We start from the raw sequence: 144,179 nt of genomic DNA on the forward strand, positions 1-144,179 counted from the left end.
CGAAGATTCGTCGAAGATGCTACTAGAACCAACCGAGAGGAAATCGGGGACTTGTCGGAGTTTTCAGAAGTCCACCGAAGAGATCGTCGGAGGTTCATCGAGATTACTGAGAAGGCTCGGCTACTCGCTGAACTCACCACAAGATCGAGAGCCCACTAGGAGTCCGCTGGAAGAAATCCGAGGGTGTATCGGAAGATCGCCGGAAAGCTCGCTGGAAGGAAACTCGACATTGCTAGTTATAAGATCTACTTAGGACTATGTCTTAACTTCATAGTTTGCATGTAATTAGGGTTAGGATTAAGAGTTAATCCTATAATCTGGTTAGGGGCCAATTGGGCCCGAATTTGGACTGGTTTGGGCCAAATTTGGAGCCCAACTAGTGAGCTGGAACAGTCTAGGCGGTGGCACTACCCAGCACCTGAGAGGTCCGATGGTGGCACCGCCAGACTGGGCGGTGGCACCGCTAGTACACTATCAGTGTCAGACACTGACAAGCGGTGGCACCACCATTGATAGGCGGTGGCACCGCCAGCATCGGGAACCCAAGAGAATTCAAAATTTGGAGCCCAAATTTGAATCCTCTTGGGGTCTATAAATACCCCTCAATTCTCAACAGAGTATACAACCTTTGAGAAGCAATAGATTGAGATAAAAGCCTTGCAAAGTCTTTAGCAAGTCTTGTTTTCAATTGCTTGAGTGTTCACCTCTTTCTTTCTCATTGAAAATTTGTAAGAGTGTGAACCACTTGTAAAAGGTTGTAAGAGGCGTATTTGTCCTTCTCCTTTAAAGTAATTTGCTAGTGGAAGTTGGGAGTCTCTCCGAAGAAGGCTTCACAAGTGAATATATGTCATTTTGGCCAAACCACTTTAAATTGGTGTGTTCCTTGAATGCGTGAGTTCTTACTTTCCTAAAATTGTTATTTATATTACTGCTAGCTTTCAGTTTTCATCTACTCAAATTACTATCCAAACGAAATCTCCTCGTATTTACGAATTCAAAATTAAACTTATAAGTTTTAATCTGCTGTACTAATTCACTCCCCCCCTTTTAGTGCCACTCCGATCCTAATAATGAGATATCCGTCGGAGCCTTTATCTTATTGGATATCTAATAAGCCCCTAAATTATTGGATCCTATGATGAGATCCAATAAGATCCGATGAGAGATTATTGGATAGAGATCCACTAATCAAAAAGGCTTGGGTAGTTAGATGGAGATCCAGTACCCAATACAGTAGGATCAATTATGATTAAGTTGATAGGGGACCTCTATAAATAGGAGGGAACCAAGGCTCATAGGCTAGAGATTTCTTGGTTGCCTCCTTCATCCTCTCCTATAAATATATAGGAATTAAGAGATATATGATCTCCCTAGGTAAAACACAATCTTTTATATACGTATTTTTTGATTTTATGGATTTTGCACACCAATCTTCGCATGATGATGAATATAATTTATGAAAAATTTAGAGATTTTTGTTTTCTATTCTTCCCTGTGTATGTGATGTCGCCTCTAGATTTCCCTACACTTACTTCTATTACTTACTTAATAGCTCACTTTACTTTACATTTACTCTAAGTCAAGATTAAACACTTTTCAATGTATGCTTTATCGAAACAATTTTTCTACATTGAACAAGTTTTCAAATCGACATAATTTTTACGTAAGCACTAATTCAAACCCCCACACCCCCGCTCCCATCTCCCCTCTTAGTGCTGACTTAATCCTAACATTTGGTATTAGAGCCAAGTTTCTCTCTATTTAGTTTAACACCCAAGAGAGATGATTTTTTTTGCTTTCAAGAGAGTCACTTTATCATTCATCCTCCTATGTTCAATGAGACGGACTACACATATTACAAAACACGTATAAGAGATTTTTTGCTTTCTATGGATTTAAATTTATAGAGTATTATTGAAAATGACTTTCAAAAATCCTCTAGACCAATGACCGAATGGATTGATCTAGAGAAGAAAATGTTTTCTTTAAATGTTAGAGTTATGAATGCTCTATTTTACGCCTTAAACAAAAATAAGTTTAATCATATTTCTTTATGTGAAACTGTACATGAGATTTGACACACATTAGAAGTAACTGATGAAGGCACGAATAGAGTAAAAGAATCTAAGATAAGTCTTTTAATGTATGATTTTGAATTATTTTGAATGAAGCCAAGCAAAACCATTATTGACATATACACCCGTTTTACGAATGTCGTCAATGGTTTAAAAGCTCTTAACAAATGTTTTTCTAATCTTGAACTTATAAACAAGATTCTAAGATCCCTTTGAAAGAGTTGGGATCCGAAAATAACTGCAATACAAGAGACAAAGAACTTAAATAATTTTCTACTAGAAAAACTTATTAGTTTATTGATGATATATGAAATGACATGCAAGGCATATAATGAATATGATGAACATGAGAACAACTTTCTAAAGAACATAAAGGATTTGACACTTTGTACAAATGAAGACCAGTCGAGTGAAAGCTCAAGTGATGCTGACTTAGAACTCTTAAAAATAAAGCTTAAAAAGTTCTTAAAATAAGAATCAAATAATAAAAATAAACTTAAAATGAAGAAGCTACCAAAGAAGAAGAAAACACTCAATGTGACTTGGGATGAATCGAGTACATCCGAAGATGAGGAACAAACCGATGAAGACGAAGTTATGAACTTCGCTTTGATGGCTCTCAATAATGAGGTAAACAACTAAACTAAAATGTATTTACCTTACGATGAATTACTAAATGCTTTCCATGATTTATTTGATGAATGTAAGCTAGTTGATAAAAAATATAAGTTGTTAAAAAAGGAGCATGCTTCTCTTGCTAGTGAATTTGATAAATTAAGAAATGAGCATGATGATAGTATGTTAGCTCCTTGCACTAAGTGTAAAAAGATATATTCATTTAAGAAAGACAATATTTTCCTGTAAAAAATATTAAAAAATTTTAAAATAGATAATAAATCTGTAAAAATGATCCTTGTTAATAAGGGTCATATTCATAGAAAGGAAGGAATTGACTTTATGAGTAACACTCAAGAAAAACCAACTATCTTCGTTAAAAGATCTACATTACATATCTCACTTAAAGATAAACATAATTTTTATGAAAAAAGTGGACATTATGCCTATAGATGTTCTTTTAAAAAGTATAATCCACACAAATTAGTTTGGATTCCTAAAGCAACCTTAAATAACTCAACGACAAAAGCTAAGAATGATAGATCAAATCATGAAAGACCCAAAGCTAAATCAGTACCTAGAACAAACCAACCTTTCATGTAGAAATTGTTGAATCTCGGATTTTGATGATCAAGTCAATTGTCATTTGTTATCTAATCTATATGTTGAGATAAGTGTGCAGGATTAACTACGATGAAAGTAAGATATGCAGCAGGAGTTACGCCGGAGTCAAGACAATGATCACGTTGGGAGTTCGAGAGTTCAACAGAAGTTCGAACAGTCATCGGAGGTTCTACGGGAACAAATCCGAGAAGTCCATGAGCTTGCCAAAGAAGCTCGTCGGAACTCGCCAAGTGGATCCTCGCAAGTCCAGGAGTTTGCCGGAAGTCCGCAGGAGCATCACCGAGGGTTCATCGGATGATCGACGGAAGTTCGCCGGAAGCTCTCCTGAAGAAGCGATTGACGCACTGGAGCAAGTTGCAGTAAATGTCTTAGGAAATATCGTAGTTAGCACAATGATTAAGTTGGAAATGGGAGGTGATCCCATTAACTTAATCTTGGGGCAATTGGGCCCCTGAAAAACCCAAATTGGGCCGAATGGATCAACCCATTCGGACCCTGATTTCTGCCAAGCGGTTGAACCGCCCCAGCCAGACGATGGCACCGCCTGGGCTTAGTCTCCGAGCAAGACTGGACGGTGCAATCGCCCCTGATAGGAGGTGGCACCGCTTGGGCTCGATCTCCGAGCTATGGCTGAGCGGTGCAACCGCCTCAGTCAGGCGGTGGCACCGCCTGAGCTCGGTCTTCGAGCTCTGGCAGGAGGTGCAACCGCCCCTGATAGGAGGTGGCACCACCCAGAGGCTCAGTCTTCAAGCTCTGCCAGGCGGTGCAACCGCCTCGGTCAGGCGGTGCAACCGCCAGATCCCGAAATTCTGGGAATTGATAGTTTTGAGCTCCAAATTCAAACTGTGTTGGGGCCTATAAATACCCCACCCTTTTAGCACTAAAAGGGCACCCAAAAACCACCGAAATTCTGATTTTACTTTGTGATTTTTAGAGCTCAAAAGTGTTGTATGAGTTGAAAGTTCTTCTTCCTCTTTTCTTCCAAATCCTAATTTGTTAAGAGAGGAAAGGAAATTCTGTAAGGGTTGTCTCCTAAGCCTATCAAAAGGAGTGAAACTGTAAAAGGGTGGTTGGCCTTCGCCTATTGAAGGAAGGCCTCTAGTTGACGTCGGTGACCTCGTTGGTGGAGGAAGCCAAAAGTGGAGTAGGTCAAGAATGACCGAACCACTCTCAATCTCGGTTTGCATTTACTTTGAGCATCTTATCTTTACTGCAAACCTCCTCAAAAGCTTACTGCTTTCTGCGCATATACGATTGGGTTTCAAGCTTTGCACTTTTCGAATCGGCGTTTAGACGTAAATCAATTTTATCGTACGATCATAATATTTCAGTTTGCGTTTACGTTTTGATTTCTATCATAACTGCAAACTGCCTTTATATCCTTGCTTTAACTACATCTCGCTTAATCAAGTGATTTACGAATCAGCATTTAGACATAAATCAGTTTTTCCGTACGAATATCATATTTCAGTTTGCGCCTACTATCTGATTTGAACCATTACTGCAAATTACATTTATATCTTTACTGCATCTCGCTTAATCAAAAGTTAAAGTGATATACGAATTGGCTTTCTTACTGAAATCACTTTTATCGAACGAACGCAGTTTATTTTAATCGTAGAAGGTTTTCCGCTACACTAATTCACCCCCCCCCCCCTTTAGTGCTCTTGATCCTAACAATTGGTATCAGAGCGGGGTTAACTCTCAAACGGATTAAAACCCAAGAGAGATGGCATATGCCGAAAACCAAGAGGGCCATTCTATTACACGTCCACCCATGTTCAATGGGACGGACTACACCTATTGGTAGACCCGAATGAGGATCTTTCTTATTTCTATGGATTTTGAACTTTGGAATCTTGTCAAAAATGGATTTTCGAAGTCTTCTCTTCCGATGATCGATTGGAATGAATTGGAGAAGAAGGCTTTCGCTCTTAATGCAAAGGCTATGAATGCCTTATTTTGTGCACTTGATAAAAACGAGTTCAACCGTGTTTCGGTTTGTGAAACCACATTTGATATTTGGCACACACTCGAAGTGACTCATGAAGGCACAAGTAGAGTGAAAGAGTCAAAAATCAATCTTTTGATACATTCTTTCGAACTTTTCCAAATGAAACCGAGTGAGACTATTGGCGACATGTTTACCCGTTTCACGGATGTCGTCAACGGTCTAAAAGGACTCGAAAAAAGTTTTTCGGATTTTGAGCTCGTAAATAAGATTCTAAGATCCCTTCCTAAGAGTTGGGATCCTAAAGTTACTGCTATTCAAGAGGTGAAAGATGTAAATAACTTCCCTCTTGAAGAACTAATCGGGTCATTAATGACTTACGAGATGACTTGCAAAGCTCATGAAGAGCAAGAAGACATCCTTCCAAAGAACAGGAAGGATATGGCACTTAGAACTTCAGAAGACCACTTGAGAGAAAACTCAAGTGATGAGGACTCTGACGATGACTTGGCACTTCTAACAAGAAAATTTAAAAAATTCATTAAAAGAAACAAGTTTAAGAATGACACAAAAAATAAACTTGAACCCAAGAAGGACCAAGTTATTTGCTACGAGTGCAAAAAGCTGGGACATTACAAAAGTGATTGTCCCCAAGTCAAAAAGAGAACATCAAAGAAGAAGGCGCTCAAAGCAACGTGGGATGACTCGAGCGCATCCGAAGAAGAGGAGTCCAACACCGAGCAAGTTGCTCATTACGCCTTAATGGCCATCGGAGAGGAGGTAACGAATTTAATCGATGCAGATTTATCATTTGATGAATTATTAAATGCCTTCCATGACTTATTTGATGAATGCAAGATTATTAGTAGAAAATATAAATTGCTAAAAAAGGAGCATGATAGTCTTACTTGTAATTTCGATAAGTTAAAAACTGAATATCATGATAGTTTAGGTTCATGCATAAAATGCCATGATCTAGAAACTCTCCAAAAGGAAAACTTGCTACTTAAAGACACCTTGAAGAAATTCGAGGTTGGTAGCAAGTCTTTGAACATGATCCTTGCAAACAAGGGTCACGTTCCCAAAAGAAGTGGAATCGGATTTGTGAGAAGTCCTCACCAAAATCCAACCACCTTCATAAAAGGCCCCATCTTACATGTTCGACACCAAAGCAAATGCAACTTTTGTTGCAAACTTGGACACAAAACGCATTATTGTCCATTCAAGAAAATTAGTCCGAACAAATTAATTTGGGTTCCTAAAGTAACCATGATAAATTCTATGCAACATGATAAACAATATAGATCTATTTTTGAGACACCCAAAAGCAAATGGGTACCTAAAGTTCATCCTTTCTTGTAGAAACCTATACTATCGCAAGCTAAGAGCAAGAGATGGTACCTTGATAGTGGATGCTCAAGGCATATGACCGGAGATCCATCTCAATTCTCTAAGCTCACTAGCATAGACGAAGGCTATGTCACCTTCGGAGACAACAACAAGGGTAAAATCATTGGCAAAGGAACCATAGGTAACAAATCCAACTTCTTTATTGAATATGTTTTGTTAGTTGATGGTTTAAAACATAACCTCTTGAGCATTAGTCAATTATGTGATAAAGGATATATTGTCATATTCGAATCTAATGCTTGCATCATTGAAAAACCACACAAAAACACGTCTATGATTGCATTAAAACAAAATAACGCATACACTATTGACATCAATGATTTGGGTAATGAAATGTGTTTTTCGATTTTGAATGAGGATGCTTGGTTATGGCATAGAAGATTAGGTCATGCTAGCATGAAACTAATCACTCAAATATCATCTAAAGAACTTGTAAGAGGAATTCCTCATATCAAGTTCATCAAAGATAATGTATATAATGCTTGCCAATTAGGTAAACAAATTAAGGGTAGTTTCAAATCTAAGAATCAAATAAGCACCTCTAGGCCCTTACAATTGATCCATATGGACTTGTTCGGACCAATCTCTACATCAAGCCTAGGAGGTAGCAAATATGCCTTCGTCATTGTGGATGACTATAGCAGATACACATGGACTTACTTCTTAAAATAGAAAAATGAATGCTTTAGATATTTTACCAAGATTTGTAAACTTGTTCAAAATGAGAAGGGTTCTATGATTTCGTCAATTAGAAGTGATCACGGTGGTGAATTTCAAAACTATGATTTCCAAGAATTTTGTGAACTCAATGGATACAACCATAATTTCTCTACTCCTAGAAATCCTCAACAAAATATATTAGAAAGAAAAAATCAAAATTTACAAGAAATGGCAAGAACCATATTGAATGAACATAGCCTACCCAAATATTTTTGGGCCGAAGCCGTAAACAATACATGCTATATTTTGAATAGAGTTCTAGTAAAACCCTTACTCACCAAAACTCCCTATGAGTTATGGAACAACAAAAAACCCAATGTTTCATATTTTAAAGTCTTTGGGTGTAAGTGTTTTATCTTGAATGAAAAAGATAACTTAGGAAAATTTGATGCTAAATCCGATGAAGGAATCTTTCTTGGTTATTCTTCGGCTTCTAAAGCTTTTCGTATCTTCAATAAAAGAACTTTAATTATTGAAGAATCCATTCATGTTGTTTTCAATGAGATTTTCGAAATCAGGAAAAACGATTTTGATGATGATGTTAATTTTGATTCCTTGAATTTAAATGAAACCCCGTCTCCAACTAGCAACTTGGATGCATCCACTTCTGAAATATCCTTACCCAAGGATTGGAAGTATGTAGATGCTCATCCTAAGGAGCTAATCTTAGGAGATACATAAAAGGGGGTTCAAACACGTTCTTCTCTTAAAAATTTTTGTTCCAACGCCGCTTTTCTCTCCCAAATTGAACCCAAATGTGTTGACGAAGCTATGAAAGATGATTCATGGATTATCGCAATGCAAGATGAATTAAATCAATTTGAGAGAAATAAGGTGTGGAAGCTTGTTCCTAGGCCAAATGACCATTTAGTTATTGGTACTAAATGGGTTTTTAGAAACAAGCAAGATGAATATGGTATCGTGGTTAGAAACAAGGCTAGATTAGTGGCCAAAGGTTTCAACCAAGAAGAAGGTATCGATTACGAAGAAACCTTCGCTCCTGTGGCTCGATTAGAAGCCATAAGGATGCTCCTTGCCTACGCTAGTAGTAATAATTTTAAGTTGTTTCAAATGGATGTTAAAAGCGCTTTTCTTAATGGCTTTATTTCCGAAAAAGTCTATGTTGAACAACCTCCTGAATTTGAAAATAATAGCCTCCCTAATCATGTGTTTAGATTAACTAAAGCTCTCTATGGTTTAAAACAAGCTCCGAGGGCTTGGTATGAGAGACTTAGTTCTTTTCTTATTGAAAATAATTTTACAAAAGGCAAGGTTGATACTATATTGTTCATCAAGAATTTTGAAAATAATTTTCTCATTGTTCAGATTTATGTTGATGATATTATCTTTGGTTCTACGAATGAATCTCTTTGTGAATCTTTTGCTAAACCTATGAGTCTTGAATTCGAAATAAGTTTAATGGGAGAATTAACATTCTTTTTAGGCTTACAAATCAAACAACTAAGCAATGACATCTTTATTAGTCAAACTAAATATGCTATGAATTTGCTAAAAAAGTTTAATATGAATAGCTCAAAAGCTATTAACACTCTTATGAGTACCTCCACTAAGTTAGAAATTGATGAAAGTGGAAAAAGCTTCGATCAAAAAACTTATAGGGGCATGATAGGAAGTTTACTTTACCTCACTGCAACTAAACCAGATATCATGTTCAGTGTAGGACTTTGTGCTAGATTTCAATCAAACCTTAATATATCTCATCTCAAAGCAGTTAAAAGAATACTTAGATATCTTAATGGTACCATAAATCTAGGATTATGATACCCATAATCAGAGAATCTTGAGTTAATTGCTTATGTTGATGCGGACTTTGCTGGCTGTAGACTAGATAGAAAAAGTACATCAGGAACATGTCAATTTTTAGGACATGCCCTTGTTTCCTGGTCATCTAAGAAACAAAACTCGGTTGCACTATCAACAATCGAAGCTGAATATATTGCAGCAAGTGCATGCTATGCACAAGTTGTATGGATGAAAAACACCTTAGAAGATTATAAAGTTCATCTTAAAAATATTCCCATTAAATGTGATAACACAAGTGCAATATGTTTAACAAAGAATCCTATACAACACTCAAGAACAAAACATATTGATATTAGACATCACTTTATACGAGATCATGTTACTAATCATGATGTAATCATAGAGTTCATTGACACTAAACATTAACTAGCTGATATTTTTACAAAACCTCTAAGTGAAGAACAATTTGATTTCATAAGAAGAGAATTAGGAATGTTGATGTGTCCGAATACATAAACTTGTTGAAATTATTTTTTGGACTTTATTGATTAATCAATTTCACTTAATTGCTATGATGATTTTACACAATTACATGTTAGAAATTATGTGTATGAATATAAAAAATTTCCATGATGATAAGCATGTTTTGTCTTCATGATCATATTTGAAAATCAATAGCACAGTCTCGTCCGAATGCATGAAAGTCTTAATTTCGTTTTCGGATTCTCTTAAAAATCGGAGTTTCTCGATACATTATCCTCTTCCGGACTTAATAAAGCATATGTCATAATGAGTTTAATTCTCATCATTGTTGACATATGAAATACATCTCTCATACACCTATGTGAAGAATATTCTTTAAAGAAATGGATTTAATAAAATGATTCCTGATTATATGAATGATAGTGTTTTTACTAACAAGGATTTGTTTCTAATACATATCTTGATCCTTGTGAAAATGAAGCAAGATTTAATCTCTCATCAATTTTAACTTCATTTAAAGTAAACTCACAAATAGATGGTGGAGATGCGGGGTAAAAACAGAATTGATATCTCCATGTCATGGCTGCATAATTGACTCACTATTGAAAATGACATGAACCTAGTAAAGGCATCACACTTATGCTCAAAATTCGCTTATATTGTTCTCCTGGTATCACAAATACCATGCTTTTTGTTGATGACAAAGGGGGAGAAATATATGAGTATTAATGCCATGCTTGCATCACCAAGAGATATATGAATTGATGCTATGATTGCTATAATTTGCATTAGGCCTTGTTTGTATCAAATCTTACTTCACAGTTTTACATGTTAATATCTTACAATATGATGAATTGCTACTATTACCATCATTCAAACTTGTTATGAAAAATTTGAAAATGAATGTCAAGCTTTGACATCATCTTCAGAGAGATACATCATGATGGGAATCATGATGGGAGTATTGATAAGTTTAAATGATTTTAACTTATCAATATGTCTCTTGAATTCAAAGGTTTTGAATTCAAGAATGACTTATCTCAAGTATGGCATATAGACAGGGGGAGTTAAGGTTAACTCCATTATCAATTGATTGTCATCATAAAAAAGGAGGAGATTGTTGAATCTCGGATTTTGATGATGAAGTCAATTGTCATTTGTTATCTAATCTATATGTTGAGATAAGTGTGCAGGATTAACTACGTTGAAAGTAAGATATGCAGCAGGAGTTACGCCGGAGTCATGACAATGATCACGTTGGGAGTTCGAGAGTTCGACGGAAGTTCGGACAGTCGTCGGAGGTTCTACGGGAACAAATCCGAGAAGTCCATGAGCTTGCCAAAGAAGCTCGTTGGAACTCACCAAGTGGATCGTCGCAAGTCCAGGAGTTTTCCGGAAGTCCGCAGGAGCATCACCGAGGGTCCATCGGATGATCGACGGAAGTTCGCCAAAAGCTTGTCGGAAGAAGCGATTGATGCACCGGAGCAAATTGCAGTAAATGTCTTAGGAAATATCGTAGTTAGCACAATGATTAAGTTGGAAATGGGAGGTGATCCCATTAACTTAATCTTGGGGCAATTGGGCCCCTGAAAAACCCAAATTGGGCCGAAGGGATCAACCCATTCGGACCCTGATTTCTGCCAGGCGGTTGAACCGCCCCAGCCAGGCGGTGGCACCGCCTGGGCTCAGTCTCCGATCGAGACTGGGCGATGCAACCGCCCCTGATAGGAGGTGGCACCGCCTAGGCTCGGTCTCCGAGCTCTGGCTGAGCGGTGCAACCGCCTCAGTCATGCGGTGGCATCACCTGAGCTCGGTCTTCGAGCTTTGGCAGGAGGTGCAACCGCCCCTGATAGGAGGTGGCATCACCCAGAGGCTCAGTCTTCGAGCTCTATCAGGCGGTGCAACCGCCTCAGTCAGGCGGTACAACCGCCAGATCCCGAAATTCCGGGAATTGACAGTTTTGAGCTCCAAATTCAAACTAGGTTGGGGCCTATAAATACCCCACCCTTTCAGCACTGAAAGGGCACCCAAAAACCACCGAAATTCTGATTTTACTTTGTGATTTTTAGAGCTCAAAAGTGTTGTATGAGTTGAAAGTTCTTCTTCCTCTTTTCTTCCAAGTCCTAATCTGTTAAGAGAGGAAAGGAAATTCTGTAAGGGTTGTCTCAAAAGCTCGTCAAAAGGAGTGAAACTGTAAAAAGGTAGTTGGCCTACGCCTATTGAAGGAAGGCCTCTAGTTGACGTCGGTGACCTCGTCGGTGGAGGAAGCCAAAAGTGGAGTAGGTCAAGATTGACCGAACCACTCTAAATCTCGGTTTGCATTTACTTTGAGCATCTTATCTTTACTGCAAACCTCCTCAAAAGCTTACTGCTTTCTGCACATATACGATTGGGTTTCAAGCTTTGCAGTTTCCGAATCGGCGTTTAGACATAAATCAGTTTTATCGTACGATCATCATATTACAGTTTGCATTTACGTTTTGATTTCTATCATAACTACAAACTGCCTTTATATCCTTGCTTTAACTGCATCTCGCTTAATCAAGTGATTTACGAATCAGCATTTAGACGTAAATCAGTTTTTCCGTACGAATATCATATTTCAGTTTGCGCCTACTATCTGATTTGAACCATTACTGCAAACTGCATTTATATCTTTGCTGCATCTCTCTTAATCAAAAGTTAAAGTGATTTACGAATTGGCTTTCTTACTGAAATCACTTTTATCGAACGAACGTAATTTATTTTAATCGTAGAAGGTTTTCCGCTGCACTAATTCACCTCCCCCCCCCCCCTCTTAGTGCTCTTGATCCTAACAGAAATATCTACAATCGAAGGCTAGTAGCAAAAATCTTGAAAGTGGATGCTCAAGTTTTATGACCGGAGATCCAATATACTTCACAAAGGTCAATAGCCGAAATAAAATGATTTTAATTGAATATGCTTTATGTTTAATGAAATCATGCTTAATGGTTTATATTTTGAAGTTATGCATGATGATTTTTATGATTTATAGATTATTGATCTTGATATTTTTTGTGATGATTTTCTGTTTTGTAGTTTTAATCAATGATGCATGGATTTGGCATAGAAAACAAAGACATGCTTGTATAAAATCAATCGCTGAAATTGAAATAAAAAAAGGGAATACATTTTGAATATTTCTCTATCTCTATCTTATGAATTTTTCAATAAGAAATTGATAAATCTATTTATGTCATTTTGAATCTCTTAAAAGTGATTTTGATGATTTGACGATTTGAATTTGAATGAGTTTTATCTATATCATGATCTTGATTTCTCGAAATTATAACTTGAGTTTTTTTTAATATATGAATAATGATCTTGACAACTTGAGATTTTTTATATATGAATCAAGATCTTTTATTCTCCTATGTTTCTTTTTTGTTATTTACTAAAAAAGGATATTATCTAAATGAATGATGATTTTTCTCTTGATTCCTTGGAATTATAACTTGCAATCTTTTATGAATCAAGATCGTTTACTATGATTAATCTTTTCATATATCCAAAAGAATCATAATTTTTCTCTTGATTTTTTTATGTTTGATTCACAACTTGAAAGTTGTTTTAGTATTCCCTTGTATTCATGAAGTGTATATCTCATCACCAAATTAAAATTTTTTTGATATTTTTCATGTGATAATTTGATAATTGATATAAAGGAAAATTAATTACACCATTGTATTATTCCTCTCTTCTTCTTTCTTATTTGACAATGACAAAGTTGGAGTAAAAATTATTAGCTTACAATCTCAAGCAAAAGTGCTATCATGTCTATCTCAAGAAGCAAAGAATTACTAAACTTGCACATCTCTAAAACTTGCTAGCTTGCATATTCTAAAATGATATAAAACTTGCTATTTACTGTCTTGCATTCTTTTTCAAAAACTTGCTAGCTTGAACATCGTAAAGAAAAGCAAACATGCTATCTCGTACATCTCAATAGAAGCAAAATTTTGCTAACTTTCATATATAAAAAACTTGCTAGCTTCCATGTTCAAAACTTGCTATCTTACTAGCTTGCATATTTAAAAAAATTACTAGTTATACTTTCCCTTTTTGTTGATAACAAAGGGAGAGAAGGTATGATGATGATCATGTATGGTAAAATGAAATTTTATTATGTATAATTGACTTCGGCCCAACTTTAATTCTTCTTTAATTGTTTTACATTTCTCATGATCGTAGTTAGCCCTAGATCACTTATCTCAACACATGGATTAGATCATTAATTCACCAATTGATTTCATCATCAAAATCTGAGATTTAATATTATTATTCAATAATTTAATAATAGGATCTTTGTCTTTATGCGTTAACCACACTCTTCTCATGATTGTACTAGAACTACTACTACTTGGGCTTGTTGCACTTCAATCCTTGATTCTCACTGGTGTTGTACCCAATGAGGTTCAAGAACTTATCGACCTTGGTAAACAGTGAGAGTACCACAATAAAAGTGGATACGCATAGGCGACAAGCTTCCCTAATGATGATGAGATCACTATCGGCCAGGGTGGGGATTGTTAGGATCAAGAGCACTAAGAGGGGGGGGGGTGAATTATTGACGACATCCGTGAAACGGGTGTACATGTCGCCTATAGTCTCGCTTGGTTGCATTTGAAAAAGCTCAAAATCATGCAATAAAATATTAACTTTCGAGTCTTTGACTCTACTAGTTCCCTCGTGCGTGATTTCAAGTGTTCGCCAAATGTCAAAAGCCGTTTCGCACATAGAAATCCGATTGAACTCATTTTTGTCCAAAGCGCAAAATAAGGCATTCATAGCCTTTGCGTTTAAAGAAAAATACTTCTTCTCCAAATCTGACCATTCGTTCATCGGTTTAGAGGGAAGTTGAAAATCGTTTTCAATGATATTCCATAAATCCAAATTCATAAAAATCAAGAAAACTCTCATTCGAGTTTTCCAATAAGTGTAATCCAATCCGTTAAACAATAGTGGATGAACAACTGATAAGCCCTTTTTAAAGCCTTGAAGAGCCATTTCTCTTGGGTGTAAATCCGAAATGAGAAATACCAGGCTTTGATACAAATTGTTAGGATCAAGAGCACTAAGAGGGGGGGTGAATTAGTGCAGTGGAAAACCTTCTACGATTAAAATAAACAACGTTCGTTCGATAAAAGTGATTTCAGTAAGAAAGCCAAATCGTAAATCACTTTAACTTTTGATTAAGCGAGATGCAACAAAGATATAAATGCAGTTTGCAATAATGGTTCAAATCAGATAGTAGGCGCAAACTGAAATATGATATCCGTACAGAAAAACTGATTTACGTCTAAATGATGATTCGTAAATCACTTGTTTAAGCGAGATGTAGTTAAAGCAAGGATATAAAGGCAGTTTGCAGTTATGATAGAAATCAAAACGTAAACGCAAACTGAAATATGATGATCGTACGATAAAACCGATTTACGTCTAAACGCTGATTCAGAAAGTGCAAAGCTTGAAACCCAATAATATATGTGCTAGTCATAGGTGCCCAACAAGCCAATCACGTGAGTGATGGCACGTGTGACTTGATACAAAATCTTTTTGCTTATTATATTTTGGCGTATATCACTTTATATATATATATATATATATATATATATATATATATATATATATATATATATATATATATATATATATATATATTGTGATGTCCTTGGATTTGTGCAATGGGAATTAGATCGTGATGAGATCACGATAATGAGATCGATTCACCTTTAAACACATATCCTAAATAATCCCGGTCATAGGTTACTCGAGAGGGACATCGTGATAACCGGATAGACTGGTGTACTGTATACCCGTCCATTTGATGGATGCAGCTGGTCTCATAGCTGCTCGTGTAGGGACACTAGGGATACAGTACAGGTGCTCATTGGAGAATTAGTTCACTGATTGATCCGCTTACGGAATGTTGGATGTTTGATGATGCCTTATTATTAAACAACGATTCCATAGTCCTATTGGTGTATCTGGTCCTTAGACTTGAGACACCAAGGATGTCCGGTATGAGTGATCCACTCTTTGATACCAGACTTATAGGTTTGGCTATCCCAGATCAGGTACAACTGGTCATTGGGAGTGGTAGTCGACCTTACGAGGGCTATTGAGTGTCGTTAGAGGATCATCCACTCTCGGTGTCATGAGAGGAATATCCCATGTGTTCTTGCTCAGACAAATTCCTGGCCAGGGTCATTCGGGTTGAGAGAGAAAGAGTTCTCCGGGAGAATCCGATTAGAGCGAGACTCAAGTAGAAACCGTATGGGTCTGACAACACCATGCTCAATATACGGTCTCTGGGATATTAGATGGATGAGGGAATATAGGTACACGGTAACTGAGGACAGATAGGTCCAATGGATTGGATTCCCCTGTATCGTCTGGGGACTACGGCGTAGTGGCCTAGTACGTCCGTAGTCGATGAGTCGAGTGAATTATTACAGAGATAATAATTCACTGAGTTAGAAGGAGTTCTGACAGGTATGACTCACGGCCAGCTCGATATTGGGCCTAGAGGGTCACACACATATGGTAGGCATTGCGATGAGTAGAGGATCGGATATGAGATATCCAACGGAGCCCTTGTCTTATTGGATGCATATCCAATACCCACTAGGGGAGGACCCATTAGGGTTTGATAGGGAATCTCTATAAATATGAGGGATTCAGAGCCTCATAGGCTAGAGTCTTGCTTGCCTTTCCTATTCTCCTCTCCCTCTCCACCTCAGAGCAGGCCTAGAGTTTTGAGGAGCGTCGTCGCAACCCTACCGTGTGGATCACCGCTAGAGAGGAGGACGCTTGACCTCCTTCACCCTCTCCTAAAGATCTGTAAGGAAACAGGGATATACGATCTCCCTAGGTAACACAATCTAGTCTATACGTAGTTTTGAGTTTCGCAGATTTTGCGCACCAATCTTCGCATGACGACGAACATTTTTTGGGAATCGGGGATTTTGTTTTCTTGTTCTTTCGCTGCGCATATGATGTCGCCCCCAAGATTTCCCAACAGTGGCATCAGAGCAAGGTTGTTTGTGCAAATGATCAGTTTTGAACTACGTGTGTTGTGTTTAGGAAGAATTTTGATGTCAAAATCGTTGACGCAAAAACAAGGAAGGGCAGCAATAGTTACTGCCCTTGATCTGTGTACGTGCAACGCAGCCAAAGGCGGGCAGCACAGGGGCTGCGTCTGCAGCAGCTGGCCGACGGCCTGCTTGCAGCAAGCTTGCGTCCAGCGGGGCTGGCAGCCCGCGGGCATAGGCGCCTGCGGCCGCTTCTCCTGCGGGGTGAGGCGCCGCAGGGCAGCGGCGCTTGCCACCGCTGCTCCCGCGGGCGAAACCCCCACCCACAGGGGCGGCCGCCCGGCGGGACAACACTGCCCGATGGGATAGCACCGCCTGCGGGCGTTGCCCCACCGATAGAACCGCCCACGGGGGCGCCCACCTGCAGCGGCAGCGCCGCCAGCGGGCATGCCGCCTGCAGGCGAGGACAACGCCCTCGCCCCGCCGAACAGGCCGCCGCCAGTAGGGTGGCGGCAGTGGCAGCAGCAAAGGGGAGTAGGGCATTAGGGTTTTCTGGCAAAAAGATAGTTTTGCCCCTGTGAATTTGAGAAATTCTAGTTTTTGTCTTTTATACAAATTATGAAAATACCCTTTGGAATTGAGAAATTCCCTACATGTCCTTGATTTCAGAAAATATTAATTAATTAAAAGGTTTAGTTGATTATTATTTTTATTATTATCTAGTAGTCCTACATGATGATGATTATTTATACATGTGATGTATGATGTATGGACGGATGATCATGGACCATGTGATGTATGTACTTGTGATTATTATTATTAAGGTCTGCGTGCCTCCATTATATTTCTCGTTTATTGTCGCGCCTGCGTGCCTATGATTAAGTTGTAATCACATGAGGAGGCACAGCGGGAGCATGGATGCGATAGCGGGACCCACGAGACGGACGATCGTGATGCATGAAGATGCATCAAGATGTCGACGGAACCAACGAGGACGAGATGGATGATCACAGGGCATGGAGATGCACCGTTGCACACATAGATATTGATGTGAGTGATTAGGCCTACTGACTCGGGCCTAATCATATTAGGTTGTGGTCCATGATCATCTCGTGTGATTGCTTATACACATACTAGATATGTATATATATTTACATGCGATGTAGATATATATTAAATATGTATATGTGTGACATGTCATATTAGGAGACCAAATCATAGAAACATCTCTCGATAATATTAAGTCGGTAAACGTGAGGCAATTAGATTGACCCACGTGGCCTTCCATCGTTATAAGTAGGAACCAATTCCCGGTGTAGGTTGAGTTGGTCGTGTCCCTCGAGACTCACCTATATCGCGATTCGCTATCTTGTTTACGACATAGAGATGTCACCGGTGACCAGAGGGCATGGTATGCTTGGTCGAGTCCCTCGAGGGTATATCATCAAATCAGACTCATCTTGTAACGAAGGTGTTGACTTAACCGAGCATCATGGTTGGTCAAGTCCCTCGAGGTCATGGTGATTCGGAGGCCGAATAGGACGGGAATCACAAGGAGTTGTGATCGGCAAGAGTTGCCTACCTTTTAGGCTTAGTGTGATTGGTCGAGTCCCTCGAGGTTACACTAAGACGCTGATTGGATCCTAATTCCCATTAGAAGTCTGCCGGAGACTTCCGTTTCACGTGCTGAGGGTGTCGCGTGACTTGTTAGTAAAATAGTGGGAGCATATTAAGATAGAAGTTCATATCTTGATAGTTTATTTCTTGCAAAATCTGCATGTTATTCATTTCTACTGCATCTTTATTTTCAGAAAATGTCGCTTTCAAATCCCTTACGTGGCATACTTGATGTCAACCGCCTCACTGGTCCAAATTATACGGATTGGCTCCGTAACTTGAGAATTGTTCTCATAGCGGAGAAAATCGTGTACGTCCTTGATACAGTGATGCCTACGCCCGAAGAAGGGGCAAACGAGAATGAGATCGCTCGCTACGTGAAGTACATTGATGACTCCACTCTTGCTCAGTGCTATATGTTGGGCTCTATGACTCCTGAGTTACAAAGACAATATGAAAAGATGGATGCCAGATCCATTCTCCAATATGTCCGTAAATTGTTTGAGGAACAGGGAAGGACTCAGCGACATGAGATATCCAAGAGCCTCTTCTGTGCTAGGATGACTGAGGGGACACCGGTTCAGAACCATGTCCTAAAGATGATTGAGTGGATAGAGAAACTCACAGGTCTAGGAATGGTCCTAGAGGATAACTTGTGTGTGGACATTGTGCTTCAGTCCCTACCAGATTCCTTTTCACAGTTCATAATGAATTTTAATATGAACAAGCTTGAGGTGACTCTCCCAGAGCTCCTCAATATGTTAAGGGAGGTAGAGAGTTCTATTAAGAAAGAGAAGCCCGTTCTCTACACTGGGGAGACCAAAAAGAAAAGGAAAGCAGAAAGGTCCCTTAAAGAGGGAAAGGGCAAGGGCAAACCAGGTAAAGCAAAGGTTGCAAAGAAAAAAACAGCAAAGGACAAAGGCCAGTGCTTCCACTGTGGTAAAGATGGGCACTGGAAGAGAAACTATAAAGAGTACCTTGCAGAAAGGGCGAAACAAAAGCTTGATGAAGCTTTAGGTACATTCATGATCAATCTCCAATTATCAGATTTTTGTGATAGTGCATTGGTATTGGATACCAGTATTGCTTATCACATCTATAATTTATTATAAATTCTAGCAAAGCCGAGGGGAGATTGGCGAGAGGAATATTGCATAAAGGTTTATTTATGCAAGACACTACTCCACATATCATGAATGTAAGTGTCTAAGAGGAAACGAGATGATGTGAATAGTGCACATCTATGGCATTGTAGGCTAGGTCATATCCATGAGGGAATGATTTAAAAGTTGCTAAATGATGGATATCTAGATCCATTCTACTATGTGTCATATGCAACTTGTGAGCCTTGCCTTCGTGAAAAACTGACCAACTCTCCATTTAGTGGAATTGGAGAGAGAGCCACTGAGCTGTCGGAACTCATACATAGTGATGTATGTGGACCCATGTTAACTCATGCCATTGGTGGTTACTCCTACTTCATTACCTTTACTGATGATTTTTCAAAGTGTGGATATGTGTACTTAATAAAGTATAAGTCCGAGGCCTTTGAGAAATTCAGAGAGTATAAGAATGAGGTGGAGAACCAGACTAGAAAGAGTATCAAAACTCTTCGATCAGATCGAGGAGGTGAGTACTTAAGTACAGAGTTTACTCAGTTCCTTAAGGACCATGGGATATTATCCCAATGGACACCTCCTTATACACCTCAGCTCAATGGTGTCTCTGAAAGGAGAAATCGTACGTTATTAGATATGGTACGGTCCATGATGAATTTCGCTGACCTACCCATCTTATTCTAGGGATATGCCCTAGAGATCGCAGCTTACCTTCTGAATAGAGTTCCAACTAAGCCTGATCTTAAGGTTGTTAAGATTTGGGGCTATCCTACCCACGTTAAAAGACACAACCCCGATAAGTTAGAATCAAGGACAGAGCGATGCAAATTTGTGGGATACCCCAAGGAAACTTGTGGGTATTATTTCTATCATCTCGAGGACCAAAAGGTCTTTGTAGCTAAGAGAGCAGTGTTCCTTGAGAAGGAACACATTCTTAACGGAGATAGTGGGAGAATGATAGAGTTGAGCGAGGTTGGAGAATCAAGCTCAAGCACCACTCTACAGCCCGAGTCTGTTCAGGTACCTAATACACAAGTTTCAACTTTACGCAGGTCTGATAGAGTATCCCATCCTCCTGAGAGATATGTGGGACATATTAGAGGAGACGATGTTGAGGATATTGATCCTCAGACCTACGAGGAGGCTATTATGAGTATAGACTCCGGGAAGTGGCAAGAAGCCATGAATTCTGAGATGGATTCTATGTACTCTAATAAGGTTTGGAACCTAGTTGATGCGCCTGAAGGTATTGTACCCATCGGTTGCAAGTGGATTTTTAAGAAAAAGATCGGAGTAGATGGAAAGGTAGAGACCTATAAAGCAAAGCTAGTGGCTAAGGGGTATCGTCAAAGGCAAGGTGTTGACTACGACGAAACCTTCTCACCTGTAGCAATGCTAAAATCCATCAGAATTCTATTGGCTATTGCAGTACATTATGATTATGAGATCTGGCAGATGGATGTGAAAACCGCATTCCTCAATGGGAACCTTGAGGAGGAGGTGTATATGATGCAACCTGAGGGATTCGTGTCCAAGAACTGCCCAGATAAGGTGTATAGGTTGCTTAGATCCATTTATGGACTAAAGCAAGCTTCCCAAAGTTGGAACATAAGATTTGATGAGGCAATCAGATCTTATGACTTCGTTAAGAACGAAGATGAGCCTTGTGTGTACAGGAAGGTAAGTGGGAGTGCTATTACCTATTTTTGGTGTTATATGTGGATGACATTCTCATCATTGGGAACGACGTAGGAATGCTATCCACAGTAAAGGCTTGGTTATCTAGACACTTCTCCATGAAGGACTTAGGGGAAGCATCATATATCTTGGGGATTAGAATCTATAGAGATAGATCCAAGAGGATGCTTGGCTTGTCCCAGTCCAGGTACATAGAAATCATTGTCAAAAGGGAAGACCCTTATATCCACGCTAGAAATTCTTGCTCCCCCTTTCTCATTGTCAAAAAGAAGGGAAGACCCTTATATCAATTTTCATATTATGACAAAGATAAGTATCGATCTTATTTGTGCATCATTATATATTCAAATTAAAACATACACAATTTCAAAAACCTTATTTTTCATGCATGATACCGAAAAATAAATCAATCATCATTAATGGGTATATCATATATGATACTCAACCATTAAAATTTTTAAGCATTTATCAACATGTTGATCATGATACCAAACATTCATCATTTAAAGCATTCATGATACATATCATATGCAATACATTATGTACATCATTGTTATAAGTATTGCATGCATCATTTCAAATTCATGAATATTTCATCATTGCATGCATCATGCCAAATCATAAAATATACAATCATCATTAATGCATGATTCCTAATCATCATTTATTTTGCAATATGATGGTACCAAATTTGTCAAATTACATTCTATCATACATGATCGAAACTTCTTATTTGTATATATCAAAACAAATTAATGAATATTTCATGTATTCTTATCATCACATAAGGAATATTAAGAAGAATGATTAGGTGATGAGATAAACATTTCATGAATACAAGGAATTACATAAAAATCATATCATGAAAGATTAGAACATGTGAATACCAAAAGACATAATTTCTTTTTTTAAAACCTACTCCATAATTAACCAAAAGAAAATCTTAGGAGAACGATTAATGAAAAAATCTTGATTCATAATAAATCTTAATTTGTAAATATCACGGAACCAAGATCATGATTTTGGATAAAACTCATTCAAATTCAAATCACCAAAAATCATTTTTATGGTTCACAAAATTTGTAACAAAAGTAGATTAATGATTTCATTGATAATATATTTTCCCCTTTTTTAAGTATTTCATTTTAAGTGATTGATTTCATGTTAGCATGCTTTTTCTTTTATGTTAAACATGCATCAACGTTTAGGATCAAAAAATGAATTTCATCATAAAACCATCAAGATCAATAGATTCTAAAAAATGAACTATTATGATCAAGAAAATCCGAAAATGAAATTTAACACTTTTATGCATTCGGACAAGGTTTTGCTATAGATTTTCAAGTTCAATCATTAAGATAAAACATGCTCATGATCATAAAATTTTTTGTATCCAAAACACATAATTTCCAACATGTTATTAAGGCATGTAATAGTGTAAAATCATCATGACAATTAAGTGATTTGAACATTGAATCAAGAAAGTCCGAAAAATAATCTTAACAAGTTCATGCATTCGAGCACATTTTTGCCAAAGTTTTTCAAATACACTCATGAAAATAACACATGCTTATCATCATGTATAGCTTAAAATCTCATGCATAAAATTGTTAATCAAATAATTTAATATTACATCATTATGCATTTCTTTAAATCAAACATGATTTTTTTTTAATCAAAATGGAAATCAACGTAATACACATTATTACTTCTTAACCATGATTTCATATTTTCAATCAAAATCATTTTATTTGTTTATCATAAAATATGCAATATTATCATTTTCGAAATTACTTGGCATGATCAAAATTTTTTTTTAAAACATGTAATTTTTAAAAAAATTAATTCTAAACTAAAAAAGAAAATACATCATGAGAGCATCAAGTAATTTCAAAATAAATTAGGGAGATTTCGATTACCTCATCATTGAAAGCGGTTAAGGCGTAGTTTGCCACCTCGCCTTTCTTGATTTTCTCCTCGTCTTCGGAGGAGCTCGATTCATCCCACTTTGTGATCTTCTTCTTTGGCCTCTTCCTTCGTTCAAGTTTATTGTTTATTTTAGATTTTTATTTAATAAACTTATTAAGATTTAGTGTTCGAAGTTCAAGTTCATCATTGTCCTCATCACTTGAGTCATCGCTCAAGTGGTATTCATTTGTCCGAAGTTTCAAATCCTTCCTGTTCTTTGGAAGGTGATTTTATTCATCACGTTCATCATGTGCATTGTGCACCATTTCATATGTCATCAACGAACTAATTAGTTCTTCAAGTGGTAAGTTGTTTAGGTTTTTAGCTTCTTGTATTGCAGTTACTTTTGAATCCCACTTCTTAGAAAGAGAACGCAAAATCTTTTTTACGAGTTCAAAATCCGAAAAACATTTTCCAAGAGCTCTTAAACTATTGACGACATCCGTGAAACGGGTGTACATGTCGCCTATAGTCTCGCTTGGTTGCATTCGAAAAAGCTCAAAATCATGTAATAAAATGTTAACTTTCGAGTCTTTGACTCTACTAGTTCCCTCGTGCGTGATTTCAAGTGTTCGCCAAATGTTAAAAGTCGTTTCGCACATAGAAATCCGATTGAACTCATTTTTGTCCAAAGCGCAAAATAAGGCATTCATAGCCTTTGCGTTTAAAGAAAAATACTTCTTCTCCAAATCTGACCATTCGTTCATCGGTTTAGAGGGAAGTTGAAAATCGTTTTCAACGATATTCCATAAATCCAAATTCATAAAAATCAAGAAAACTCTCATTCGAGTTTTCCAATAAGTGTAATCCAATCCGTTAAACAACGGTGGATGAACAACTGATAAGCCCTTTTTAAAGCCTTGAAGAGCCATTTCTCTTGGGTGTTAATCCGAAATGAGAAATACCAGGCTTTGATACCAATTGTTAGGATCAAGTGCACTAAGAGAGGGGGGTGAATTAGTGCAGCGGAAAACCTTCTACGATTAAAATAAACTACGTTCGTTCGATAAAAGTGATTTCTGTAAGAAAGCCAATTCGTAAATCACTTTAACTTTTGATTAAGCGAGATGCAACAAAGATATAAATGCAGTTTGCAGTAATGGTTCAAATCAGATAGTAGGCGCAAACTAAAATATGATATTCGTACGGAAAAACTGATTTACGTCTAAATGCTGATTCGTAAATCACTTGATTAAGTGAGATGCAGTTAAAGCAAGGATATAAAGGCAGTTTGTAGTTATGATAGAAATCAAAACGTAAACGCAAACTGAAATATGATGATCGTACGATAAAATTGATTTACGTCTAAACGTCGATTCGGAAAGTGCAAAGCTTGAAACCCAATAATATATGTGCTAGTCATAGGTGCCCAACAAGCCAATCACGTGAGTGATGGCACGTGTGACTTGATACAAAATCTTTTTGCTTATTATATTTTGGCGTATATCACTTTATATGTGTATATATATATATATGTATATATATGTATATATATGTATATATATATAAATATATATGTATATACATATATATATACATATATATGTATATATTTATGTATATATGTATACATATATACATATATATGTATACATATATACATATATATGTATATATATATGTATGTATACATATATGTATACATATATATGTATATATGTATACATATATACATATATATATACATATATGTATACATACATATATATATACATATATATGTATATATGTATATATATATTTATACATATATACATATATATATACATATATACATATATATATACATATATACATATATATATACATATATACATATACATATATATATATATATATATATATATATATATATATATATATATATATATATATTGTGATGTCCTTCGATTTGTGCAATGGGAATCGGATCGTGATGAGATCACGATAATGAGATCGATTCACCTTTAAACACATATCCTAAATAATCCCGGTCATAGGTTACTCGAGAGGGACATCGTGATAACCGGACAGATTGGTGTGTTGTATACCCGTCCATATGATGGATGCAGCTAGTCTCATAGCTGCTCGTGTAGGGACACTAGGGATACAGTACAGGTGCTCATTGGAGAATGAGTTCACTGATTGATCCGCTTACGGAATGCTGGATGGTTGATGATACCTTATTGTTAGACAGCGATTCCGTAGTCCTAGTGGTGTATCTGGTCCTTAGACTTGAGACACCAAGGATGTCCTGTATGAGTGCTCCACTCTTTGATACCAGACTTATAGGTTTGGTTGTCCCAGATCTAGTACAGCTGGTCATTGGGAGTGGTAGTCGACCTTACGAGGGCTATTGAGTGTCGATAGAGGATCATCCACTCTCGGCGTCATGAGAGGAATATTCCATGTGTTCTTGCTCAGACAAATCCCTGGCCAGGGTCATTCGGGTTGAGAGAGAAAGAGTTCTCCAGTAGAATCCGATTAGAGCGAGACTCGAGTAGAAACTGTATGGGTCTGACAGCACCATGCTTAATATACGGTCTCTGGGATATTAGATGGATGAGGGACTATAGGTACACGGTAACTGAGGACAGACAGGTCCAATGGATTGGATTTCCCTGTATCGTTTGGGGACTACGGCGTAGTGGCCTAGTACGTCCGTAGTCGATGAGTCGAGTGAATTATTATAGAGATAATAATTCACTGAGTTAGAAAGAGTTCTGACAGGTATGACTCACGGCCAGCTCGATATTGGGCCTAGAGGGTCACACACATATGGTAGGCATTGTGATGAGTAGAGGTTCAGATATGAGATATCCGACGGAGCCCTTGTCTTATTGGATGCAGATCCAATACCCATTAGGGGAGGACCCATTAGGGTTTGATAGGGGATCTCTATAAATAGGAGGGATTCAGAGCCTCATAGGCTAGAGCCTTTGCTTGCCTTTCCTATTCTCCTCTTCCTCTCCACCTCATAGCAGGCCTGGAGTTTTGAGGAGCATGATCGCAACCCTGCTGTGTGGATCACCGGTAGAGAGGAGAACGCTTGACCTCCTTCACCCTCTCCTAAGGATCTGCAAGGAAATAGGGATATACGATCTCCCTAGGTAACACAACCTACTCTATACGCAGTTTTAAGTTTCGCGGATTTTGCGCACCAATCTTCGCACGACGACGAACATCTCTTTGGGAATCGGGGATTTTGTTTTCTTGTTCTTCCGCTGCGCATGTGATGTCGCCCCCAAGATTTCCCAACAATATGCGCAGAAAGTAGTAAGCTTTTGAGGAGGTTTGCAGTAAAGATAAGATGCTCAAAGTAAATACAAACCGAGATTTAGAGTGGTTCGGTCAATCTTGACCTACTCCACTTTTGGCTTCCTCCACCGACGAGGTCACCGACGTCGACGTGGTCACCGACGTCAACCAGAGGCCTTCCTTCAATAGGCGAAGGCCAACCACCCTTTTACAGTTTCACTTCTTTTGACGGGCTTAGGAGACAACCCTTACAGAATTTCCTTTCTTCTCTTAACAGATTAGGACTTGGAAGAAAAGAGGAAGAAGAACTTTCAACTCATACAACACTTTTGAGCTCTAAAAATCACAAAGTAAAATCAGAATTTCGATGGTTTTTAGGTGCCCTTTCAGTGCTGAAAGGGTGGGGTATTTATATGCCCCAACCCAGTTTGAATTTGAAGCTCAAAACTGTCAATTCCCAGAATTCCGAGATCTAGCAGTTGCACTGCCTAGCAGAGCTCGAAGACTGAGCCTCTGGGCGGTGCCACCTCTTGTCAGGGGCGGTTGCACCTCCTGCCAGAGCTCGAAGACCAAGCTCAGGCGGTGCCACCGCCTGACTGAGGTGGTTGCACCGCTCAGCCAAAGCTCGGAGACCGAGCCCGGGTGGTGCCACCTCCTGTCAGGGGTGGTTGCACCGCCCAATCTTGCTCGGAGACTGAGCCCAGGCGGTGCCACCGCCTGGCAGAAATCAGGGTCCGAATGGGTTGATCCATTCGGCCCAATTTGGGTTTTACAGGGGCCCTATTGCCCCAAGATTAAGTTAATGGGATCACCTCCCATTTTCAACTTAATTATTGTGCTAACTTCGATATTTCCTAAGACATTTACTGCAACTTGCTCTGGTGCGTCAATCGCTTCTTCCGGCGAACTTCCGTCGATCATCCGATGAACCCTCGGTGATGCTCCTACGGACTTTCGGCAAACTCCTGGACTTGCGACGATCCACTTGGCGAGTTCCGACGAGCTTCTTTGGCAAGCTCATGGACTTCTCGGATTTGTTCCCGCAGAACCTCCGACGACTGTCCGAACTTCCGTCGAACTCTCGAACTCCCAACGTGATCATTGTCTTGATTCCAGCGCAACTCCTGCTGCATATCTTACTTTCATCGTAGTTAATCCTGCACACTTAAAACAAAACTTCGATTGAGACAATTAATCCTAAGCAATTAACCAAGTTGTCCGGCATGTCATTAGTCCCTCGATGCTTCGTCCGATTCTTCGACGCATCATCCTCTCTTGTAGCCTATTGCCCAATCGGCCAGTTGACTTCGTAACTCCGATATCCTTGGCACAATACCCGCTCTTCTTGGCCCGATGCCCGAGTCCACGGCCCGAAGCCTTCTGTCGATACGTCGACCGATCCACCGGCCCGACGTCCAATCTTCTGACATGTTCCTCCGGCACAACATGATTTTCCTGCTTTAATTGTCTCATCCTAATCGAAGCATCCTGCGTCACTCAAAACGCAGATTAAATCATAAACATATATCAAGTAGTTTCATTATCAAAATACGAGATTCAACAGGGATGACGAGCTGGGTCCGATGCGACAGTCGAGTGGTGCAGGAGTGGTGGTGATTAAATGAGTTCGGTGCAACAATGGTGAGCAATGTAGGTGAGGTGACGGTCGAGCAGTGCAAGAGTTGTAATAGTCGAGCGGTGTAGGAGTGACGATGATTGAGCGGGTCCAATGTAGTGCAGTCAAGTGATTAAGGAGAGGCGACGATCAAGTAATGTAAGAGTAGTAGTGCAAGCGCGACGACGATGAGTGTTGCAAGTGCAATGGCGGTCGAGTAGTGCAAATCGAGTAGGTGCGGTGGGTGAGTGGTGGGAAGTAGGTCAACAAGAGGAGAGGAAGAGAAATCGGTTAAGGCGAGAAGTGAATATAAATTTAATAATTAAAAATAATAAAATTATATTTTTATCATTTTTATTCATGCTTTCTTTGCACGTGATAACACATGTAATTTTTTTCATCGGTGAAGTAGAAGAATTGGGGTTAAATGTTTCACTTTCGTAAGTGTAGGAACCGAATGCTACTTTTTAAAGTATAGAGACCAAGATACTAATCATAGTTAACTATAGAGAATAATATGTAATTACCCCATAATTTTATCATAATATGATTCTAACAAAGATCTTAATATTTTTATATTTTTAAATAATTATTTATCAAATTTAATATATTTTTGGGTTAGTTATCAATTAATGTAATTTAATTTATTTTCGAGTGCAACTAAGATCAAATTGGATCAAACCATTTCAAGTTTTCATAATTATATGAAAACATGATTCCAAAAGGATTTGTACTAGTTTTCCTATTTTATAATAATTTTATGATAATTAATTATCTAATTTAGTATATTTTTGGAACAGGTATTAAGAATGGATATATTTTAGTTTATTTTCTTTAGTAACAAAGTCAATTTCCACCAAATGAGATTAAATTTTCATAACTTTGACTCTACTAAACGATTTCTGGATGAGGTGGAAGGAGGACAAGGAATTCTAAATCGGTTCTGGATCATTGATCCATACTGATTCGCTGACATGAAATAATTCAAAAAAATTACGAGGGTAAAAATTATAACTACGAAAAAAAATACATAAAACACTATGAAGGACATCTGATAAAAAATAATTATGAGGGACTACTCGATAAGTCGTCGAAATTCGGAAGTAAAACCTCTTTGCATCCTTTGCAATGGCAGATATGTAAATCTGCTAAAAAAAACGAAATCCTGCCCTCTATTTTTTTCCCCATCCGTTCCTGTAGGGTTTTAGAGGGCCGCCACGAGAGACGATCAGGGGAAAGTTCCCCGTGAGCTCCTCAGGGATCGTCCCGCTCTCTGAGGGAGGAGCCGGTCTCGTACAGCGAGAGCCACAGGACAGGGCCCTCCCTCATCCAAGACGACGCCTTGCAGCCGCTGCGGCGGAAACCTGGCGAGAATGGCGATGGGGTTTTCCATCCACGGGGGCGCTATCAGGCATCCCTTTATCTGCTCCACCTCTCTCTGTCTCTCCTCTTCCCATCGCCGAGCGATCTCCGGCTTCGCTCGGGGACCGCACGTCCACCCTCCGTTGTGCAGGACTGGGTATCGCACTTCTCTTTTCTTCTTATTGGTTCCTTATTTTTTCTTGGTACTTCAGTGTGCATCTGATGTTAATAGGCTCGGATGCTTGTTTCTATTCCAAAGATTACGCTCCTTGCTTCGTTGGGGTTCTCTCGAATTGAACAATTCTTAATAAGCAGTTTCTTTCTTCTCTAAGTTCAGGGCGTATGATTCGGCAACTAGGGTTCCAAGTTAACCAAGGGAAGTTGGTCTGTTTTCTTACGCCTGAAGTTACACTGAATTGTTACCCTTGGCTTGTACAAATTTTGATCGTCATATGATCCTCTTTCTTTTTTAATCATTGGATAGTTTGTTTATGCAAATCTTTAGTCTTTAGTTTCTGTTTTGTCTCTTCTTTCTGTTTCTCATTTTTGGTTTCAGTAGGAATCTTTTAAGATGGAAGTATATTTTGGAACCATATTGTAGTACGATTGATCATGGGAAGTACCAAGCAAAAGGTGGAGTCTTGACTTGGGTAATAGGATGATCTGCTGCTGCATTCTTACAGTGGATGATGCCAGCTCAGGTGGTGATAAAAGGAAACCTATGTCTATTTCTCCATTCTTTGTTAATGTAAGAAGCAAGGTTTATAGTTTCAAATAATATCGGCCGGTACGAGCAGTACGTATCGGTCCGATAGGATATCAGTATGCGGACTGGCTGCTTTCGGGTGGTATCGTCTATCGGCGTCGCTCTCCCTCCTTGTTTGTCGGTGACTTCTCTCGACGCGGGGAGAAGAATCCACGATCGCGGGTAGAAAAGAGGAGACGTCGCCTCGACGAAAATGATTTTTTCTTTTACTTATATATATATATATATATAACCCCCCGCGCCACTCTTCTGCTCCTCCTCTGTGTTCCTTCTCAGTCTTCCCCTTTTTCCTATTCTCTTTCTTTTCTAAAAGAAACAAAGGAGAGGGCGCAGAGCGCACGGAAATAGGCAGTGTGTGTGTGCGCGGGGTGCGCGCTTGATGGGTTTGCTTTAGTTCTTGGGAACTGTGACAGCGCGTGTCGTTGCGGTGAGTGCGGTCACCGGCTCCTCCTATGGCTTCGCCGCTATTGCTCCGCCTCGTCGCCGGAGCACTCTTGTGTGGATAAGCGACGTCGCCCTGCGTGGGGAGAAGCGACGTCACCCCGTGTGTGGATAAGAGAGGCGATGTCGTAGAAACAATTTTATTTTCTGCCCATGTTGTCACAGACTTAGCTGGATTTACCTAAGTCGTGTGGCACCCTTGCGTGTCCGTCCGCAAAGGTCAGCCTCCCTGAAGTCTCCTATTGTCCCCTTAGGACCAACAAAAGAGAGAACGGGCTAGAGAGAACGCCTCAATCGGGATCCACAAGCAAACATCTCCGAAAAAACACTTCATAGACAATGCAAATTACAAACAGACTTTATAAGCTTTGAACAGTGGCACAATAAAGGGTAAAATGGTCCATTACAGACCGAGAATCTCTCGCACGTGTCCATATGACACAACCTTTATTTACAAGCCTAAAGAGGCCATCAACCCAACTAAAATGAGACTATTAAGCCTTCGGCTGCCCCTCTACATGCTGTACAAGGCATGAACATGCCAAAAGACACGGACATACATAAGCATTACATCAAACATCTTGTTTCGAAGTTTGTCCGTGACATTCTTCCCCACTTATTCCTTCGACGTCCTCGTTGAAGCCTTTGTCGACACTGCAACTCCTCGCCTTTGCTGAGTTTTCAATCTTCTGCTCTAGCTACAATGCGCCTCTTGGCTCCTAGCTGCTCTCCGCTGCTGCTTTTGAGTAGTCGAACCTTTGATCCGCCATGCTGCTTCAACTCATCAATGACTTTGACTCTGGTGTGGGGTTGGCTGAGTTGTGTTGATCCTTGTTGATTCCTGCGGATCCCCCAGATTAAATAAAAGACCATCCTTACTGCGCCAGTCTCTCAAATGCCTCATGCTGCTTGAACTGGGTGGATGCTTGTTGGAGCTTTTAACGAGCATCGCCTTGCAAACTTTTGAAGTTTTGGGTCCTTCCTCCACAAAATTTGTTCATTGACTCTTCTTTCACTTAGTTGTCACATCCAAGTAGGTTCGCATCACTTCCGCTTTCGATTGGTATTTCGTTGGGAAATGAAGCGGACAATCTACTCTCAGTAGCACTGATCACCGTTAGTGAGAATTTGACAACTATTGTCTTTCATTATCTTCGAAGGGTCTTTGAACTTGTGCAGAGCTCCTCTGCTGGATAGATAAGAGAATTGGGGTACTCGGTTTCGTCCATTCTCTTAAGAGTTGAGAAGGCAAAGGTTACTCCGCCTCCTCGAGGTTGTACTCCATGCATCGAGCTGGTTACTGGTCTTCGCCTGCTCTTTGCTCACACTTCTGAAGCACTTGAAGTGTTTGCACTCCTTGCGTTGAGTTAGTTACTGTGATTCACCTTTTCAATGCCATCGAACTTCTGGAATGTAGGAAGTTTTCACCCCAACTTGGAGTAATTCTCTCATAGGTTTGGTCGCCTCTGGGATTGTACCGTCTTCTCCATCAACCCTGCCGCCTACTCCACTGAGTAGCAAAGGTATAGCACCGCGTACTGCCTGCTTTGTTCCTTGGTTATGCACTCTTGCATGACCCAAAGTCCTTCACTTTTGGCTATCATGATGAGAAGCTCATTGACACCGGTCTTACGAAGTTCCTCGGCCTCTGCCCTTCAGCCTTGTCTCGGTACTTGGAGATTTGGCTATCATGATGAGAAGCTCATTGACACCGGTCTTACGAAGTTCCTCGGCCTCTGCCCTTCAGCCTTGTCTCGGTACTTGGAGATTGCCTCTGCATGCTCCACCTCCTCGGCCCCTTTCACGACCAAGCGCTCTCCCTCCATGAGAGCAAGGGATCAATGACTTTCACGGAATTCCCGCCTCTGCGGTACCATGACGCTGTGTTGGAACCCTTGCAGATTCTAAACTTGGGGTTGATCTCTTTAGGGGATCGGCCTCCTTGGAACTCTATAGGAGTTCCTCCCTCCAAGTTGCTGCTCAAAGGTTGCAGAAAAGATTCATCTATTGCTTGAGAAAAGAGGAGGAATACATGGCTATTTATAGGGCTTCTAAACCCTAACTCCTAATAGGACTCCTACTTAAGACTCTTACTTCTAACCAACTCCTAATAGGACTCCTACTTAAGACTCCTATTCCCTTACAACTCCTAATTCTTCTCTAAGAAAAAACCTCCTACATGAATGTCCCTCTCAATTAGGACTCTCCTAACTAGAGTCTTAACAGAATGTCCCTCTCAATTAGGACTCTCCTAGCTAGAGTCCTAACAGAATGTCCCTCTCAATTAGGACTCTCCTAGCTAAAGTCCTAACAGCTTTACATGAATGTCCCTCTCAATTAGGACTCTCCTAGCTAGAGTCCTAACAAACCCGCCCTCTTCAAATCAGCCTTGTCCTCGAGGCTGACGATTCATGGATTTTGAGAATTTGATTTTCAAGTCATCATAGTTCTCCAAAGTGGCATCTTCTGTTAGTAGGTTTGCCCACTGTATTAGCAATTCAGTAGTGGATCGTCGTCGTCGGGTCATAATCCGTCGATCAATAATGGCACTTGGCTGAGTCTGAAGTCCTCCTTGGGTAGTCATATTTGGTGGGTAGCTTTGGGCTATCTCCAAGCACCTATTTACAACTTCTGTCTGGCCGTCGGTTTGTGAGTGATATGCCATACTCCTTTTCAATTTAGTACTCTTATAGTGTAATTCTTTTGAGTCCCAATTGTAATGAGCTACGGAGCTTGGTGCTTCCTCCAATTTTTTTATAATCTTACTAGTCTCTGAATCTTCCTGCCATTCCATCTTAATATCCTCAAGGAATTCGCTGGTCGGAAGTGAAATGGCCAAAACTTCAGTTTGCTCGGGTAGCTGCGAAAGCGCATCTGCAAAAACATTCTCTTTCCCCTTTTTGTAAGTTATTTCATAATCAAATCCAAGAAGTTTTGTTACCCAGTTTTGCTGCTCAGGGGATGATATCTTTCGCTCCAAAAAGTACTTGAGGCTTTTATGGTCGGTTTTAATTTGAAATCATCGACCAATCAAGTAGGGTTTCCACCTCGTTGCTGCGCGCACAATGGCGAGCATCTCTTTATCATATGTTGACTTATTTTGATGGGAGGGAGATAATGCCTTGCTAGTGTATGCGAGTGGTCGACCATCTTGCATGAGAATTGCTCCAATTCCGACTCCAGATGCGTCGGCCTCAATAATGAAGGGTCGGTTGAAATCTGGTAGTGTTAGCACCGGCGTCGTCGTCATGGCTGCCTTAAGTTTGTCAAAGGCAACGGAGGCTCTGTCCGACCATTGGAAGACATCTTTTTTTAAAAAGGAAGTAAGTGGTGCACTGATCTCTCCATAGTTTTTCACGAACTTGCAGTAGTAGCCTGTTAAACCCAGAAAGCCATGTAGCAATTTTATGTTCCTCGGGGTCAGCCAATTTTGCATTGTTCCAATTTTGAAGGGGTCTACTGCCACACCTTCCTCTGATATGATATGCCCAAGATATTCCACCTTCTTTTGAAGAAAGCAAAAATTCATAGTGGTTATTGTGTGTTCAAAAGGTGGTTTTCGGTATGTCTTCTTCGCATACTCGTATTTGATGATACCCGGATCGAAGGTCTAGCTTTGTGAAGATTTGTGCTCCCTTTCATCTTGCAACTCATCTACTACTGGAATAGGGTATTTATCCTTGATGGTTATGCCATTGAGAGTTCGGTAATCAACACATAATCGCCATATTCCATCCTTCTTTCGTATGAGGAGCACCGGTGAAGAGTAGGGGCTACAACATGGCCGAATAACTCATGTTTTGAGCATCTCTTTTACAATCCTTTCTATTTCATCCTTCTGGAGATGTGGATACTGATATGCCTGAGCATTTACTGGAGATTGGCCTAGAAGAATCGTTATACAATGATCATGCCGACGGGTAAGAGGTAGGTTGCGTAGTTCGTCAAATATATCTGAAAATTCAGCAAGCAAAGGAAGTAGATTTGGATCTTCCAATTTTGTTGGCTCTCCCTTAGTTTGCTGCTCAAGTTGTACCAAAAAGCCACTGCAAGCTTTATGCAAAACCTTATTCATTTGTTGTGTGCAAATCATCGTTACGTCGCTCCACGTTTCCCGTGCAGTATCACCTGTTTCTCCTTACTGTAAAATTTCATAATTAGTTTCATAAAATTCCAAGAAAAATCACCTAATGTTGTCAACCATTTAATTCTGAGCATGGCCTCATGATCATCAAGAGGGAGTAGGAAGAAATCTGCAATTATCTCTTGGTCCTGCAGCAATAGTTTCTCCTGCGGGCGCCTACGATCACACTTCAAAATCCGTCTGTCGGTGACCTTAACATCAAACCTGCAACGATTCTCGATATGTAATGTCATTCGAATAGCAACCTTACTGTTTAGGATATTATTAGTGCTGCCCGTGTCGATGAAAACAGTGATCAGTTGTTGTTTGAGAAGGCCTCCAACTTTCATCATTTGCGGGTTTGAGTAGCCGGCTAGTGCATGTACCGTAACTTTGGTCGGTTGTGGCTCTTCTTCTGCATCTTCTTCTTTATGTTCAATGCTCTCTTCTGGATGTTCAATGACCTCTTCTTCTACTGGTTCAATGATAAAAAGTCTCCCTTTACTACAGCGATGCTCATGGCTCCACGGCTCGTCGCAATGCCAACATAACCCCTTCGCAGATCACTCCTGAAGCTCTTCTCTTGTCAACCTTTTTGGTGCAGGGACTCGGTCAACAGTAGGGGGGGCTAAGGGCTTCAATATTACTGGTTGAGGAGTGACCCTAGTCCTTCGAGCTTTATGGTTCAATTGCTCCTCTTGATGTCGTGCGAAAGAGATGGCTGCCATAAGCGTGTACGGTTGTCGTGCTTTAACTTCTCCTCGGATCTCCGGCTTCAAGCCCTCAATAAAGGTCCTCAATAGTTGTTTTTGAGACCAATCAAGAGTTTGATTAGATAATCTTTCAAACCAGGTTTGGTACTCCTGAATGGTGGAGGTTTATCGGATCTTTGCTAGTTGTTCGTCAATATTCCCGTAATCGGTTGGTCTGAAGCGGATCAGCAGTCCTTCTTTGAATTGTTGCCATGAAAGGACTCCATAAGTATGTTCAAACCAGTCAAACCACTGTATAGCATCCCCTTCAAGATGTATAGCTGTAATTTTCACCATAGATGCATCCGCGGTTTTGTGGTACCGAAAATATCGCTCCGCGTGCAAGATCCAACCAATCGGGTCTCCTTCTTCCCATCTAGGGAAGTCCACCCTTATGCGTGGATAGTTGGGATCGATCATAGAGCCTCCCCTCCCTTGGAACTCATCTCTTCGGGCCTGGTGCGATTGGGCAAAGCTCTCTCCGTGATATGATTTTTTCGGGCTTAGTAGTCGGCCCAATCTGAGTTCGGTAAAGAGCGTCCGAATCTTATCCTCCATTCGCGCCTCCAAGGCTTCGAATTTAGCATCGATTGTCTCCTTAGATGCCATAGTATATGCCTCCAAATTTATGATGTTAAGATCTCTCTTTTGTTGTCAGGTTAAAGGCATGTATAGGTTGAGAGAAGTGATGGTCGAAAGGGTTGGTGGATCGGTGGATGTAGGCTACGATTTAGGCTTGTTTTGTGGCTGTTTTGGGTGCAGTTTGAGGGTGTGGTTTGGTGGAGTCTTAGGGCTGTGGATGAAAGTTTTGGATCTGTGGTAGATGGCAGTAAAGGTTTGAGAGAAATTAGTGGAAGTTGCAGCAAGTATGTGCTGTCTTGTAAGAGCAGAATTGTCGTCGAAGAAACAGCGATTTCTCGACGTAATTTCCACCAAAAACTTGAGAGAATTGAGGAGGGAATTGATAGCAAAATCACAGTTTATATGACAGCAAGGATGACTAATTTAATCAAGAAAATTTCGACAGTATAACAGCAAGGAAATTGGTGCAAGTTGCGATAGCAGAATTCTCGTCGAAAAATTTCAGCAGTTTACGATGAAAATTTATAGCAACACAAAAATCGGTTTTAGAGATGAATTCCTCAATAGATCAATCTTAGATGGAAGCCAAGATGATCTATAAAGTGTATAAGAAATTTCATTCAAAAAAGATTGCAAATAGATGGGTTAAGGCAACAATATACGGCTGAAATTTTCTGTAACATAGATTTTTAAGTATAGCAGATTGGACGTAAAAGATCAGAAATTTATATTGAGAATTTTTTGATGAAACCAAAGGGAAATCCACTATTAGGAAGTGTCAAAGCTATCATAAAAATTTCGTAGAGATTTGGATAGAAACAATGTAGTATCAAGATCAAACAATCAGTGCTATGCGGTTGAAATTTTACGGTGCAGATTTTCAAGTATAGCAGATTAGATGTAAAATATCAATGGTTTATATTGAGAATTTTTTGACAAAACCAAAGGGAAATCTGCTGTTAGGAAGTGTCAAAGATGTCATAAAATTTCGTGGAGATTTGGATAGAAAAAATATAGTAGCAAGATCAAACAGATAGTGCTATACGGTTGGAATTCTGCAATGTATCTTTCGTCGTAGAGATGAAAACTTTATGACGAAAAGTTTATGCAGCAATATAGGAATAATTTTTTTTGGGATAAAGATAACTAAATTGCAGCAGCAGTAAGGTAGAAAACCAGAACCTGTTGCAATTCACGGGGAGATCAAAGGATGATCCGTGGTGGTGGAGATGATGGCGGAATTCGGCGATGATCTTTTAAGCAATTGTGGGAATTGCTTTGGACGGTTGTGGAGGGTTGATGGATGGCTGTGGAGGGGCAGCGAGACGCCAAGAACGCTGCTCTGATACCAGGTGTTAGAACCCTTGCAGATTCTAAACTTGGGGTTGATCTCTTTAGGGGATCGGCCTCCTTGGAACTCTATAGGGGTTCCTCCCTCCAAGTTGCTGCTTAAAGACTGCAGAAAAGATTCATCTATTGCTTGAGAAAAGAGGAGGAATACATGACTATTTATAGGGCTTCTAAACCCTAACTCCTAATAGGACTCCTACTTAAGACTCTTACTTCTAACCAACTCCTAATAGAACTCCTACTCAAGACTCCTATTCCCTTACAACTCCTAATTCTTCTTTAAGAAAAAACCTCATACATGAATGTCCCTCTCAATTAGGACTCTCCTAACTAGAGTCCTAACAGAATATCCCTCTCAATTAGGACTCTCCTAGCTAGAGTCCTAATAGAATGTCCCTCTCAATTAGGACTCTCCTAGCTAAAGTCCTAACAGTTTTACATGAATGTCCCTCTCAATTAGGACTCTCCTAGCTAGAGTCCTAACACGCTGCCATGCCCATGGCCCTACTATCCGTCGCCTCGCATCTGCATCCATTTTCTTCACGATCAGTAGATATGTCTCCGTGACACTCCTCTGAGTCCACCTACATTCTAACTGATGCTTGATTTTGGGTAGCTAAGTCCCTCTGGACTCGTTGTCGCTTCCTCGCCCCTTTCGACCCCTTGCTTCAACACCTCTGTGTTCTCCAAGCAGTCTGTTTGGTCGATGGAAAGACAGACTGCAACTCCCATGCATGACCTCTGCCATCACGTTGTAGGGTTTGCACCGATTCTGTTCTTCTTAGCTTCCTTGGTAGCAACGTTCGCTTACTCGACCTTGTCCTCTGACTTGCCGGGCTCCCTTAAGCGAATATGAGCTCTGGAGCAGTCCAACTCTCCAACTACTTCGATCATACCTTTACATGATCAAGTCCCTCCCATGAGACTCACTGGTACTTGCATTCGAACTTTTCCCTTAGTGGAACAGAGCCCTCATATGCTGATGACCAAGGTTTTCATCCGATGCAAAATTCGATGCATGCCCGGAAGACCCGCCTCTGCGGTACCATGGCCTTTACTCCTTGAATCCATAGCCCTTCTTGCCGTCGTGTTGTTCACCGAAGTGGAGCTTCCAGTAGCTCCCGATCATACCTCTATATGATCAAGTCCCTCGCGTGACTATGTCGTGTGTATCGCATTGCCACGAACTGTTCCACCACGATCCGCTGCACCATGTCGCCTCTTGGTGACATCTCCATTGCATTCTGATCCTTGTGGAATAAACTCGAATTGTGAACCCTCCATGTGTGACCTCTGCCAATACATCGTAGGGTCTCCTCCACCTTCGATTTTGTTCGCTCCTTTGGCAATCGACCTTCATCCACCCACTCTTGGGTCACACCTAGATGAAGCACCGCTCTAGGATAGTCTATCGCCTAGTAGCTCCCGAAGTCCACCGACTTCACTGTAATTTGTGCACACCATTGTCTGGATCCTGGGCCTCTGCCCTTACCAGCACAATCTCCGTTGCGCACCGCTTCCTTCATAGCAACTCGAATGGCAACACTGTGGCATATTCTTCAAGAGTACCCGCCTCTGCGTCCTCTTGCCCCGTGCTAAGGCCTTCTGTACCCAACTTTGCCTCCGCAAATTGAGTCGCCTTAGTTCCTCCATCAAATGCTTCTCCGAGATAAGGTGCATGTGCCCCGAAGCTCCCTTCGTCTTTGGCACCATGCAAGATGAGTTCGTTCCGTCAGAATGAAGGACCCATGGAACAACATGATCCTACTCTTGCCCCTGCAAGAGTTCATGTCCTTGACCTCTGTCTAAGGAAAGCACTGTGCCTCTGCTCCACGTTCCAACTTCTATGCTGGCTCCCTTCATGCGGCTTGAGTACTTCGCCAAGTTACACCCAAGTTGCTCCGCTCCTCGTTTTTGCATTGAGTCGATGGTGGCCCTCGCGCCCACCATTCCACGGGTCAGCCCTCTTTTGAGTCCGATCTCCACATCGACTCCAAGTGTGCCTTCATTTAAGTTGCTTTGGGTCGCTCCCCCACTTGATCTCGCAATGCATCCACCAATGCATTCTCTCAAGCGAGATCATGCGACGACTCCTCGCCGCTTGCTCAGTCCATCAAGCTTCGTGGAGTTGTTTGTTGAGGTACTCCTCCTCAACATGTGAGGTCCGTCTCACATGATTCTCCCTCTGGAGAGCCGGGACTTATCCCTCCTGGATAACTATTCCATTGGAGCAACATCTCTCTTCGTTTGGGAGACCACCATCCCCTTGGACTACTCTGATCTGCTGAACAAACTGTGCATTGTTCTGCCTCCTGCAAACGCACTTGCTAGATTGCGACTCCCCGTCAATACAGTCCCCGCTGCACCCCTCAAGGCCTAGCAACATGCTGAACTCGTTGCACACTTCAGCCTCCTACGGACGTATCCTTCACATGCCGAAGAGAAAGTTTCAATGCTCCATGGTGCCGAGTTTCGGTCGCCTTGGGATGGCCACGAACATTCCATCGTCCGCATACAAGCCCATGCATGAGTACCAAATTCTTCGAGTTAGCAATTCCCCTCACCTCTGTGAGTTTTGCATAACTCTTTTGGTCGTTGAGCAACTCATTCCACCTTGCATGGTCTCATCATTTACCAAGCGCCTCGCTTGGCTTGAGCACCATCAAGTATGGTTGTCAACGTTGAGCCGTAGCTCAAACTCAGCCATCCCAACCTTTGTGTGCTCCGCATTCTTCCAAGCTTATTTGTTCTCGTGGTGCCTCTTGCGCGAAGGGTTGGCCAATCCTCTGAATGCCAATCTCAGATGCCCGCTCCTCTGAGCGCCTCTTTTTCCCTACATCTCCATGCCTGTTTTCCCCCAAACGGTCGCGCGTGTGCTGACTGCCCTCAACGCAGCCCCGTTAGGTCCCCCACGTTTGCATGCTAAGTGTTTCTATGAGTGCTTGTCCTGCTCTGATACCATCTGTCACGGACTTAGCTGGATTTACCTAAGTCGTGCGGCACCCTTGCGTGTCCGTCCACAAAGGTCAGCCTCCCCGAAGTCTCCCATTGTCCCCTGAGGGCCAACAAAAAAGAGAACGAGCTAGAGAGAACGCCTCAATCAGGAACCATAAGCAAACATCTCCGAAAAAATACTTCATAGACAATGCAAATTACAAACAGACTTTACAAGCTCTGAACAGTGGCACAATAAAGGGTAAAATGGTCCATTACAGACCGAGAATCTCTCGCACGTATCCACATGACACAACCTTTATTTACAAGCCTAAAGAGGCCACCAACCCAACTAAAATGAGACTATTAAGCCTTCGACTGTCCCTCTACATGCTGTACAAGACATGAACATGCTAAAAGACACGGACATACATAAGCATTACATCAAACATCTTGTTTCGAAGTTTGTCCGTGACAATGTGGCGCCAAAATGGGGCCTCACGTGCCAAAAAGGGTGACGAGGCCATCGGTTTTTTTGTACTTTTATATATATTGAGCGGCATATTGAATTGTACCGCTCGGTATACAATATTGTATCGTACCGAGAGAGTCTCAAAACTGCGATACGGTACGAACTTTCAAACCTTAGTAAGAAGCACATAACTTAACATTGACTAGGATGTTCTACAAAGACTCTTTAAAGGGCTGACATGAAGCCTGAAGTACGAGGAAGAAAGAAGAAGAAAATAAGATAAATGAAAAAAATTTGATGTAGAAGACTAGGAGAATTTGAAGGATGGAAGGAGGAAAGTGTTGGGAAATTTAGGGGCGACATCACATGCGCAGCGGAAGAACAGAAAATAAAAAACCCAAATTTCCCAAAAAGGTATTCGTTGTCGTGAGAAGATTGGTGCGAAAAAACTCGTAAAACATAAATCCACGTGTGAGATAGTGTTTTACCTAGGGAGATCGTATATCCCTGAATCCCTACAGATCTGCAGGAGAGGATGAAGGAGTTCAAGTGCCTTCCTCTCTAGTGGTGATCCACACAACAAGGCTGCGACGACGCTCCTCAAAACTTCAGGCCTGCTTTGAGGTAGAGAGGGGGGGGGGGAGAATAGGAGAGGCAAGCAAAATCTCTATTCCCAAAGAGATGTTTGTCGTTGTGCGAAGATTGTGTTGGGAAATCATGGGGGGCGACATCATATGCGCAGCGGAAGAACAAGAAAACAAAAATCCCCGATTCCCAAAAAGATGTTCGTCGTCGTGCGAAGATTGGTGCGCAAAATCCGCAAAACACAAAACTGCGTATAGAGATTGTGTTACCTAGGGAGATCGTATATCCCTGTTTCCTTGCAGATCCTCAGGAGAGGGTGAAGGAGGTCAAGCGTCCTCCTCTCTAGCGGTGATCCACACAGCAGGGTTGCGACGACGCTCCTCAAAACTCCAGGCCTACTCTGAGGTGGAGAGGGAGAGGAGAATTGGAAGGGCAAGCAAAGACTCTAGCCTATGAGGCTGTGAATCCCTCCTATTTATAGAGATCCCGTGTCAAAACCCTAATGGGTCCTTTCCCTAGTGGGTATTGGATCTGCATCCAATAAGACAAGGGCTCCGTCGGATATCTCATATCCGAACCTCTACTCATCGCAATGCCTACCATATGTGTGTGACCCTCTAGGCCCAATATCGAGCTGGCCGTGAGTCATACCTGTCAGAACTCCTTCTAAGTAAGTGAATTATTATCTCTGTAATAATTCACTCGACTCATCGACTACGGAAGTACTAGGCCACTACGCCGTAGTCCCCAGACGATACAGGGGAATCCAATCCATTGGACCTGTCTGTCCTCAGTTACCATGTACCTATAGTCCCTCATCCATCTAATATCCCAGAGACCGTATATCGAGCATGGTGCTGTCAGACCCATACGGTTTCTACTTGAGTCTCGCTCTAATCGGATTCTCCCGGAGAACTCTTTCTCTCTCAACCCGAATGACCCTGGCCAGGGATTTGTCTGAGCAAGAACACATGGGATATTCCTCTCATGATACCGAGAGTGGATGATCCTCTATCGACACTCAATAGCCCTCGTAAGGTCGACTACCACTCCCAATGACCAGCTGTACTAGATCTGGGAACAACCAAACCTATAAGTCTGGTATCAAAGAGTGGAGCACTCATACAGGACATCCTTGGTGTCTCAAGTCTAAGAACCAGATACACCACTAGGACTACGGAATCGTTGTCTGACAATAAGGCATCATCAACCATCCAGCATTCCGTAAGCGGATCAATCAGTGAACTCATTCTCCAATGAGCACCTGTACTGTATCCCTAGTGTCCCTACACGAGCAGCTATGAGACCAGCTGCATCCATCATATGGACGGGTATACAGCACACCAGTCTATCCGGTTATCACGATGTCCCTCTCGAGTAACCTATGACCGGGATTATTTAGGATATGTGTTTAAAGGTGAATCGATCTCATTATCGTGATCTCATCACGATCCGATTCCCATTGCACAAATCCAAGGACATCACAATACATATGCATTTATGCAATAGTTATAAAGTGATATACGCCAAAAATATAATAAGCAAAAAGATTCTGTATCAAGTCACACGTGCCATCACTCACGTGATTGGCTTGCTGGGCACTTATGACTAGCAGATTGGTGTGCAAAAATCCGTGAAACTTAAAATTGCGAATAGAATAAATTGTGTTACTTAGGGAGATCGTATATTCCTGTTTCCCTACAGATATCTAGGAGAGGGTGAAGGAGGTCAAGCGCCCTCCTCTCTGACGGTGATCCACACAGCAGGGTTACGACGACGCTTGTCAAACCTCCAAGCCTACTTTGAGGTGGAGAGGGGGAGGAGGATAGGAGAGGTAAGCAAAAGCTCTAGCCTATGAACCATTGAATCCCTCCTATTTATAGAGGTCTCCTGTCAAACCCTAATGGATCCTCCCCTATTGGATATTGGATCTGCATCCAATTACTCAAGCCTCTTAGATTAGTGGATCTCTATCTAATAATCTCTTGTGGGCTCTTATTGGATCTTATCCAAAGGATTCAATAATTCAGGAGCTTATTGGATATCCAATAAGACGGGGGCTTCGGCGGATATCTCATATTCGTACCTCTACTCATCGCAGTGCCTACCATATGTGTGTGACCCTCTAGTCCCAATATCGAGCTGGTCGTGAGTCATACATGTCAGAACTCTTTCTGACTTAATGAAATATTATCTTCATAATAATTCACTCGATTCATCGACTACGGACGTACTAGGCCACTACGCTGCAGTCCCCAAACGACACAGGGGAATTCAATCCATTGGACCTGTCTGTCCTCAATTATCGTGTACCTATAGTCCCTCATCTATCTAATATCCCGAAGACCGTATATTGGGCATGGTGCTGTTAGACCCATACGGTTTCTACTCGAGTCTCACTCTAATCGGATTCTCTCGGAGAACTCTTTCTCTCTCAATCCGAATGACCCTAGCTAGGGATTTGTCTGAGCAAGAACACATGAGATATTCCTTTCATGATATTGAGAGTGGATGATCCTCTATCGACACTCAATAGCCCTCGTAAGATTGACTACCACTCCCGATGACCGGTTGTACTAGATTTGGGACATCCAAACCTATAAGTCCGGTATAAAAAAATGTGGCACTCATACACGACATCCTTGGTGTCTCAAGTCTAAGGACCAGATACACCATTGGGACTATGGAATCGCTGTTTGACAATAAGGTATCATCAACCATCCAGCATTCCGTAAGCGAATCAATCAGTGAACTCATTCTCAAATGAGCACCTGTACTATATCTCTAGTGTCCCCACATGAGCAGCTATGAGACCAGCTGCATCTATCATATGAACGTGTATATAGCACATCAGTCTAACCTATGATCGAGATTATTTAGGATCCGTGTTTAAAGGTGAATTGGTCTCATTATCGTGATCTCATCACGATCCGATTTCTATTGCACAGATCCAAGGATATCACAATATATATATATGTATATATGCAATAGTCAATATAAAGTGATAAATGCCAAAATATAGTAAGCAAAAAGATTCCGTATCAAGTCACACGTGCCATCACTCATGTGATTGGCTTGCTGGGCACCTATAACTAGCAATCTCCCAGTTGACCTAAAGCCAATCACCTATGTGTCTGATCTCCATCAGACCTTTGTGACGCTCAAAGACAATTTGAGACCACGGCTTTGTCAGTGGATCTTCAATGTTATCTTCGGATGGAACTCTTTCCACTACTACATCTACTCGGGTCACGATCTCTCTAATAAGTTGGAACATCCTCAGAACACATTTGATGAGACCCGGGTTCCCGTATTTAAGCAATCGTCCCGTAGTTGTCGCAATAAAAGGAATCGACTCCTTGTTATCCGTTATGACTCCCAGATTTGTGATGAACTTCTTCATCCAGACTCCCTCCTTTACTGCCTCTGCTGCAGCAATGTACTTCGCCTCTGTAGTCGAGTCAGCAGTAGTTTCTTGCTTGAAACTTTTCTAGCACGTTGCTCCTCCATTCAAGGTATACACATACCCCGAATTCGACTTGCTATCATCGACATCAAACTGAAAACTTGACTCCATGTAGCCTTCAACCCTGAGGCTACTGCCTCCATATACTAGTAAAAGATCCATAGTCCTTCTCAAGTACTTAAGGATACACTTTACTACTTTCAAGTAATCCAAGCCTGGATTCGTCTGATAGCTACTCGTGACACTTAGAGCATACGCTATATCAGGCCTGAAACATAGGATGACATATATGATAGACCCTATTATTGAGGCATAGGGTATCCTATCCATGTTCGCCTTTTCTTTAGGAGTCTTTGGGGACATACTCATAGAAAACGATATCCCATGTCTCATCGGTATGAGAACTCTTTTGGAATTTTTCATATCAAACATTTTGACAATGGTTTCTATGTACTTGGATTGGGACACGCCAAGCATCCTTTTGGATCTATCTTTATAGATCCGAATCCCTAAGATATATGATGCTTCCCCCAAGTCCTTCATGGAGAAGTGTCTCGATAACTAAGTATTTACTGTGGATAGCATTCCTACATCATTCCCAATGATCAGGATGTCATCCATATATAATATCAAAAAGGTGATAGTACTCCCACTTACCTTCCTGTACACACAAGGCTCATCTTCGTTCTTAACGAAGTCATAAGATCTGATTGCCTCTTCAAATCTTATGTTCCAACTTCGGGAAGCTTGCTTTAGTCCATAAATGGATTTAAGCAACCTTCACACCTTATTTAGGTAGTCCTTGGACACGAATCCCTCGGGTTGTATCATATACACCTCCTCCTCGAGGTTCCCATTGAGGAATTCAATTTTCATATCCATCTGCCAAATCTCATAATCATAGTGTGCTACAATAACTAATAGAGTTCGGATGGATTTTAACATTGCTACGGGTTAGAAGGTTTCGTCATAGTCAACACTTTGTCTTTGATGATACCCCTTAGCCACTAGCCTTGCTTTATAGGTCTCTACTTCTCCATCTACTCCGATCTTTTTCTTAAAGATCCACTTGCAACCAATGGGTTCAATACCCCCGGGCACATCAACTAGGTTCTAAACCTTGTTGGAGTACATGGAATCCATCTCAGAATTCATGGCATCTTGTCATTTCCCGGAGTCTATACTCATAATAGCCTCCTCGTAGGTTTGAGGATCAATATCCTCAACATCCTCTCCTCTAATATATCCCACATATTTCTCAAGAGGATGAGATACTCTGTCGGACCTACGTAAAGTTGGAACTTGTGTGTTAGGTACCTGAACAGACTCGGGCTGTAGAGTAGTGTTTGAGCTAGGTTCTCCAACCTCGCTCAACTCTATCATGCTCCCACTGTCTCTGCCAAGAATGTGTTCCTTCTCAAGGAACATCGCTCTCTTGGCTACAAAGACCTTTTGGTCCTCGAGATTATAGAAATAATACCCACAAGTTTCCTTGGGGTATCCCACGAACTTGCATCGCTCCGTCCTTGATTCCAACTTATCGGGGTTGTGTCTTTTAACGTGGTGTCACGGACTTAGCTGGTTTTGCTTAAGTCGTGCGGTACCCTTGCGTGTCCGTCCACAAAGGTTAGCCTCTCCAAAACCTCCTATGGTCCCTTAGGATCTACAAAAGAAAAAACGGGTTAGAGAAAGCGTCTCACTCGGGGTCCACAAGCAAACATTTCTGAAAACACTTCATAGACAATGCAAATTATAAACAGGCTTTACAAGCTCTGAACGGTTGAACGACAAAAGGTCAAAATGGTCCACTAAGACCGAATAACTCTCGCAAGTGTCCACATGACACAATCTTTATTTACAAGCCTAAGAAGGCCACCAAACCCAACTAAAATGTGGCTGTTAAGCCGTTGACCGTTTCTCTACATGTTGTGCAAAGCATGAACAAACAGAAAAACACGAACAAACATAAGTATTACATCAAACATCCTGTTTAGAACTTTGTCCGTGACATTCTTCCTTATTCCTTCGACGTCCTCGTCGAAGTCTTTGCCGACACTGCAACTCCTCGCCTTTGTTGGGTCTTCAATCTTCTACTCCCGCTGCAATACGCCTCTTGACTCCCAACTGCTCTCCGTTGTTGTTTTTGAGTAGTCGAACCTTTGATCCGTCATGCTGCTTCAACTCGCCAATGACTCTGACTCTAGTGTGGGGTTGGCTGAGTTGTGTTGATCCCTGTTGGTTCCTGCGGATCCTCCTGATGAAGGAAAAGACCATCCTTACTATGTGCCAGTCTATCAAATGCCTCGTGCTGTTTGAACTGGGTGGATGCTTGTTGGAGCTTTAACGAGCATCGCCTCGCAAACTTATGAAGTTTTGGGTCCTTCATCCATAAAATTTGCCCATCGACTCTTCTTTCACTTAGTTGTCAATTCCAAGTAGATTCGCATCACTTCTGCTTTCGATTGACATTCTGTTGGGAAATGAAGCGGATAATCTACTCTCAGTAGCACTGATCACCATTGGTGAAGATTTGACAACTATTGTCTTCTAATCTCTTCGAAGGATCTTTGAACCTGTGTAGAGTTTCTCTGCTGGATAGATAAGAGAATTGGGGTACTCGATTTCGCCCATTCTCTTAAGAGTTGAGAAGGCAATGGTTATTTGACTTCGCCCGCCTCCTCAAGGGTTGTACTCCATGCATTGAGCTGGTTACTGACCTTCACCTACTCTTTGCTCACACTTCTGAAGCACTCGAAGTGTTTGCACTCTTTGCATTTAGTTAGCTACTGTGATTCACCTTCTCAATACCATCGAACTTTTGGAATGTAAGAAGATTTCATCCCAACTTGGAGTAAGTCTTTAATAGTCTTGGTCACCTCTGGGATTGTACCACCTTCTTCATCAACTCGGCCGCCTACTCCACTGAGTAGCAAAGGTACAACACCGCGTACTGCTTGCTTTGTTCCTTGGTCGTGCACTCTTGCATGACCCGAAGTCCTTCACTTTCGACTATCTTGATGAGAAGCTCGTTGACATCAGTCTTACGAAGTTCCTTGGCCTTTGCCCTTCAGCCTTGTCTCGGTACTTGGAGTTTGCCTCTGCATGCTCCACCTCCTCGGCCCCTTTCACGACCAAGCGTTCTCCCTCCATGAGAGCAAGGGATCAATGACTTTTACGGAAGTCCCGCCTCTGCGGTACTATAGCGTTGCCATGCCCATGGCCCTACTATTTGTCACCTCGCATCTACATCCCTTCTCTTTACGATCAGTAGATATGTCTCTGTGGCACTCTTCCGAGTCCACCTCCATTCTAACTGATGCGTGATTTTGGGTAGCTAAGTCCCTCTGGACTCGTCGTCGCTTCCTCGCAGTGCCTAGCTATGTCTTTGTGGCACTTTTCCATAGCCCTTCTTGCCGTCGTGTTGTTCAACGAAGTGGAGCTCCCAATAGCTCCCGATTATACCTCCGTATGATATAGTCCCTCACGGGACTATGTCGTGTGTATCGTATTGCCACGAACTGTTCCACCACAATCCGCTACACCATGTCGCCTCATGGTGACATCTCTATTGCATTCTGATCCTTGTGGGATGAACTCGAATTGTGATCCCTCCATGTGTGGCTTCTGCCAATACATCGCAGGGTCTCTTCCACCTTCGATTTTGTTCGCTCCTTTGGCAATCAACCTTCATCCACCCACTCTTGGGTCACACCTAGATGAAGCACTGCTCTAGGATAGTCCATTGCCTAGTAGCTCCTAAAGTCCATCGACTCCGTTGCAATTAGTGCACCATTGTCTGGATCCTAGGCCTCTGCCCCTACCAGCACAATCTCCGCTACGCACCGCTTCCTTCATGGCAACTTGAATGATAACACTATGGCATATTCTTTAAGAGTACCCGCCTTTGTGTCCTCTTGCCCCGTGCCAAAGCCTTCTGAACCCAACTTCGCCTCCGCAAGTTGAGTCACCTTAGTTTCTCCATCAAATGCTTCTTCGAGATAAGGTGCATGTGCCCAGAAGCTCCCTTCGTCTTTGGCACCATGCAAGAAGAGTCCACTCCATCAGAATGAAGGACCCATGGAATAACATGATCCTGCTCTTGCCTCTGCAAGAGTTCATGTCCTTGTCATCTGTCCAAGGAAAGCTTTGCGCCTTCGCTCCATGTTTAATCTTCTATGCCCGTTCAATTTATGCGGCTTGGGTACTTCGCCAAGTTATACTCAAGTTGCTCCGCTCCTTGTTTTTGCATTGAGTTGATGGTGGCCCTCGCGCCCACCATTCCACGGGTCAGCCCTCCCTTGAGTCTGATCTCTATATCGACTCCAAGTGTGCCTTCATTTGTGTTGCTTTGGGTCGCTCCCCCACTTGATCTCGCAATGCATCCACCAATGCATTCTCTCAAGCGAGATCATGCGACGACTCCTTGTCGCTCGCTTGGTCCATTGAGCTTCGTGGAGTTGTTGTTTGTTGAGGTACTCCTCCTCAACTTGTGAGGTCCGTCTCACATGATTCTCCCTCTGGAGAGCCGGGACTTATCCCTCCTGGATAACTATCCTATTGGAGCAACATCTCTCTTCGTTTCGGAGACCACCATCCCCTTGGACTACTCCGATCTGCTGAACAAACTGTGTATTGTTTTGCCTCATGTAAACGCACTTGCTAGATTGCGACTCCACATCAATACAGCCCCTACTGCACCACTCAAGGCCTGGCAACATGCTGAACTCGCTGCACACTTCAGCATCCTACGGACGTATCATTCTCATGTCGAAGAGAAAGTTCCAATGCTCTATGGCGTCGAGTTTCGGTCGCCTTGGGATGGCCGCGAACATTTCATCGTACGTATACAAGCCCTTACACGAGTACCGAATTCTTCGGGTTAGCAATTCCCCTCACCTCTGTGAGCTTTGCACAACTCTTTCGGTCGCTGAGCAACTCATTCCATCTTGTATGGTCTCATCCTTTACCAAGCGCCTCGCTTGCCTTGAGCACCATCAAGTGTAGTTGTCAATGTCGAGCCATAGCTCGAACTCAACCATCCCAACCTTTGTGCGCTACGTATTCTTCCAAGCTTGCTTGTTCTTGTGGTGCCTCTTGCGCGAAGGGTTGGCCATTCCTCTGAATGCTAATTTCAGATGTCCGTGCCTCTGAGCGACTCCTTTTCCCTACATCTCCATGCCCGTTTTCCCCCAAACGGTCGCGCTTGTGCTGATTGCCCTTAACGTAGCCCCGCTAGGTCCCCCATATTTGAATACAAAGTGTTTTTATGAGTGCTTGTCCCGCTCTGATACCATCCGTTACGAACTTAGCTGATTTTGCTTAAGTCGTGCGGCACCCTTGCGTGTTCGTCTGCAAAGGTCAGCCTCCCCGAAACCTCCCATGGTCCCTTAGGACCTACAAAAGAGAAAACATGTTAGAGAAAGCGCCTCACTCGGGATCCACAAGCAAATATTTCCGAAAACACTTCATAGACAATGCAAATTACAAATAGACTTTACAAGCTCTGAACGGTTGCACAACAAAGGGTAAAAATGGTCCACTACAGATCGAATAACTCTCGCAAGTGTCCACATGATACAACCTTTATTTACAAGCCTAAGAAGGCCACCAAACCTAACTAAAATGGGATTGTTAAGCCTTCGACCGTTCTTCTACATGCTGTGCAAAGCATGAACAAATAGAAAGACACGGACATATATAAGTATTACATCAAACATCATGTTTAGAACTTTGTCAGTGACAGTGGGTAGGGCAGCCGCAAATCTTAACAACCTTAAGATCGGACATCTTCCCTTTCCATATCTCATATGGTGTAAACACTACCGATTTAGTTGGAACTCTGTTCAGAAGGTAAGCTGCGGTCTCTAAGGCCTATCCCCAGAATGAGATGGGTAGGTCAGCGAAACTCATCATCGACCGTGCCATGTGTAACAGTGTACGATTTCTTCTTTCAATCACACAATTGAGCTGAGGTGTATAAGGAGGTGTCCATTATGATAAAATCCCATGGTCCTTGAGAAACTAGGTAATCTCTGTACTTAAGTATTCACCTCCTCGATCTGATCGAAGAGTTTTGATACTTTTTCCAGTCTGGTTCTTCACTTCATTCTTATACTCTCTGAATTTCTTAAAGGCCTCGGACTTGTATTTCATTAAGTACACATATCCATACCTTGAGAAAACATCAGTAAAGGTAATTAAGTAGGAGTAACCACCAATGATATGAGTTGACATGGATCCACATACTTCACTATGTATGAGTTCCAGTAGCTCAGTGGCTCTCTCTCCAATTCTACTAAATGGAGAGTTGGTCATTTTTTACGAAGGCAAGGCTCGCAAGTTGCATATGACTCATAGTCGAATGGATCTAGATATCCATCCTTTAGCAATTTTTGAATTCTTTCCTCATGGATGTGACCTAGCCTACAATGCCACAAGTATGCACTGTTCACCTCATCTCGTTTCCTCTTAGACACACTTACATTCATGATATGTGGAGTACTGTCTAGGATAAACAAATCATTATGCAATGTTCCTTTTGTGATAATCTCATTATTTAATAATATTGAACAACCATTGTTTTCAAAAACTAATTTATATCTACTAACTATCAAACATGAAATGAAGATAATGTTTTTGATAATAGAAGAAACAAAATAACATGCATCTAATGCAATAATAGCTCCATCAGACAGATGTAGGGCGACCTCGCCAACAGCTACTGCAGCAACTTTTGCTTCATTGCCCATCTTGAGGTCTATCTCGTCTCTCTCTAGTCTCCTAGGACTTGCCAGAACCTGCAACGAATTGCATATATGATAAGCACTACCGGTATCCAATACCCATGTGTTATCATAAGAGTCTGACAAATGGAGACTGATCATGAATGTACCTGAAGCTTATCCAAGTTTCTGTTTCGCCCTCTCTGTAAGGTACTCTTTGTAGTTCCTCTTCCAGTGTCCATCTTTGCCACAGTAGAAGCACTGACCTTTGTCCTTTGCTGGGTCTTTCTTAGTAACTTTTGCTTTACCTGGTCTGCCCTTGCCCTTACCCTTCTTAAGGGACTTTTCTGCTTTCATTTACTTTCTGGTCTCACCAGTGTAGAGAACTGGCTTCTCTTTCTTGATAGTGCTCTCTGCCTCCCTCAACATATTGAGGAGCTCCGGGAGAGTTACCTCAAGCTTGTTCATATTAAAATTCATTATAAACTATGAAAAGGAATCTGGTAGGGACTGAAGCACAATGTCCACACACAAGTTATCCTCTAGGACCATTCCTAGACCTGTGAGTTTCTCTATCCACTCAATCATTTTTAGGACATGGTTCTGAACCGGTGTCCCCCTAGTCATCCTAGCTCGGAAGAGGCTCTTGGATATCTCATATTGCTAAGTCCTTCCTTGTTCCACAAACAGTTTGCGGACATGTAGGAGAATGGATCTGACATCTATCTTTTTATGTTGTCTTTGTAACTCAGGAGTCATAGAGCCCAACATGTAACACTGAGCAAGAGTGGTGATAGGGGTAATAATGGCGACATGATGTGTCACGACGTCGGCCCCACCTGGGTGCCACTCTGTCCGAGAAGGAGGGCAATAATGCTGACTCGACATGCGCTGACGTCGTCCGCTCTCAGACAACGACTTTGTCGTTGTCTGACCCCGCGCGCTTGACCAAGGCAGAGGAGGACGACGACCGAAGCTCGCCCATACCCTGCGGCAGTTCGGTTCTCCACGCAACGTCTATAGCAACGTCAGACGCCATCAGAGGTACGATCCTGCCCCCCGCAGGTAGGCACATCAGGTAACACTAAACCACCCTATAAATACCCCCGAGTTCTAAACGAAGGGGGAGGACACTTCTTCACCAGAAAAACCCCCTTCCACATCATCTGACTTGATCGTCGGAGGGGTCGGGCATAGCTTCCGACCCGGCCTGTGCGCAGGAACAAGGGCGAGGTCGCACCTTCCCGACGTCGCGAGGAGGCTTCGCTCCGCACGCAACGTCCCACCCGGACCATTGCAACCGGCCACCACGGCTGTCCCGAGGGACGCCGCGCGAGATCCCCCCGCATTTGGGTCCGAACCAAGCCGCGACGGCCCCGAGGCGACGGCATACAGTTGCTTCCCGCAACATTTTGGCGCTAGGAGGGCCCGAATGTCGAGCGATCAGCAAATACACTCTAGCGAACTCGCAGCCATGGGATCGTGTCCGGTCAACACCCCAGAAGAACATCCCCTGCGGGATGAACCCCGCGACGAGCGCCCCGCCATGACATCGGAGCGCTACTGGCGGCTGTTCAACGACCCGGGTTTGTCGCCACCCGACGTCCCCGTTGGCCCGCCACCTGTTTCGCCCGAAGCCTTCCACGATCTCGCTCACCAAGTTCGAGCGCTGGCGGGCGTGATGCAGACTATCATCCCGCTCGTCTCCCAACCGACGCCCCCACATGCAACCCAGCCTTTGCAACAGCGTGAGCCCCCCCCCGCCCGGGCGCACGCGCCACTCCCCGAGCGCCCAATTTCGCCACGAAACCGAACGGCCTAGCCTGGAGACCGAGAGGCGGAAGGCATGTCGAGTCGCCCAGAGCCTGAGGTGCCACCCGCGGACTCGACGAACGCCCTGCGAGCCCAGTTGCGCCACTTCAATCAACGCCTCGACGAAGTACAGCAGGAGGTTCACAGATCAAAGGGGGAGCTCAGGGCGGACGGATACCAAGGGTCACCGTTCGCACCCGAAATACAAGATCAAGTGATTCCACCATACTTTCGGCTCCCATCCCAGGACGCCTATGACGGCGCCACTGACCCCGTGGATCACGTGGCCGCGTTTCGTGCCCAAATGGCGCTATATGGGACTTCTGACGCCTTGATGTGCAGGGCGTTCCCAATGACCTTGAGGGGATCGGCCCGCGCATGGTACAGCGGCCTGAAGACCGGGACCATCTTTTCCTTCGATCAGCTCGCCCGAGACTTCGAGCTCAATTTCCTCGTCTACGCCCGTCCAAAGCCGTCCGTGGCGTTGCTCCTCGGACTCCACCAAAGGGAGGACGAGCCCCTCTCCCACTTCGTAAACCGTTTCACGACGCAGATCCGAGGACTCTCAGACGCTCACCCTTCTCTATTGATGCAAGCGTTCATGATAGGCCTGCGGCCCTCCAGGTTCTTCTGGTTTCTGGTGGAGCAGCCCCCCACGACGGTACCCGAGATGCTCCAGCGAGCAAGCCAGTTCGTCGCCGCAGAGACATGGATGGCCGGGAAGCGCGAAGAGCACAAGAGGGTCAAGCCGGAGCCGCCCCGGTAGCAGCAACCCGCTGCGTCTCGGCGTAGGTTGGACAGATCCGACCTGCCGACATCGAGGCCCCCTCTCCCAGCCTTGAACTCGTCCCGAACGGAAATATTCCTCCACATAAGGGAAAAGGGGCTGCTCAAAGAACCTTACCCGATGAGGAATCCGCGGGCGCTGGCAGACCAGTCGAAGTACTGCCGCTTCCACCGGCAACATGGGCATGACACTGAACAGTGTCGGGAGCTAAAAAGGCAGATCGAGGAGCTCATTTGTAGGGGACACCTCGGTCAGTACCTCCGACCGGACAAGAAACTTTCATCGTGCCCGGAGGGTCCCATCGAACAACACATCGACGTAATAGCTGGCGGCCCCGCATCTGGCGGGGATTCTATGACCAGAAGAAAAGCGTACGCCAGAGCCGCTCCGGCCGAAGCTCCTAAGCACAGGCCCGAGCCTAACATCACCTTCCCGGCCGAGGCATCCGAACAAAACGAGCACGACGATGCACTCGTGATATCGGCCAGGATAGCCAATGCGCAAGTAAGAAGGATCATGGTCGATACCGGGAGCTCAGCCGACATACTCTACATCAACGCCTTCCAAAAGCTCGGCTTATCCGGAGATAGCATTAAGCCGATATTCTCGGCACTCACCGGATTCATCGGTGATTCAATCTCGCCGCTAGGGGCGATCACTTTACCCTTGACCCTGGGAGCCCCGCCGAGGTCGAAGACGGTGATGACCACCTTCCTGGTAATCGACCTCCCCGTTGCATACAACGCCATTCTCGGCCGGTCGACCCTCAACAAAATCAGAGCTGTCGTCTCGACCTACTACCAAACTGTGAAGTTCCCAACCCACGCCGGGACCGGAGAGGTCGCAGGAAGTCCCCGAGAATCCAGGCGCTGCTACCTGACCGCCGTTTCGTTACACAAGAGGGCCAGGGTCGAACCACCGATGGCGGACCCCGGGAGATGAAGAAGCTAGCCCCCCATCCTGAGCCGAGGGGGTCCACCATCGACATGCCGCTGTTAGAGGATCGGCCGGAGCAGACGGTTAAGATCGGGTCGGAGCTACCCGAGCAAGAACGAAGACAGCTCGTCGGCCTCCTACAGAAGAATGCCGACGTCTTCGCCTGGTCGCCATCTGACATGACGGGCTTCCACCCGATGGTTGCACAACATCACCTTAGTATTTCACCCGACGCCCGCCCTGTAAAACAAAAGCCTATGCGGCAGGCCCCTGATCGGCAGTTGGCCATACGAGAAGAAGTTGGTCGACTCCTAGAGGCGGACTTCATAGAAGAAGCCAGATACCCACAATGGCTATCCAATGTAGTCCTCGTCAAGAAAGCTAATGGAAGCTGGAGGATGTGCGTTGATTACACTAGTCTCAACAATGTATGCCCGAAGGATTGCTATCCCCTTCCTAAAAGTCGACCAGTTGGTCGACGCTACGGCCGGACACGCTCGCCTCTCGTTTATGGACGCCTTCTCGGGGTACAACCAGATCAGAATGGCACCTGAAGACCAAGAGCATACGACCTTCCTCACCGATCATGGGGTCTACTTCTACAAGGTCATGCCCTTCGGATTGAAGAACGCCGGGGCTACATACCAGAGAACAGTAAACAAGATGTTCGCCCACCAGATCGGGCGGAACATGGAAGTTTACGTCGACGACATGATTGTCAAAAGCCAAGACGCGGGAGCCCACCTGGCCGATCTGGCTGAGGCGTTCGCCACATTGCGCAAGTACGACATGAGGCTCAACCCCGCGAAGTGCGCCTTCGGCGTTACCTCGGGAAAGTTCCTCGGGTTCATCATACACGAAAGAGGAATTGACGCCAACCCGGAGAAAGTCCAGGCGATAATCAATATGCAGTCACCTTGGACAATCAAAGACCTACAACGCCTTAACGGGAGGCTTGTTGCCATGTCCTGTTTCCTTGCCCGATCAGGTGATCGCTGCCTCCCCTTCTTCAGAGCATTGAAGAACCCGAAAAATTTTCAATGGATGGAAGAATGCGAGGAAGCCCTCAACCAAATGAAGCAGCACTTGGCCAACCTCCCCCGACTTGCCTCAGTCTCTCCGGGGGAGAAGCTAGGCATCTACCTGGCTGCCTCCCAGCACGCAGTCAGTTCCGTCCTGGTCAAGGAAAATTCTGGCGAACAGCTTCCAGTCTACTACATCAGTCACGTCCTGAACGAGCTCGAAGAACGATACCCACCAATCGAGAAGCTGGCACTTGCGCTCGTGCTATCCGAACCGGAAGCTACGCCCATACTTCCAGGCTCATCCGGTGGAGGTCATTACTGACCAGCCGCTTCGGCAAATCTTGTCCAAATTTGATGTTGCAGGACGTCTTCTCAAGTGGGCGGTGGAGCTCGGCGAGCATGACGTACAATACGCGCCCAAGACCGCCATCAAAGCCCAGTCCGTGGCCGACATCATCGCAGAATTAACCCAGATCGAGGACAAAGGTCTCGAATAACCTCCCGAGGCCTGGGTCCTGCACGTCGACGGATCGGCCAACTCAAAAGGCGTCGGCGCGGGGCTGGTGCTGCAAGCTCCCGACGGGCGGTCGTTCGAGCGTTCCCTCCGCTTCGGGTTCCAAGCCACCAACAACGAAGCGGAATATGAGGCGCTCCTAGCAGGACTCAGACTGGCCCTCGAGATGCAGGTGGTCGCCATCTGCGTCCTCACCGACTCACAGCTAGTAGCCGAGCAACTCAGCGGAGGATACGAGGCTCGGGACCCGACCATGGCGAAGTACCTGGCACAGGTAAAAAACCTAATCGCCGAGTTCCCTCATTTTACGTTATTTAACATCCCGAGGGGAGAGAATGAGCGTGCCGACACGCTAGCTAAGTTGGCATCAAAGCTAGCCCCCGAAGTCGGGCCCGAGGTCGAGGAGCTACCTGCCCGTGCCATCGAAATCGCAGCGGCGACCTCGGGTGGCGCGCCAAACTCCTGGGCACAAGAATTGCTGCGCTTCAAACGGGACGGGACTCTTCCGCTCGACAAAGCGAAGGCTCGGCGCTTGCGTCGCACGCATGCGTGGTATACCGAGGTGGGTGGACGGCTCTACAAGCGGTCTTTCTCAAACCCCCTTCTACGGTGCTTGGAGCCCGATGAAGCTCAGACAGTCCTAGCTGAGGTCCATGAGGGGATCTGCGGGGAACACGTTGGCGGGCGAACCCTGGCACACAAAATACTTCGCCAAGGCTATTACTGGCCAACCATGTGCCGGGACGCGAAGGCCCACGTGCACCGGTGTAGTTCGTGCCAAGAACACGCCCGCACACCCCGGTAGCCCGTGGTCCCGCTCACCCCCATCGATTGCGCATGGCCATTCGCGCAATGGGGTTTGGACCTCCTCGGCCCTTTCCCCCCAGCCTCGGGGCAGCGAAAATACATCGTCGTGGGTGTGGATTATTTCACAAAGTGGGTCGAGGCAGAACCGCTGGCGACGATCACGGAGCGACAAATAGAAAAGTTCGTATGGAGGAACCTGGTGACTCGGTTCGGCTTGCCCAAAACCATCATTACAGATAACGGGCCTCAGTTCGCCGGTAAAAGGTTTCGGGAGTTCTGTGCCAACCACGTCATCCAGCTACGGTTCAGCTCGGTGGCCTACCCTCAGACGAACGGGTTGGCGGAGGTAACCAATCGGTCCATCCTAGACGGGCTCAAAAGAAGAGTGTCCGCAGCCCGATCGGCCTGGACGGACGAACTCCCGAGCGTTTTATGGTCGCTACGCACCACTCCCAAAACCGCGATTGGAGATTCCCCTTACAGCCTCGCGTTCGGAACCGAAGCTGTCCTGCCGCCCGAAGTAGCCATTGCCACTCTTCGGACAGGAGGCTATGACGAGAAGGTTTTGAACGAAGGACTTCGAGCCAGCCTCGACATACTCGAGGAGCGACGCACCGACGCACACGTAAAGGCCCTCTCTTATAAAAGGGCCGTCGCAAAGATCTACAACAAGAAGGTACGACCCCGACCAATTAAGTTAAGCGACCTAGTCCTACGAAAGGTCGAGGTCAGTAACCCGACCCGAGCGAGGGGGAAGCTAGCCCCCAAATGGGAAGGACCTTATCGGGTCATCGAGGTGATCCGATCGGGTACATACCGGCTCGCGACGATGGACGGTTCTTCTCTGCCGAGAACATGGAACGTCTAGAACCTTAAGAGGTTTTTCGTTTAAATGAAGTTTTTCGTCCGAGGGAAGAGATCTCCGTCCAAAGGAAGAGGAAGAAGTCGGGCAAGCCACGAGAAGAAAAATTTCCCTTTATTTTCGCCGGAAACATGGAACGACCAGAGCCTTGGAAATTTTTGTCTAAAGAGGAAGAAGTTTTCTTTTGCCCAAAGGAAAGAAGAAGAAAGCGACACACCAGAGGAGGAAAAAGTTTTCTTTTATTCGAGGAAAAACCGCCTTACAGGACTCGACTCCGACTTACAGAATTAACTAGCACCTTAGAAAACAAAAAAATACAGGACCCTTATTACAACGGAGCGTCCAGGCTGTCGTCAAAGGGGACGTCCTTGGGCATGTCAACCTCCAGATCCTCGGGGTGGGAAGTAAAGGGATCCTCCTCCACCTCGAGGCCAGGGTGACGAACACGAAAGCGGGACGTGGCGATTCGGTATCTGTATTCGAAGGACACCCGCCCCGTCCGTGTTTGCCCGAGTTCGAACCCCTCAGACTTTTTATACGCCTCAAGGAGCTCCTTCTCCCTGACGGGTCGAAGACGGGCCTCCTCCGCCAGCGCTTCCGAGGCCGCTTTCGCCTCGGCCTTTGCTTCCTCCAGCCTCTTGCTGAGGACTCCCGCCTCCGTCTTTGACAGGCGGAGCTCGGCCCGCTCCACCCTTATTGTTTTCTGGAGCTCCTCGTTCGACTTCTTAGAAGCCTTGAGCTCCGACCTGAGGCGAGTCGCCTCCACCTCAGATTCTGCCGCGCGCTTCTTGGCGGTCGCCACCGCCTCCGGACCGGCCCCGGCTCGGACCTCCTCTACCTGGCGGTGGAGCTCGGCGTTACGGCTGATAAGGCCCCCGATGACCCGGTCGGCGTCACTTACCCTGTCCATCAGGGTCGTCGCATAATGAAGGCCCTGTAAAAGAAGACGGGTCAGCAAAAGACAAACAGCCCCGAACAGAAAAGAGAAGAGAAGAACTTACCCAGGTCATGGATTTGGCCGACTTGTTGAGCAGAGCCTCCGAGGGCAAAGTGTACAAATCCCGAGCCATGTCGGGATGAAGTGCGCCTCGGAGGAATGCTGCGGAGGCGTCCCCTCCGACCCATACTTCGTCCCCCCGGGACAGGCCTCCCCAGCGGGCCACCAAAGGGTCTCTGGCTTCCCCGGACGGGATCTCGCCCACCAGCCGCACCAGGAACGGCTCCTCGCCCCCGGGTGGCAAACGACACAGGTCACGAACAGAGGGAGGGCGCGGACCCTTCCCAGCCGCCCGCCGACTAGGCCCGGCCTCGCCCCGACGAGGGCCCGCCTCAGTCCCCTTGGAAGGCGCCGTCTTCGCTTTCTTCCGAGGGCGCCCGACCTCGATCTCCAGTGGGGCGTCCTTCGTGCCGGGCCGCGAGTCGGCTGGTGGTGCTGGAGGAGGAGCTTGCGACGCATTGCTCCCGAGGAGTGACCGGAGCTTCACCATTTCTACAAAAGACAAGAAAAGTGTTAGTAACAAGGATGAACCACACGAACACCCGAACCAAACGTTATTGACGTACCCAGTGGCATCGGGCTGAGACCCGCTTCTACTAACCACTGCTCGATCATGCTCCGGAGAGCCTGGGAGCCGGGGAGAATCTCTCGGAGCCTCCCCAGGTCTTGGCGCTCTGCTTCGCTCAAGCTTGGGGTAGTATTGTCGACCGCCCTCGCGGACCACCGAACCCCAAAACCCCAGTCCTTCGAGCAACTAACGTAAAAAAACCTCCCCTTCCATCCTTTATTACTGGAAGGAGCCCCCCCGACTTGAAAGCTTGTCCGGGCAGATAGAAAGTAACCCCCCGAACCTTTGGAGAGGTGATAGTAGGAGAGGAATAGGTTGAGGGTAGGGGTGATGTTGGCATGGTAGCATTCCCCCAGGAACACCACTAGGTAACGCCAGGAGTTTGGCGCCACCTAGGACGGCGAAATTCGCCAGAAAGAGATACAGGCTACGATGAGGGGGTGAAGGGGAAAGCGCAGACCCGCCTTAGGGCGTCCAGGGTCAGCGCGAAACCCTTCGGGACCGGGTCGTAGGCCCGCTGTCCCGGTTCAGGGGCACTAAGGATATAGTCCTCTGGGATGCTGTAACGTTCCCGGAGCCCCCCCAACAATGACCCACTCACAGTGGAGTCATTGTCGTGCGGCCACATCAGGGCCTCCAAGGCCCGCGCCGCTTCCTCGTCTGAGGATTCCACGGGGGATGTCGGAAGGCATTCCCCTCCAACTACGTAGGAAGGGGAAGGAGAGGAAGAAGAAGAGGATGACATCTTGACTGATCTTGACGGGAAGATGCTACGGGGAGGGGGAAGACGACGCGGGAGGCGAGGAAGAAGATTGGGAAGGGAACGACAGGACTCGAGGAAGAAAACTCAGCGGCGAAAGATAAAAGCGAAGCGGGGCGTTCGTTATTTAAAGAAGATATCCCGCCAGAACCAGCGCCCCTTCACCTCCCGAGAATGGGCGGCAGCCCACCTATGCACGTGCGTAACCGTCACGCCAAAAGACAGGCCCGCCTTAATACGAGACTGACGTGGCAGCCCCGCTGAAGCGGCAACGCCTTGACACCTCGATCTCAATGCCCGAAAGCGTGCGGCAAAAGCAACCAGTCCCCTTAGAAAGGAAATCAAATACGACAGCTTTCCAACTCCTGCTACTGCTAAGTAGGCGAGGGAAAGAAACACAAGTAGCTTATCGGGTCGTCAAACCGTGCCGTGTCGCTCGGCCGCAAGATGCCCGAGCCCATGCCTGCGCGGTTTGTCCGCCTGCGTCGTGCTACTCGGTCGCATGACCATCGCGACCACGCCTGCGCAGTCTGCCCGTCTGCGTCGTGATCCTCGGCCCGCATAATGCCCGAGACCACACCTGCGCGGCCAGCTCGTCTGCGTCGTGCTCCTTGGCCCCATGTTCCCGAGACACACCCGCGCGGCCAGCACGCCTGCGTCATGCTCCTTGGCCCCATGCTCCCGAGACACACTTGACGCGTTCGGCCCGCCTACGCCGTGCTCCTCGGCTGCAGGCTGCCCGAGGCCACCTCCTCGGCCGCATAATGCCCGAGACCACACCTACGCGGTCTGTCCGCCTGCGTCGTGCTCCTTGGCCCCATGTTCCCGAGACACACCCGCGCGGCCAGCACGCCTGCGTCATGCTCCTTGGCCCAATGCTCCCGAGACACACTTGACGCGTTCGGCCCGCCTGCGCCGTGCTCCTCGGCTGCAGGCTGCCCGAGGCCACCTCCTCGGCCGCATAATGCCCGAGACCATACCTGCGCGGTCTGTCCGCCTGTGTCGCGCTACTCGGTCGCATGACCATCGCGACCACACCTGCGCGGCCTGTCTGCCTACGTCGTGCTACTCGACCGCATAACCATCGCGACCACACCTGCGCGGCCTGTCCGCCTGCGTCGTGCTACTCGGTCGCATGACCATCGCGACCACGCCTACGCGGTCTGCCCGCCTGCGTCATGATCCTCGGCCGCATAATGCCCGAGACCACACCTGCGCGGCCAGCCCGCCTGCGTCGTGCTCCTTGGCCCCATGTTCCCGAGACACACCTTCGCGGCCAGCCCGCCTGCGTTGTGCTCCCTGGCTCCATGTTCCCGAGACATGCCTGCGCGGCTAGCCCGCCTGCGTCGTGCTCCTCGGCTCTCTGTTTGACCGCCCGAGACGAAGCTCGACCTCATGTCGCTTGAGACTGTTACGGCACCGAGGGACAAAGCCATGCCTCGGACTCCCCCCAATTGCAAATAACTGACGTATAGCTTCTTCCGGGGGGGAATATGATAGGGGTAATAATGACGACATGACGTGTCACGACGTCGGCCCCACCTGGGCGCCACTCTGTCCGAGAAGGAGGGCAATAATGCTGACTCGACATGCGCTGACGTCGTCCGCTCTCAGACAACGAGGCAGAGGAGGACGACGACCGAAGCTCGCCCATACCCTGCGGCAGTTCGGTTCTCCACGCAACGTCTATAGCAACGTCAGACGCCATCAGAGGTACGATCCTGCCCCTCGTAGGCAGGCACATCAGGTAACATTAAACCACCCTATAAATACCCCCGAGTTCTAAACGAAGGGGGAGGACACTTCTTCACCAGAAAAACCCCCTTCCACATCATCTGACTTGATCGTCGGAGGGGTCGGGCCGAGCTTCCGACCCGGCCTGTGGGCAGGAACAAGGGCGAGGTCGCACCTTCCCGGCACCGCGAGGAGGCTTCGCTCCGCACGCAACGTCCCGCCCGGACCATTGCAACCGGCCACCCCGGTTGTTCCGAGGGACGTCGCGCGAGATCCCCCCTCATTCGGGCCCGAACCAAGCCGCGACGGCCCCGAGGCCACGGCATACAGTTGCTTCCCGCAACAAGTGGAGTCATCAATATACTTCACGTAGCGAGCGATCTCATCCTTGCTTGCCCCTTCCTCGGGCGTCGGCATCATTGTATCAAGGACGTACGCAATTTTTTTCGCCGTGAGAACAATTCTCAAGTTGCGGAGCCAATCCGTATAATTTGGACTAGTGAGGCGGTTGACATCAAGTATGCCATGTAAGGGATTTGAAAATGACATTTTCTAAAAATAAAGATTCAGTAGAAATAAATAAATGCAGATTTTGCAGAAATAAATAATCAAGATATGAACTTTTATCTTAGTACGTTCCCACTATTTTACTTGCGAGTCACGTGACACCCTCAGCACGTGAAACGGAAGTCTCCGGCAGACTTCTAGTGGGGATCATGATCTAATCAACGTCTTAGTGTAACCTCGAGAGACTCGACCAATCACGCTAAGCCCAAAAGGTAGGCAACTCTTGTCGATCACAACCCCTTGTGATTCCCGTCCTGTTCGACCTCCGAATCACCATGGTCTCGAGGGACTCGACCAACCATGATGTTCGGTTAAGTCAACACCATCGTTACAAGATGAGTCTGATTCGATGATATACCCTCGACCAAGCATACCATGTTCTCAGGTCACCGGTGACATCTCTATGTCGTAAGCAAGATAACGAATCGCGATATAGGTGAATCTTGAGCGGTAAAACTATTCTAATCACTCACATCAAGATTTATGTGTGCAGCGGTGCATCTCTATGCCCTATGATCGTCCATCTCGTCCTCGTTGGTTCCATCGACATCTAGACGCATCTCTATGCATCGCGATCGTCCGTCTTATGAATCCCGCTATTGTTTCCACGCTCCCGTTGCGCCTTCTCGTGTGATTACAGCTTATACATAGGCACGCAAGCCTGACAATAAACGAGAAATAAAATAGAGACTCGTAGGCCCCAATAATAATAATCACAAGTACACACATCACACGGTCCATGATCATCCGTCTACACATCATACATCACATGTATAAATCATCATGTAGGACTACTATGTAATAATAAAAATAATAATTAATTAAACCTTTTAATTAATTAATATTTTTTGAAATAAGGGACATGTATGAAATTTTCTAAATTATGAGTGGTATTTTAGTCATTTGGAAAAAGGATAGAATCGGGAATTTTGTAAATTCACAGGGGTAAAATTGTCTTTTGCCCAAAACCCTAATAGGCTTCTCTTTCTCCCTTGTTGTTGTCGTCGCCGTCGCCGCCACCACCCTATCGGCGGCGACCTGTGCGGCGGGGGCGTAGCCCTTGTGAGCGACTCGCCCATGGGCGGCGCCGCCCCTACAGGTGGGCGCCCCCGCGGGCGGGCGCACCTGTGGGCGCCGCCGCCTCCGCAGGCAATTCTGCACGCGGGGCAACGCCTGCAGACGATGCTGCCTCGGCGAGCGGTCGCCCCTATGGAGGGTTTTGCCCGCGGGCGCAACGATTGCAGGTGCCACTGCCCTGCGGTGCCTCAGCCCGCGGGCGCAACGGCCGCAGGCGCCTCACCCTGCGGTGCCTCTGCTTGCGGGCGTAGTGCTCGCACGCAGGTGATCGCCGTGCCTGCAGCCCTGCCTAATGGCGTGATTGCAGGGGCCTTGCGTGCATGCACTCGGCCTTGCGGTTGCTGCTGCAAGCGGCTTGCCTGCACGCTAATGGCAGCGCTGCCATCTACAACGGCAGCAAGGGCAGCAACAGTTGCTTCCCTTTCTCAATTTTGCGTTAACGATTTTGACGCCAAAATTCCTCCTAAAACCCAACACACGTAATTCAAAACCAATCTATCGCACGAACAACCTAGCTCTGATACCACTATTGGGAAATCTTTGGGGGCGACATCACACGCGCAGCGGAAGAACAGAAAACAAAATCCCCTATTCCCAAAGAGATGTTCGTCGTCGTGTGAAGATTGGTGTGTAAAAATCCATGAAAATTAAAATTGTGTATAAAAATATATTGTGTGACCTAGGGAGATCCTATATCCCTATTTCCTTGCAGATCTCTAGGAGAGGGTGAAGGAGGTCAAGCGCCCTCCTCTCTAGTGGTGATCCACACAATAGGGCTACGACGACGCTCCTCAAAACTCTAGGCCTGCTCTGAAGTGGAGAGGGGGAGGAGAATAGGAGAGGCAAGTAAAAGCTCTAGCTTATGAACCACTGAATCTCTCCTATTTATAGAGGTCCCCTATCAAACCCTAATGGATCTGCCCCTATTGGGTATTGGATCTGTATTCAACTACCCAAGCCTCTTAGATTTGTGGATCTCTATCCAATAATCTCTCATGGGCTCTTATTGGATCTCATCAATAGGATCCAATAATTCAGGGGCTTATTGGATATCCAATAAGATAGGGGCTCCGGCGGATATCTCATATTCGTACCTCTACTCATCGCAGTGCCTACCATATGTGTGTGACCCTTTAGGCCCAATATCGAGCTGGTCGTGAGTCATACTTGTCAGAACTCCTTCTGGCTTTGTGAATTATTATCTCCATAATAATTCACTTGACTCATCGACTGCAGACGTACTAGGCCACTACGTCACAGTCCCCAGACGATACAGGGGAATCAAATTCATTGAACCTGTTTGTCCTCTATTATCGTGTACCTATAGTCCTTCATCCATTTAATATCCCAAAGATCGTATATTAGGCATGGTGTTGTCAGACCCATACGGTTTCTACTCAAGTCTCACTCTAATCGGATTCTTCTTTAGAACTCTTTCTCTCTCAATCCGAATGACCCTAGCCAGGGATTTGTCTGAGCAAGAACATATGAGATATTCTTTTCATGACACCGAGAGTGGATGATCCTCTATCGACACTCAATAGCCCTTGTAAGGTTGACTACCACTCCCAATGACCGGCTGTATAAGATCTGAGACATCCAAATCTACAAGTCCGGTATTAAAGAATAGAGTATTTATATAGGACATCCTTGGTGTCTCAAGTCTAAGGACCGGATACACAATTAGGACTATGGAATCGTTGTCTGATAATAAGGTATCATCAACCATCTAGCATTTCGTAAGCGGATCAATCAGTGAACTCATTCTCCAATAAGCACCTATACTGTATCCCTAGTGTCCCCACATGAGCAGTTATGAGACCAGCTGTATTCATTATATGAACGGGTATACAGCACATTAGTCTGTCTGGTTATCTCAATGTCCCTCTCGAGTAACCTATGACTGGGATTATTTAGGATCTATGTTTAAAAGCGAATTGGTCTTATTATCGTGATCTCATTATGATCCGATTTCTATTGCACAAATCCAAAGACATCACAATATATATATATACATATATGTAATAGTCAATATAAAGTGGAAAATGCTAAAATATAATAAGCAAAAAGATTTCTTATCAAGTCATACGTGTCATCACTCACGTGATTGGTTTGTTGGGTATCTATGACTAGCAGCCTGAAGTATGAGGAAGAAAGAAGAAAATAAGATAAATGAAAAAAATTTGATGTGGAAGACTAGGAGAATTTGAAGGATGGAAGGAGGAAAGTGTTAGGAAATCTAGGGGCGACATCACATGCCCAGCGGAAGAACAAAAAATAAAAAACCCAAATTTCCTAAAAAGGTATTCGTCGTCGTGAGAAGATTGGTGCAAAAAAACCCGTAAAACATAAATCCACGTGTGAGATAGTGTTTTACCTAGGGAGATCGTATATCCCTGAATTTCTATAGATTTGTAGGAGAGGATGAAGGAGTTCAAGTTCCCTCCTCTCTAGTGGTGATCCATACATCAGGGCTGCGACGACACTCCTGCGGGCGTTGTGCTCGCAAGCAACATCCGATGGCGCTGTCGCTTGCGTTGCAGGCGCATTGCCTATGAGCAGGCAACTCTCCCCGCGGGCGATCGTGCCGCCTGCCTGCGGGTGTCGCCCTTGCAAGCGGCTCTGCTTGTGCGCAGATGGTAACCAAGGCTACCATCTATGAGGACAACAACAATTGCTGTCCTTTCTCGCTTTGCGTCAACGATTTTGACGTCAGAAGTTTTTCTAAAACATAACACAAAATTTAAAATCAATCTTTCGCACGAACAACCTGGCTTTGATACCACTGTTAGGAAATCTAGGGGCGACATCACATGCGCAGCAGAAGAACAGAAAACGAAAAACCCAAATTTCCTAAAAAGGTGTTCGTCGTTGTGCGAAGATTGATGCGAAAAAACCCGCAAAACTTAAATCCACAAACGAGATAATGTTTTACCTAGAGAGATCATATATCCCTGAGTCCATGCAGATCTGTAGGAGAGGATGAAGAAGTTCAAGTGCTCTCCTCTCTAGCGGTGATTCACATAGCAGGGTTGCAACGACACTCCTCAAATCACTGTCCAAATCTCCGCACTTGTTATTTGAGGAAGAGAAGGGGAGAGAAGAATAAGAGGTGACAACCAGGAAGTCTCAGCCTATGAGCCTTTGGTTCCCTCCTATTTATAGATGCTCCTAATTAACTTAACCCTAATGGATCTTGCCCTATTGGGTACTGGATCTCCATCAAATTACTCAAGCCTCTTAGATTAGTGGGTCTCTACCTAATAATCTCTTATTGGCTTCTTATTGGATCTTATTTATAGGATCCAATAATTCAGGGGCTTATTAGATATTCAATAAGATAGGGGCTCCGACGGATATCTTATATCCGAGCCTCTACTCGTCGCAATATCTACTATATGTGTGTGATCCTCTGAGTCCAATATCGAATTGGTTGTGAGTTATATCTGTCAGAAATCCTTCTGGCTCATTGAATTATTATCTCCATAATAATTCACTCGACTTATCGACTGCGGACGTACTAGGCCACTACGCCGCAGTCCCCAGACGATACAAGGGAATCAAATCATTTGGATATATTTGTCCTTAGTTACTATGTACCTATAGTCTCTCATCTATCTAATATCCTAAAGATCGAATACCGGACATGGTGCTGTCAAGTCCTTACGGTTTCTCCTTGAGTTTTGCTCTAATCGGATTCTTCCAGAGAACTCTTTCTCTCTCAATTCGAATGACCTTGGCTAAGGATTTGTTTGAGCAAGAACACATGAGATATTCCTCTCATGATACCGAGAGCGGATGATCCTCTATCGATACTCAATAGCCCTCGTAAGGTTGGCTGTCACTCCCGATGACCGACCGTGCTAGATCTGGACCTTCCAAACATATAAGTCCAGTATCAAAGAGTGGAGTACTCATACAGGACATCCTTGGTATCTTAAGTTTAAGGACCAAGTATACCACTAGGACGACCGAATCGCTGTTTGACAATCAGGTATCATTAACCATCCAGTATTTTGTGAGCGGATCAATCAGTGAACTCATTTTCTAATGAGCACTTGCACTGTAGCCATAGTATCCCCATACGAGCAACTATGAGACTAGCCTTCTCCATCATATGGATGGGTATACAGTATACTAATTTGTCCGGTTATCTCGAAGTATCTCTCGAGTAACCTATGATCTGGATTATTTAGATTCTCTGTTTAAAAGTGAATCGATCTTATTATTATGATCTCATCACAATTCGATTCCCATTACATAGATCCATGGACATCACAATATATTTATGAATCAAGCAATATAAAATGAGAAAATATCATAATAATAATAAGCAAAAAGATTACGTGTCAAGTTACACGTGCCATCACACATGTGATTGGCTTGTAGGGCATCTATGACTAACAAAAAGAACAATTTTGAGAGTTTTTCTAAGCATGTATTGTAGTGGTGAGTCAACTTAGCATTTGTGATTTCTCTTAGCATGATCTCAACAGCATGCAGATAGGCACGTTTGGATCTGCTTTATCTTGATTTCTGTGCTATCATAATGGCATCTTCTTAATCTGTTGTACTCTCTTTTTAGGTTTCAACGTGCAATTCATCGCATTGATGTGTCAAACATCTGGATTTTCTCAATTATTCTGCTCACACCACAGCATCAAATTGATCCATTATCGTTTTCTCTATAAGGTTTCGGCAAGTGATAACTATATTCACATGTACATGTGGTCTTATCTAGGCTGGGTCTGGTTTTAGACCATCGGTGAAGTGGTTTGCTCTTGTTTATCTTGCTTAGTGGTCATAATTGTCTCATCATTCTTGTCCTTCACAAGACAGCAACTGGCTGCTATGTAAACTTGGTCTTCTATGCTGTTCTCGTATTTCTTTTTTGGTTTTTCATGCCGAAGCCTGCTGATACATACTAGGTTAAACAGCTGTGCATTAAAAAGCTGTCTGTAAGTGCTTTTTAATTTTTGTGGCATTTGTGAAATGCGTAAGAAAAAGTTTCATTTTTGTTTCCTTTTTTGTATTTATTTTATCTTTGGTCCACTTGTCAGATCTAGATCAATAATTGTTAGGCATGACATTCCTAGATCTGATGATGCATGTTTGTCCCATCTCTGTAGGAAAGAAGTGGATTTCATTGCACTAAAGCAAACAAGTAAAGTGAATATAATAGTTCAGAAAGTTCTGCAAGATCATCAGAATGGTCGGATATCACTCACAAATGATTATCCTAAAATTGGAAGAGTTGCTGCTGACGTAGTACATTTGGATGGAAGAGAGGATGACCATCCTAATAATTGTCAAGATGCAATTTCTCAAGATTTGTCAAGTGGAGGTTCCATGTCACATCATTCTTCAAGATGTACCAGTATTAATTCAAGTATGAAGAACACTATTGAGAAACAACCTCAGCAAGCACTGTCATCCTTTTATCCATCTGTCAGAAAATTGTTCTATTCCACTGCGACTCAGCCCAAGAAATTGCCATCTGACTCTCAAGAGTCCGAGGGTTCTCTTCCAGCAGGAGATGAAGATGTCTGTGATAAGGCAACATATCCTGGAAATTCAAAAAAGAGTCAACCTGTTAAAAAGGGTACAAATAAGGTGGTAAACCGGGAACAACTTGCTCGCATATATGATGAAGTACTCATTGTTGATAATATCTCAAGAGCTAAAGAAGTAGTCCAGTTACTGACTACAGAGTACAAGCATTTTTGTCATGCATGCGACACTGAGGTTTGTTAACCAAAACATATGTATTAGCGAGTAATAATTTAACCACTGAGGTTGCTTGGAGCATACTGATTTTGATATAAATATTAGTATTTGTACTTTGTTTAGAACAAGGGCCTGAATGTATTATATCCAAGCACTTGATAGTAACTGCAATTTCATTTGCTGAGCTGTATAGAGGGCACCCTCACTAGTTGATGGGCCATTGATACCCCCGTAATTGTTCTAGTATAAATATTTCAGGTCTTCGACTACCTCTCTTTTCACCAGTGATCAGAATATGTTATCTCCCATAATTGGGGCATCAGCAGGTCTTAGTTGACCTTGTTTTTGACAATCTTTCTTCCTAAATATTCAGGAATGCATATTTTTTCTTATTAGTTCACACTTCTATTAGAACATTTATGTATAATGAAACTACACTTCTACCAGAACATTGTTGTCTTGATGGCACCACACTTCTATTGATTGATTGCTTGATGACACTACAGTTCTATCATAATATTGATGTCTTGATGACACTAACTTTTAAATATTTAAATAAACTGTCTCCTAATTTTTTGTAATTATCTATCCATTTAAGAAAATTACATTCAGTGTCTTGTTATCAAGTCTCCTCGTTTTCGTCTCTTTATTCTTTGGTAGCATTTTTAGACATAGTTAACTTCATAAAATAGCAGATTGGTTATGATATCTGTGTCAGTGCTTGTAGTATTATTCACTCTTTAGATCATTTCTTTCTTTCGACTTCATGAGTGTTTGTAGAGTTTTATGTCTTGTTGTTTGTTGCTTGTGTTTGTTGATGTCTCTCAACCATAATTATAGAAAAATGTTTGCATTTGAAGATTTAAATAGATTTTAAAGGTCCTTCATGACCTTATGTTTCCTAATTTTCTTTCGGTCATGTGTTTCATCTTATATGAAATGATTTTGTCTCCCTTAGGTGGCCAACATTGATGTGAAGGTGGAGACGCCGGTTGGCCATGGAGAGATCATATGCTTTAGTATCTACTCTGGTCCTCGAGCAAATTTTGGAAATGGTAGATCTTGTGTCTGGGTTGATGTGCTGGATGGTGGGAAGGATGTGTTGGAGGAGTTCATTCCATTTTTTGAAGACTCATCTATCAAGAAGGTGGTATTGTTTGGGAGTTTGATAATTTCCAAATGCTAAATGCCTATTGTGAATCCTGTATTAGTCAATGTTGTGTTCATTTATCATAATACATGTGATTTTTGGTTAATAGTATAATGTAATATGTTCTTTATTAATGGCAAATATCAAGGGCTTGTTTTGTAGATTCTCATATTCTTTTTAGACTTCTGTGCTATCAAGCCCTTTAAATTGTTTGGAGCCAGTACTTTTGTCTTTTTTCCCCCCTGTTGAATACATCTGTGTTTTTGTTAAAGCTTATAGTATAATGAATTTGTTCTTGCCTTTTAGGTGTGGCATAATTACAGCTTTGATAGTCATGCGCTAAGAAACCATGGGATCAATCTGTCTGGGTTCCATGCAGATACCATGCATCTTGCACGGCTTTGGGATTCTTCCAGAAGAATTAATGGAGGGTATTCACTTGAAGCACTAACAAGTGATCCAAATGTCATGTCTTCAAAAGGATTTCACGTTGCTGATGAACTAATCATGGGAAAGATATCGATGAAATCTATCTTTGGTAAGAAAAAGTTAAAGAAGGATGGTTCTGAGGGGAAACTTATCGCTCTTGCACCTACTGATGTGCTTCAGAGAGAAGAACGAAAATTATGGGTCTGTTATTCTGCTTTAGATTCTATAAGCACCTATAAACTTTTTGATAACTTGAAAGCAAAGCTTCTGGATATGCAATGGTCTCTTGATGGTGTTAATAGAGGAACAATGTATGATTTCTATGAAGAGTACTGGTGCCCTTTTGGTAGTCTATTAGTGCAAATGGAATCTGAAGGAATGCTTGTTGATCGAGAATATCTTTCAGAGATGGAAAAACTTGCTATTGCTGAAACGGAAATAGCTGCAGACAAATTTAGGAAGTGGGCATCAAAGTACTGTCCTGATGCTAAATATATGAATGTGGGAAGTAATGTTCAAATCCGTCAGTTATTTTTTGGTGGCACACTGAATAGGTGCTTGCATTTCTCCCTTCATTCCTTGAAAGTTATCTTTTAAAAGCAGCACTTGAATTTGTATCTTTTCTTGTTCTATATCTATGTCATCATCTCTCCCAAACACATTGGTTATTGTTAAGTAGTAAGGTTCTTGACTAGTTGTTTTAGTTTTGAGACTAGTTTCCAAATCTTTTAGCTGTTTGTTTTTAACTATTTACAGGGTTTGTGATGAGTGTTCTAAAAGAGAGTTATAAAAGGTAACATTTGACTAGAAGTCGATAGTACTATTTGGAGATTGTTCAGTTGGAAGTAGTTGTAGATTGCTCTGAGTAATGATGGAAAACTTAGCTTTGACTTAATATGCACTTCAAGTGAACTTTAATTTATGAAGTTGTTCAAGATAATGTGAAGCTCCACTAGTAAGATGAGAAGTTATCCCATAGAATTATTTTTATTTGTGATTCATATACTTAACATATGTTAATTTTTGTTGTATAATTGTGTGGAGCACTTGTGTAATCTTTACTTACTGAAAATCATGATGCAAATAGAGGTTATATTACTCCATTTTCTCCTTTTTCCATGTCTTCTACATAATTAAGCAACATATGTGCCTCTTACTATATCATCAATGAATTAGATTTTCAACATAATTTATCTATGGGAGTGTTCAATTCAATGTTTTTAAAGCGCCAAGGTCCCTTTTTGCTCCAGGTGCTAGGTAGTTACCCAAGAAAAACACAGCATTTACCTTACAAAAATTATAAAAATATAATTAAATATAAAAATAATCATTAATATGAGTCATATCATTATATCAAAGCTAGAACTTATTGTTGTTCTGCCAAAAATTTTCACCTTTGGTATTTTTGTCAGAGAACACACAAATGACTAATCCTTTTAGATGTTTCTTGCTGATTCCTCTGGCAGACCTACATTTGTTCTTATACTTACTGTGTAATTTTAATTTCCATGTTAAATTAATTAATTAAGTCATACAATGTGAAAAGAAGAAGAGGGTGGAGAGAGACGACGAACGTGGAGGGTGAGGTATCACAGAGCATTGCAGTCAAGGTGTTTGATGCATGATGCATGTTCGTGACCCTTTATCGATGTTATTCTCTATTTTGGTGTTTTCGAGTGTTTTCTTATTGGTAGCTTGTACGGATATGAAGTAGTAATTTTAGTCCCACTTTGCTATTGGTGGCATTTTTATTTTGTGTTTTCTGTACAGAACATGCAAGCGTTATTGGCAAAATGACAACATGTAGGGGTAGATGGCTGAAACAATTCTACTTTAGTGTGTTCTAGGCTTATTTATGGCTGACAGTCTTACGGTGTGAAATATCAGCTATCTCAACTCAACACTCTGAAACTCCCCTATGTGGCATTGGATCAGATGGAACTTTGAGTATGTGGGAGGCTGTGTCATTGCTTAGTCTTACACCCAGTGTGCATGATGGTTTTGTCTGTGATGGACTGCCTTGTACCTTTTGTCGCACAGCTTTGGAAGTCCATCTTTGTATTTCACACAGCTGTTTGCTTAAATGACTTTTTTTTTGCAACCCCGAGTTTCGCTTCCACTGACCTACCTTTTCCTTTACAGGTCTCTATGGACTGCACGAGGTTATGGTTAGGTTGACCCTTTGATGACTGATATCGCAAGGGTGTCCTATGGTCTGGGCAAGACCAACTCAGTTTAGAGGGGAGGAAGAGAGAGGGCAGACATAGACAATAGAGGGTGAGGGTGGGAAGAGGGAGGAGAGAGGTGAGTACCGATAACAATTATTATTGGCTATGGATAAAGGAAAAAGAAGAGAGGGGAGAGCAGAAAGAGAAGGATAAAGTCGGTGCTGATCATAGAGAGAGGAGAGAAGAAAAGAAGAGGGAGGAAGAAACAAGGGGAGAGAGGGCAAGGGCAGCAGGCTGCTGGTTGAGCACAAAGGAGATGATGAAAGAAGAAGAGCGAACAGGGATGAGAGAAGAAAAGCAGAAATGAAAAGAGGGGAGAAAGAAGAGCGAGTAAAGAGTAAATAGAAGGAAAAAGAGAGGGAAGGGAGAGACAAGGAGAGGATCATAGGTGTCGGATGCGTTTAAGAGGACACTAACTAGATTGTGTGGGAGATCATGTTTTGAGTGGGTCAGGGACTCAGGATTAGGTTTGGATCGAGGGAGGGTCGAGGAATTTGGATCACTTAGGCTAGCCTAGGTGAGTGCATGGACATCCAGCGCCTTAGCTGAAGCTCTCACCTGGCGGGCGCCTAGTTAAAGACTCATTGTCCAGGGCTCATCGAGGTGTTTGGGCCTCGCCTTTCTCTAGTGCCTAGACAAATGCTTCTTTCGATAGTCTCTTTTCCTCGCTCCTATGGGAGGTTGGGGATTGGGATTCTTGGGGCTATATGTCTGTTTTTAGATGCAGCTGACTGCTAATTTGCACTGCTTTATAAGGATTCACAGAAATGAGTGGAGCTGACTCTAGTTTTACATGAGACGAATTTGGTGAGGATCCAACCTAAATCATGTTTCCAGGAATAAGTTATGAGCTAAATTGACATTCTTGTCTCAATGGTTTTCTGCATCCACAATAATTAAGCATACTACCTGTCTCATTGACTGGTTATTTGACTATAGTTTACATTGAGACTTGTATGATGGACCCAGTTTTTGTCAGATACTACTCTAGGAGTTGGAGTGTTTTGCTGAACAGAAATTTGTTTGATGGTACCTGGTTTTTGCTTGGTTAACTCATTGTCTGTGTCTTTTTTAGGTTGGGGAGCGGGGTGGGGGGTGGTGATTGTGTTAAAGTAGTTCTGGCAACTGTAGTCTCTTTTTGAAGCCGTTTGCTCACTAATAAAAACAGCCACTCTTTTTGTATTAATTGTGACTAAACATGTTTCAGCGTATCATGCATTACACTCATCTTTAAAGTTTATCTCTACTTGTCTTTAATGTGAGCTGAATCTCATTTATCTTTTATTTCCATATATTTTGCAGAAAAGATCAAAATGAATGTTTGCCTGACTCAAAGTCATTTAAGGTTCTTAATACTGAGAATGCCATTGGAAAGGGAAAGAAGTCTCTTTCTAAATACCGCACTATTGAGCTCCACAATATTTGTATAAAAAAATTGCAAACACATTTGTATACAGCTAGTGGGTGGCCCTCAGTCAGTGGTGATTCCCTAAAAGTTTTAGCTGGTATGGTATCCTTGAACCAAACCTCAGATGACCAGAATCTCACAGAAGACATTGCAGAAGTGGCTGATATATGTACTGATGAAGACACTTCTGCTTCTGGGACTGCATATGAGGCATTTGGTGAAGGTAAGGATGGGAGAGAGGCCTGTCAAGCTATAGAAGCTCTTTGTGAAGTCTGCTCTATTGATTCTTTGATATCAAACTTCATTCTTCCCTTACAGGTATTCTGATCCTGTGACGCATGTTTTTCCTTCATGAGAAATGCATGCAAAATGAAAAACAAAAATAGGTGTGCGTTGTTTTCACTAAGCCTAGTTCTTAGCCATAACATTTAAGCATGAACTTCCTTTTATTCTTGTAAACATGTGAGCTTACATGGCCTCTTTAATTTGTTTACTATCTGTTTATATTTGTTTTGGAAAGACAGCCATTCTTTTCCACCAGTGAAGTATACTTTTCTGAAGAGTTCTTGCTTTTGTCTGACACTGGTGGATCATTATCGTGTTACTTTCTTCTGGTGGTAGGGGAATCATATTTCATGTGTCAATGGACGAATTCATTGTTCTCTAAACATCAATACTGAAACTGGACGTTTATCGGCTAGGAGACCGAACCTGCAGGTTCTTGTCTATTCCTTTGTCCTTGTTTCTCATATTGTGGTTATTCTGTATGTTGTTAACACCCAATATTGTTGACTAACTATTCACAGTATTCTTGTTAACTTATTGTTTGATGGATGTAGTACTTGGCATGGAAAAATCACATGATGCTTCTTGTGTGTTATTGCAGCATCTTGTAACTGTTACAATCATTTCCCTGTGGTGTCTCAACATTGCTTCTTATCTGTACTTGTTGGATTGCAATATATATTTCTCATATCAGAATATGATAATAAAATGAACATCTAATTCAAGTGCTCTATATCAAGCTATTATAATGTTTTCAATTAAGCTACAAGAGAAAATTTGCCCGCTTATGTGAAGTCGCAATTAAAGAAAGTCAAACCTATTAAAATCAAGGAAGTCAAATTTGACCAGTTCGTACTGATTGGTATATTCCGGTCCAAGCTTGAACCGAGATGCGGACTGCCACTATTTCGGGCGGTCCAGTCCAGCCTATTAAAAAAAATTAAACTCCTTCAATTAGGTCCTGCGAACACGAGCCCTTCTCTAGACCTGCAGGGCTTGTGCCCTGTTCTACTTATGTGCTGCTTGCGCTCGTTGTTGTACGTTGCCCATTGTGTGTTGCCGACCTCGGATACCTTTCCTCCTTTTCCTCTTCTTCCTTTCTCTTCCTCCTCTTTCCTCCACATCCTCCTTTCTCCATCGCCTCCTCTTCTGCCTTCCTCTTCCTTCTTCCTCCTTTTCCTCCACTGCCTCCTTCCTCTCCCGCTTTTCTTCTCTTCCTCCATCGTGTTATCTTCTTTCTTCGTCCTCCTCTTCCTTCCTCTTCTCAGTCTTATTCCTCTTTGGCACACATCGGTGTACCATGTGTTGGTACACTGATATTGACAATGTGTACCAGTTCGACCAGCGACCTTAGTATAGTAAATTGCAATCCTTGGTCAAAATGTCAACGAATAGACTTAAATTGTAAATTAATGAGTTACTATCAAAGGCCCTATTTGGTATATGGGCATACTAGATGATGATAATGATATCATTATAAGAATCAAGGTTTGTCGTACCATTGCATACTACTTAATAAGGGTGGTACATACCAGTTTGTTGGTATATCTCATCATACCGTATGTCGGGACATTGACACAGTTTGGTATGTATTGTACCAACAATTAGTCGGTACACTAGCACAGACCGATAAGACGAACCATAATAGAAATGGTTTAATTTCATGTCACTTTAGGTCTTTAGATATTTAGACCTTTTAATCTTTTTTTTTCAGTGGATTTTGCTGCTTGTAGTGCAAAGGGTGCTCCTTGTATTGATCTTAAGAGTTAAGAAACACTCTATTTTGTGTTTCTAATAATTTGATCAAGTGAAAAGTTATAATATGGATGTTCTTATTAGCTTTATAAGAGACAATAGACATGAAGGTAAATGTTTTAAGGAAAATAACATATTACTGCCTAAAAAATGGTATGTCGGTTCAAATCTTATTATGAGAAATGAGAATGATGGTTACCTATTAGCTAGGTTCAGCTGCTCTTTTATGAGCTAGACACCAAGGTAAAATTATTTTAGATGTAAAAAACAGACTGCTCAAAGAAATGTAGTTTGATTGGCTAGGTTTAGCTGCTCTCTTTTTCTTTTGAAATATGTGTTTGGACCCTTCTTTTTCTCCCAGACATTCTTTTGTCTTCAAAAAATTGATTAAACTGCTATCGTCCACTTCTAGTTTCTTTTGTCAAAATTTCTCTTCTCAGGTTTACGTAGATGCATATTGACTATGGCAAAGTTTGAACCTAGAAAATAATATATATGCACTCTTGTTGATTTCTGTTGCAGCATAGTAGTGGATGCTACTTTTAGCTTTTTATTTGGCCGGACATGTTTGACATCTGAAGTCTGTTAACTTACACGTTCGATCACTTGAACTCAAATAAAAGATGGTCCACCTTTTGTTCTCCTGATGTATGTTTGTATGTATGTATGTGAGAATCTATGTATTGATTGTATATATCGTAAATTCTAGCTTTTCTTTAAGCTCTGAGACTCTATGTATTGATTTTGATTTGATTATTTTTTTTGGTTCCTGGTAAACTTTGAATTTCTGGGAAGTTCTTCTAGATGTAGTTATCCCTATATTGCTTTAGAGCAAGGTTTGCCTTGCTGTGAGGGGCTTTCTGGTGGCTCTGTCACTTCATTTGCCATTAACGTGTGGTCAATCACTTGTTCGAATGTCCATGTGTAGTGCCCGATACCATTAAGCATCAGCAGTTTGTGATACAGCCAGCACGTTCAATTAGACAGGATTATTCATCATGTTGTTCTTCCTAATCAGAACCAACCTGCATTGGAGAAGGACAGATACAAAATTCGACAGGCCTTTATTGCTGAAGCTGGAAAATCTCTTATTGTTGCTGATTATGGGCAGGTCAGGAAGCTAAATGTTAATTTGCAAGTTCTTGTAATCCTTATATAAGGCAATCATCTGATGCTTACTATCTTTCTTATACTGAAATCAAACTTTAAAAGCTGGAGCTTAGGATATTAGCACACCTTGCGAACTGTCAAAGTATGTTGGATGCCTTCAGAGATGGTGGTGATTTCCATTCTAGAACAGCTATGAATATGTATGCACATGTGTGCAAGGCTGTTGAAGAAAACAGAGTACTCCTTGAGTGGCATCCTCAACCTGGAAAACATGAACCTCCAGTTCCATTATTAAAGGTTTGTATGCTTTTTGGCACATTTTGTGCTCTCACATTCTGGAACTTCTGTAGAAGCAGTTGCGTGCATAGTCAACTGTAGAGACATTTTGATATAGGCATGACATTGTCAACAAATTTGTTATAGCAAGAAGATCCAAGGATTCTATTGTTTGTTGTACAGCACAGGCTGGTATGCGCTCAGCCTTGCCAGTCCCAGTGAACTGTTTTGGCTACCACAGGGAGCATCTCACCTGTTGCACGGGGCCACATGCCATTCGGCAACACAGAAGAACCCCCATTCCACCGATATTTAAAATATTTTGAAACACTTCTCTAGAATTTATTCTGTTGCACATCTTTGTTATAAAAGGTTTGTTGGCTTGACTTTTGTTCTCTTTCTAAATGAATGTTCAAAGGTTTGGACAACTGGGTGGTAGATTGCATTTTCTTATTGTATTCTCTCTGACAAACTACTTTGAGACTGCAATAAGAATGCCACTTATTGAACTATGTTTTTGTTTGACTGTTTTGAATCTTTGATTCACTGCAACTTTGCAACATTAGTGCAGATATCTGATTGAGTTTGTTGTTTAGTGTTATATAAAGCTCCGCTGAACCCTGCTGCTTCAGTCATGAAACGGTTGTTTGTGAATTGGCTGGCTGCAAAATCAGGATGCTTAGCCAAGAAGTGGGTTTGTTGACAACAGTATTCGATGTCCAGAGTGTTCTCTGGTGGTGGCCAAGTCTGATATTTTCTTTATGGCTCATAAGGATGTAGTGCATTATATAACCTGGCAAACACCAACAAATGACAATTGTTTCAAGCACTTGTTTGAAAACAGGTTCTTTCTTATCTATGATATTCTGTGCCTTTGAGAATCTTCTGAGAATGGTCTATCGAGAACTCTTGAAATGATCTCTCAGGTACATGCCCCGTACCGGTCCTTGGTTGGATGGTCATGAGAAGTGTGCATCACCATAGACATGCCACTGTTGCCCTTAAAAAAAAAACAAATGAACCGGACCAAACTGCCTGAAACATGAGAGAGAGAGAGAGAGAGAGACAGAGAGAGAAGGGGGTGGGTGGGTGAGGAAGAAGAAGGGGCATCACAAGAGACGTGCCACTTTTACCCTAAGAAAAAACAAATGAACTGGACCAAACTGCTCGAAAGGGGTGGTCCACACCCTTGTTCACATTTGAACCGGAAAATGCATCCTAGGAATCCATGATTAGTAGAAATCCAAGAATGATCCTTTTCTACTATTTCTTTATATTTAGGTATAATAGTCTTGCATTTCTTTAATTTAAAAGATATTTCTTCTTTTTTGTGGGCATTGAACTTCTATTTAATTCATGTAGATTTTATATGGAGACTTTGCATTTGATTAAACCACAAAACATCTTCTTTGTTATTTTAGTTTGTTTGTGGTTTCTTTTTTACAAAGGGTAATTGTGATAGAAGACTTGGATGATTATCAAAATGGCGTAAAGTTTGGATTTTTTTTTGTTCATGTTAGAACTCGTGTTCTTGATTCTCTAGATAGTTGTAACAAAAATCTAATATTTGATGTTTGGTAACTAAATATGGATGCTGGCCTATAATGATGTCTGTGTTATATTATATGTTACAATTATTCTTGTTCATTGTTGGGTAGTTTCAGTTTATTTCTTTTACTACAGTAATGCTTGGTCCAACTATGGCTCAACCTAGCTACCAATATCATTGGCATCTTATCAATCTTATACATGCCAATGAGGTTAGAGCTTTTTCCTTTTCAATTGGTTGATTACATCTACTTTAGATGGGGACAGATCCAGGACACAAGGCTCTCGCCAATATGGAGTTTTGAGAGGGTAATGTATGTAGCAGAGACACTGTTTTTGTGAGTTGAAAATCAATTACCGAGGTCGTGTAGGTACAACCTTATCGTAATGCTTGCCCTCTAGATTGGTGAGATCTTCTCAGTCAAATGTTTTTTGCTGTACACAACATAATATATTCAGTCAATTTTTTTGTTTGATTAGTAACATGACCATATTATTGTCAGGTGGATAACAATTATTGTGCTAGATTTATTTTTATCCTGCTTTATGCACAAAGAATCTAGTTATGTAAATTATGACAAAATCTATGTGTTTTATTCTATTAATGCTGTGCTGAATGCCTCTAGCGTCACCTGCCGGTGGGATATGTTTCCTGGATATCTGTATTTTTTTTAATTTATGAAATTAGTTCTCTGAATTAATTCTTGTGCTTATGTACTTGTCTGAGAAAAAAAACATAATTTTCCTTTGTAGTTTGCAGAATACTCTGGTTGTTTTTAGCTAGAAATATGGCAATAAAATGTGCCTTGTTTACTCTGGTCACAGGATGTTTTTGCTGCCGAAAGAAGGAGAGCTAAGATGCTTAATTTTTCTATTGCTTATGGAAAAACACCCATAGGACTTTCTCGTGATTGGAAGGTAATACCATAGTAGCTTCCCTATACGGGAACAGTAGGGTTATTAAATCTCTTGATGCATTTCGGGGTCTTCTTATGTTTGATTAACTTATGTCACAATAGTTATTTACCAACTTCCATTCATGCATTCATATTTCAGTATTTTAGTGTTATACATCATTAGGTGTCATCTGACTTGGAGTATACTTACATTCTGGATATGATCAACTGGTTAAGTTCAGTCAAAATAGACATACTGATGCAGGGCTATTAGTGGATGCCATGGTTGCATCTATGAGCATGGACCAGAACAAATAATTTCACATCATCTGAAGCATTTACAACCAACTTACAGGTCATCAAAGCAGTTACAGTTAAACCATCATAGAGACAGTCAATGCCATTAAACTGAATTCTGTGACAATGCAGTTAAATTGATGCCCAACAACCATATCCAAACAGAATAACTAACCCCATTTAGGTAATGGCCTGCAGATCGTTACAGGGACTACTATATGAAGGGATTTTCTAAAAACAGGTTGACACTTTTGAGACTACAAAATCCAACATACTCTCTACTTGCTTACTGTTTCAGGTGACCTTTTTTTTAACTGTTCTTGAGTGCCTTTCTCTACCTTGGAGAATATTCTGATTTGAAAGTTAAGAGGAATGTCTCAATCCATATATTTCTGGTAGCCCCTCTTCATGCAGGATCTTTCTTGGAGTGGCCTTGAAGTTGCCTCGCCTTTGCTTGTAATAGCTAGGTTCCTCTTACTCTTACTTTCACATAGTGTTTGTCAAGAACCCAGATCAGCTCTTGTGATTTCACTAAGAGGACCAAATCTGATAGATGCATAAGGAATGACTACTGGAACACATATAGGACAGTCAGTTTTATGAGCTGGTAAGTAGATTTGTTTAGATGAAGCAGATGCCTTGATTTTACATGTTAATAATGTAAAATAATTAGAAATCCCTGCATACATACTGTAGAGCAAATTTCAACCCTAAACCTCATCACCCAACATCATTCAACTCAAGGTAGTCACTTGTTTGTTTGCTTAAGTTGTAAATGTTTTTTATATACATTTGATTTTATATTTCATAAGGAAGTTAATTGTTTTATGAAATATAATGGTAAGCAAATATTTCAACATGTATATAGGATTTTATTTTATTTCATTTTGCAATTATCTGTTGTATATTTTTAGAATTTTTATCTTAACATTATTTTCTCATTCTATTTTGATCCCCATTGGTTCAATCTGATTGATCTCGCTGATCCAGATTGTATCATTTCTAGCTGACCTCAGCATTAGTCCTCAGAGTTGCTTTGTGCTTAGGTTTCTGTTGAGGAAGCAAAGAAGACGGTTGATCTTTGGTACAAAGAAAGACAAGAAGTTTTGCTCTGGCAAGAAAAACAAAAGAATGAAGCAAGGACAAAAGGACGTGTCCAGACATTGCTCGGACGATCACGATGTTTTCCTTCATTGGATCATGCCAGCAATGCTCAGAGGGGGCACATTGAACGGGCTGCTATTAATACTCCAGTACAGGTGATTCTTTTCTCGATCCACACGGCTTGGCTTTTACTACGAAATCGAAGATCCTATTTTTTACCAACTGTAATTATTGTACTGTATCTATCGTTGCTCTTGTTTCTCTAATTTTTCTTGAAAAGCTCTTTATTTGTAGCTAGCTTATTATTTTTCCTTATTGTTTTCATCCTGAAGTATTCGATCTGTCATTTTTAAAGTGTTGCAGAGACCACTTAATTCGAAAGTTTGATTATTTGCACAATGACTATTCTGGATTACTGTCTCAGGATCTTTAATTGCTATCTTTTAATATCTGGATAGTTAGTGATCAAGAATTGCAATCTCGAACTGGGGTACTGTACTGACCCTGTTAGACCAGTACATATCGACCGATAACAGTGTACTGTACCAAAGACTTGAAGAGGAAGGAAGATGTGACAGTGGAGGAGGAGGAAGCGGAAGGAAGAAGAGGAGGTGGTAGAGCAAGAGGAGAAAAGAGGAGGAAGAGGAAGAAGGGAAGGAGGTGATGACGGAGGAAAAGGAGGAGAAGAGGAGCATACCTGGTCGATGATGGCAGGATGGCTGACTACGCACATCGAGGCTCCTGTCACAATAAGATGGTGTGTGATTTTTTTTATATGGCCAGATCGGACCGCCTGAAATGGGTTGAGTCCGCAAATCGGTTCACACCCAAACAGGTAAATTCTGGTTGGTAGGTACCTGTCTGGGTGAAATTGCAGTTTATGGTAGTGATAATATATATGTTTCATTATTCCTTTACTCCCCTCGCTGTTTATCCCTTTCGCTTAAAGACATGCCATGGTGTGTTTCTTAAGTAACCAACCAGTTCTAATCCACTTGCTAGATTTTTACTGGCTTATGAAACATTGAGTCTCCGACAGGTTGTGTAGGCATTTTGTCTTATTATCCTAACTTAACCTACTTCTCTACCACTGCTCTAGGAGATGGAGTAGCCCTTTAGCTGCTATAGGAGATGGAATGCTTGATAAGATGCCAGAACAATCATCCTCATCGTGCTTCTTTTTCGGTTCAAACTCTTTTTGAACAACTTGAGTTGGACAAGAATCTTTATGAACTTTTTAACAAGTTCTACATGAAATAAATATTTGAAATTGACCATGTTCAACCTGTTATTTGAGATGTATGATTATTTGTTGTATGGTTTTATTTTCTAACATTTGTGACTTTGTGAATTCTGATTCTTTATTGAGTCATCAACCTCTAGCCTTTGCAAGTTAAGCTTGAATCCAAGGTTCGTAATTTCGTACCATACCGACGTTTCGAGCTCAGCTTGGTACAGTACAATATGAGCGCATCGAGCGGTATGCTTTGGCGTATCGGTTGGTGTATATATATATATATATATATATATATAATAATAATAATAATAATAATAATAATAATAATAATAATAATAATAATAATAATAAAAATAAAAGTTAAAAAAAAAAAAGGTGCGACATTATCTTGGGCGAAGTTGCCTTGTTTCTTCTCCCCGCCTCGTTTCTTCTTCTCGTATTGTTACGCACTTAGCTGGTTTTGCCTAAGTCGTGCGGCACTCTTGCGTGTCCGTCTGCAAAGGTTAGCCTCATCGAAACCTCCTATGGTCCCTTAGGACCTACAAAAGAGAAAACGGGTTAGGGAAAGCGTCTTACTTAGGATCCACGAGCAATCATTTCATCAAACACTTCATAGCCAATGAAAATTACAAACTTTAGAAGCTTTAAATGGTCGGACAACAAAAGGTCCAAAATGGTCCACTACAAGCTGAGATCCCCACAAGTGCCCACATGACTCAACTTTTGTTTGTAAGCCTAGGATGGTCACCAAAACCAAAGAAAATGGGGCTGCTAAGCTTATTGTCAACCCTTTACATGTGCAAAGCATGAACTAAACTGAAAGACATAGACATACATGAGCATTACACCAAACACCTCGTTTACAGTTTTGTCTGTGACATTCTCCCCCGCTTATTACTTTGACATCTTCGTCGAAGCCTTTGCAGACGCTGCATCTCCTCGCCTTTGCTGAGTCTTCCATCTTCTGCTCCAGTTGCAATGCGCCTCTTGGCTCCTAGTTGTACTCTACCGCTAATGTTGGGTAGTCGAACTTTGATCCGTCATGCTGCCTCAACTCGCCAATGACTCTGACTCTGGTGTTGGGTCGGCTGAGTTGTGTTGATTCCTGTTGTTTCTTGCGGATCTCTCAAATGAAGGAAAAGACTATCCTTAGTATGCGCCGATTGGTTACGCACTTAGTTGGTTTTGCCTAAGTCGTGTGACACCCTTGCGTGTCTGTCTGCAAAGGTCAGCCTTTTCGAAACCTCCTATGGTCCCTTAGGACGTACAAAAGAGAAAATGAGTTAGAGAAAGCGTCTCACTCAGGATCCACGAGTAATCATTTCAGTAAACACTTTATAACTAATGCAAATTACAAATAGACTTTACCAGCTCTAAATGGTTGTACAACAAAGGGTCTAAAATGGTCTACTACAGACTGAAATCTTCCACAAGTGTCCACATGACACAACCATTATTTACAAGCCTAAAATGGCCACCAAACCCAACTAAAATGGGGCTGTCAAGCCTTTGACCGTCCCTCTACATGTTGTGCAAAGCATGAACAAATCAAAAGACACGGACATACATAAGTATTACATCGAACACCCAATTTATAATTTTGTCAGTGACATTCTCTCCCACTTATTCCTTCGACGTCCTCGTCAACAAAGCCTTTGTCGACGTTGCAACTCCTCGCCTTTGCTGTGTCTTCAATCTTCTGCTCCAACTGTAATATGCCTCTTGGCTCCCTATTGCTCTCAGTCGTTGTTGTTGAGTAGTCAAACTTTTGATCTACCATGCTGCTTCAACTTGCCAATGACTCTGACTCTAGTCGGGTTGGCTGAGTTTTGTTAATCCCTGTTGGTTCTTGTGGATCCTTTAAATGAAGGAAAAGACAATCCTTGGTATGCGCCAGTCTCTTAAATGCCTCATGTCGTTTGAATTGGGTTGATGGCTATTGGAGCTTTAACGAGCATCGCCTCAAAACTTTTGAAGTTTTTAGGTCCTTCCTTTACAAAATTTTCCCATCGACTCTTCTTTCACTTAGTTGTCACTTCCAAGTAGATTCGCATCACTTTCGCTTTCGATTGGCATTCCATTGAGAAATGAAGTGGACAATCTACTCTCAGTAGCACCGATCATCATTGGTGAGGATTTGACAACTATTGTCTTCCATTAGATTTCTTTGAAGGGTCTTTAAACCTATGTAGAGCTCCTCTGTTAGATAGATAAGAGAATTAGGGTACTCGGTTTCGCTCATTCTCTTAAGAGTTGAGAAGGCAAAGGTTACATGACTTCACCCACCTCCTCAAGGGTTGTACTCCATACATCGAGCTGGTTACTATTTTTCGCCTGCTCTTTGCTCACACTTCTGAAGCACTCGAGGTGTTTGCATTTCTTACGTCGAGTTAGCTACTGTGATTCACCTTCTTAATGCTATCGAACTTCTGGAATGTAAGAAGTTTTCACCCCAACTTGGAGTAAGTCTCTAATAGTTTTGGTCGCCTCTGGGATTGTATCGTCTTCTCGATCATCTTTGTCGCCTACTCTACTGAGTAGCAAAGGTACAACACTGCGTGCTGCCTGCTTCATTCCTTGGTCGTGCACTCTTGCATTGACTCGACGTCCTTCACTTTCGACTATCTTGATGAGAAGCTCGTTCACATCGGTCTTACGAAGTTCCTTGGCCTCTGCCCTTCAGCCTTGTCTCGATACTTGGAGTTTGTCCCTTTCACGACCAAGCACTCTCCCTCTACGATACGATACCACGACGTTACTATGCCCATGGCCCTACTATCTGTCGCCTCGCCTCTGCGTCCCTTTCTTCATGATCGATAGATCTGCCTCTGTGGCACTGTGGCACTCCTCCGAGTCCACCTTTATTCTAATCGATGCTTGGTTTTAGGTAGCTAAGTCCCTTTGGACTCGTCGTCGCTTCAATACCTTTGTGTTCTCCGAACAGTTCCCCTTGGTCGATGAAAAGATAGACTGTAATTCCTATGCATGGCCTCCGCCATCATGTTGCAGGGTTCGAACTTTACCCGCATACCTCTGCATGATCAAGTCCCTCCTATGGAGTAGTCCAACTCTCTAGCTGCTCCCGTCATACCTCTGCATGATCAAGTCCCTCCTATGGGACTCACTAGTACTTGCATTCGAACTTTTCCCTCGGTGGTACACAACCCCCATTTGCTGATGACCAAGGCTTTCATCTGATGCAAAATTCGATGCACGCATGGAAGACCCACCTCTACGGTACCATGACCTTTACTCCTTGAATCCATAGCCCTTCTTGTCGTTGTGTTGTTCACCGAAGTGAAGCTCCCAGTAGCTCTCGATCATACCTCCATATGATTTAGTTTCCCGCGGGACTAGTTTTGTGTGTATCGCATTGCCACGAACTGTTCCACCACGATTCGTTGCGCAATGTCGCCTCTTGGTGACATCTCCATTGTATTTTGATCATTGTGGGATGAACTCGGATTGCGATCCCTCAATGTGTAGCTTCTACCAACACATCGTAGGGCCTCTTCTACCTTCGATTATGTTTCACTGATAATCGACCTTCGTCCACCCGCTCTCGGGTCAAACCCAGACGAAGAACAACTCTAGAACATTTCATCGCTTAGTAGCTCTCGAAGTCCACCGACTTCGCTGAAATTGGTGCACCATTGTCTGGATCATGGGCCTCTACCCTCACTAGCACAATCTCCGTTGTGCACTGCTTCTTTCATGGCACTATGGCATACTTCAAGAGTACCCGCCTCCGCGTTCTCTTGCCCCGTGCCCAGGCCTTTTGAACCTAACTTCGCTTTCGCAAGTTGATTCGCCTTGGTTCCTCCGTCAAATGCTTCGTCGAGATAAGGTGCATGTGCCTCGAAGTTCTGTTCGTCTTTAGCACCATGTAGGATAAGTTCGCTCCATCAGAATGAGGGACCCATGAAACGACATGATCCTGCTTTTGCCTCTACAAGAGTTCATGTCCTTAACCTCTGTCCAAGGAAAGCTTTATGCCTTTGCTCCATGTTCTATCTCCTATGCCGACTCCCTTCATGCGGCTTGAGTACTTCACCAAGTTACACCCAAGTTGCTCCACTCGATTTGCAATGAGTTGATGGTGGCCCTTGCGTTCATCATTTAACGGGTCAGCCCTCCATTGAGTCTGATCTCCATATCGGCTCCAAGTGTGCCTTCATTTTATGTTGCCTCGGGTCGTTCCCACACTTGATCTCGCAATGCACCCCCAATGTATTATCTCAAGCGAGATTATGCGACGACTCCTCGTCGCTTGCTCGGTCCGTTGAGCTTTGTGGAGTTGTGTTTTTTAGGTACTTCTCAACATGTGTGGTCCGTCGGATATGATTCTCCCTTTGCAGAATCGAAACTTATCCCTCCAAGGTATTTGTCCCGTTGGAGCAACTTCTCTCTTTAAATCCTTCCCTCTAGAAGTGTCAGAGACCACCATCCCCTTGGACTACTCCGCCTTGCTGAACAAATTGTGCATTGTTCTGCCCCCGCAAACGCACTTGCTAGATTGCGGCTCCACGTCAATACAGCCCCCGCTGCACCCCTCAAGGCCTAGCAACGTGCTGAACTCGCTGCACACTTCAGCCTCCTATGGATGTATCCTTCTCATATCGAAGAGAATGTTTCTCCATGACGCTGAGTTTCGGTCGCCTTTGGGTGGCCACGAACATTCCATCGTTCGTATACAAGCCCTTGAATGAGTATCGAATTCTTCTAGTTGGCAATTCCCCTCACCTCTGTGAGCTTTGCACAATTCTTTTGGTCGTTGAACAATCCATTCTACCTTGCATGGTCTCCTCCTTTACCAAGCGCCTTGCTTGCCTTGAGCACCATCAAATATGGTTGCCAACGTCGAGTCGTAGTTTGAACTTAGCCATCCTAACCTTTGTGCGCTATGCATTCTTCCAAGCTTTCTTGTCCTCGTGGTGCCTCTTGCGCGAAGGGTTGGCCATTCCTCTGAATGCCAATCTCAGATGCTCGCTTCTCTGAGCGACTCCTTTTCCCTACATCTCTATGCTCGTTTCCCCCAAACGGCCGCGTGTGCTGGTTGCCCTCAACGCAGCCCTACTAGGTCCCCCACATTTGCATGCCAAATGTTTCTATGAGTGCTTGTCTCGCTCTAATACCATATGCCACGCACTTAGCTGGTTTTGCCTAAGTCGTGCGGCACTCTTGCATGTTCGTCTGCAAAGGTCAGCCTTCTCGAAACCTCATGTGGTCTCTTAGGACCTACAAAAGAGAAAATGAGTTAGAGAAAGCGTCTCACTTGGGATCCACAAGCAATCATTTCAGCAAACACTTCATAACCAATGCAAATTACAAACAGACTTTACAAGCTCTAAATGGTTGCATAACAAAGGGTCCAAAATGATCCATTATAGATCGAAATCTCTCACAGGTGTCCACATGACATAACCTTTATTTACAAGTCTAAAACGACCTTTAAACCCAACTAAAATGGGGCTGTTAAGCCTTCGACTGTCCCTCTACATGCTATGCAAAACATGAACAAACCAAAAGACATGGACATACATAAATATTACATCGAACACCTCGTTTACAATTTTGTCCGTGACAAGTCACTCAAATGCCTCATGCCGCTTGAACTAGGTGGATGCTTGTTAGAGCTTTAACGAGCATCGCCTCACAGACTTTAAAGTTTTTATCTTGATGAGAAGTTCGTTGACCCTAGTCTTATGAAGTTGCATTGCCTCCGCATTCGCCACCTCCTCGGCCCTTCATGACCAAACACTTTCTCTCCATGAGAACAAGGGTTCGATGACTTCATGGAAGTCCCGCTTCTACGGTACCATAGTGCTGCTATGCCCGTGGCCCTACTATCCGTCGCCTCGCATCTGCATCCCATTCTTTACGATCGATAGATCTGCCTCTATGGCACTGTGGCCCTCCTCCGAGTCCACCTGTATTCTAACCGATGCTTGATTTTAGGTAGCTAAGTTCCTCTGACTTGTTGTCGCTTCCCCGCTTCTTTCGACCACCTGCTTTAAGACCTTTGTGTTCTCCGAGTAGTTCTCCTTGGTCGATGGAAAGACAGACTATAACACCCATGCATGGCCACCGCCATCATGTTGTAATATTCGCTTGCTCGGCCTTGTCCTTTGACTTGCCGGGCTCCCTTAAGCGAATATGAGCTCTGGAGCCGTCCAACTCTCTAGCCGCTCCGATGATACCTTTGCATGATCAAGTCCCCCAATGGGAACTCCCTGGTACTTACATTCGAAATTCTCCCTCGGTGGTACACAACCCTCATATGCTGATGACCAAGGCTTTTATCCGATGCATGCATGGAAGACTCGCCTCTACGATACCATGACATTCACTCATTAAATCTATAGCCTTTCTTGTCGTCGTGTTCACCGAAGTGGAGTCCTAGTAGCTTTTGATTATACCTCCATATAATCTAGTCTCTCGCGGGACCATTTCGTGTGCATCATATTGTCACGAACTATTCTATCACGATCCGCTGCACCATGTCGCCTCCTGGTGATATCTCTGTTACATTCTGATCATTGTGGGATGAACTCGGATTACGATCCTTCCATGTGTGGCCTCTGCCAACACATCGCAAGACCTCTTCCACTTCGATTCTGATCACTTTAGCAATCGACCTTCGTCCACTAGCTCTCGGGTCACACCTAGACGAAGCACAGCTCTAGGACAATTCGTCGCTTGCACTTAGTAGCTCCCGAAGTCCATCAATTACGCTGAAATTGGTGCACCATTGTCTGGATCCTGGGCCTTTGCATCCACCAGCACAATCTCCGCTACGCACCTGTTCCTTCATGGCAACTTGAATGATAGCATTGTGGTGTATTCTTTAAGAGTACTCGCCTCTGCGTCCTCTTGTCCCATGCCAAGGCCTTCTGAACTTAACTTCGCCTCCGCAAGTTGAGTCACCTTGGTTCCTTTATCAAATGCTTCTCTGAGATAGGGTGCATATGCCTCGAAGCTCCCGTTGTCTTTGGCACCATGTAGGATGAGTCCACTCCATCAGAATGAAGGACCCATGGAACGACATGATCTCGCTCTTGCCTCTACAAGAGTTCATGTCCTTGACCTTTGTTCAAGGAAAGCTTCGTGCCTTCGCTCCATGTTCCATCTTCTATGTTGACTCTCTTCATGTTGACTTGGGTACTTTACCAAGTTACACCCAAGTTGCTCCGCTCCTCGATTTGCATTGAGTTGATGGTGGCTCTCGTGCCCACCATTGCACGGGTCAACCCTACATTGAGTCCGATCTCCATATCGGCTCCAAGTATGCTTTCATTTTGTGTTGACTTGGGTCACTCCCCTACTTGATCTCACACTACATCCACCAATGCATTACCTTAGGTGACATCATGCGATGACTCCTCACTACTTGCTCGGTCCGTTGAGCTTTGTGGAGTTATTGTCTTGAGGTACTTCTCAACATGTGCGGTCCGTTGCATATGATTCTCTTTCTGGAGAACCGGGACTTATTCCTCCAAGGTATCTGTCTCATTGGAGCAACTTCTCTCTTTACATCCTTCCCTTTGTAAGTTTCGGAGGTCATCATCCCCTTGGACTACTCCGCCTTGCTGAATAAGTTGTGCATTGTTTTGCCCTCGTAAATGCACTTGCTAGATTGGGACTCCTCGCCAATACAACCCCTGTTGCACCCCTCAAGGCTTAACAATATGCTGAACTCGTTGCACACTTTAGCCTCTTACGGACGTATTTTTCTCATGCCAAAGAGAAAGTTTTAATGCTCCATGGCGCTGAGTTTCGGTCGCTATGGGATGGGCACGAACATTCCATCGTCCGCATACAAGTTCTTGCATGAATATCGAATTCTTCAAGTTAGCAATTCCTCTCACCTTAGTGAGCTTTGCACAACTCTTTCCACTTTGCATGGTCTCATCTTTCCAAGCGCCTCGCTTGCCTTGAGCACTATCAAGTATGATTGCCAATGTCGAGTCGTAGCTTGAATTCAGCCATTCCAACCTTTGTGCACTACGTATTCTTCCTAGTTTGCTTGTCCTCATGGTGCCTCTTACGCGAAGGGTTGGCAATTCCTCTGAATGCCAATCTCAGATGCTCATTCTTCTGAGCAACTTTTTTTCCCTACATCTCCATGCTCGTTTCCCCCAAACGGTCGCTCGTGCTGGCTGCCCTCAATGCAGCCCCGCTAGGTCCCCCACGTTTTCTTGTCAAGTGTTTTTATGTGTGCTTGTCCCACTCTGATACCAGATGTCACGCACTTAGCTGGTTTTGCCTAAGTCGTGCGGTATCCTTGCATGTCCGTCCGTAAAGGTCAGCCTCCCTGAAACCTTCTATGGTCCCTTAGGACCTACAAAAGAGAAAACAGGTTAGAGAAAACGTCTCACTCGGGATCCACAAGTAATCATTTTAACAAATATTTTATAGCCAATACAAATTATAAACAGACTTCACAAGCTCTGAATGATCGCATAACAAAGGGTCTAAAATAGTCCATTACAGACTAAGATCCCCACAAGTGCCCACATAACACAACCTTTGTTTGTAAGCTTAGGACAGCTACTAAAACCAAAGGAAATGGGGCTGCTAAGCCTTCTGTTAGCCTTTTACATGCTGTGCAAAGCATGAACAAAACCGAAAGACACAGACATACATAAGCATTACACCAAACACCCTGTTTATAGTTTTGTCTATGACAACGTGAGGAGAAGAAACCTCGTTTTCTTCTCCCCGCGAATCGTTGAAGCATTGTATAAATAAAAGTTTTTTCTGCTTGGGTCCAGCACCTCCTAAAGCTTTTACATTATCTTGCTGGTCAGCAGTACATCCTAGCAAGGAACTGGTGTGCCCAGTAAATGAATTAAGTAAAATTTTTACAGTGATAATTTCTGTAAATAATGAAAGGGAACTGATTGGTGTGACTATATTATGTAAACTGTAGTTGTATTTGTCTTTTATTTTTCTGATTGATGTTTAATTGGATTTTACTTTTTCTTTTTTGTTCTCTTTATATGTCATGCTTGATTCTTTTGCAACCATCTCAAATAAATGACATGATTCTTATTTCAATATGAAATTGATGTACTGAAATGTCTTAGAAAAATAATAAAAAACAGAAGAATGTGTTCTCACTATTTTTGGGAGTTACTTCTTGAGATACTAGATGCTTTTAGCAATCTCATGCAACTTTTGTACTCTGTCCTTATTTATTTTAATAGGGAAGTGCAGCAGATGTTGCCATGTGCGCGATGCTCGAGATAGACAGGAACATTTGTCTGCAGGAGCTTGGATGGAAACTCGTGCTGCAGGTTCATATCATATACAAATTTTGAGTTTTCAAATATGAATCAATCACTTAATGTGACATAAAAACAAATTTCCTTATGATTAGCCAATCCCTCGAGATTGTAATATCTTAGTTTGCTTTTCCTAGGATGGCACTAGTCCTCTGCAACTTCTTATCAACTCACTCAAAGCCCTCCAACACAGTCATCCAATAACCGGTGGTCATAGTCATGTGCAGGATCTCTTTTTTCTTGGAAATTTTTGTCATGCCTGTGTCAGCCTGATGAGAATGCCATAGAAAAAGCTTTTGTTCTCATGTCTTAATTTTCATTTCTTGGTCCTAACCCATGCCTCCATGCCTTTCCTTAAGTTGGGTGCTGTAATGGTTCTATATAGCATGCATTATTAAGAAGATGCTGGATTTTTCTTGCCTGATTATGTATTTTCTAGATCATTGCTCGTATCTTTTATGATAAACAGGAAAGTTTGCTTAACAATATATTACTGGAAAACCAGGTTCATGATGAAATGATACTGGAAGGCCCTACGGAGTCGGCCGAGCTTGCCAAGGCCATAGTTGTTGAGTGCATGTCCAAACCTTTCTACGGCACAAACTTTCTTAAGGTCGATCTTGCTGTGGATGCAAAGTGTGCCCAGAACTGGTATGCAGCCAAGTAACAAATGAGCGCCAGGTATCAGAACCTGAATTTGATCCATGAACCCAATCTGAAGACTAGTGCACATGCTACGAGACAGCGGTCAAGGCTTCAGCAATTCTGAGCCAGGTATTGGCAAGACAATGTAGGAGGTTCACGGGCAGGAACCATTAGCGAAACGATGGCTTTGCCTCATTTGTACGTTGGTGTTGGTGTTGCCTTAATTTCTCTAGATTTTGTGTAAGTTGTGTATTTGTAAGTTGAAATACATATTGTTAGAGGAGGTTCTGGGACAAATTACAATTTTTGTGATAGTTTGTTCAGTGATCCATTGATCTTATGAAAATTCCAATGCTTTTTTTGTGCTGATGTTGTCGGCATCAGATGGATGCTCATGGATTCTTGTTTGGAGTTTGGGGAAGGTGGATTATATCAACAATGCATTTCCCATGCTTAGCCAGACTTCAGCATAATTTTAGCTATACTTTCTTGCTGAGAATGTCAGCACAAATGAATCAAAACTTGTTCCTGTTTGAGCTAGCCTTACGAAATTTACAAAAGGATAATTTTGACAACCCAACAAAGACAATAAAACGAAAAGAATAAAAGTGACAAGAACACTAGATTTATGTGGTTCGATCAATTGATTTATGTATCTGACTTCAAAGCCCAGACCCTTATTTATAGTTTCAATAGGAGATAACAAGCTTGATTTTCCCGATATGGGACTATGAGACTTGCCAAACTAATAAATCTTTACCTTGGTATGTTCCAACAAAACTTGCTCCACCTTCTTCACAAAAGCCTTAACGGGCAATCACCAATAATGAATACCAACCAAGTCCAAGCACTATTTGAACTTGTAAACCGGAAGAGGCTTCGTAAGCATATCAACTGAATTGTCCTTCGTATGAATTTTCTGAACAAGGACCTTTCCCTCAATAATAGTATCCCATTTTTATCCAACAATTTTCTTACCCGAAGGCGGCTTCACAAGATCCCAAGTTCTATTCCGATGGAGAGATTCAATTTCTTCATTCATCGTAATCAATCACTTAGCGGAATTATCACAAGAAACTACATCTGAGTAGGAAGTAGGCTCACCAACTTTACTTGTTTCTTCTGCAACAGACAAAGTATATGCAACCAAATTTGCATATCTTTGTGGTGGTCGAATATCTCTCCGTGGTCTATCCTTGGCTATTGAATATTGCTCTTCATCTGGATCATCTATATTAGTAGACTCAGGATCATCTACTGATATTCTTTGAGTAGAAGAGTTAAACTGAAAAGAATCTGAACTACCAATCTCAAGCTCCACCTGCTTCTGTGCACTATCATTTGTACAACTAATAAATTCTTCTTTAGAAGATAACATAGACAATTCGTCAAAAGTAACATCTCTACTGATTATAAATTTTGGGGATTTGTGATCAAAACACCATAATCTGTATCCTTTCACCCCAGAAGCATACCCAAGGAAAATGCACTTTTTAGCTCGAGGCTCTAATTTTTCTTCATTTACATGCATGTATGCTGGACACCCAAAAATTTTTAAATCAGAGTAATCAGCAGGAGTACCTGACCAAACTTCCTCCGGAGTTTTAAAGTTAAGTGCTGCAGAAGGAGCACGGTTGACAATGTAACAGGCTATATTAATTGCCTCTGCCCAAAAGCCCTTTGTCAATCCTGCATTTGAGATCATATACCTTGCTCTCTCCAAGAGTGTTCTGTTTATACGTTCGGCCACACCATTTTGTTGAGGCATCATCCTAATAGTGCGATGCCGAACGATTCCTTTATTTTTACAGAATTCATCAAAGTCACATTCACAAAATTTCATGCTATTATCTGTTCGAAGCCGCTTAATCTGTTTACCTGTTTGCTTCTCAATCAAAGCCTTCCATTGTTTAAAGGTTAGAAAAATATCATTTTTATGCTTCAAAAAATAAACCCAAACTTTCTTGGAATAATCATCAATGAAAGTCAACATATGCTTGGCACCACCCTTAGACTGAACATGAGCTAGACCCCAAAGGTCTGAATGAATATAGTCAAGAGTACCTTTCGTTTTGTGAACTGCTAGAGAATTGAAGTTGACTTTTTTCTGCTTTCCAAAAATGCAGTGTTCACAAAAATCTAGTGGCCCAATACTTTGTCCACAAAGTAGACCCCTTTTGCTCAATATGCTCAAACCTTTTTCGCTCATATGACCCAAATGCATATACCATAATTTGGTGATGTCAGAATCAGACAATGATAATGATGAGACTGCAATCGAGCCTATGACAGTAGTTCCCTGCAGAATATATAAACTACCAGACCTACAAGCTTTCATAACAACAAGAGCACTTCTAGAAACTTTCATAACTCCACCTTCAGCTGTGTATTTACACCCAAGGGCCTCTAGGGTGCCTAAAGAGATGAGATTTTTTTTAAAATCAGGAACATGTCTAACATTAGTGAGTGTCTTCACAATACCATCATGCATTTTAATTCGGATTGTTTCTCTACCAACAACATCACATGCTGCATTATTGCCCATCAAAATAATTCCACCATTACAAGATTCATATGTGGAAAACAAATATCTATTAGGACACATGTGATAAGAACAACTAGAATCTAAAATCCATTTATTTTTAGACCTCGTCCTGTCATCAATAGCAGAGAAAATATTTCCTACATTCTCATCAGTTGCTGCACTAGCTTCAGCGGATTCAATAGTTTTCTCAACAAATTTTTCCTTTTGCTTTAATTTATTTTTCAATTTAAAGCAATCAGTCTTAATGTGCCTCATTTTATGACAATATCTGCATTCTAAATTTCTATGTCTGGATTTAGATCTAGATTTAGATTTACTACTATCAAATTCTCTTTTATCCATTCTCCCCCTAACACCCAGACCTTTAGCCTGATTCTCTCTATTTTCCCCAATGATATTCCTGTCTATCTGCTCCTTAGATTTCAGTGCAGATTTAATTTCTTGATATGAAACTGTTTTTTTTCCATAAATCAAAGTATCACGGAAATGCTTAAAAGATTGGAAAAGAGAACACAAGAGTAATAGGGCCTTATCCTCATCATCAATTTTTGCATCTATATTATCCAAATCCATAATTAAGGAATCAAATTTATCAAGATGTGAGAGTATAGATGTACCTTCAGCCATCCGAAGCATATACAAACTCTGCTTCAAGTAGAGACGATTCTCCAGTGTCCTCTTCATGTACAAGGCTTTAAGCTTGTCCCACATGCTCTTAGCCGTAGTCTCCGTAGCTATCTCCCGTAAAACCTCGTCAGAGAGATTTAGAATGATGCTTGATCGGGCCTTCTTATCCATTGCTTCCTTTGATATATCATCTGGAATGTTCTCAGCTTCCTGTAGTGTCAAATCAACTCTGTCTTGAATCAGAATGACCTCCATCTTGAGTTGCCACATGCCGAAGTTGACATTTCTGTCGAATTTCTCGACAACAATCTTTATTATTGTCATTGTTGCCAAAAGATCCCGAAACCAAGCTCTTATACCAGTTTGTTAGAGCTAGCCCCAGGAAATTTATCAAAGGATAATTTTGGCAACCCAACAAAGACAATAAAGCGAAAAGAATAAAATCGACAAGAATACCAGATTTACGTGGTTCGATCAATTGACTTGACCTACATCCACGGACGAAGGAGGAGCAGGAAAATGTTCCTAGGCCATAAAACACCCAAAAGTACTAAACAAGAAAATCCCAAACTATAAGCCCAAACTATTTAACTGAGTGTGGACTTAAACCCAAAACAAACACTTAAGTTTTTCTTGTAGTACCACTTGTGGTGTATCTGACTTCAAAGCCCAGACCCTTTTTTATAGTTCTAATAGTAAATAACAAGCCTGATTTTTCCGATGTGAGATGCATACTGCTACAGGTGGTTTTCTCCGAAGAAAATTTCAATTCCGATGTGAGACTTCTTGGTGGGGTAATAATGCAAAAGCAAAATTAGGGGATATATATATATATATATATATATAAATCTCAGCGTCTGCAAGCAATATTGAACTTGAAAATAGATCTAAATCTGAACATCATTAGAAAATAGGGGTTACTATATGTACAATGCAAGTAGACATTTTTCTCTCTTTCACGCTTGATATGAGGCTTTTAAGGCATGATACTATTAAATTCTCTCGTTTGTAGTTAATAGTATTGCTTCACAAGACATTTACGTATTAGATAAATTTCACCGAGCTTACTTCGGATTGGGGGGTTCTCAATAAGAGAACGGCCAAACAAAGAGAACCTCTTTTTTAATTCGAGATTTGTGATTTTTTTTAAAATCAGGTTGGTTAGTACAATATTATACTAGTGATAAGTTTTGAATTCATGTCGACGTGTAAATGTCATGTTTGTCAATAAAATTGAAACACATCAAAACTTATATTTGCAGGAAATAAAATAAAAGAAAAAATAGCTATTCAAATTTAACATCTTGAAAACAACTATTGAAATTCAATATCTGATACGCTGATAAAGTACCTTGCCCTTGAAAATTGAATATGATACCACATTAATAACAAAACTAGACGGTTAGCAGTTTGACATGGGAGTGTCTAATTTATTATAATCAGTTCGTGTGGATTTTGTTGATCCTATGATATTTTTTATTATCCATAATGTTGTCTTATAGCCTTTAACCCACCCCACTCAGATATGATAGTTTATGAGTATATTCTTTAGACAAAGTTAAATCTGTTTTAGGATACTTTTTTTATGATCAAGGAATTCACTAAAGGAGTTAGTTATTAACTGTTAAATACTTAATTTTGTAGTTTTCTATGCATGAATGGTTATTTTATGCAATGATTTTTATTTTAATATTTTAGGGTTAGAAAGAAGTTTAGAAATTAATGATATTGGTAGAAATTCTCTTTGACTTCTCTCTTAAACTCTATATCTTTTGAATGCTTGTTTGAGTGGTGATTCTTTTGTTTTCAGTTATGTATCATTGTTTATTATTCATGGGCTGATGAACTTTCTGTATCCTTTTATGATTTTAAATTCGGTGGTGAGCTATTTATCAATTTTATTAAAATTTTATCGTAAGTTTATTCCTTTTCAATCCAAAAAACTTATTTCAATAATTACAACTATATTGTTGGCTTTCTTTCAAAATCCATTCCATATTAGCCCGGTATTAAAGCCAAAAGGTTAGAGATCATGATAAGATGGAATGGAAAAGATGTAGTTGGTGAAGGTAGCGGCCATGAAGATAATGTTGAGTCCTTGAGGCTGCAGATATAAAGATTGCTACATAGTCTACATGAAAAAAATGAAATCATTGAAGAACTTCAAAATAGAAACAACCATAATGAAGATGATGCCCAAAAGTATATTTCTGTTGATGAGACACCTCCTCACCCAAAGGAGTTGGGAAGACATCGTGCAAGGAATATAGATCAAGACAAGTGGTAGAACAAATACAACCCAAAGTTGGATATTCCGGAGTTTGAAGGTAAAATCAATGTCGATGACTTTATTGATTAGCTTAATATGGTGGAAAGAATATTCAATTTTCATGAACCACTAGAATAAAAGAAGGTAAAGTTTGTAGCACTCAAACTTAAAAGGAATGTATCTTTTCAGTGGGAAAGCCTAAAGAAGCTTAGAGAACATGAGGTGAGGAGTAAGATTATGACATGATAGAAAATAAAAAGGGAGTTGAAGAGGAAATACTTACCTAACAACTATAGACAAGAAATCTTTCTCAAAATCAATGATTTCAAGTAAAAATATCTTAGTGTGGAGTACAAAGCAGAGTTTGATAATCTCATGTTAAAAGGAGATCTTGTGGAACCGAAGGAGCAAACAATTGCAAGATACTAAGGAGGTCTAAAATATGAGATTGCTAAAGTGGTTTAACTCTAGTCATATTGGTCTTTGAATGATGTGAGCAAGTTGAATTTTAAAGTTGAAAAGCAATAAAAGTTTGAAAAGAGTTCTCAATATGGGTCAAAAAAAGGCCATATGAAAGGAAGAAATTTCAAGCCTACTCTCCAAAATAAGGTAGTGTCAAAAGTGTAAAATAAGCATAAAGGATCTGTTGGCAGCAAAATAATACCTAATTCCTCTATCCTAAGTGATCGAAAATACTTCAAATATTATTTTAGATTGTCCAAATAAGAGGATTATTACTTTGGTTAAAAACATAGTGATAGAGAAGGAGATGATTGTTGAATCTCGGATTTTGATGATGAAACCAATTGATATTTTTTATAATTTAATCTATGTTTTGAGTGAAGTAGGAAGCTTCGATCAAGGAGAGATAATTGAAGCAGGAAGAATCATGTTGGGTCGGAGCAAACATATCAGAAGATTGGTTGTCGAGTCTGAGGATCGGTCGACGTATCGGTAGAAGGCTTCGGGCTGTGAATTTAGGCATCGGGCCAAGAAGAGCAGATATTGCACCAAGGATATTGGAGTTGCGAAGGTCAACTGGCCGATTGGGCAATAGGTCGCAAGAGAGGACGATGCGCCGAAGAATCGGACGAAGTGTCGATGAACCAATGACATGCCGGACAACATGATTCAAGCTTTGTAATAATTATCTAGATCAAAGTTAGTTTTTATGTGTGTAGTATTAACTATAATATTAAGGCATAAAGCAAAATGAAGTCCCGGAGTCAAGAACGTAATTTCGTTGGGAGTTCGAGAGTTCGTCGGAAGTCCGGACGTTCGTCGCAAGTTCTGTCGGAATTGACCAAGAAGCCCTGGAGCTTGCCAAAGAAGCTCACTAGAACTCGCTAAGAATATCATTGTAAGTCCAGGAGCTTGCCGGAGTCCGCCGGAACATTGCCAAGAGATCATTGGAAGTTCGCCGGAAGATCACCGGAAGCTTGTCGGAAGAAACCTAGACTTACGGACTTTGTTTAGCTTAGTAAATATCTTAAAATTCATATTTAGCACATAATTGAGATTAGAATTGGGCCAACCCAATTAGGGAATTGTTGGGCCCCAGTTTGGGCTGTGTTGGGCTAAGAGAAAGGCCCAAACAATGACCAAACAAGTGAAACCATCATGACACAATCTCCGAGACTATGTCATGCGGTGGTACCACTAGTTTGGGTGGTGTTACCACCTACACAGTCTTCTAGGCAGTGGTACCACCAGACTAGGTGGTGGTATCACTCATTGTCAGGCTGCAGGTGGTGGTACTGCCCAATGCAGGCAGTGGTACCGCCCGTACCCTGAAATTTTAGGGGATTTGAATTTTGGCTCCATTTTTGAAGCCATTTGGGGTCTATAAATACCCTAGATATTCCTGCATGGAGAAGCAAAAAAAGTGAATAAAAACACTATGTTTCTAGAGTTTGAAAACCCTTGTAAAGTATAGAGTCCCTCCTAAAATTTAGAGACCATTCTGAGGGAGAGTGTAAGGGAAGCTTTGTAAAAAGTGCTAGTCATAGGTGCCCAGCAAGCCAATCACATGAGTGATGGCACGTGTGACTTGATACAGAATCTTTTTGCTTATTATATTTTGGCGTATATCACTTTATAACTATTGCATAAATGCATATATATATTGTGATGTCCTTGGATTTGTGCAATGGGAATCGGATCGTGATGAGATCACGATAATGAGATCGATTCACCTTTATGTTAGGATCGAGAGCACTAAGAGGGGGGGGGGGTGAATTAGTGCAGCGGAAATCTTACAGCGATTAAAAACCAAAAGCTGCGTTCGTTCAATAAAAAAAAAAAAAACTATTATGATGCAAAAGCTAATTCTCAGTTTGTATCTAAGTGCAGTTTGCGTCTAAGCGCAGATTGCGTCTAAGCGCAGTTTGCGTCTAAACACAGTTTGCGTCTAAGCGCAGTTTGCGTCTAAACACAGTTTGCGTCTAAGCGCAGTTTTACGTCTAAGCGCAGTTTACGTCTAAACTCAGATTTACGTCTAAACGCAGTTTTACGTCTAAACTCAGATTTACGTCTAAACGCTGTTTTACGTCTAGACGCAGATTTACGTCTAAACTTTGAAACTCGTTTGTATACTCGCAGAAAGCAGTATGCAGTTGAAATCAAGACGTAAACGTGAACTGAGAACTGATGATTGTGAGAGGAAAGCCGATTTACGTCTAAATGCAGTTTTACGTCTAAATGTTGAAACTCGTTCGTAAAATTGTAGAGGACAGTTTGCAGTTATCAATAGGATCAAAATGTAAGTGTAAACTGCAAAGAAACTCTTTCGTAAAAGCACCGAAGACAGTTCTGCAGAATCAAACGTAAACGTAAACTGTAATGTACGAAAATACGAATTTACGTCTGAATGCAGATTCGGAAGAACAGCACTTAGAACTTGTTCGTGAAAGTGCAGAGAGCAGTAGTAATGGAGGAGGTTTGCAGTAATGATAAAGTGCTAAAAAATAAACGCAAACCAGAGATTTAGAGTGGTTCGGTCAGCCTTGACCTACTCCACTTTTGGCTTCCTCCACCGACGAGGTTGCCGACGTCAACTAGGGGCCTTCCTTCAATGGGCGAAGGCCAAACTGCCCTTTTACAGTTTCTCTCCTTTTAACAGGCTCAGGAGACAACCTTTACAGACCTTTCTCTCCTCACTTTACAACTGAAAACTTGAAGAACAGAAGGAGGAGACTTAAAGGCTTTACAACACTTTTGAGCTCTTAGAATCACAGAAAAGATCAAGATTTCGGTGTGTGTCTGTTTCTTTTCAGTGCTGAATGGGTGGGGTATTTATAGGCCCCAACCCAATTCAAATTTCGAGCTCAAAACGATCAAATCCCGAAATTCCGGGATCAGGCGGTTGCACCTCTTGACTGGAGAGGTGGCACCGCCTGGCAGAGCTCGAAGTCTGAGCTCAGGCGGTTGCACCTCTCGACTGGAGAGGTGGCACCGCCTGGCAGAGCTCGAAGACTGAGCTCAGACGGTTGCACCTTCTCTGTCAGGGGTGGTTGCACCTTCCTGCCAGAGCTCGAAGACCGAGCTCAGGCGGTGCATCTCCTGACCAGAGAAGTTTCTCTTCTCTGCCAGAGGTGATCGCCCCTTTCTGCCAGAGGTGGTTGCACCTCTCTACCAGAGGTGGTTGCACCTCTCTGCCAGAGCTCGAAGACTGAGCTTAGGCTGTGCATCTCCTGGCCAGAGAGGTCGTACTTCTCTTCCAGAGCTCGAAGACTGAGCTCGGTGATTGCATCACCAGGCAGAGCTCGAAACTTGAGCTCAGGCGGTGCTACCGCTTGACAGAGGAGGTTGCACCGCCCAGTCTCGCTTGGAGACTGAGCCCTGGGCGGTTGCACCGCCTGGCTGGAGCGGTTGCACCTCCCAGTCTCGCTGGGAGACTTAGCCTGGGCGGTGGCACCTCCCTGCCTGGGCGGTTGCACCTCCCACAGCTTCTTGGGTTCGAATGGGTTGAACCATTCGACCCAACTTGAGTTCTTCAGGGGCCCAATTGCCCCAGGATTAAGCTAATGGGATCACCTCCCATTTCTAACTTAATCACCGTGCTAACTACGATTAAATCTAAGACAATTTCTGCAGCTTTGCTTCGGTACGTCAATTGCTTTTTCCGGCGAGTTTCCGGCGAACTTCCGTCGATCATCCGATGAACCCTCGGTGATGCTTCTGCGGACTTCCGGCAAACTCCTGGACTTTGCGACGATCCACTTGGTGAGTTCCGACGAGCTTCGCTTGGCAAGCTTCTGGACTTCTCGGATATGTTCCCGCAGAACCTCCGACGACCGTCCGTACTTCCGTCGAACTCTCGAACTCCCAACGTGATCATGAACTTGACTCCGGCGCAACTCCTGCTGCTTGTCTATCTTTCATCGTAGTTAATCCTGCACACTTATCTCAACACATAGATTAGACAACAAATGACAATTGACTTCATCATCAAAATCCGAGATTCAACAATCTCCCCCTTTTTGATGATGACAATCAATTGATAATGGAGTTATCCTTAACTCCCCCTGTCTATATGCCATAGTTGAGATAAGTCAACCTTGAATTCAAGACCTAAGAATTTAAGTGACGTATTGATAAGTTAGATCAGTTAAACTTATCAATACTCCCATCATGATACCTATCATGTTGTATCTCTTCAAGGATGATGTCAAAGCTTGACATTCATTATCAAGTTTGTATGATAGTGTTTGTGACTATTCATCATGTAATTGAACATTATCATTTAAAGCTCGAAGGACTATTACATGATGCACACATATTATCATTCTAGCAAGTTTGCATTTACTTCACAAAATAGGATATCAACTCAAGACATAATGCAAACTATAGCACATGTTTCATATATCTCTTGGTGATGCAAGGATGGCATTGTGCAAACATTATTTATAGCATCACTCAAGGTATTTCTAATCACAGTGTTTATCAATTCATATATTTCTCCCCCTTTGTCATCAACAAAAAGCATTGTTATACAAGGAAGACCAATTTAGACGAAAGCTTATAGAGGGATTTTACATAGATTGCTTTGAAAACTTCTTCCCCCTTTTGTTATAATTCATTTTACCCGTAAAGATATTACAGAATGACATACATATTCAGGAATCACTTTATCAGATTTATTTCAAAAAACTCATTTTTCATGAAAGTGTACGAATAAATCTGTTTTATAGCATTCGAACAACTAAGATGCATTTGGACAAGATTTTGTTACAGATTTTCACATATAATCATAGAAAATGGCATTCATGTGATCTGATCATTCAATATAGTCCGAAAAATAATTCTAACAAGTTTATTTATTCGGACACATGAGCATTCCTAACTCTCTTCTAATGAAATCAAATTGTTCTTCACTTAGAGGTTTTGTAAAAATGTCAGCTAGTTGATGTTTAGTATCAATGAATTCTATGGTTACGTCATGATTGGTGACATGATCTCGTATAAAGTGATGTCTAATATCAATATGTTTTGTTCTTGAGTGTTGTATAGGATTTTTCGTTAAGCATATTGCACTTGTGTTATCACATTTAATTGGAATATTTTTGAGATGAACTTTATAATCTTCTAAGGTATTTTTCATCCATACAACTTGTGCACAGCATGCACTTGCTGCAATATATTCAGCTTCGGTTGTTGATAGTGCAACTGAGTTTTGTTTCTTTGATGACCAGGAAACAAGGGCATGTCCTAAAAATTGACATGATCCTGATGTGCTTTTTCTATCTAATCTATACCCAGCAAAGTCAGCATCAGCATAAGCAATTAACTCAAAATTTTCTGATTTTGGGTACCATAATCCTAGATTTGTGGTACCATTAAGATATCTAAATATTCTTTTAACTGCTTTGAGATGAGACATCTTAGGGTTTGATTGAAATCTAGCACAAAGTCCTACACTGAACATGATGTCTGGTCTGGTTGTAGTGAGGTAAAGTAAACTTCCTATCATACCCCTATAAGTTTTTTGATCAAAGCTTTCTCCACTTTCATCAATTTCTAATTTAGTGGAGGTGCTCATAGGAGTGTTACTGGCCTTTGAGTTGTTCATGTTAAACCTTTTTAATAAATTCATGGCATATTTAGTTTGACTAATAAAGATGCCATTGCTTAGTTGTTTGATTTGTAAACCTAAGAAGAATGTTAATTCTCCCATTAAGCTCATTTCGAATTCAAGACTCATAGTTTTACCAAACGATTCACAAAGAGATTCATTTGTAGAGCCAAAGATGATATCATCAACATAAATCTGAACAATGAGAAAATTATTTTCAAAATTCTTGATAAACAATGTAGTATCAACCTTGCCTTTTATGAAATTATTTTCAATGAGAAAAGAACTAAGTCTCTCATACCAAGCCCTTAGGGCTTGTTTTAAACCATAGAGAGCTTTAGTTAGTCTAAACACATGATTAGGGTAGCCATTATTTTCAAATCCAGGGGGTTGTTCAACATAAACTTCTTCGGAAATGAAACCATTTAGAAAAGCGCTTTTAACATCCATTTGAAATAACTTAAAATTATTGCAACTGGCGTAGGCAAGGAGCATCCTTATGGCTTCCAATCGAGCCACAGGTGCGAAGGTTTCTTCGTAATCGATACCTTCTTCTTGGTTGAAACCTTTGGCCACTAATCTAGCCTTATTTCTAACCACGATACCATTTTCATCTTGCTTGTTTCTAAAGACCCATTTAGTACCAATAACTAAATGGTCATTTGGCCTAGGAACAAGCGTCCACACCTCATTTCTCTCAAATTGATTTAATTCATCTTGCATTACGATAATCCATGAATCATCTTTCATGGCTTCATCAACACATTTGGGTTCAATTTGGGAGAGAAAGGCGGCGTTGGCACAAAAGTTTTTAAAAGAAGATCGTGTTTGAACCCCCTTTGATGTGTCTCCTAGGATTAGCTCCTTAGGATGAGCATCTATATACTTCCAATCCTTGGGTAAGGATGTTTCGGAAGTGGATGCATCCAAGTTGCTAGTTGGAGACGGGGTTTCGTTTAAATTCAAGGAATCAAAATCATCATCAAGATCATTTTTCTTAATTTCTGAAATCTCATTGAAAACAACATGGATGGATTCTTCAATAATTAAGGTTCTTTTATTGAAGATGCGAAAAGCTTTAGAAACCGAAGAATAACCAAGAAAGATTCCTTCATTAGATTTAGCATCGAATTTTCCTAAGTTATCCTTTTCATTCAAGATAAAACACTTACACCCAAAGACTTTGAAATATGAGACATTGGGTTTTTTGTTATTCCATAACTCATAAGGAGTTTTGGTGAGTAAGGGTCTTACTAGGACTCTATTTAAAATATAGCATGCAGTGTTTACAGCTTCGGCCCAAAAATATTTGGGTAGGCTATGTTCATTCAACATTGTTCTTGCCATTTCTTGTAAATTTCGATTTTTTCTTTCTACTACCCCATTTTGTTGAGGATTTCTTGGAGTAGAGAAATTATGGTTATATCCGTTGAGTTCACAGAATTCTTGGAAGTCATGGTTTTGAAATTCTCCACCATGATCACTTCTAATTGACGAAATCATAGATCCCTTTTCATTTTGAACAAGTTTACAAAACTTGGTAAAATATCTAAAGCATTCATTTTTCTGTTTTAAGAAGTAGGTCCATGTATATCTGCTATAGTCATCAATAATGACAAAGGCGTATTTGCTACCTCCTAGACTCGATGTAGAGATTGGTCCGAACAAGTCCATATGGATCAATTGTAAGGGCCTAGAGGTGCTTATTTGATTCTTAGCTTTGAAGCTACCCTTAATTTGCTTACCTAATTGGCAAGCATCACATACATTATCTTTGATGAACTTGATATGAGGAATTCCTCTTACAAGTTTTCTAGATGATACTTGAGTGATTAGTTTCATGCTAGCATGACCTAATCTTCTATGCCATAGCCAAGCATCCTCATTCATAACGGCAAGGCACATTTCATCACATAAGTCATTGATGTCAATAGTGTATACGTTGTTTTGTTTTAATGCAATCATAGATATATTTTTGTGTGGTTTTTCAATGATGCAAGCATTAGATTCAAATCTTATAATATATCCTTTATCACATAATTGACTAATGCTCAAGAGGTTATGTTTTAAACCATCAACTAGTAAAACATCTTCAATAGAGAGGTTGGATTTGTTACCTATGGTTCCTTTGCCAATGATTTTACCCTTGTTGTTGTCTCCGAAGGTGACATATCCTTCGTCTATGCTAGTGAGCTTAGAGAATTGAGATGGATCTCCGGTCATATGCCTTGAGCATCCACTATCAAGGTACCATTTCTTGCTCCTAGCTTGCGATTGTTTAGTTTTCTACAAGAAAGGATGATGTTTAGGTACCCATTTGCTTTTGGGTGCCTCATAAATAGATCTACATTTTCTATCATGTTGCATAGAGTTTATCATGGTTCCTTTAGGAACCCAAATTAATTTGTTTGGACTTATTTTCTTGAATGGACAACAATGTGTCTTGTGTCCAGATTTGCAACAAAAGTTGCACTTGGTTTGGTGTTGAACATGTAAGATGGAGCCTTTTATGAAGGTGGTTGGATTTTGGTGAGGATTTCTCACAAATCCAATCCCGCTTCTTTTTGGAATGTGACCCTTGTTTGCAAGGATCATGTTTAATGACTTGCTACCAACCTCGAATTTCTTCAAGGTGTCCTTGAGTAGCAGGTTTTCTTTTTGCATAGTTTCTAAATCATGACATTTGATACATGAATTTAAACTATCATGATGTTCGACTTTTAACTTATCAAACTCACAAGTAAGACTATCATGCATCTTTTTCAGCAATTTATATTTTCTACTCATACTCTTGCATTCGTCAAATAAGTCATTGAAAGCATTTAATAATTCATCGAAAGATAAATCAGCATCTATTGAATTTGTTACCTCGTCTTCGATGGCCATTAAGGCGTAATGAGCAACTTGCTCGGTGTTGGACTCCTCTTCCTCAGATGCGCTCGAATCATCCCATGTTGCTTGGAGCGCCTTCTTCTTTGTTGTTCTTTTCTTGACTTGGGGACAATCACTTTTGTAGTGTCCCGGCTTTTTGCATTCATAGCAGATCACTTGGTCCTTTTTGGGTTCAAGTTTATTTTTTGCATCATTCTTAAACTTGTTTCTTTTAAAGAACTTTTTAAACTTTCTTGTTAGAAGTGCCAAATCATCATCACAGTCCTCATCACTTGAGTTTTCTCTCAAGTGGCATTCTGACGTTTTGAGTGCCATATCCTTCCTGTTCTTTGGAAGGATGTCTTCTTGCTCTTCATGAGCTTTACAAGTCATTTCATAGGTCATTAGTGACCCGATTAGTTCTTCAAGAGGGAAATTTCGCAGATCTTTTGCCTCTTGAATAGCGGTGACTTTAGGATCCCAACTCTTAGGAAGGGATCTTAGTATCTTATTAACAAGCTCAAAATCCGAAAAGCTCTTTCCGAGTCCTTTTAGACCGTTGACGACATCCGTGAAACGGGTAAACATGTCGCCAATGGTTTCACTCGGTTTCATCCGAAAGAGTTCGAAAGAGTGTAATAGCAAATTGATTTTTGACTCTTTTACTCTACTTGTGCCCTCATGGGTCACTTCGAGTGTGTGCCAAATATCAAATGCAGTTTCACAAGTTGAAACACGGTTAAACTCGTTTTTATCGAGTGCACAAAATAAGGCATTCATAGCCTTTGCATTTAGAGCGAAAGCCTTCTTCTCCAAATCATTCCAATCGATCATTGGAAGAGAAGACTTTGAAAAACCATTCTCGACAAGATTCCATAATTCAAAATCCATAGAAATAAGAAAGATCCTCATTCGGGTTTTCCAGTAGGTGTAGTCCGTCCCATTAAACATGGGTGGACGTGTAATAGAATGGCCCTCTTGGTTTCCGGCGTAAGCCATCTCTCTTGGGTTTTAATCCTTTTGAGAGTTAACCGGGCTCTGATACCAATTGTTAGGATCGAGAGCACTAAGAGGGGGGGGGGTGAATTAGTGCAGTGGAAATCTTACAGCGATTAAAAACCAAAAGCTGCGTTCGTTCAATAAAAAAAAAAAAAAACTGTTATGATGCAAAAGCTAATTCTCAGTTTGTATCTAAGTGCAGTTTGCGTCTAAGCGCAGATTGCGTCTAAGCGCAGTTTGCGTCTAAACACAGTTTGCGTCTAAGCGCAGTTTGCGTCTAAACACAGTTTGCGTCTAAGCGCAGTTTTACGTCTAAGCGCAGTTTACGTCTAAACTCAGATTTACGTCTAAACGCAGTTTTACGTCTAAACTCAGATTTACGTCTAAACGCTGTTTTACGTCTAGACGCAGATTTACGTCTAAACTTTGAAACTCGTTTGTATACTCGCAGAAAGCAGTATGCAGTTGAAATCAAGACGTAAACGTGAACTGAGAACTGATGATTGTGAGAGGAAAGCCGATTTACGTCTAAATGCAGTTTTACGTCTAAATGTTGAAACTCGTTCGTAAAATTGTAGAGGACAGTTTGCAGTTATCAATAGGATCAAAATGTAAGTGTAAACTGCAAAGAAACTCTTTCGTAAAAGCACCGAAGACAGTTCTGCAGAATCAAACGTAAACGTAAACTGTAATGTACGAAAATACGAATTTACGTCTGAATGCAGATTCGGAAGAACAGCACTTAGAACTTGTTCGTGAAAGCGCAGAGAGCAGTAGTAATGGAGGAGGTTTGCAGTAATGATAAAGTGCTAAAAAATAAACGCAAACCAGAGATTTAGAGTGGTTCGGTCAACCTTGACCTACTCCACTTTTGGCTTCCTCCACCGACGAGGTTGCCGACGTCAACTAGGGGCCTTCCTTCAATGGGCGAAGGCCAAACTGCCCTTTTACAGTTTCTCTCCTTTTAACAGGCTCAGGAGACAACCTTTACAGACCTTTCTCTCCTCACTTTACAACTGAAAACTTGAAGAACAGAAGGAGGAGACTTAAAGGCTTTACAACACTTTTGAGCTCTTAGAATCACAGAAAAGATCAAGATTTCGGTGTGTGTCTGTTTCTTTTCAGTGCTGAATGGGTGGGGTATTTATAGGCCCCAACCCAATTCAAATTTCGAGCTCAAAACGATCAAATCCCGAAATTCTGGGATCAGGCGGTTGCACCTCTTGACTGGAGAGGTGGCACCGCCTGGCAGAGCTCGAAGTCTGAGCTCAGGCGGTTGCACCTCTCGACTGGAGAGGTGGCACCGCCTGGCAGAGCTCGAAGACTGAGCTCAGACGGTTGCACCTTCTCTGTCAGGGGTGGTTGCACCTTCCTGCCAGAGCTCGAAGACCGAGCTCAGGCGGTGCATCTCCTGACCAGAGAAGTTTCTCTTCTCTGCCAGAGGTGATCGCCCCTTTCTGCCAGAGGTGGTTGCACCTCTCTGCCAGAGGTGGTTGCACCTCTCTGCCAGAGCTCGAAGACTGAGCTTAGGCTGTGCATCTCCTGGCCAGAGAGGTCGTACTTCTCTTCCAGAGCTCGAAGACTGAGCTCGGTGATTGCATCACCAGGCAGAGCTCGAAACTTGAGCTCAGGCGGTGCTACCGCTTGACAGAGGAGGTTGCACCGCCCAGTCTCGCTTGGAGACTGAGCCCTGGGCGGTTGCACCGCCTGGCTGGAGCGGTTGCACCTCCCAGTCTCGCTGGGAGACTTAGCCTGGGCGGTGGCACCTCCCTGCCTGGGCGGTTGCACCTCCCACAGCTTCTTGGGTTCGAATGGGTTGAACCATTCGACCCAACTTGAGTTCTTCAGGGGCCCAATTGCCCCAGGATTAAGCTAATGGGATCACCTCCCATTTCTAACTTAATCACCGTGCTAACTACGATTAAATCTAAGACAATTTCTGCAGCTTTGCTTCGGTACGTCAATTGCTTTTTCTGGCGAGTTTCCGGCGAACTTCCGTCGATCATCCGATGAACCCTCGGTGATGCTTCTGCGGACTTCTGGCAAACTCCTGGACTTTGCGACGATCCACTTGGCGAGTTCCGACGAGCTTCGCTTGGCAAGCTTCTGGACTTCTCGGATCTGTTCCCGCAGAACCTCCGACGACCGTCCGTACTTCCGTCGAACTCTCGAACTCCCAACGTGATCATGAACTTGACTCCGGCGCAACTCCTGCTGCTTGTCTATCTTTCATCGTAGTTAATCCTGCACACTTATCTCAACACATAGATTAGACAACAAATGACAATTGACTTCATCATCAAAATCCGAGATTCAACAATCTCCCCCTTTTTGATGATGACAATCAATTGATAATGGAGTTATCCTTAACTCCCCCTGTCTATATGCCATAGTTGAGATAAGTCAACCTTGAATTCAAGACCTAAGAATTCAAGTGACGTATTGATAAGTTAGATCAGTTAAACTTATCAATACTCCCATCATGATACCTCCCTGCAGGCGAGGGCAGCGCCCTCGCCCCGCCGCACAGGCCGTCGCCAGTAGGGTGGCGGCGGCGGTAGTGGCAGCAGAAAGAGGGAATTAGGGTTTTCTGGGAAAAAGATAGTTTTGCCCCACGAAATTTGAGAAATTCCAGTTTCTGTTTTGTCCAAATTATGAAAATACCCTTAGGAATTGTGAAATTCCCTACATGTCCCTGATTTCAGAAAAATATTAATTAATTAAAAGGTTTAGTTGATTATTATTTTTATTATTATCTAGTAGTCCTACATGATGATGATTATTTATACATGTGATGTATGATGTGTGGACGGATGATCATGGACCGTGTGATGTGTGTACTTGTGATTATTATTATTGAGGTCTGCGAACCTCCATTATATTTTTCTCGTTTATTGTCGGGCCTGCGTGCCTATGATTAAGTTGTAATCACATGAGGAGGCGCAGCGGGAGCGTGGATGCGATAGCGGGACCCACGAGACGGACGATCGTGTTGCATGGAGATGCATCAAGATGTCGACGAAACCGATGAGGACGAGATGGACGATCACAGGGCATGGAGATGCATCGTTGCACACATAGATCTTGATGTGAGTGATTAGGCCTACTGGCTCGGGCCTAATCATATTAGGTTGTGGTCCATGATCATCTGGTGTGATTGCTTATACACATACTAGATATGTATATATATTTGCATGCGATGTAGATATATATTAAATATGTATATGTGTGACATGTCATATTAGGAGACCAAATTATAGAAACATCTCTCGATAATATTAAGTCAGTAAACGTGAGGCAATTAGATTGACCCACGTGGCCTTCCATCGTTATGAGTAGGAACCGATTCCCGGTGTAGGTTGAGTTGGTCGAGTCCCTCGAGACTCACCTATATCGCGATTCGTTATCTTGCTTACGACATAGAGATGTCACCGGTGACCTGAGGGCATGGTATGCTTGGTCGAGTCCCTCGAGGGTATATCATCAAATCAGACTCATTTTGTAACGAAGGTGTTGACTTAACCGAGCATCATGGTTGGTCGAGTCCCTCGAGGCCATGGTGATTCGGAGGCCGAACAGGACGGGAATCACAAGGAGTTGTGATCGGCAAGAGTTGCCTACCTTTTAGGCTTAGTGTGATTGGTCGAGTCCCTCGAGGTTACACTAAGACACTGATTGGATCCTGATCCCCACTAGAAGTCTGCCGGAGACTTCCGTTTCACGTGCTGAGGGTGTCGCGTGACTCAATAGTAAAATAGTGGGAGCATATTAAGATAGAAGTCCATATCTTGATAGTTTATTTCTTGCAAATTCTGCATGTTATTCATTTCTGCTACATCTTTATTTTCAGAAAATGTCGCTTTCAAATCCCTTACGTGGCATACTTGATGTCAACCGCCTCACTGGTCTAAATTATACGGATTGGCTCCGTAACTTGAGAATTGTTCTCACAGAGGAGAAAATCGTGTACGTCCTTGATACAGTGATGCCTACGCCCGAAGAAGGGGCAAGCGAGGATGAGATCGCTCGCTACGTGAAGTACATTGATGACTCCACTCTTGCTCAGTGCTATATATTGGGCTCTATGACTCCAGAGTTACAGAGACAACATGAAAAGATGGATGCCATATCCATTCTCCTACATGTCCGCAAATTGTTTGAGGAACAGGGAAGGACTCAACGATATGAGATATCCAAGAGCCTTTTCCGCGCTAGGATGACTGAGGGAACACCGGTTCAGAACCATGTCCTAAAGATGATTGAGTGGATAGAGAAACTCACAGGTCTAGGAATGGTCCTAGAGGATAACTTGTGTGTGGACATTGTGCTTCAGTCCCTACCAGATTCCTTTTCACAGTTCATAATGAATTTTAATATGAACAAGCTTGAGGTGACTCTCCCAGAGCTCCTCAATATGTTGAGGGAGGCAGAGAGTACTATTAAGAAAGAGAAGCTAGTTCTCGACACTAGTGAGACCAGAAAGAAAAGGAAAGCAAAAAGGTCCCTTAAGAAGGGAAAGGGCAAGGGCAAACAAGGTAAAGCAAAGGTTGCTAAGAAAGACCCAACAAAGGACAAAGGCCAGTGCTTCCACTGTGGTAAAGATTGGCACTGGAAGAGAAACTGCAAAGAGTACCTTGCAGAAAGGGCGAAACAAAAGCTTGATGAAGCTTCAGGTACATTCATGATCAGTCTCAATTTGTCAGACTCTTATGATAACACATGGGTATTGGATACCGGTAGTGCTTATCATATATGCAATTCGTTGCAGGTTCTGGCAAGACCTAGGAGACTAGAGAGAGGCGAGATGGACCTCAAGATGGGTAATGGAGCAAAAGTTGCTGTATTAGCTGTTGGCGAGGTCGCCCTACATCTGCCTAGTGGAGCTTTTATTGCATTAGATGCATGTTATTTTGTTCCTTCTATTATCAAAAACATTATCTCCATTTCATGTTTAACAGTTAGTGGATATAAATTTGTTTTTGAGAAGAATGGTTGTTCGATATTATTAGATGATAAAATCATCACGAAAGGAACATTGCATAATGGTTTATTTATGTTAGACACCACTCCACATATCATGAATGTAAATGTGTCCAAAAGGAAACGAGATGAGTTGAACAGTGCATACCTGTGGCATTGTAGGCTAGGTCACATCCATGAAAGAAGGATTCAAAAGTTGCTAAATGATGGATATCTAGATCCATTCGACTATATGTCATATGCAACTTGTGTGCTTTGCATTCGTGGAAAACTGACCAAATCTCCATTTAGTAGAACTGGAGAGAGAGCCACTGAGTTGTTGGAACTCATACATAGTGATGTATGTGGACCCATGTCAACTCATGCCATTGGAGGTTACTCCTACTTCATTACATTTATTGATGATTTCTCAAGGTATGGATATGTGTACTTAATGAAGTACAAGTCTGAGGCCTTTGAGAAATTCAGAGAGTATAAGAATGAGGTGGAGAACCAGACTGGAAAGAGTATCAAAACTCTTCGATCAGATCGAGGAGGTGAGTACTTAAGTACAGAGTTTACTCAGTTCCTCAAGGACCATGGGATATTATCCCAATGGACACCTCCTTATACACCTCAGCTCAATGGTGTCTTTGGAAGGAGGAATCGTACGCTATTAGATATGGTACGGTCCATGATGAGTTTCGCTGACCTACCCATCTTATTCTGGGGATATGCCCTAGAAACCGTAGCTTACCTTCTGAACAGAGTTCCAACTAAGTCGGTAGTGTCTACACCATATGAGATATGGAAAGGGAAGAAGCCTGATCTTAAGGTTGTTAAGATTTGGGGCTGCCCTACCCACGTTAAAAGACACAACCCCGATAAGTTAGAATCAAGGACAGAGCGATGCATATTTGTGGGATACCCCAAGGAAACTTGTGGGTATTATTTCTATCATCTCGAGGACCAAAAGGTCTTTGTAGCTAAGAGAGTAGTGTTCCTCGAGAAGGAACACATTCTTGGCGGAGACAATGGGAGAATGATAGAGTTGAGCGAGGTTGGAGAACCAAGCTCAAGCACCACTCTATAGCCCGAGTCTGTTCAGGTACCTAATACACAAGTTTCAACTTTACGCAGGTCTAATAGAGTATCTCATCCTCCTGAGAGATATGTGGGACATATTAGAGGAGGGGATGCTGAGGATATTGATCCTCAGACCTACGAGGAGGCTATTATGAGTATAGACTCCGGGAAGTGGCAAGAAGCCATGAATTCTGAGATGGATTCTATGTACTCCAATAAGGTTTGGAACCTAGTTGATGTGCCCGAAAGTATTGTACCCATCGGTTGCAAATGGATCTTTAAGAAAAAGATCAGAGTAGATGGAAAGGTAGAGACCTATAAAGCAAGGCTAGTGGCTAAGGGGTATCGTCAAAGGCAAGGTGTTGACTACGACGAAACTTTCTCACCTGTAGCAATGCTAAAATCCATCAGAATTCTATTGGCTATTGTAGCACACTATGATTATGAGATCTGGCAGATGAATCTGAAAATCGCATTCCTCAACGGGAACCTCGAGGAGGAGGTGTATATGATGCAACCTGAGGGATTCGTGTCCAAGAACTGCCCAGATAAGGTGTGTAGGTTGCTTAAATCCATTTATGGACTAAAGCAAGCTTCCCGAAGTTGGAACATAAGATTTGATGAGGCAATCAGATCTTATGACTTCGTTAAGAACGAAGATGAGCCTTGTGTATACAGGAAGGTAAGTGGGAGCGCTATCACCTTTTTGGTGTTATATGTGGATGACATCCTCATCATTGGGAATGATGTAGGAATGCAATCCACAGTAAAGACTTGGTTATCTAGACACTTCTCCATAAAGGACTTAGGGGAAGCATCCTATATCTTGGGGATTAGAATCTATAGAGATAGATCCAAGAGGATGCTTGGCTTGTCCCAGTCCAGGTACATAGAAACCATTGTCAAAAGGTTTGGCATAGAAAATTCCAAAGGGCAAACATGAATATGATACCTTATGCCTCAGCAATAGAGTCTATCATGTATGCCATGCTATGTACTAGGCCTGATATAGCGCATGCTCTGAGTGTCACGAGCAGGTATCAGGCGGATCCAGGCTTGGAGCACTGGAAAGCAGTAAAGTGTATCCTTAAGTACTTGAGAAGGACTAAGGATCTTTTACAAGTATATGAAGGTAATAGCCTTAAGGTTGAAGGCTACACTGACTCAAGTTTTCAGTCTGATGTCGATGATAGCAAGTCGAATTCAGGGTATATGTACACCTTGAATGGAGGAGCAGTGTGCTGGAAGAGTTCCAAGCAAGATACCACTGCTGACTCGACCACAGAGGCGGAGTACATTGCTGCATTAGATGTAGCAAAGGAGGGAGTCTGGGTAAAGAAGTTCATCACAGATTTGGGAGTCGTGCCGGGTAGCGAGGAGTCGATCTCCTTATATTGCGACAACAACGAGGCGATTACTCAAATAAGGGAACCCGAGTCTCATCAGAAGTGTTCTGAGGAGGTTCCAGCTTATAAGAGAGATCGTAACCCGAGGAGATGTAGTAGTGGAAAGAGTTCCATCCGAAGATAACATTGCAGATCCACTGACAAAGCCGTTGTCTCAGATTGTCTATGAGCGTCACAGGAGTCTGATGGGGATTAGACACATAGGTGATTGGCTTTAGGTCAAGTGAGAGATTGCTAGTCATAGGTGCCCAGCAAGCCAATCACGTGAGTGATGGCACGTGTGACTTGATACAGAATCTTTTTGCTTATTATATTTTGGCGTATATCACTTTATAACTATTGCATAAATGCATATATATATTGTGATGTCCTTGGATTTGTGCAATGGGAATCGGATCGTGATGAGATCACGATAATGAGATTGATTCACCTTTAAACACATATCCTAAATAATCCCGGTCATAGGTTACTCGAGAGGGACATCGTGATAACCGGATAGACTAGTGTGCTGTATACCCGTCCATATGATGGATGCAGCTGGTCTCATAGCTGCTCGTGTAGGGACACTAGGGATACAGTACAGGTGCTCATTGGAGAATGAGTTCACTGATTGATCTGCTTACGGAATGCTGGATGGTTGATGATGCCTTATTGTCAGACAGCGATTCCGTAGTCCTAGTGGTGTATCTGGTCCTTAGACTTGAGACACCAAGGATGTCCTGTATGAGTGCTCCACTCTTTGATACCATACTTATAGGTTTGGCTGTCCCCAGATCTAGTACAGCTGGTCATTGGGAGTGGTAGTCGACCTTACGAGGGCTATTGAGTGTCAATAGAGGATCATCCACTCTCGGCGTCATGAGAGGAATATCCTATGTGTTCTTGCTCAGACAAATCCCTGGCCAGGGTCATTCGGGTTGAGAGAGAAAGAGTTCTCCGGGAGAATCCGATTAGAGTGAGACTCGAGTAGAAACCGTATGGGTCTGACAGCACCATGCTCGATATACGGTCTCTGGGATATTAGATGGATGAGGGACTATAGGTACATGGTAACTGAGGACAGACAGGTCCAATGGATTGGATTCCCCTGTATCGTTTGGGGACTACGGCGTAGTGGCCTAGTACGTCTGTAGTCGATGAGTCGAGTGAATTATTACAGAGATAATAATTCACTGAGTTAGAAGGAGTTTTGACAGGTATGACTCACGGCCAGCTCGATATTGGGCCTAGAGGGTCACACACATATGGTAGGCATTGCGATGAGTAGAGGTTCGGATATGAGATATCCGACGGAGCCCTTGTCTTATTGGATGCAGATCCAATACCCACTAGGGAAGGACCCATTAGAGTTTGACACGGGATCTCTATAAATAGGAGGGATTCACAGCCTCATAGGCTAGAGTCTTTGCTTGCCTTTCCTATTCTCCTCTCCCTCTCCACCTAAGAGTAGGCCTAGATTTTTGAGGAGCGTCGTCGCAACCCTGTTGTGTGGATCACCGCTAGAGAGGAGGACGCTTGACCTCCTTCACCCTCTCCTAAGGATCTGCAAGAAAACAGGGATATACGATCTCCCTAGGTAACACAATCTCTATACGCAGTTTTGTATTTTGCGGATTTTTGCGCACCAATCTTCGTACGATGACGAACATCTTTTTGGGAATCGGGGATTTTTGTTTTCTTGTTCTTCCGCTGCGCATATGATGTCGCCCCCAATGATTTCCCAACAAAAAGGGGGTATAAAGGTTCTCTCCTGAGCCTGCAAAAGGAGAATAGAGTTGTAAGAAGGAGGTTGATCTTCGCTTATTAAATGAAGATCACTAGTGGATACTGATGGCCTCGACGGAAGGGGAATCGGCGGAGTGGATGTAGGTCATGGCGACTGAACCACTATAAAAACTTGGTTTGCATATCTATTCTTGCTATTTACCTTCATTGCAAACTATTTACTTGCTTTACTTCCATTATGCTTATGAATATGATTTAAAAGTTAACATCTCTCCAAAATGATTTTCGTCGAAATCAGTTTTAATCGAACGAAGATTTTTAAACCAACGTAATCTTTCCGCTACACTAATTCACTAGTAGAACCCTTACAGATTCTAAACTTGGGGTTGATCACTTTAGGGGATCGGCCTCCTTGGAACTCTATAGGGGTTCCTCCCTTCAAGTTACTCTCAAATGCTGCAGAAAAGATTCATTTATTGTCTATCAAAAGAGCATGAATACATGACTATTTATAGGGTTTCTAAACCGTAACTCCTAATAGGACTCCTACTCAAGACTCCTACTTAATTAAGACTCCTACTCAAGACTCCTAATAGGACTCCTACTCAAGACTCCTATTCCTTTACAACTCCTAATTCTTTTCTAAGAAATAACCTCCAAACCCTAGCCGGCCTCTTCACCTATTTAATAGGGGTCAGTTTAGATAGATTTTACATAAATGCCCCTCTCAATTATGACTCTCCTTGCTAGAGTTCTAACAGACCCACCCTCTTTAAATCAGCCTTATCCTCGAGGCTGACAATTCATGAATTCTGGGAATTTGATCTTCAAGTTGTCATAGTTCTCCCAAGTGGCATCTTTTGCTGGTAAGTTCGCCCACTGTATTAGCACTTCAGTAGTGGGTTGTCGTCGTCGAGTCACGATCCGTCGATCAATAATGGCACTCAACTGGGTATGGAGTTCTTATTGGATAGTCATATTTAGTGGGTGGCTTTGGGCTGTCTCCAAGCACTTGTTTACCACTTCCGTTTGGCCGTTGGTTTGCGAGTGATACGTCATACTCATTTTCAATTTAGTGCCCTTATAACGTAATTCTTTTGAGTCCCAATTGTAATGAGCCACGGAGCATGGTGCTTCCTCTAATTTTTTTTTTTTTGATCTTATTGGTCTCCGGATCTTCTTGCCATTCCCTCTTAATATCCTTAAGGATGTTACTAGTCAAAAGTGAAATAGTAAAAAATTTAGCTTGCTTGAGTAGCCATAAAAGCGCATCTGCAACAATATTCTCTTTCCCCTTTTTGTAAGTTATTTCATAATCATATTTAAGAAGCTTTGTTACCCATTTTTGCTGATCGGGGGAAGATATCTTCTGCTTCAAGAAATATTTTAGGCTTTTATGGTTGGTCTTGATTTGAAAGCATCGCCCGATCAAGAACGATCTCCATTTGTCCATCGCATGCATAATTGCGAGCATCTCCTTATCATAAATAGTCATTTTGAGATGGGAATGAGATAATGCCTTACTAGAATAAGCAAGGGGGTGGCCAACTTGCATTAGTCCAACACCAATTCTGACTCCGAAGGCATCGACTTCAATAACGAAAGTTTTGCCGAAGTCGAGTAGCGCTAGTACGGGCATTGTCATCAATCATTGCAGCTTTAAGTTTATCGAAGGCGGTAGTGGCTTTGTCCAACCATTAGAAAGCATCTTTTTTCAGCAAGGAAGTAAATGGTGTACTAATCTTTCCATCATTTTTTTTGAACTTGCGGTAGTCGCCTATTAAACCGAGAAAGCCATGTAGCAATTTTATGTTCCTTGAGGTCAGCCAGTTCTGCATTGCTCCAATTTTGGAGGGGTTCACTACCACACATTCCTCTGATATGATATGCCCAAGATATTCTACCTTTTATTGAAGAAAGCAAAAATTTATAATGGTCGTTGTGTGCTTAAAAGGTGGTTTTCGGTATGTCTTCTTCGTACACTCGTATTTGATGATACCCAGATCAAGGGTCCAGCTTTGTGAAGATTTGTGCTCCCTTTCATTTAGCAATTCATCTACTACTGGAATAGGGTATTTATCCTTGATGGTTATGCCATTGATAGCTCGATAATCAACGTATATTCATCATGTTCCGTCCTTCTTGCGTATAAGTAGCATCGGTGAATAATAGAGGCTGCAACTTGGCCGAATAACTCCTGTTTTGAGCATATATTTTACAGTCCTTTCTATTTCATCCTTCTGGAGATATGGATACTGTTATGGCTGAGTATTTTCTAGAGATTTGTTAGAACCCTTGTAGATTCTAAACTTGGGGTTGATCTCTTTAGGGGATCGGCCTCCTTGGAACTCTATAAGGGTTCCTCCCTCCAAGTTGCTGCTCAAAGGCTGCAGAAAAGATTCATCTATTGCTTATAAAAAGAGAAGGAATACATAGCTATTTATAGGGCTTCTAAACCCTAACTCCTTATAGGACTCCTACTTAAGACTCTTACTTCTAACCAACTCCTAGTAGGACTCCTAGTCAAGACTCCTATTCCCTTACAACTCCTAATTCTTCTCTAAGAAAACACCTCCTACATGAATGCCTCTCTCAATTAGGACTCTCCTAGCTAGAGTCCTAATAGTTTTACATGAATGTCCCTCTCAATTAGGACTCTCCTAGCTAGAGTCCTAACAGTTTTACATGAATGTCCCTCTCAATTAGGACTCTCCAAGCTAGAGTCCTAACACACCTGCCCTCTTCAAATCAGCTTTGTCCTCGAGGCTGATGATTCGTGAATTCTGGGAATTTGATCTTCAAGTCGTCATAGTTCTCCCAAGTGGCATCTTCTATTGGTAGGTTCGCCCACTGTATTAGCACTTCATTAGTGGGTCATCGTCGTCGAGTCACGATCCGTCGATCAATAATGGCACTTGGCTGGGTCTGGAGTTCTCTTTGGGTAGTCATATTTGGTGGGTGGCTTTGGGCTATCTCCAAGCACCTATTTAAAACTTTCGTCTGGCCGTCGATTTGTGGGTGATATGTCATACTCCTTTTCAATTTAGTACCCTGCATATGGAATAACTTTGTCCAAAATCTGCTCGTGAAGATGCAAGTAGAATTTATCGTAAGCACAATGCATCCCTTATAGTGTAATTCTTTTGAGTCCCAATTGTAATGAGCCATGGGGCTTGGTGCTTCCTCCAATTTTTTTATAATGTTACTAGTCTCTGAATCTTCCTACCATTCCATCTTAATATCCTTAAGAAAGTCGCTAGTCGGAAGTGAAATGACCGAAACTTCAACTTGCTCGGGTAGCTGCGAAAGCGCATCTACAAGAACATTCTCTTTCCCCTTTTTGTAAGTTATTTGATAATCAAATCCAAGAAGTTTTATTACCCTTTTTTGCTGCTCAGGGGATGATATTTTTCGCTCCAAAAAGTACTTGAGGCTTTTATGGTCGGTTTTAATTTGAAATCATCGGCCGATCAAGTAGGGTCTCCACCTCGTTGCTGTATGCATAATAGCGAGCATCTCCTTATCATATGTTGACTTATTTTGATGGGAGGGAGATAATGTCTTGCTAGTGTATATGAGTGGTCGACCATCTTACATGAGAATGGCTCCAATTCCGACTCCAGATGCGTCGGCCTCAATAATGAAGGGTCGGTTGAAATCTGGTAGTGTTAGCATCGGTGTCGTCGTCATGGCTGCCTTAAGTTTGTCGAAGGCAGCGGAGGCTCTGTCCAACCATTGGAAGATATCTTTTTTTTGTAAGGAAGTAAGTGGTGCACTGATCTCTCCATAGTTTTTCACGAACTTGCAGTAGTAGTCTGTTAAACCCAGAAAGCCATGTAGCAATTTTATGTTCCACGGGGCCAGCCAGTTTTGCATTGCTCCAATTTTGAAGGGGTCTACTGCCACACCTTCCTCTGATATGATATGCCCAAGATATTCCACCTTCTTATGAAGAAAGCAAAAATTCATAGTGGTTGTTGTGTGTTCAAAAGGTGGTTTTCGATATGTCTTCTTCGCATACTCATATTTGATGATACCCGGATCGAAGGTCCAGCTTTGTGAAGATTTGTGCTCCCTTAGCAACTCATCTACTACTGGAATAGGGTATTTATCCTTGATGGTTATGTCATTGAGAGCTCGGTAATCAACACATAATCGCCATATTTCATCCTTCTTGTGTACAAGTAGCACCGGTGAAAAGTAGAGGTTGCAACTTGGCCGAATAGCTCCTATTTCAAGCATCTCTTTTAAAATCCTTTCTATTTCATCATTCTGGAGATATGGATACCGATATGGATGAGTATTTGCTGGAGATTTGACTGGAAAAATCATTATACAATGATCATGCCGATGAGTAAGAGGTAGGTTGTGCGGCTCGCCAAATATATCTGAAAATTCAGCAAGCAAAGGAAATAGGTTTGGAACTTCAAATTCTATTGGCTCTCCTTTAATTTGCTGCTCAAGTTGTACTAAAAAGCTCCTGCATGCTTTATGCAAAACCTTCTCCATTTGTTGTGTGCAAATCATCATTACGTCGCCCTCACGTTTCCCATGTAGTATCACCTGTTTCTCCTTATTGTAAAATTTTATAAATAGTTGCATAAAATTCCAAGAAATATCACCTAATGTCATCGACCAATTAATTCTGAGTATGGCCTCATGGTCATCAAGAGGGAGGAGGAAGAAATATGCAATTATCTCTTGGTCCTATAGCAATAGTTTCACCTGCGGGCACCTATGATCACACTTCAAAATCCATCCGTTGGTGACCTTAACGACAAACCTGCTGTAATTCTCAATAGGTAAGTTCATATGGATAGCAGCCTTACTGTTTAGGAAGTTATTAGTGCTGCCTGTGTCGATGAGAACAGTGATCGGTTGTTGTTTGAGAAGGCTTCCAACTTTCATCGTTTGCGGGTTTGAGTAGCCAGCTAGTGTATGTACCGTAACTTCAGTCGGTTGTGGCTCTTTTTCTGCATCTTTTTCTTCATGTTCAAGGCTCTCTTCTAAATGTTCAATGACCTCTTCTTCTATCGGTTCAATCATAAGAAGTCCTTCGTTGCTACAGCAATGCTCACGGCTCCACGGCTCATCACGATGCCAACATAACCCCTTCGCATATCGCTCCTGAAGCTCTTCTCTTGTTAACCTCTTTGGTGTAGGGACTTGGTCAATAGTAGGGGGGGCTGAGGGTTTCAATATTACTGGTTGAGGAGCGACTCTAGTCCTCCAAGCTTCATGGTTCAATTGCTCTTCTTGATGTCGTGCGAAAGAGATGGCTGCCATAAGCGTATACGGTTGTCGCGCTTTAACTTCTCCTCGGATCTCCGGCTTCAAGCCCTCAATGAAGGTCCTCAATAGCTGTTTTTGAGACCAATCATGAGTTTGATTAGATAACCTTTCAAACCTGGTTTGGTACTCCTGAATGGTGGAAGTTTGTCGGATCTTTGCTAGTTGTCCATCAATATTCTCGTAATCGATTGGTCTGAAGCGGATCAGCAGTCCTTCTTTGAATTGTTGCTATGAAAGGACTCCATAAGTATGTTCAAACCAGTCAAACCACTGTATAGCATCCCCTTCAAGATGTATAGCTACAATTTTCACCATAGATGCATCCGTGGTTTTGTGGTACTGAAAATATCGCTCCGCGCGCGAGATCCAACCAATCGGGTCTCCTTCTTCCCATCTAGGGAAGTCCACTCTCATGCATGGATAGTTGGGTTCAGTCATAGAGCCTCCCCTCCCTTGGAACTCATCTCTTCAAGCCTGGTGCGATTGGGCAAAGCTCTCTCCGTGATATGATTTTTTCGGGCTTAGTGGTCGGCCCAATCTGAGTTCGGTAAAGAGCGTTCGAATCTTATCCTCCATTCGCACCTCCAAGGCTTCAAATTTATCATTGATTGCCTCCTTAGATGCCATAGTATATGCCTCCAAATCTATGATGTTAAGATCTCTCTTTTGTTGTCAGGTTAAAGGCATGTATAGGTTGAGAGAAGTGATGGTCGAAAGGGTTGGTGGATCGGTGGATCTAGGCTACGATTTAGGCTTGTTTTGTGGCTGTTTTGGGTGCAGTTTGAGGGTGTGGTTTGGTGGGGTTTTAGGGCTCTGGATAAAGTTTTGGGTCTGTGGTAGATGGCAGCAAAGGTTTGATAGAAATCAGTGGAAGTTGCAGCAAGTATGTGCTGTCTTGTAAGAGCAGAATTGTCATCGAAAAAATAGCGTTTTCTCAACGAAATTTCCACCAAAAATTTAAGAGAATTGAGGAGGGAATTGATAGCAAAATCACAGTTTATATGACAGCAAGGAAGACTAATTTAGTCAAGAAAATTTTGGCAGTATAACAGCAAGAAAATTGGTGCAAGTTGCGATAGCAGAATTCTCATCGAAAAATTTCAGCGGTTTATGACGAAAATTTGCAGCAACACAAAATCATTTTTAGAGATGAATTTCTCAATAGATCAATCTTAGATGGAAGCCAAGATAATCTATAAAGTGTATAAGAAATTTCATTCAAAAAAGATTGCAAATAGATGGGTTAAAGCAACAATATGCGGCTGAAATTTTCTGCAGCACAGATTTTTAGGTATAGCAGATTGGACGTAAAAGATCAGTGGTTTATATTAAGAATTTTTTGATGAAACCAAATGAAAATCTACTGTTAGGAAGTGTCAAAGCTATCATAAAAATTTCGTAGAGATTTGGATAGAAACAACACAGTATCAAGATCAAAAAATCAGTGCTATGCGGTTGAAATTTTACGGTGCAGATTTTCAAGTATAGCAGATTAGATGTAAAATATCAATGGTTTATATTGAGAATTTTTTGACAAAACCAAAGGGAATCTGCTGTTAGGAAGTGTCAAAGATGTCATAAAATTTCGTGGAGATTTGGATAGAAAAAACATAGTGGCAAGATCAAACAGATAGTGCTATACGGTTGGAATTCTGCAATGTATCTTTCGTCGTAGAGATGAAAACTTTATGACGAAAAGTTTATGTAGCAATATAGGAATAATTTTTTTGGGATTTTCAAATAAAGATAACTAAATTGCAGCAGTAGTAAGGTAGAAAACCAGAACATGTTGCAATTCACGGGGAGATCAAAGGATGATCCGTGGTGGTGGAGATGATGGCGGAATTCGGCGATGATCTTTTAAGCAATTGTGGGAATTGCTTTGGGTGATTGTGGAGGGCTGATGGATGGTAGTGGAAGGGTAGCGAGATGCCAAGAACGCTGCTCTGATACCAGGTGTTAGAACCCTTGTAGATTCTAAACTTGGGGTTGATCTCTTTAGGGGATCGGCCTCCTTGGAAATCTATAGGGGTTCCTCCCTCCAAGTTGCTGCTCAAAGGCTGCAGAAAAGATTCATCTATTGCTTATGAAAAGAGAAGAAATACATGGCTATTTATAGGGCTTCTAAACCCTAACTCCTTATAGGACTCCTACTTAAGACTCTTACTTCTAACCAACTCCTAGTAGGACTCCTAGTCAAGACTCTTATTCCCTTACAACTCCTAATTCTTCTCTAAGAAAACACCTCCTACATGAATGCCTCTCTCAATTAGGACTCTCCTAGCTAGAGTCCTAACAGTTTTACATGAATGTCCCTCTCAATTAGGACTCTCCAAGCTAGAGTTCTAACAAGATTTGCGTAGAAGAATCGTTATACAATGATCATGCTGACGGGTAAGAGGTAGGTTACGCAGTTCATCAAATATATATGAAAATTTAGCAAGCAAAGGAAGTAGATTTGGATCTTCAAATTCTATTGGCTCTCTCTTAGTTTGCTGCTCAAGTTATACAAAAAAACTGCTACATACTTTATGCAAAACCTTCTCCATTTGTTGTGTGTAAATCGTCGTTATGTCGCCCCAACGTTTCCCGTGTAGTTATCACTTGTTTCTCCTTACTGTAAAATTTCATAATTAGTTTCATAAAATTCTAAGAAACATCACCTAATGTTATCAACCATTTAATTCCGAGCATGGCCTCATGATCATCAAGAGGGAGAAGGAAGAAATATGCAATTATCTCTTGGTCCTATAGCAATAGTTTCGACCGTGGGCATCTTTGGTCGCACTTTAGGGTTCTGCCATCGGTGACCTTTACATCGGACTTGCTGAAACATTCAATATGGAGTGCCATCCAAGCTACAACCTTACTATTTAGGAAGTTATTAGTGCTGCCCGTGTCGATGAGAATAGTGATCGGTTATTGTTTAAGAAGGCCTCCAACTTTCATCGTTTGCGGGTTTGAGTAGCCAGCTAGTGCGTGTACTATAACGTTGGTCGGTTGTGGCTCTTCTTCCGTATCTTCTTTATGTTCAAGGCTCTCTTCTGGATGTTCAATGACCTCTTTTTCTACTGGTTCAATTATAAGAAGTCTCCCTTTACTACAACAATGCTCACGGCTCCACGGCTCATCACAATGCCAACATAACCCCTTCGCAGATCGCCCTGAAGCTCTTCTCTAAGAAGATCATCGTGAAGTCTAGTAGCTTGCCGGGAGTCTGCCAGAACATTGCCGAGAGATTGTCGGAAGTTCACCGGAAGATCGCTTGAAGCTCGTCGGAAGAAACCTAAACTTGCTGACTTTGTTTAGCTTAGTAAAAGTCTTTAAAATTTGTAATTAGTATATAATTAGGATTAGAATTGGGCCAACCCAATTAGAGGATAGTTGGGCCTAAGTTTGGGCTATGTTGGGCAAAGAGAAAGGCCCAAATAATGACCAAACAGGTGAAACCATCATGGCACTATCTCCGAGACTATGTCAGGCGATGGTACCGTCAATCTAGGTGGTGGTACTACCCAGACACAGTCTTCTAGGCGGTGGTACTACCAGACTGGGTGGTGGTACCACCCAGTGTTAGGCTGCAGGCGGTGGTACCGCCCAGTGCAGGCGGTGGCATCGCACGTACCCTGAAATTTTAGGGTATTTGAATTTTGGCTCCATTTTTGAAGCCATTTGGGGTCTATAAATACCCTAGCTTTTCCTGCATAGAGAAGAAAGAAAAGTGAACAAAAACTCTATATTTCTAGAGTTGAAAACCTTTGTAAATTATAGAGTCCCTTCTCCTAAAGTTTAGAGATCATTCTAAGGGAGAGTGTGAGGGAAGCTTTGTAAAAAGGGGGTGTAAAGGTTCTCTCCTAAGCCTACAAAAGGAGAATAGAGTTGTAAGAAGGAGGTTGATCTTCGCCTAATAAAGGAAGATCCTTAGTAGATGCCGGTGGCCTCGATGTAAGAGGAATCAATGGAGTGGATGTAGGTCACGACGATCGAACCACTATAACTCGGTTTGTATTTACTTCTTGCAATTTATATTTACTACAAACTACCCTTCTTTACTCTCACTGCTCAACTTCCTTAATCTTCTCTTTGCACTCTTACAAAAGCTTTCAAGTTCAATTTCTTTCCGAAATGGATTTAATCAAAACGAATATTTTTCGGGATCAACACTTTTCTTCGCTGTACTAATTCATGCCCCTCTCTTAGTCTCGACTCATTCCTAACAGTTGGTATCAGAGCCTCGTATTTCTCATTTGATTTAACACCTAAGAGAAATAGATCTTTTTGGCTTTCAAGAGGGTTACTCTCTCATTCGTCCTCCCTTGTTTAATGGGATGGACTACACCTATTGGAAAACTTGAATGAGAGTTTTCTTGCTTTCGTTGAATCTCGATTTATGAATTATTATCAAAAATAGATTTCAAAGGTCTTCTCTTCTAATGAACCATTGAAATGATTTGGAGAAGAAGACTTTTTCTTTAAATGTGATAGCTATGAATGATTTGTTTTGTGCCTTAGACAAAAATGAATTTAATCGTATTTCTATTTGCGAAACTATGCACGATATTTGACATACTTTGAAAATCACACATGAAGGCACTAGCAAAGTTAAAGATTCGAAAATCAACTTTTTAATGCATGATTTTGAACTTTTTCGAATGAAGCCAAGTGAAACCATTGTTAACATGTACACCCATTTTACGGATGTCATCAATGGTTTAAAAGCATTTGGTAGAAGTTTTTCGGATTTTGAACTTGTAAACTAGATCTTATATTCTCTTAATAAGAGTTGGGATTCAAAAGTAACGGCTATTGAAGAATAAAAAACTTGAACCATTTACCAATTGAAGAACTTATAGGGTCTTTGATGCCTATGAAATGACGTGCAATGCACGTGACGAACTTGAAAACCACCTTCCAAAGAACAAGAAGGATTTTGGACTAAGAACAATCGAAGACCACTCGAGCATAAGCTCAAGTGATGGTAAACTTGAACTCCTCACTATGAAATTTAAAAAGTTTATGAAACAAAAATTAAAGAACAAAAAGAACACAGCTACTTGCTATGAACGCAAGAAGAGGGAACCACTTTGGGATGAATCAAGCTCATCCGAAGATGAGGAGAAAATCAACAAAGGTAAGGTAGCAAACTATGCCTTAACGACTTTTAACGATGAGGTAATCAAAATCCCCTTAGTTTATTTTAAAATTACATGATGCTTTTCATGAGTTATTTTTAATTTAGTTTAATTATTTTTCTTGAAAATTGTATGTTTAATAATGTAATGAAAATGCTAAAAAATTGGGATCATGCTAGTAATTTTGAAAATAATAATAAAAATTATATATTTTATGATAAAGAAAAAAAATATTAGATTTAAATCTAATGATAATCCTATGTATGTTTTTAAGAAGCATTAATGTGTATCATGTTGATTTCCGTATTGTTTCTCGATTTTGATTAAAGATGCTCTATGATTAATGATATCATGCCCAAAGTAATGATGCATAATGATCATACTTAATAAATTTATATTTCAAAATTATTCATAATGATTTTTGTGATTTATGGCTTATCGGTTTGTACCATAATGAAAGTCACTTTTTCGGTTTGAAAAATGATGTATTTTTTGATATGGCATAAAAAAAAAAGGTATGCATATATGAAATAATGTATGTATCATGATGATTTGAAGTAATGATGATTTTTGGGTTAATTATGGTTTATTGATCTTGATGATTTCAATGATGATTTTTCTCTTAAAGAACTAATTGGGTCACTAATGGCTATTCAAGAGGCCAAAGATCTAAATAATTTTTCTCTTGAAGAACTAATTGGGTCACTAATGACCTATAAAATGACATACAAAGCTCATGAAGAGCTTGATGACACCCTTCCAAAGAATAGGAAGGATATAGTACTGAGAACACAAGAAGACCACTTGAAAGAAAACTCAAGTGATGAGGACTTTGATGAAGACTTGGCACTATTAACAAAAAAATTTAAAAAATTTATAAAAAAAATAAATTAAAAAATGATAATAAAAATAAATTTGAACTAAAGAAAGAACAAGTAATATGCTATGAATGTAAGAAGCCGGGACACTTCAAGAGTGAATGTCTCCAAACAAAGAGGAGGCAACTAAAGAAGAATACGCTCAAGACTACATGGGACAACTCAAGTGCTTCCGAAGAAGAGGAGCAAACCAACACCGAGCAAGTTGCTCACTATATGCTAATGGCTACTAGAGATGAGGTAACAAGTTCATTAGACGCTAATTTAACTTTCGATGAGCTTTCAAGTTCTTTTCAGGAATTATTTGATAAATGTAGAATTTTGAGTAAAAAGTATAATTTTAAAAAAAAGGAATATGCTTCTCTTATTAGCAACTTTGATGGAGTAAAGATTGAGCATGAAATTAGCTTAGCTTCCTGCACAAAATGCCATAAACTATAAATACTTCAAAAGGAAAATGTGCTACTTAAGAAAACCTTAGAGAAGTTTGAGGTTGGTAGCAAATCCTTGAACATGATCCTTGCCAACATGGGTCACGTTCATAGAAAAGGCAGAATCGGATTTGTGAGTAGCTCTCACCATAATCCAACCACTTTTGTTAAAGGCCCTATCTTGCATATTTCACCGCAAAACAAATGTAACTTTTGTTGCAAACTTGGATATATAGCTTATCATTGTCCATTTAAAAAGTGTAGTCCACACAAATTGATTTGGATTCCTAAAGGAACCATAAAGAACTCCATGCAAAATGATAAGTTAAGCTGATCGATTTTTGAGGCACCCAAGGTCAAATGGGTATTTAAAAATCATCCTATTTTGTAAAAATGTACACCATCACAATCTAGGAGCAAGAGATGGTATCTTATTTTTGGGTGCTCAAGGTTTATGACTAGAGATCCAAAATAACTCATAAAGCTCTCTAGCCAAAATAACAAAAAAGGAAATCGTTAGAATTAAAACTATCAATTACAAAATGATACTTATAAGTTCATAATGCAATCTTGTGTGATAAACACTTAACACTGATCTCTCAAAATTTGAAACTTATGAACTCTTATGCATGAATTCCCCTTCTTATATCTTTCGGATTTCTAAATTTATCGGATACATTCCTTTCTTAATCTTTTTTTCTAGATCGAATTCTATCTAACAAGATCATGAATCTGTGTTCGGACATTCTTTGGATCATTCACATGAATCATGATCTTATAGTGTGCATAATAAGCCATATGTATTTTTCCATACGAGTTTTATGATGCTAGCGTATAAATTTGATATGATGAATCATGAACTTATTGTAAACATATGAGGTCAATATAATGTTTGGGTATGGCATGCATTTTATGTGATTAATCATGAACGTACGAATCTTCTCCTCTTATGATGTGAATTTTTACATGATGATGTAAATAAGGTTTTGTGCCTCACAAACAAAAACTTCCTTCAAATTGAAATCACCTACATTAGCCCCACACAACCTTGTGAGCAGTGCTCACTGCTTGTAGGCTGTGGCACCGCCCAACTGTGGGTAGCATCGGCAGCTGTCATGGGTGGCAAGCGGTAGCACCGCCCAGCCAACGGTGTCACCACCTGCAACCTGCCCCCTTATAAATCCAAGCTAGGGCCGGCGGTAGAACTGACCCCAACTCATTCTCCACTCCCCCAAACAGCTCAAAACCCCCTTTGAACACCATTCTCTCCCTCTAGCTGCCTAAAAAATCCCTATTTCCTTTTAGATCATGGATCAATCTCCTACATCCTCTTAAAGATCACAACTAAGGTATTCTCTAAATGACATTGATTTCTCTTTTGTATTATCTACTCTTGCTCATTATCTATCTTCATAATAGCAGTCTTTATGGGTTCTAGAAGATCCTCTAGGGACAAAGGGAAAAGGAGATTAGAAGAAAATTATGACTCCCTACTTTTCAATTCTAATAAGAAAACCCTAAAATTTGCATCCATAGAATCTAGACATGTTCATACAGGAAAATATATTGATTTAGATGAACTAAGTGATTTGGAACCTATTTAATGGTTTGCAAATCTAGACATTTTCCTAGTTCTTCAAATAAGTGAATCTATCTACCCTAGACTTGTTAGGTTATTTTAGAATAATCTACATGTAGATGAAGAAGAAAGGGTATCTACCTATCTATTAGGACATCATATATCCATTACGGATAGATCAATTTGCGACATCATAGAAATCCCGGTAAAAGAAAGAGATTGTTATTTTAGAGGACAATGGGATGATGAAATAGTTGGGACCACTTACGTTGATGCCTTAGGAATATTTTCTGGCAATCCTAACTTAATGATACTTCCAAAAAGCTATGAACACTTACTACCTTTAAGCACCAAAATACTTCATCACATCTTGATTAGTATCATTCTCCCAAAGCAATATCATCATGATGAAGTAAGCCAAATGGAACTAGGTACCATGTACTGGATCATGAAGGGATATAACAATTGTTTCGGTTACCTAATCCAATAAAACATGATTAAAATATCAAAAAAGGACATGATGCTTCCATATGGTGGCTTAATCACAAGAATACTCCATGCCTATGATATTGCCATTCCACTCGACAAAGAAGTTATAAAACTAGATAGATTTAGTATCATAAATAAAAATCTACTTTGATGGATGAGATGTACATTCAGAAATGGTATGTGGATTAGACTGTCTAGAAGGATCGGTCCCCTTCAACCTGAACTAGAACCGGAAACACTAATATTTAGGGGTAATCAATCTCCTCCAACTAGTCCCTTTGAGGAATCACCTCCAATAGAGCAAGCACCTCCTTCATCTATCGAAGACATAGGGATTCAGATGGATTGTTTTGAACAATGACAAGATCGACTTGAATAACGCCAAGATCAAATCTTAATTGAGCTGCAATGGATTACAGACAGTTTGATACCTTGTTTAGACATTTGAACTTTCCACCACCTGAATAAGCTATGTATGTATTTGGGAAAAGTGGACACAATTCCTCCTTGTTATGTTGTAATACTATATTGTTTTCCTTAATGTTGTTTACTTAAAATACTACTTACTTTGATGATCGCAATGCTGTGCTTTTATGCTACTTACTTGATAGTAAAATTCTGTGCTAACTACCTTGATAGTTAAATTCTAAGCTTACTTTAATGAATATATCACTCTCAGAATTAGACTTGATATATCTTATGAATGGATAAAGTCCTTGATATATTGGTATCTATGACTTGATGTATTATTTGATGAGCATTTGTGGAGTTAGGAATGTTAATGTGTCTGAATACATGAATATGTTAAATTTCGATTTCGGACCTTCTTGATTCTTTGATCACTCATTTAAATTTGGTGCTGATAATTATATGATGCAAATTTTACATTATGATAAGGTTGTGTGCCTCAATAACATGTTTACATTGAAGTTGGAAATTTTGTGCTTTGATGCTAAAAAGTTTCTATGATTATGATTTCTATTGAATATTGAGAAGTTTTAATCATACATCGGATTCTTAATCCTTGAGTACTACAAAGCACTAATGATATTGCCTCATGCAAGTAGTGATGAATAGCTATGACAAAACATTTTATAAATGCATGAAGTATTTCTACATATCTTGATGTTTGATTCATGGAAGTCATTGACAAGTGCATCTCTCGGATTTATATCTTGTGAATTTTTATTAAGAAATGGTTTTGATATGTGCTCATCTCATTATGAAGATTAATTCTTGGAATTTCTTTTATCCTTCATATGATGATTCTTTTGAAGGAAAAATTTTTATGATTTTTTATGAGATGAACACTTGCAAGAATGAGGATTTGATTTCATATGAATATTTTGATCCTTGTGAAAATTGAAGCATGATTTAATGAAACTCTTTTATCATTTTTAACTTCATTCAAAGTTGGTTCTCAATGGATTTTCCTCATTTCTTTCCTTCTTCATGCAAAGTTTTGATGATAAATAAAAGGGAAGAAGTTAATGAAAGCTATCTCCTTAATGTTTGAATGATACCATGTCATGAATGCTTGAAATATGATTGGTATGATTTTTTTTTCTAAATGTGATATGAATTTTTACTACACTTGCATTATTGAATTGTTCTCCTTTTTGTGATTACAAAGGGAGAGAAATAATACCAAAATATGGTAAATTGATGATAAATGTATGTAATTTTGCACTTGAAATGTTTGCATGTTAACTTTTCTTCATTATGATAAGATATCTAGAGCTTAACTTGCAATTTTACAAATTGATATCTTGCCATAGAATGATGAATTGCCATCTTTGTCATCTTTCATATTTGAAATATCATACTTGAAAATTGATGTCATGCCTTGACATCATTTTGAGAATGTTAGATCATGATAGGAATCATGATGTGTGTATTGATAAGTTTAAATTAACTTAACTTATCAATATGTCTTTTGAATTCAAAGGCCTTGAATTCAAAAATGTCTTTTCTCAAGTATGACATATAGATAGGGGTAGTTACAATTAACTCCGTCATCAATTGATTGTCATCATCAGAAAGGGGGAGATTGTTAAATCTCGGATTTTGATGATGAAGTCAATTGTAAATTATTTGATCTAATCTATATGTTGAGAAAAGTGTGCAAGATTAACTATGATGGCAGTAAGACATAAAGCAGGTGTTGTGCTAGAGTCAAGATCGAGATCACGTTGGGAGTTTGAGAGTTCGTCGGAAGTCCGGACGTTCGTCAAAAGTTCTACGGGAACCAACCGAGAAGTCCAAGAGATTGTCATAGAAGCTCATCGGAACTAACCAAGAAGATCATCGCAAAGTCCAGGAGCTTACTAGGAGTCCGCCGGAGCATTGCCGAGAGTTCGTTGGAAGTACGCCAGAAGCTCACCAGAAGAGCAATTTTTGGAGTGTATAATTCCAAAAAATTCATGATTCATCTACAAAATTTTCCTCTTTAGTGAATGGCAAAGAGAAACATGAGAGATCAAATAAGAGATCTTGATTCATAAAAGATTTCATGTTATAAGTCTTGAGAAATTATGATTTCAATAAAATAAATTCAAATTCAAATCATTTTCATAGTTCAAGAGATTCACAAAAGCATAGTATACATGGATTCATAAATCTTTTATCAAAAAATCAATAAGATAGAGATGTTTAATTTTTGTTAGGATCAGTGGTCGGCACTAAGGGGGGGGGGGGTGAATTAGTGCAGTAGTAAAAACTACGTTGGTTTGAAAAACTTCATACGATAAAAACCGTTTCTGACGAAAAATCGATTTCGAAAACTTAACTTGAAAGTGTACGTAATGAATTGAAGGCAATAAGCACTTAAAGAGGTTTGCATTAAGGTAATAGCAAGAATAAAATGCAAACCAAAGAACAAGGCAGTTTTAGAGTGGTTCGGTCAACCTGACTTACATCCACTTTTGGCTTCCTCCTCTGATGAGGTCATCGGCGTCCACTAGAGGCCTTCCTTTAATAGGCGAAGGCCAATTACCTTTTACACCCCTCTTTTCCTTTTCATGGGTTTAGGAGATAACCCTTACAAGCACTCACTCTCCTCTCTAAACAGAATTCTAACACTTAGACTAGAGAAGGATTCTCACAAGAGATTTCTACAGCTATTCTTTACTTTTAAACTCTTTGTGCTTGTGTGCTTTAACCAGGGATGAGAGGAGTATTTATAGGCTTCAAGTTTATAGTGCTAGGTGGTACCAATGCCTGGGGGCAGTCGACGCTGACATTGTCCTGGGCAATACCACCGCCCAGGTCTGGTAGTACCACCACCTCCGGGGCATTGCTAGGCAGTACCACCACCCAGACTGGCGATACCACCGCCTAGCACCCTACCAGAGGTGGTACAACCACCCAGACTGGCGGTACCACTGCCTGACACAATCTCGAAGACTGTGCCACGACGGTAAGACTTCTTGGGGTACTATTTGGGCCTCTTATGAGGCCCAACATAGTTCTTACATGGGCCTAGCTAGCCCCTAATTGGGTTGGCCTAAATCCAAGCCCAATTACATGCTAACTACGAAATCCTAAGACATTTGCTAAGCTAAACAAGTCCCTATGTCTATTTTTCCAGCGAGCTTCCGACGATCTTCCGACGAACTTCTGACGATCTCTCGACAATGTTCCAGCGGACTACCGGCAAGCTCCTGGACTTTACAACGATCTTCTTGGTGAGTTCTGACGAGCTTCTCTAGCAAGCTCTGAGACTTCTCGGTTGGTTCCTCCAGAACTTTCGACGAACGTCCGGACTTTCGACGAACTCTCGAACTCCCAACATAATTGCGTCCTTGACTCTGAGACTTCATTTTGCTTCATGCCTTGCTATCATAGTTAATCCTGCACATGTAAAAACACACTTTATCTAGATAATTAATACTAAGCATTAATCAAGTTGTCTGGCATGTCACTAGTCCCTCGACGCTTCATCCGATTCTTTAGTGCATTGTTCTCTCTTGCGGCCTATTGCCCAATCGGCTAGTTGACTTCGTAACTCCGATATCCTTGGTGCAATATCCGCTCTTCTTGGCCCGATGCCCGAATCCATGACCCGAAGCCTTCTGTCGATACGTCGACCGATCCACTGGCCCGACGTCCAATCTTCTGACATGTTTTCCTCCAACACAACATGATTTTTCCTGCTTTAATTGTCTCATCCTGATCGAAGCATCTTGCATCAATCAAAACACAAATTAAAACATAAACACATATCAATTGGTTTCATCATCAAAATATGAGATTCAACAATCTCCCCCTTTTTGATGATGACAACCAATCGACGATAGAGTTAACCTTAACTCCCAGAGTTTAAACAAACTCTCCCTATCAATTTGGTATATTTGAGTTGAACTCTTGGATTCAACAATCCAAGCAATATGTCATGATAAAATCATGTATAACATCGATATACTTCTCCCCTTTATCATCAACAAAAAGGAGAAGTTCAATTCTCATATGTTTAGACACAACAGTTTCAAATCGTTGCATAATAAATCTTAAGTTTAATCATCATGCAATCTAGCAAAAATTTTGAGTTTTACATCATGTAAGCTAGCAATATTTAAGATGTTCAAGAAGGCAACTTTTGCTTCTTGAAATATGCAAGTTAGCAATCTTTGCTTCTCTTTTGAGATAAGCAAGCTAACATGTATTTTCATCTTCTTAACTTGTGCAAGCTAACAAGTTTGCCTCTTTTCATGATGTGCACGCTAGAAATTCTTTCTCCCCCTTTGTCATTGGCAAAAAGAGAGAAATAACAAAACAATGGTGCAATTAATCAATTTTCAAATTATGACAAGAATAAAGTGTCATTCTTATTTCAATATGTCATAGTTGAGATAAACCTTGAATTTAATTCAAGTCAATGCAATTTTAATCATGATTCTCATAAATGATATGCAATAAATCAAATATATCATCATAATAATTTCATAAGTATTGCATGCATCACTTTTGAATAAGCTAGCAACTTTGCTTCCTAGAAAGTTTTTTTTTTTTTTTTTGTAATTTGTGAGCTAACAAATATTTGCTTCCTTTGCAATAATGCAAGCTAACAAAATGTTACATTATTTTACAACATGGAAGCTAACAATTTGAGATGTTCAAGAAGCAAGTTCTTTTTTCTCTTTTGAGAATTGTAATTTTTGCTTTCTTCTTGAAGTATGCAAGCTAGCTAACAAGCTAGCGAAATTTGCTCCCCCTATGTCATTGTCAAATAGAAGGGAATAACAATACAATAGTATAATTCATTTCCCTTTACTATAATCTTCAAATCATGACACGGGTTAAGTATCAACTTTATTTCAATATGTTTGTGCATCATTATAATTTCAATTTACAACATGCACAATTTTAAAACTTTACATTTCATTTTTTATGCATGATACTGAAATATAAATCAATCATCATTATGAGCATATCATACATGATACTAAAACATTAAAATTTTTAAGCATTTATCAACATTTTGATCATGATACCAAACATTCATCATTTAGAGCATTCATGATACACATTATATGGAATACATCACAAACATCATTATAATAAAAAGCATAAGTATTGCATACATTCATATCATCACATGATACTAAATCGTAGGAGAACAATTAATGAAAAATCTTGATTCATAATAAATCTTAATTTGTAAATATCAAGATCATGACTTGGATAAAAGTTTATTCAAATTTAAATCATCAAAATTATTTTAAAAGTCCAAGAGATTCATAAAAATGATACAAATGGATTCATCAAAATCAATAAGATAGAGAAAAATAATTTTTAAGAAAAATATTTTCCTCTCTTTAGTTGTTTCAATTCATATGATTTTATTTCATTCAAGCATGTTTTTTTTCATTTATGCCAAATAAAAATATATATCATCAATCGTTTAGGATCGAAAAATAAATTTTGTCATAAAAACCATCAAGATCAATAAACCATAAATTACTTAAAAATTATCATGCATAATTTTGAAATTTATTAAGCATGATCATTATGATATCAAAATATGGTTTCAAAATATTTAATATTTTCATTACAACATCAAGCAAGGCTTCATTGAACATAATTTTGAATGATTCTTATAGATATCTAAAACTTTTTTAGTTTTAATTTATATGATTGACTTTATATTAGCATGCCCAAATTTTTGTTCTTATGTCAAAACCATACATCATGTTGAAAGCCAAAGACAAGGTTCATAAAAAAAAATCATCAAACCTTCCATACAAAAGCCATGTATCGTCATTAAAAAGCAATATGGAAATCATCAAAATACACATTCTTGCTTCTTAAGCACATACATAAGATTAATCTTACTAGGTGTACAATCATTAGATTTATATTTAATATTTTATTGTATTATCATAAAACATATAATTTTTATGATCATTTTCAAAATTACTAGAATGATAAGAATGATCCTAATTTTTACATTTTCATTTTTAAACATGTAATTTTTTTAAAAAATAATTATTCTAAAAAAAATATATTATGAAAAACATCAAGTAATTTCGAAATAAATTAGAGGGATTTCGATTACCTCATAATTGAAAGTAGTTAAGGCGCAGTTTGCCACCTCACCTTTGTTGATTTTCTCCTCGTCTTTGAAGGAGCTCGATTCATCCCAATTTGTGTTCTTCTTCTTGCATTCAAAGCAAGTAGTTGCATTCTTTTTATTTTTTAATTTTTATTTTATTAACTTTTTTAATTTATTTGTGAAGAGTTCAAGTTCACTATCACTTGAGTTTATGCTCGAGTGGTCTTCAACTGTTCAATGTCTCAAATCCTTTCTGTTCTTTGGAAGGTGGTTATCATATTCGTCAAGTGCCACATTTGTCATTTCATAGGTCATCAAAGACCCTATTAGTTCTTCAAGTAAAAAAATATTTAAATCTTTTGTTTCTTATATTGCCATTACTTTTGAATCCCAACTCTTATTAAGAGAACGTAAAATCTTATTTATAAGTTCAAAATCTGAAAAATATTTGCCAAGAGCTTTTAAACCATTGACAACATCCGTAAAACAGGTGTACATGTCAACAATGGTTTCGCTTAGTTTCATTCGAAAAAGCTCGAAATCATATATTAAAAAATTAATTTTTGAATCTTTAACATTGCTAGTTCCTTCATGTGTGATTTCAAGAGTGCACCATGTTAAGATCGGAGTGGCACTAAGAGGAGGGGGGGGGGTGAATTAGTGCAGCGGATTAAAACTTGTAAGTTTAAAAATGAATTCGTAAATACGAGGAGATTTCGTTTCGATAGTAACTTGAGTAGATGAAAACTGAAAGCTGGTAGTAGTGTAAATAATAATTTCAGGAAAGTAAAAACTCACACAATCAAGGAATACACCAATTTAAAGTGGTTCGGCCAAAATGACCTACATCCACTTGTGAAGCCTTCTTCGAAGAGGCTCCCAACTTCTACTAGCAAATCACTTTGAAGAAGAAGGACAAATACTCCTCTTACAACCTTTTACAAGTAGTTCACACTCTAACAAATTTTCAACGAGAAAGAAGGAGGTGAACACTCAAGCAATTGAAAACAAGACTTGCTAAAGACTTTGCTAAGGCTTTTATCTCAATCTATTGCTTCTCAAAGGTTGTATTCTCTGCTGAGAATTGAGGGGTATTTATAGGCCTCAAGAGGATTCAAATTTGGGCTCCAAATTTTGAATTCTCTTGGGTTTCCGATGTTGGTGGGGCCACCGCCTGTTAGTGTTTGACACTAACAGTGTACTGGCGGTGCCACCGTCAGACCTCTCGGGTGCTGGGTAGTGCCACAGCCCAGTCTGGTTGTACCACCGCCTGATCCTCGGGTTCTGGGCGGTGCCACCGCCCAGTCCAGTGGTTCCACCGCCCGATCCTACGGGTCACTAGATGGGCTTTAAATCTGGCCCAAACTAGCTAATATCGGGCCCAGTTGGCTCCTAACCAAAATATAGGATTATCCCTTAATCCTAACCCTAATTACATGTAAACTACGTAACTGAAAACATAGTCCGAAGCAAGTTTTCAACCGGCAAACGTCGAGTCTCCTTCCGATGACCTTTCCGGCGATCTTCTGGTGGACTTCCGATACACCCTCGGATTTCTCCCAGCGGACTCCCAGCATGCTCCGATCTTGTGGCGAGTTCAGCGAGTAGCCAAGCCTTCTCAGTGATCTCCATGAACCTCCGATGATCTCTTCGGCAGACTTCTGAAAACTCCGACAAGTCCATGATTTCTTCTCGGTTGTTTCTGGCAACATCTCCAACGAATCTTCGGACTCTCGAACACCCATCGAACTTGACTCTGGTAGACTTGCTTTATGTCTTCAAGCTATTGTAGTTAATCCTGCATATGTAAAACAAAAGTTTGATCTAGACAATTACTCCTAAGCAATTAATCAAGTTGTCCGGCATATCATTGGTCCCTCGACGCTTCGTCCGATTCTTCGGCGCATCGTCCTCTCTTGCGGCCTATTGCCCAATTGTTACTATTCAAAGTTAGAAAAATCTTTACCAAGAGCTTTGAGTCCATTGATGACATCCGTGAAACGAGTGTATATGTCTCCGATGGACTCACTTGGTTTCATCCGGAAAAATTCGTAAGAATGCACAAGAATATTAATTTTAGACTCTTTCACTTGGCTAGTGCCTTCATGAATGACCTCAAGAGTTCTCCAAATATCAAAAGTCGAATCACAATTCGAAACGCAATTAAATTTAATTTTGTCAAGTGCACAATATAAGGCATTCATAGCCTTTATATTTAGAGAAAATATCTTCTTCTCCAAATCATTCTAATAGTTCATCGGAAGAGAAGACATTTCAAATCCATTTTGGACTATGTCCCATAAATTCAAATCCAAAGAAAGTAAGAAAACTCTCATTCGAGTTTTCCAATAAGTGTAGTCCATCCCACTAAAAAAGGGAGGACGAATGAGAGAGTGCCCCTCTTGAAGGCTGTAAAGAGTCATTTCTCTTGGGTGTTGAACCAATTGAGAAATAACGAGGCTCTGATACCAATTGTTAGGATCGGAGTGGCACTAAGAGGTGGGGGGAGGTGAATTAGTGTAGTAGATTAAAACTTGTAAGTTTAAAAATGAATTCGTAAATACGAGGAGATTTCGTTTCGATAGCAACTTGAGTAGATGAAAATCGAAAGCTAGTGGTAGTGTAAATAACAATTTCAGGAAAGTAAATACTCATACATTCAAGGAACACACAAATTTAAAGTGGTTCGACCAAAATGACGTACATCCATTTGCAAAGCCTTCTTCGAAGAGGCTCCCAACTTCCACTAGCAAATCACTTTGAAGGGGAAGGACAAATACCACTCTTAAAACCTTTTATAAGTGGTTCACACTCTTACAAATTTTTAACGAGAAAGAAGGAGGTGAACACTCAAGCAATTGAAAACAAGATTTGCTAAAGACTTTGCTAAGGCTTTAATCTCAATCTATTGCTTCTCAAAGGTTGTATTCTCTACTGAGAATTGAGGGGTATTTATAGGCCTCAAGAGGATTCAAATTTGGGCTCCAAATTTTGAATTCTCTTGGGTTCCCGATGCTGGTTGTGCCACCGCCTATCAGTGGCGGTGTCACCGCCTGTTAGTGTTTGACTCTGATAGTGTATTGGCGGTGCCACCACCCAGTCCGGTGGTAGCAGGTGCTGGGCAGTGCCACCGCCTAGTCCGGCGGTACCACCGCCCGATCCTCAGGTTCTGGGTGGTGCTACCGCCCAGTCCGGCGGTTCCATCGCCCAGTCCTACGGGTCACTAGATGGGCTTCAGATCTAGCCCAAACTAGGTAATATCGGGCCCAATTGGCCCCTAACCAGGATATAGGATTATCTCTTAATCCTAACCCTAATTACATGCAAACTACGCAACTGAAAACATAGTCCTAAGCAAGTTTTCAATCGGCAAACGTCGAGTCTCCTTTCGGCGAGCTTTCCGGCGATCTTCCGGCGGACTTCCGATACACCCTCGGATTTCTCCAAGATGACTCCCAACAGGCTCCCAATCTTGTGGCGAGTTCAGCGAGTAGCCGAGCCTTCTCGGTGATCTCTGCGAACCTCCGACGATCTCTTCGGCGGACTTCCAAAAACTCTGACAAGTCCCCAATTTCTTCTCGGTTGGTTCCGGCAATATCTCCGATGAATTTTTGGACTCTCGAACACCTATTGAACTTGACTCTGGTAGACTTGCTTTATGACTTCAAGCTAATGTAGTTAATCCTGCACATGTAAAACAAAAGTTCGATCTAGACAATTACTCCTAAGCAATTAATTAAGTTGTCCTGTATGTCATTGGTCCCTCGATGCTTCGTTCGATTCTTCGGCGCATCGTCCTTTTTTGTGGCCTATTGCCCAATTGGCCAGTTGACTCCGCAACTCCGATATCCTTGATGCAATATCCACTCTTCTTGGCCCGATGCCTGAATCCATGGCCCGAAGCCTTCTATCGATACGTTGACCGATCCAACGGCCCGACGTTCAATCTTTTGACATGTTCCTTCGGCACAACATGATTTTCCTGCTTTAATTGTCTCATCCTGATCGAAGCATCCTGCATCACTCAAAACACAATTTAAATCATAAACACATATCAAGTGGTTTCATCATCAAAATACGAGATTCAACACGCCAAATATCGAAAGCCATTTTGCAAGCAGAAATACGATTAAACTCATTTCTATATAAGGTGCAAAACAAGGTATTTATAGCCTTTGCATTTAGAGAAAACGTCTTCTTCTCCAAATCATTCTAATGGTTCATTAGAAGAGAAGACATTCGAAAACAGATTCGACTATACGCTATAAATCGAGATTCAATGAAAGCAAGAAAACTCTCATTCGAGTTTTCCAATAAGTATAATCCGTCCCATTGAAAAAGGATCAGTGACCCTCTTGAAAGCTGAAAAGAGCCATTTCTCTTGGGTGTTAAACCAACTGAGAAATCATGAGGCTCTGATCCCAATTGTTAGGATCAGTGGTCGGCACTAAGCGGGGGGGTGAATTAGTGCAGCGCTAAAAACTACGTTAGTTTGAAAAACTTCGCACGATAAAAATCGTTTCCGACGAAAAATCAATTTCGGAAACTTAACATGAAAGCGTACGTAATGAATTGAAGGCAGTAAGCACTTAAAGTGGTTTGCAGTAAGGTAATAGCAAGAATAAAATGCAAACCAGAGAACATGATAGTTTTAGAGTGGTTCGGTCAACGTGACCTACATCCACTTTCGGCTTCCTCCTCCGACGAGGTCACCGACGTCCACTAGAGACCTTCCTTCAATAGGCAAAGGCCAACCACCTTTTACACCTCTCTTCTCCTTTTTACGGATTTAAGAGATAACCCGTACAAGCACACACTCTTCTCTCTAAATAGAATTCTAACACTTAGACTAGAGGAGGATTCTCACAAGAGATTTCTACAGCGATTCTTTACTTTTAAACTCTCTGTGCTTGTGTGCTTTAACCAAGGATAAGAGAGATTTTTATAGGCTTCAAGTTGATTCAAACTTGGAGCCTAAAACTTTCCTATCCTAGGTTCCCCGGGCACGAGTGGTACCACTGCTTGCGTTGGGCGGTACCACCGCCTAGTGTCAGTCGACGCTGACATTGTCCTGGGCGGTACCACCACTTGGCACCCTGCCAGGGGTAGTACAACCACCCAGACTAGCGGTACCACCACCTGACATAGTCTCAAAGACTGTGCCACGACGGTGAGACTTCTTGGGGCATTGTTTGGGCCTCTTATTGGGCCCAACATAGTTCTTACATGGGCCTAGCTGGCCCCAAATTGGGTTGGCCCAAATCTATGCCCAATTACTTGCTAACTATGAAATCCTAAGACATTTGCTAAGCTAAACAAGTCCCTATGTCTATTCTTCCGATGAGCTTCCGACGATCTTCCGACGAACTTCCGACGATCTCTCGGCAATGTTCCGACGGACTCCCGACAAGCTCCTGAACTTCACGACGATCTTCTTGGCGAGTTCCGATGTGCTTCTCTAGCAAGCTCCGAGACTTCTCGCCTGGTTCCTCCAGAACTTCCGATGAACGTCCAGACTTCCGACGAACTCTCAAACTCCCAACGTAATCGCGTCCTTGACTCCGGGACTTCATTTTGCTTCATGCCTTGCCATCGTAGTTAATCCTACACACGTAAAAACACACTTTGATCTAGACAATTAATACTAAGCATGAATCATTTTGTTCGGCATGTCATTGGTCTCTCGACGCTTCGTCCGATTCTTCGGTGCATCGTCCTCTCCTATGGCCTATTGCCTAATCGGCCAGTTGACTCTGTAACTCCGATATCCTTGGTGCAATTTCTACTCTTTTGGCCCGATGCCCGAATCCACAGCTCGAAGCCTTCTGTCGATACGTCAACCGATTCACCATCCCGACGTCCAATCTTTTGATATGTTTTCCTCCGGCACGACATGATTTTTCCTACTTTAATTGTCTCATCCTGATTGAAG

At 41.8% G+C, this 144,179-nt stretch overlaps 1 protein-coding gene across 3 annotated transcripts; it reads left to right on the forward strand.

The window, feature by feature from the left end:
* Nucleotides 1-29,142: 29,142 nt before the first annotated feature.
* Nucleotides 29,143-93,702, forward strand: LOC135585392 (DNA polymerase I A, chloroplastic-like). 3 transcript variants are annotated; one of them, XM_065171719.1, is made up of 12 exons: nt 29,143-29,469; nt 69,081-69,696; nt 70,637-70,825; nt 71,135-71,811; nt 74,788-75,211; nt 75,515-75,610; nt 77,952-78,044; nt 78,146-78,340; nt 80,693-80,785; nt 82,107-82,319; nt 92,611-92,700; nt 93,194-93,702. In XM_065171719.1, the coding sequence occupies exons 1-12, from the start codon at nt 29,324-29,326 to the stop codon at nt 93,353-93,355; spliced, it is 2,994 nt and encodes a 997-aa protein (XP_065027791.1). In that variant the 5' UTR covers nt 29,143-29,323; the 3' UTR covers nt 93,356-93,702. The 3 variants fall into 3 exon arrangements, with proteins under 3 accessions (XP_065027791.1, XP_065027792.1, XP_065027793.1); XM_065171720.1 differs by lacking the exon at nt 92,611-92,700; XM_065171721.1 differs by lacking the exons at nt 80,693-80,785; nt 82,107-82,319; nt 92,611-92,700; nt 93,194-93,702 and adding an exon at nt 78,508-78,828.
* Nucleotides 93,703-144,179: the final 50,477 nt, after the last annotated feature.

The sequence above is a fragment of the Musa acuminata genome, chromosome BXJ3-10, assembly GCF_036884655.1.
Source record: "Musa acuminata AAA Group cultivar baxijiao chromosome BXJ3-10, Cavendish_Baxijiao_AAA, whole genome shotgun sequence".
Classification (NCBI taxonomy): Eukaryota; Viridiplantae; Streptophyta; class Magnoliopsida; order Zingiberales; family Musaceae; genus Musa; species Musa acuminata.

Coding starts and splice junctions, on each gene's coding strand:
- LOC135585392 (XM_065171719.1), top strand. CDS start 29,324: ATGGCGATGGGGTTTTCCATCCACGGGGGCGCTATCAGGCATCCCTTT. Junction 69,697..70,636: donor GTCATGCATGCGACACTGAG/GTTTGTTAACCA, acceptor TGTCTCCCTTAG/GTGGCCAACATTGATGTGAA. Junction 92,701..93,193: donor GATGGAAACTCGTGCTGCAG/GTTCATATCATA, acceptor CTGGAAAACCAG/GTTCATGATGAAATGATACT.